The sequence below is a fragment of the Macaca mulatta genome, chromosome 15 (genome assembly GCF_049350105.2).
Source record: "Macaca mulatta isolate MMU2019108-1 chromosome 15, T2T-MMU8v2.0, whole genome shotgun sequence".
In the NCBI taxonomy this organism is placed as follows: Eukaryota; Metazoa; Chordata; class Mammalia; order Primates; family Cercopithecidae; genus Macaca; species Macaca mulatta.
Window position 1 is genome coordinate 596,523 of NC_133420.1, and position 144,179 is coordinate 740,701.

Consider the following 144,179-nt stretch of genomic DNA (forward strand, 5'->3'; position numbering starts at 1 on the left):
ACCAAAAACTGCTTTTAACAATGTCTATTGAAAAGACAAAAGAGTGCTGGCCAGACAACATCTGTGTGAGGGTGTGGCCTGTGTTCTACATTCAGAATTTCCGTTAGAATACACACATCTAAATTTTTCAAAGTTAAACCTTTGCATTAAGTAACTCGCTACCAAGTTACAGTATCAGCTTGAGCGCTGCCAGGATGGCCAGGATCCTGTATCCTGACAGGCTTCTCCCCTTGCAGGTGCAGTTGACGTCCATGGCCACATCCCAGTAAGCAGCAGGGCTGGAATCAGGAGTCAGGCTTTGCGGGACAGAGAGGAAGTGAGATCTGTAAGCACGTGGCTGAGGGCCGGCAGGGGGGAACCCATGGCAGGGGGCCGGCAGGGATGACTTTTTGATCAGTTTTCCTTATCGCTGAGGCCTTCCTAGACTTGGGGAGTTGGAGTCCCCACTCTCGGGTGCCTCAAAAACCAAAGGCTGCTCGTAATCCTCAAGTTCCAGATGCCTCAGGGGAGGTACCTGGGTTGTTGGGTGCAGTTCCGTTATTTGCTGCTCGGTGGGATTTGCCCACAGCATTTCTGGTTGTTTCTAAGAGCTGATGTTTGAGCTGCTTATAATCACATATGGATGTCGATCTACCAATAAAAGTTAAGAGCAGAATTTTAGTTCAAAGAGTTGTGAAAATGCTCAAGGTCGTGTACTAATGTATACATTACATTTGTGGAAATATCTAAAAGTCCAGGATTTATATTAAACACTTCTCTTGATTTTTGTAATATCTACCTGTCATTTTTCCATTTGATTAATAGATGTCAGAGGGCTTAAATTTTGAGTGCCTGAATTCACTGAAACTAAAACTTCTTACATCAAATGTAATTGAACTGAACATAGCCAACAGTGCATGCTTTTATAAGTACTGATTAAAATATATAGAAAAACACATATCCATGAACATGCAGATGGGGGCAACATGTTAAACCGTGGAAGTAGAATTAGTATTCTTTGTTTTCTGAGAAGACAAATTTTTAAAAAGCTAAGGGGTCTTATAACTTTCTAGTTTCCAACTTATTTACCCTAAAGTGGAAGATTGACAGCAGCAGAAGAGGAGATCCTGGGCCAGTGCAGGCTCTGGGAGCAGCGGGGTGAGTGCTGGAAGGAGCTGGCTGGAGGCAGAGCCAGGGAGGGGCTCAGACAGGCCAGGACGGCCTCAGGGCACGCGGCTCAGTGAGTGAGAAAAGGTTCACATTTCTTGGAGAGCCCTTGACTCTGCCCACGGAAAACCCAAACTCCTTCCAACGGGGATGTGCATCTCATGTAAAAGTTGTTACTCCCAGAAAGAAAGCCAGTGGATGTAGAAATTTTATGTATGCAGAAATAATTTCAAATTTGTTTCTAACCTTATCCTTTTCTTCCCCCATCTTAATGTGTGGTGACTTTCTGCAGGTGACGCACACATCTTAGGAGAGCGCTGTATTTCAGTTGCTGTTGGCTCTGATGTGACTTTGTGGTGTGCGATGTTCTTGTTCTGAGGTTCTGCCCAGAACGTGGCTCCTCCCTGCTGAGCGTTGCTTGTTGAAGGCCCGTGTGGAAACTTTCCCTGTAAGCTCGTTGCCCACAGCAGTCTTGGTTCAGAAATCTTTGGACCTCCTGAGACTCCACACAACCTTCTAAACTTTCTAGCGTGACCTTTTCATTTTACTGTTCCCCACTAACTCAGATGTTTTCCAGAATGTAAGTAATCTGCTGCATGCAGGGCGGGGAGTGCCCTCCGTTGGCTCTGGGGAGAAGCATCGCTGTTTCTCCGGGTGGAGCTTCCCGCCCACCATGGTGTGCTCCAAGACGCAGCAGGGTTCCTTGGCAGAAGTAACCGTCGAAGGCCCGTGTCTCCGTGGCATGGTGGCTGTGGGTATGCGGCCATGCCGGCCCCTCCCCATCAATGGCACCACGGAGAGGAGCAGGGGGAGGTCTGGGATCTGTCTCCAGAGTCACAGCTGTGCTTCCGAGACTGCGTCGTCCGTTTGTAACTAGACATGCAGAGAAAGTGTTGGAGATCAGCAGGAGACGGTGTCTGTCCCTAATGAGCTCAGGCATGCCCTTGAGAGGGTCAGGTTTCTGTGCGGCTGATCTGGACTCAGCCTGGCTGTGGCAGTGCAGGTGACTGCTGGGCTTTGGCAAGGCTGCACCCACTGTCCGTCTGAAATGGCCCCCTTCCCTGGCTCACGGTGCCAACTGGGTGCCCAGGCCTGTGTATGTGTCGGGGAAGGGGTGGGTGGGGGTCCTACTTTATTGCCGTATCCAATGGCACGCGGGGTCAGCACTCAGGAAACATGTGCTGTGTGGGTCAGCGATTGAGTTCAGAAACCTGGAAAATTCAGCAGTGTAGGCTTTGGGCATGACCCGTCCAGCCTTGGGGCTCTTTCTTTCTCTGAATTTCCTTCCATGGCATCCTCCTCATCCCAGGGGCCCCTGTCCCCGTATGGCTGTTGGCAGCTTCACAGGTTCCTCTGCCTCCCCTCCCAGGCCCTGGAGTGGCTGGGACAGCTAGTGGCTGTGCAGACCCCACAGCCAGTAGATCGTGGGTGCCAACGCCTTGGGCCTGGGTTACCTGAGTCAAGGACTCCAGTACATGGCTGAGCTCACCCCGAATGTCTGGATCAGAAGGCCTTGGGTTGCAGAAAGGTGGGAGTTCGATATCGAAGGACAGCCTCCAAAGCAGAAGGGGAAATGGCTGTGCTGGATGGGCAGCTAGAAGAGTCTGTGCACAGCCTGGGACCCAGTGCAGACACAGAGCTGACATGGGCACTGCAGTGACACGGCCACCGTGGAAGTGGGCAAAGTTATAGGCTTCAGATCGATATGGAGGGGCTGGTCTAAAACAATCCTCTGTTTCCTTTAATCCTAGCAACTGCTGGCTTTTGGGGTGGGGGAGTGAGATCTGTGGTGGCCGCGAGGAGAGACAGGGATTTTAATTAAACCCCTCTTTCTGGGAGAGGGGAGTAGCCGTTTCTGTAGGGCGGTGAGCATCGTCATCTCAGGCAGCTCAGGCTGCTGTAACGAAACACCATTGACTGAGCGGCTTATGAACAACAGGAATTTGTTTCTCACAGTTCTAGCGGCTGGAAGGCAGGATCAGGGTGCCGCACGGGTGGATTCTGGTGTGGGCTCCTTCCTGGTTGGCACACACCTGCTCTCTGGCCCTGACACAATGGGAGGGTGAGGGATTTGCTGGGCCCCTTTCTGAGGCACAAATCCCATTCAAGGGTCTCCAGCCTCGGGAACTCATCACCTCCCAAAGACCTCCTGACAGCATCACATTGAGGGTGAGGATTTCAACCTGTGTTTTGGGGGGCAGGCAGTTCGTAATCTTCACCCTCTTTGTGTATTTCTGACTCAACATTGAGTCTGCCTTTGGCTCTCCAGTGAACAGAGCCTGTGTGGACACTGAGCAAGGTCAGAGCTGCAAGCATGTGCACATCGGGGGCAAGGGAGCTGCCAGGGGTGTGAGAAGGGGGTTTCAGCGTCAATCGGAGCTGCTTTCCTGGCAAATGTACTCATACGCTATCCTGGCAACATTTGCTTTTCACGAAGAGTCGATGAGGCAGTGGGGGCAGCAGGCGGTGTTGCCAGAAGCTTGGAACTGATGGGCAGCAGAGAAGGGGCAGAGGCCATGACCTTGGGGTGGTCAGCAGTGCCAGGTGTCTGCCCTCCAGGTCTCAAGTCTGTGATTGTGCAGAGACTGAGCAGACCTGGAAGGTGTCCACATGGTGCCTTTTCTCCTGACATTCTGGGCACCACGAGGAATCATTCCTGTCTTCAGCACTAGCAGGAGACTTTTCCTGAACACCTGCTCCTCTTTGGCGTTGTGGGTGTGAAGGGGTCAGAGTGAGCCTGTCTTCATGGAGCTTTCAGACACCATGGGGATAGTGTGGCACAAGTGTCGGGCTCAGGGGGGACGGAGGCTTTCCCCCAGAAAACAGCTGCCGATTCCAGGATGGTCCTCGACCCCTCCCTCCCTCTGTTCCTCTGCGTCATGTGTGAATTAAGGCTGTTCTATCGTAGCGGGGGTGTCATGTTAACTGGAAGTGTGCTTTTTTACTGGGCAGAAAGGAAATTAATGGTACATTTGCCAAGGACAGCGAGGTTTGATTTGATGAATCCAGTGGGGGAAAGGAGAAGGGGCTTGGCTGTGTGGGGATGTGTGTGATGGGAGCAGAATGGAGCAGCCATGCAGGCTGTTGGGATGGAGGGGCCACGCCCGCATTTCCATGGGGTCCGTCGCTGTTTGTGCCACTAGACCTGAACCTCTGTCTCTACAGTAGTAACGCATCATTCACGTCCCAGCAGGCCAAGTCCTCAGGAAAATGGGGCCAAAAAGTAGAAAACCATGACCGTAGAAGGTAACGGCACATGACTGAGCTTTCTGGGTGGTGCGTCCTTGTGATAAAAACAGTCCTGAGCTGAACACCAGAATGAAAACGAACCGTCCTCCGTGCTGAAGGCGGAAGAGGTGTGCTTGGCTATCCGCAGTGCCTGCCTGTTTGGGCGGTGATTACTGCAGGTCACACGTGCTGTACAGGAGGAGGGCAGTGAACTCTGGAGCCAGGCTGGCCGGGTGCAAGTCCCAGCTCCATAGCCAGCTCTGTGATCTGGGACAATTCACCTATGTCCTCTGCCTCTCGGTTTCCTCCTCTGTAAAAGGGGGGTAATAGTCGCATCTATCTGAAAGGGCTATGTGAGAATTAAACGACCTTGTAAATGTAAGGGGCTGAGAACAGTATCTGCTCTTGGTGAGCAGAAGGATGACCAAGGAGGTGACCAGCAAAATACCCCTTTCGAAGCCTCAATACTGTTCCATAGTGAGCAAAGACACAGCTCCTCTATGGACGAAGCCATTAATAGTCGATCCTGGCAGGCAGAGTGCAGATTCCTTCGAATCAGAAATTTGAACTCTGGCCAGCGACTGCTGTACTGATTGAGTAAATCTTAGGATTTGTTGTTAATGGTAAAGTCTACAAAAACAGAAACAGTCTGAAGGAGTTTGAGAGGGTGTGGGCTCAGCTGCAATCTCTCCTCCCAAGGCCGTTGGTTAACATCATCTCCAGCCCTGTGGAAAGACAGCAGCAGTGAAGAAAATGTCGGGCAAACATTTGGTGTGTTTGTACCCTTCTCCCAGAAATCCTAAATGCTTTGCATGTTTCAGCTAATAATTCATTGAAATGGATTATGCTGACCATTTTATAACCTACTTCACTGCTCTCCTGTCTAAATCCATCCCTTTGTGACACATTTTTTACACTTGGCTCATTTTTTCAATTGTGTTTGCTGTCTTACTGCCATGTAAAGGATAAACGTGCATGTCTATGTTGATTGGACTGAGACAGCTAATGCTAAATATGTCTCTGTTCCTTGAGGGTTGACTTGTGATGGTGTCATTTAAGTCTCTTACTTTTTCCCCTTGAGTCAGCAAAATATTCCATGTTACTTTGAGCAAAACTTGCTCACTAGTGTTATGGAGGGTATAAAAGCAAATGGAATAAGTTTCCTGCCTTCAGGAGGATTGAAATCTCAAAGTCGGTATGACAGCATGGATGGGAGTCAGCTCAGTTTGCAGCTTTTAAAACATGTTGGAATCTTTCCTCTGCCACTTTTAATGGTGAGACCCTGAGCAAATCCTTTCCACAAGCATCAGGCTCCCCATCTATGACATGGAAGTAAAAATAGCAATCTTGACAAAATTGTGATGACTACAGACGTGTACCTAACCTCTTATTTACCGCCTCCCGATAGAAGATATTGTAACTCATCCCATTTGAGAGCAGGTGGTGATCACCCCATCCTGTGAGATTCAAGTATAATAATTATCTGGAATCCCCCATCTGCAGGCGAGGAAGACCCAGCAGCCCTCACAATGTCTTCTGGAAACTGGATTTTGTTTGAAGGGTGAACTGACTCCAAGTTTCTTCTGTTTTCACGTATTGTCCTTCCTACGTGTCTCCTGGGGTTTTTCCCTACCTCCCAATCTACATTAACCTGATAACAGCCAGCTATGTTTTCTAGAATTCCCCTAAATTGACTCATGCCAAATACTGAATACAGTAGATTGGGAGGGTTCATTAAATCACGATAGAGCATCCTAAAGAAGGAAAGTAGACACCTTTGTTCTTAAAGGGTCTTCAGCCATCCCACCCTGGAGAAGGTTGCTGATTGCCTCTTCTCCTCGGGCAGTCTTGTTACTATGCATCACTTTTTTTTTTTTTTTTTTTTCCTGAGATGAAGTCTCTGTCACTCAGGCTGGAGTGCAGTGTCATGATCTTGTCTCACTGCAACCTCCATCTCCTGGGTTCAAGTGATTCTCCTGCCTCAGCCTTCCGAGTAGCTGGACTACAGGTATGTGCCACCACACCCAGCTAATTTTTGTATTTTTGGTAGAGACAGGGTTTCACAATATTGGTCAGACTGGTCTTGAACTCTTGACTTCGTGATCCATCCACGTTGGCTTCCCAAAGTGCTAGGATTACAGGCGTGAGTCACCGCACCCGGCCTGCATCACTTTTTATGCCTCGTCTTCATCCTTACAGCTTCTCCTTCCTAGGGGCCTCAACTCCCAACCCTGGAGTAAGGGTCACAACTGTCCATCTTCATGCAACACAGCTTAGTTCCCCTTCTTCTCCTCCCCACCATGCCCTATGGGCTGCTTTTCTACAACCAGAATGGAGACCCAGGGAGATCTGCTAAACTAAGACAGTTCTCACCCCTGGGAGAAAAATCTACTTCCCAGTTCTCAGTCCTGCTAAACTATTGTTAAGATAAAGAAGGACCATGATAAATCCTATTGGCTAAGAGAAGAAGATTCTCCAGGTTGCCATAGGACAAGAGAGGAAGTGACAGAATCTGCAGCCATTTGGTCGAATATGTGATATGTGAGTCATTCTGAGGAATACGTTAAAATTCTGTAGTCAGATCTTGGAAAATGATATTGCCAGTAGAGGGAAGAATGTAACAAAAAACCCAGGCAGAAAACAAACAAGTGTGTGTGGAGAAGAACAATAATGTGATGTGAATGAAGGGTTCGGTGTCATGAGTGAGAAATGGCTGACCGAAAGTAGGGAGATGCAGAGAGGAAGATACCACGGGAAGACTGAACATCACATTAAGTGATTTAGGTGATTCTGCCTGCAGTGCAAATATTTTGGGCTCTGAAGTGAAGTCATCAAAAGGTTTACGTCTGTAATGGAGGATTGGTCTAGATAGCCTCTCAGATCCCACTCGGCTTTGAGATCCTTGATTCCGGGTCACACCTGCGGGTCTGGAGGGCAGTTCTTCAGGGTCATGAAGGAAGGATTCCAGGAGGCTGGAACATGAAGGACATTCAGGTGACCACATCAAGAGATCAAGTGGGGTAACAAGAGCCTGAACTAGAAGGAATGCAGTGCAAATATGAAGAAGAGGAAATGGGAAACTGACTAGAAACGATAAGTAGAGAAAAAGGGAAACGTGTGATTCCAAGGTTTAGAACAGTATTTGTAAGTTACAGTCCCACAACTTCTTGCAGAAACAGTATCTAAGAGAGTCATTTTAAAAAGAATAGCAAACTTCCAAGTTCCACGGAAAGACATCAGCATCTCTGTGGAGTGAATTGGGGAAAGAGAATGAAGAAGTCTGTTCAACTTTTAGATATACAAAATGTGAATTGAATTGCATGAGTGACACCAACAATGTGAAGATATTTAACAGGAGCTCTTTTTTCCCTTTTTGGCCTGTAGTAGTTAATCCTTCTATCATCATTATCGTCCTTTCTCTAATTTAATGTCTTTGAACCTTTCTTCAAAAATCCACTATGTATAGGTAACATGTTTGTGAGATTATTACTAGACCCTCTAGGAGGTTTCATTAACCCAGTTTTGATAGTTCAGGTAAGTCCTCCACCATTTTTTTTCCAAGTTGTCTTAGCTCTTTTGGGTTCTTTAAATTTCCAGACACATTTTGGAATCTGCTAGTTCATTTCTACTGAAAAAAAATAAAATAAAATCATGCTGGGATTTTGATTGGAATTGCATTAAACCTCTGCTCCACAAGGGCAGAACTGACATCTTAACAATATTGAGCCTGCTGATCCATGAACACAGTATATCACTTCATTTATTTAGTTCTTTAATTTATCTCAGCATCACTGCCTGCTTTACAGTGCATAGATCTTACACATCTTTTGTCAGATTTAGTCTTAATATTACTTTGTAAATTTCCATTTCCAATTATTTCTTTGCCAGTGTATAAAGAGATAAATACTGCTTATGGAAAGTTTGCAAGATACAAGCTAAACCCAAACTCACTTATTAGTAAGTAATTTATTATTAGTAGTTTTAGTGGCTTTTTGTGATTTCAGGAGATTTTCCACACGGGTGATCACGTCACCTGCAGATACAGATAGTTTTAAATCTTATTTTCTAATAAGGGTGCATTTTATGTGTTTTAACTTGCCTTATTGCACTGACTAGACTCCAAAAAAATGCTGAAAAGCAGTGAGAAAAAAGTCATCAGGTGGGATGGTAAATACAGCCCTTGTTCTTCCATTTTGACCTGAAGCACCCAGTGTGATCATTTTCTCATTTGATTTTTGTGAGGACTTTTTGTTTCCTTTATTTTTTTTTAAAAATACACTTTATCTTTTAGGCAGTTTCACGTTCACAGAAAAATTGAGGGAAAGGTGCAGAGAGACCTTCTATATGCCTTCCCTTCCCCCACGTGCACAGCCTCCCCAACTAACAACACTCCTGCCCAGAAGGAGCATTTGTAATAATTGAAGAACCTACGTTGACATATTGTCACCCAGAGTCCACCGTTTACATGAGGGCTCCGTCTTGGTGCTTGTTCTATGGGTTTGAACAAATATGTCATGACATGTATCCACCATGATAGCATCGTACAGAGCAGTTGCACTAAAATCCTAAAAATCTCCGTGTTTCACCTCCTCATCTCTCCCTCTTCCCAACACCTGGGAAGCACGGACATTTTCACTCCATAGTCTGGCCTTTTTCGGGATGTCCTTTAGTTGGAAGCTTACAGTATTTAGTCTTTTCCGAGGGGCCTCTTTTGTGTAGCCGTGCATGTTTAAAGTTCCTACGTGTCTTTTCATGGCTTGACAGCTCACTTCCCTTCAGTGCTAAAGAATATTCCATTGTTTGGATATATCACAGGTTATTTATCCACTCACCTAGTGAAGAACATTTTGGTTTCTTCGTTGCCTCCAAGTTTGAGCAATTATGAATAAAGCTGGAATAAAATGAGCAATTATGATTAAAGCTTCTATAAATGTCCATGTGCAGGTTTTTCTGTGAACACAAGTTTTCAACTCCTTTGGATAAATACCTAAGAGTGCAATTGCTGGAGCACATGTTAAGAGGATATCTCGTGCCCATCAATGATACACTGGATACACAAAATGTGGCACGTATATACCACGGAATACTATGCAACCATAAAAAAGAATGGGTTCCTGTCCTTTACAGGGACATGGATGAAGCTGGAAGCCATCATTCTCAGCAAACTAAAAGGAACAGAAAACCAAACACCACATGCTCTCACTCATAAGTGGCAGTTGAACAATGAGATCACATGGACACGGGGAGGGGAACGACACACACGGGGGCCTGTTGGGGGGTGGGGGCAAGAGGAGGGAGGGCATTAGGACAAATACTTCATGCATGCAGGGCTTAAAACCTAGATGATGGGTCGACAGGTGCAGCAAACCCCCATGGCACATGTATACCTATGTAACACACCTGCATATGTATCTAAGAACTTAAAGGAAAATGTAAAAATAAAAAATAGGGAGTATAGTTTGGTAAGACAATGTGATAATTTTACAAACACAAAACATGTCATACCCACTTCCCCACCTCCCTCAAGTGCTTTCAACAGCATCCTGTTGCTGTTATTAAGAGAATAAAGCATCTACCATCATCTCCCAGCCCCTGCCTGCCTGCCTTCATTCTTGTCTTGTGCCACTTTCTCCCGTGTTTACTTCCTTGCACGTGCCTGTTTCCTGCTGCAAGAGGCATTCCGCACGCACCCCCATCTCTGTTTAGACCGTGGTGTCCCTACACTCCACCCCCCTCAACAAGCAACCTCTACTTCTCTCCAGACTGCAAGGGGATCATACCTTCCAGAATGCATCGGTTTTCTACCTCTCATCCCAAGATACGCCAGATTCTTTTACAGCATAAATTTAGAGAACCCCGCTTCCCTTTCTTTGGTGCGCTTTCCTCAATTCTTCATCAGAAACCCATTAGACTGATTGTCATATTAGTGCCCATTCTCCCCATCAGGCCGCAAGTTCGTGTGAGCAGGGGCCGCAGTCATGTTGGTGAACCACGGTATTCTCAGTGACTATCCATGTGCTTAGAAAGTATTTGCTGAATGGGTAAATGGGTCTGCAGTTCCAACCAAAGCTAGAAGCTTGACTTTGGAAGAATGAAAGTAGATAACATCTCCAAAGCAGACCCCATAGCATGAAAAAAGAAAGGAAGAACGGAGGCAGAGCTGAAGGATGAATATTGGCACAGGAGTAGGTGAGACTTTGATGTAGTTTGAACTACATCAAAATCTTAAGAGTAGCCATTTCAGGATGACAAGAGAACAATATATTGTTTTTGTTCTTTCTTTTCAACATTTGCAAAGTTTTTTGCCTTGAGTATAGTCACTTTTGCAATCAGAGGTTACAGTGCTTGATGGAATGAGGCCATGAAGCACACACACCACCGAGTTTCTAACACAGAGCAATCTGTGAGGAAGGATGGAGACACAGGAAAGGTTCATTTTAAAGCAATGCAGGTGTTTTCTTTATAAAGGCAAAAGACATTTTTTAAAGTGTTTGCATCATACGCAAGTCTGCTAAATTTGGTCAAGAAACAGAGAAAACAGTAACAGAAGAACACTTTAGCCCACAAGGAGACCAGCACACCCAGCTCGAGACCACTCCAGATGAGGAGTGGAGAGTGGTTTCCTCACAGCTGACCCACAGGATCGGGTAACACAAGCAGAAGGGAAACATGGGGACCACAGAGACATCAGACTGTGGACTTCATAGCAAGAGACAGCAACACAAACTAGCGGAGTAATTAAAAACTATGGTAAAAAGAGGTCCACATTCTATTTTAACCTGAAATCAGTGGCACGGGGACCACCACACCACCCTGCAGTTGCCTCCTCCCTCCCCCACACACAGCAGCCTCCTGGGACAACATCCTACTTCCAACTTGCAGTTGCCTCCCGTCCCACCCCCCCACAGTGGCCCCCTACGACAACATCGTACTTCCACCCTGCAGCTGCCTCCCATCCCCAACACACAGCAGCCTCCTGGGACAACTTCCTACTTGCCGGCCACAGCCTGGAGCCCCCAAAGCATGGAGGGGCTTAGCGAGCCACACAGCATTCCCCCTTCACACCTGGGAAGTCAGCCCCTCACTGAAGTGGGTCCTGTGCCCACCAGCTGTGCACGATCAGAGGTGTGAGGTTATGGACCTGGTCACCCACTGTGCAGAGAGGCGTGAGGTCATGGACCTAGTCACCCGTTGTGCACGATCAGAGGTGTGCAAGGTTCCAGACCTGGTCACCCACTATGCACAATCAGAGGTGTGAGGTGATGGACCCGGTCACCCGCTGGGTATGAATAGAGGTGTGGGTGGTTAGTGACCTGGTCACCAGCTCTGCACAATCAGAGCCATGCGAAGTTGCAGACCTGGTCACCAGCTGCACCCAATCAGAAGCTTTTGAGGTTAGGGACCTGGTCACCTGCTGTGCACAGAAGTGTGAGGTTATGGACCTCGTCACCCGCTGTGCATGATCAGAGGTGGGCCAGGTTAGGGACCATGTGCGTGGTGATGGACCTGATCAGCAGCCAAGACACCTGCCGTTTCCAGTGTCATCCCGGCTTCTTTCAAAACTGGAAAAGTCTTCAGATATTTCCCAAAAGCTTGTCCATCTTTGAAAACGATATGCGTGTGCACAGGTGATACCGATGACTGAAGATTGAAGGTTAGAGCATTCCAGCCCCATGCCCATGTCCCATCCCATCTGCGAAAACTTGAGCACAAACATCTCCCTCTCTGAAGCTCCCTGAACCCTGTGGCAGGCCTGAGACTCAGGTCCAGTGTCCTGTCAGTTACACTGAACAAAATGTAATTCAACACTGGCCATGGGCCCTGTGCTTTAAAAACCACATATAAATCTCCCAAAGAACTACAATCTATGAAAGCTTTCATGGCTAGTATTTTAGGAAGACTGATCAGTCTTGACCTAAATCAAAGCCGACACTGCCCAAATGCACTCTAACCCCAGCTTCGTGCACAGGCAGCCATCGCCTGGCCGTCAGGGTGACCAGCAGCCTGGGCACAGACAGGACCAGCGCCGGTCCCTCCCTGCACCTTAAGGGGGCTTCTGAGCTGCTGTCCATGATCAGTGATGGTGACGCCCAGAGCAGCTTTCCGGGAAAGCAGTAAACCTTTCAGGTCCTCACCTCACGAGGATGGCCATGTATAAATCAACCGCCTTTGTTACTGCCCTGCCATTCTCAAAGAGGAGATGGGTTAAACTTCTTTATCCACACGCCCAACACAAGGCACACCTGCCCCAGCACGAGGCTCATCTACTTAATCCCGGGAAACTCACACAACCCACAATCAGAGGCCGCGCACAATCCGAGACTGAGCACAATCAGAGACCACACACAATCAGAGGCTGCACAGAGACCACACACAGAGACCCACACAATCAGAGGCCACAAAGAGGCCAGAGGCCACAATCAGAGACTATACACAATCACAGGATGTGCACAATCAGAGGCCATGCACAGTCTCTGCAACCTCATCAGAAACTGTTTCTGACCATTCACCTGAGGCCACCAAGTTTAAATGAGAGGCCCAGGTTTTAAAAGACAGCAGGAGTTCTCTGAAGGCAAACTCCGTGCATTCCACCATCAGCACCATTTGTGCCTGTCACGGTCAGGAAGAACCACAACCACGTCTCGGTGCCCTTGCAGTGCAGGGCGCTGCGTTTCTCCCCCTTTCCAAACCCGCGGCGGCTCCTGGCGACCCAGCGCCTCTGCTCAGCCACACGCCCCCAAGGCCTTCCTCCCTCACCCCACAGGGGAGCTCCCGCAGCCGGGCTATCTGGCTCATCACTCCGATTCAGTCACTTACACCCTCATTCCAGGCTGAAAATCTCTTCTGAAAATATCCAAATCTTACCCACGTCAGGCTCCATCTTTTCCCCAGAGCTCCTCATCCCCTCCAGAGCAGCAGCCCTGGTGCCCGTGCAGCCGGGGCCTGTGGGCAGATCCGTGGGCTCAGAATGCCCAGCCCCTCAGCCCCTCTGTGTGTCCCCTTACTCCCTGCTCCCTGGCGTTAATGCCCTCCGTCTTCGATTTCCTGATAGGCAAAAGGGGGTTAATTCTAAGAGTGCTAACCGAACTGGATCACTTAACACCATGTCGGGCCCAGAATACCCCTTGATCAATGACAGGTATTGCTGCGCTCTTACCATTGCGCTGGGTCCAGGTTTCCTGTGAGCCCTTTAGGCTCTTTGCCGTAAAGGCCACTCAATGGTCCTGTGCAAGCCTGTCTGTGGCAGATGGACAGGTGAGTGGCCGATGCACACGTGTGATGCTGAATGGGATCGTGCAAAGCTGGCCCGGCGTATTGTGGTCAACGTAAGAAAAAAGTCGCCCATGCTTGCTTGCTGCTGCCCTGCGGTGTCCAGAAGGAGCCGCTTAAAGGCAACTGCGCCGCACCTATCTTCTTGGAAGGAGATGGCAAGACCAGACTGGCTGGAGCTGGGAAGTTGTGCGCTACAGATCAGGGCTGCGTAACCCAGGGAAGGCATCACTCGAAACACGTGCTGGAGGGCAGCCAATCCGACCCGACCGTCCACCTCCAGGGTCAGCCATGGGGCTCCACTTGATGTGTCATCCTGATCACCCCTCACAGAGCAAATGAGCCTTTGACTTCAGCCTGTCCTAGGTACAACACTGACTCCCACCTCCCACGTCCTGAACCAGCCTGTTCCGGGGATTGCTGTGGAGGTAGAGGAGCAGGCCCAAGACATCTAGTGGCATTTCCTGGCAAGGACACTCACCATGCTCGACCATAAAACTCGGGTCAACTGGTTTTTCGGAGGGACTGTAATTTACTTGTGGCACGCATGGATACTGATTGACCCAGGGAGGGGCACGGAGGAGGCTGAAGGAAAACCCATGGTGACTGCGCCAGGCATTCCCGCACACACCGACATCTTCAGACTGGGGCGGCGTCCTAGTCTTACAATCAAACCGAAAGCCCAGAGAAACTAGGGACCTTGTCCAAGACCAGCAACAGGTATGTGGGCAGCTGGGATTCAACTAAGTCCTTTCCTGGATCCATCCGCGCTGCTCCCTGCCCCCACTCCCACCACCCCGCCATGGCCCCCGATAGACACAGCAGGTCTGAACATCAGGCACCCCGCACGCAGAGTACGGAGCAGAGCCGGCTTCCGCAGTGGGATCTCACACACATCCCACTCCCCTTCTTGCCGAATGCCTCGGGACTCTGTGCGGTCAAGTCTGCAGATGTGGCCTCACTCTGCGCTAGGAGATCTGGGTGGCCGGCAACGTTTTGCAGAGTGCTCCTCCAGACGGGGCTCGTCGGCTGATCCATGAGACACAGGACACCCGAGAGAAGGGCCGACAAACCCCACAAAGTCGCTCCCAACATGGAGAGGACAGGACCACAGCGGGGCTCTCGCAGTCCACGCTTTGGACAGGTCTTGCTGCAAACTGTGGTGCTCGTCAGGCGCGAGGAAGTTTCCCAGGGCAGGAGCTCTAAGTGACACAGCAAAAGCGACACAGGCGATGCAGCAGGATGTACTTCAGCTCAGGGCTCAGGAACCACGGGGTGCAGCGTGGCCTGCAGCAAACCAGACACATCAGAAGCCAATGTCCCACCTTTTACATTCAGTGACATTGAACGGAGGGAGTTATATGTAGCAATCATCTTCCTGGGGGACCCGTACAGCACGCATGACCACCGACACTGACCACGAGTCCTTCTTAGGTCCTGGGGGCTACCCCACTTTACACGCACGGTTCCATGCACAAATCTACGCGTGGCAGTTGTTAGCCCCAGCTTAGAGATGAGGAAAACGCTGCTGGAAAAGCTAAGTGAGAAAATCAGACTTCAGCACACCTGCCATCTCCAAGACCACTACTACTCTATGTGCTAGGGTCTCAAGGGTTGGGTGTGTGGCATTTTAAGTGACTAATTGTAGGTGGTTTTCTTCTCTCCTACACCTGTTTAGCCTGAACGTGCACGTACATGCTCTGCTGCAGGGGCACTGCCATATGTAGACCAGCAACACTCTTTCCTGCCTCGGGTTCTCGTCACTGCCTTCCGGAAAATCTCACCTGCTTTACAGCCAAGCCAGGTAGGCCTGGTCAGCCGCACAGTGAAACTCCTGCAGTGTCAGAGCTAAGTGCTGACTGAGACTTTAACGGCGAAGACAGTGGAGTAATGGGGATAAACTGAGCAAAACTGTATTGTAACGCAGATGAACGTCTAGAAGCAAAAGAAACGGACACCCCTGAGAGCAGGCGACTGTCTCTTACTATGATGTTAATAGCAGCTTGCTGTTTCCAGTGTCTCCGTGTGCCAGGGTTTCCAGTCAGCGTTTGTGTTTATCTGCTCTTGGGCTACCTGATCAAACCTCTACAGAGATCAGGGATATCTAAATTGACCCAGTATCTGCAGGCTGGCTGCTCAGAGGCCGTGGTGTGGAACGGCCAGGACATCGCTTAGCCATACGGGGCACAAGCATGTCACTTGCCACTCCTGTCTTTCTGTTTCATCAAACCCTCTTTTCTCCTGAATATTGACCATAGCAAAGTCATTAGCCTTTGAGATGCATTTGAAACATCAACTTGCTTTGTTCAAGAGGTTTAAGACACACGTAAGTCTTTCTTGCCATGCTCAACACACACAGCCGGCCGTTTCTGAAGTCAGTGTTTCTGGAACAAAAGCCTCGGCCTGCCCCAGTGAACATTCACAATGAGCACACTGTCGCAAGGCTGCTTGGCCAACCAGCAGGGGGCAGGAGAGAGCTGCAGGGGCCACGTGGGGTCCCTGCAAAGGCGCCTCACTCCCTCAAATCAAGAGCGGTGCCTCCTGCCAATCCAGCGGCTTCCTCCAAGGGGAAGAGGCCTCTTCAGCTGCTACTGCACTGATTTCAGACGGCTCAGCCAATGGGGCAACAGATTCAACAGAGTTCTATGTTGTTTAAGGAAAACTTCTGTTACCAGGCAACCTTAGTACCATATTCAACGTAAAATAACCAACAACATTGTTTCCAAAACAACATGCTACTAGTGCCTAATCCTTCAATGCTGCTTAAACACGGAAAAGTATGAGGAAAAAAGAGCATGGCACTTACTTCTTAAAAAATAACACCTCTTCCAGGTTATTTTTACCCCTATCATAAAGACTTAGAACTGTGGATTCCCTACAGGAACGTGGAGTGGGGGTGGATCCCCACGCTGACCCAGCCTCACCCCAGGTCAGTCTTCCCCCCCACCACGGGGTTCACACCTCTCCAGGCCCTGTCACCTCATCAAGGAAAGGTGGCGTCTCTGAGCTCTCTTCGCAGGAAGCACCCGAACGGGAGCTAGAGACACAGACACACCCACAACTGCTTTGAAATCCTGAACATATTTAAGGACTTCATTATTAGCTTTTTAAAACTGTAAGAACAAAGTGACCCTGGTTTTAACCTCTCTGCCACAATAACACCATGTCCATCTGTCTTTTACTGTTTGTTCCTTCTCCAGCAGCCGCTGCCTGGCTGGCCGACTGCAGAAGAACAGCCTCTGGTACCCCTGGGAAGCCCTCGGTAAAAGCGTGAACACCACGATCACGTCTCAGGACGCCGCACATGTTAGGGTCGCCCACAGACCGCCATTCCCAGTGCCTAGAAGGCACTGAACAGGCCTCCTGCTCTTTGTAAATGTCAACTTTCCTAAGCTAAGTTGTGTTGAAAATTTTTAACTGCAGTCCACACGTACTTCTTTGTGTCTTGTTTTTATCCTAGAGGAATATTTTTATGGAAAATTAAGCTTGCAAGGTTGAAGGATTTTCTGAAAGTCGACTCCTAATCCTGGAAGAAAAAAAAAAATGGGCCAAATGTGGTGCTCACGCCTGTAATCCCAGCAGTTTCGGAGGTTGAGGCCAGGAGATTGCTTGAGCCCAGGAGCTCGAGACCAGCCTGGAAAATATGGCAAAACCCTGTCTCTACTAAAAATACTACTACTACTACTAATAATAATAATAAATAATAAAGCTGGGCGTGGTGACGTGTGTCCAGTCACAGCTACTCAGGAAGCTGAAGTGGGAGGATCACCTGAGCCCAGGAGGTGAAGGCTGCAGTCAGCCAAGATTTGCATCACTGCACTCCAGCTTGGGCGACAGAGTGAGACACCGTCTCAAAAAAACAAAAAGCAAAAACAACTGTAAAATCATTATAGAAGGGAGCTGGCCAGGCACAGTGGCTCACACCTGTAATCCCAGCAATTTGGGAGGTCGAGGTGGGCAGATCACCTGAGGTCAGGAGTTTGAGACCAGCCTGGACACTATGGCAAAACCCCATCTCTAATAAAAATACAAAAATTAGTGGGGCATGGTGGTGGGTACCTGTAATCCCAACTACTGGGGAGGCTGAGGCAGGAGAATCACTTCAACCCCGGAGGCGGAAGTTGCAGTGGGCCGAGATTGCATCACTGCACTCCAGCCTGGGCAACAAGAGCGAGAGTCCATTTCAAAAAATAAAAATAAAAAGGAAGGGAGCTAATGTTTTTCATTTAAGGGAAGGGAGAAGAACATCCAGTATTTATACCTCTCAAGCACACATCTCCAGTGGTGTCCTAAAGTATTCAAGATACACATTCCTACAAATATAGCTCAAAACTACTCACCAAGTTACATGCTAAAAGCACATGCATTGTAAGAATGCTACATTATATTTTTTGAGCATCTGTATCCAATATTTTAGCATACTGGCAGTTTTCCCTTCAGGTGCTGTATGCCTAAATTATTACATGTTTAGTCATTCATTTTAGAATTTATCACTTGCTTTAGGCAATAAACATAAGCTACTAAATTAATGACTTGGGGGAAAAGTTACTAAGTTAACTTGGAAGTTAAACTTTGCAAACTGAATTTGTTGGACCTCATTCAAGCTAGATGATCAGTTTTTTAAATTGTTTCCTGTGTGTTTCCCTCGAGGATAGAAATAGCTTCACTCTCATCCACTGTGCACACTGCAGCCCGCGCCTCTCGTCCACTGCGCCACACTGCAGCCTGCAATTCACCCTGTGCCAGGCTTTCCACACCGTACCTGAAAGTCACTAAGTATAACCAAGAAGGAAATGAAAAGCAGATAAATGACCTCCACCCCCACATCCAGCATGCAAATGTTAAACATTCATCAAAGTAAAACCAAAAACCCATGTTAGCTCACGATTGTAACTGGTAGAGTTATGTGCATGGCAATTTTAAAAGTCTAGTTAAGTAAAAACCTAATTGAGACTCTCAAGAAAGACATCTGCAAAGATTGACAGTGAGGAGAGGACTTCACTCTGCATCCAGCCTGTTCTGGAAGCCACGGCCAAATGCCAGGTTGTATAGATCCGAAAAGCAGGAAAAAACAAGTGTTGAAAGGTGTACAGTCTCAGCAATGTACAAATTCGATGTAGGATGCTCAGAAACCTTGAATTTCCAATCAGGAAACAGCAACATGAGCAAGTTTCCCAGCAGTGCCCACTTTCTACCTACGGCACGTGTAACAGTTACGCTGGCCACCTCCGGGGGGACAGAGGCTTCCTGGTCACATTCGCTCTGGCAGCCACACAGCTGGCCCTGCCAAACACCTGTCTAATACTGAGGAACCACTCTCTCCCTGGGCTTTGCTCACTCTAGCCAGGAGAGCATATTTACAGAGTACTTTACTGAGTCCTCGTTCAATGCGTCAAGCTTGTTGAAGGCAGGGCAACCCCATTCCTGGCCCAATTAAGTGAACTGAGCAGAGGAAATGCCTCCAGTTGGACGGCACTCAGTCACAACAGCAGTGGCCACTGTTCACAGGGCGCTGGCTTCGTGCCGAGAACAGTTACAAGCGTCTTCTCTCTGTCCGAGGAATGTGCACTGCAACCCTGTGGGGCCGTTTGCAACGTCCACCAGAGTTCTGAGGCAGCCAAGTCCAGGCTGTCCGTGGGCCTTGCCACGTGGCCGTCCACGTCCCCTGCAGATCAGACCTCACTGCAGGGACCACGGGTTCCAGGGCTGCCTTGAGGCACATGCTCCCTTCACCACCTCCTCCTGGCCCCTGACATCAACCCTCACCACTGCTGCCAACACTTGATTTTCTCATGGCTCCTGAGGGGCCTGTTCTGCCCTTCCCTGCTCCCTGCGTCCGGCTTGGAGGGTACCCACATCAACGCCAACGCTCACGTAATCACCAACCTTTCCACGGGGCTTGATGCCTAGGAGTCTCAATATCAGAAAGTCAGATTCCTGTGCTTGTTGGAGAATTTCTTCCCATTGTACAAGTGAAGGAGATAAAATTCTAGGTGCCTGCAATAACCTCATTTCCACAACGAAGCAACTTCAGTAGTAGCACAAAAAAAAAAAAAAAAAAGCTTTTTTTTTTTTAAACTTCTTTTATACAAGCTAAATACAATTTAGTTTTTACATCCACGTTCTCATCAGCTCCCACCTGGTGAGCAGGCAAATAGTAATTTTCAAAGAAACAAATTGTTGCATAATTTTAACACTTAGCATTATCACTATTAAGCAAGAATTATCCCAAAAATACATGATGATCTTGTTCTCACGTTCAAAAATTGATTGTCACACAGTGAAATAACACTTAATGCAAAGGAAAGTTTCTTTTCAGGTATCTGTTCTGGAAAAGAAAAAAGATTTCTGGCAAAGAGATAAACATTAATTATGTAACAATCCAAAATGCCTCTGGGAAAAATGATGTCATCCAATTAGTTCTTTGAAGTGTTACAAATGCAGCTGAGTTTTAATAGTAATTTCTCCATAATTATCAAAAGAGTCTTTAAAAATCTTAGTGCTGAAATAACTATAAATGGATATAATACGCAAAGCAGAAGAGTTAACATTTGGGGTAGATTTTGGCCCATATTTTTAACATATGCATAGTTATTCACCTAGTTGAAGCTTATCCCTCTCCTCCTAGGCTCTTCAAGACTGATTTTCAAACATAGACTGGCTTTTGGTACATGAAGGCAGCTTTAAAAGATGTCAGGATCAGGCCGGGCACAGTGGCTCAAGCCTGTAATCCCAGTATTTTAGGAGGGCAAGGTGGGCCGATCATTTGAGGCAAGGAGTTCGAGACCAGCCTGACCAATATGGCAAAACCCAGCCTATATTAAACATTTTTGTAATTAGCCAAGCGTGGTGGCACACACCTATAATCCCAGCTACTTGGGAGGCTGAGGCAGGGAGAACTGCTTGAAGCCAGGAGGCGGAGGTTGCAGTGAGCCAAGATCGCACCACTGCACTCCAGCTTGGGCGACAAAGAGAGACGGTCTCAAACTAGAACTTAGCCCTCAGGAAAAGCATTGAGCACCCCCCACCCAAACCAACCCAAGGAATCACATGGCGATGGTTATCATCTGATTTCGACAAATAAAGTTCTGTTCTCCCCTCTGAACACAATGGTAAACACCTGCCATCAGCCCACAGAAACTCCCAGGACCCAGTAACACTGGACTAGCAAGATCAATGGGCCACGTATGCAGGGTTCAGCAGCAGAAAGTCATGGCACCGAGAATGGTGTGTGCTCAAACCAGATTCCTTGCTGTCGGGGTAAAGGGGCTTCCCGGGAAAATCTAGTCCAGTGGGATGGTTTCCACGTCCACCATGAGGAGGAAATGGGGGGTTTCCTGAGGGCACTGACAGGACCTGGGTCTCTGCCCCTTTGTCCTCTGTCCTGTTATGGGATGAGGGTGGGCTGAAGGCAGGTTTCCCCTACATCTTCCGGGAAGGAGAGATGGAGCTGACACGTGGACGACGCTTTTTCCAAAACATTCCCATGTTTATAACCTGTTATCAACCTGTTTTCCCTGGAGATCAGTGAAGCAGCATCATTGACTCTCTTCCATTAGGGACAACCCGGTGTTACGGGAGGCAGGAGACGACATGCGAGCTGGTCTGGGTCAGTCACTTGTGTCTGGTCCCCAGCGTGCTCATCTATCAAATGGGCGGCCCCACAGACCAGTGACTTTGAACCAGAGTTCCATGGAGGTTGCCCAAGGACAGGGAGGGGGAAGAGGGGGAAGAGGGGGAAGAGGAGGGAGGAGGAAAGGGAGGAAGGAAGGAAGAAGGGGAGGAAGGAAGGAAGAAGGGGAGAGGAAGGAAGGAAGAAGGGGAGAGGAAGGAAGGAAGAAGGGGAGAGGAAGGAAGGAAGAAGGGGAGAGGTAGGAAGGAAGAAGGGGAGAGGAAGGAAGGAAGAAGGGGAGAGGAAGGAAGAAAGAAGGGGAGAGGAAGGAAGGAAGAAGGGAAGGGGAAGGAAGAAGGGGAGGGGAGAGGAAGGAAGGAAGAAGGGAAGGGGAAGGAAGAAGGGGAGGGGGCGGAAGAGGAGTGTGGAGGGAGGAGTGTGGAGGGAGGAGTGTGGAGGGAGCACTGTGGAGGGAGCAGTGTGGAAGGAGGAGCAGAAGGGGGGTTCTCTGAGGAGGAGGGCCAAGTTTTTGAGGTGTCTTGGAGTCAGAGGTGGCAGTGGCTTGGGCTCTAGGCCCTCTGTTGCATAGTTTTAGGCTTTAACTATTTATATTTGTGGACTCTTTAAAAGATTTAATTTGAAGGAAACCGGAGTTGGGGATACCTTGCTTCTAAAACACAATTTCTCAAGCCTGAGACTAAGTGCTAGGCATTGCTCATTCTGTTACAATCATTTCCTCCTATTTAAAATCAGCCACACACCCCCAATCTCCCTTCAGGGCAAACACCTTTTCCGAGGATCTCAAACAGCAGAGCGAGCGGCCCGTGACCCCAGCCGTGGGCACGAGGAGCGAAGAGGAGACGTGTGGAGAGGGCTGCTGATGACATGAGAGGTAGAGGCCCGGCACCTCCCTGCAGGGGTTGTGCTCCTCCAGGCCTAAAGGACATCCTCGCCTCTGGGGTGAACAAGCAGCACAAACTATCAACACTTATTCCAAAAGAACAGGAAGAAAATTCAAACGAAGTTAATACAGTTACCCCAACACAACACTGCAGCAGCCCAGAAACAGGAGGGCCATTGAGCCTGAGGTGGGCGGTTCCAATAGCAGGACAGCGACGTTGGCATTAGGGCTTTTCGGCAAAGAAAAAAAAAAAAAAAAAAGACACAAAAGGTAACATGGGCCACCCATTATTTCCTGCCAGTGGAAAGACACCCACAGGCCCCCAGATGCCAACGGCCCCTTGGGAACGAGCTCACGCAGCACTTCAGGTCTTCGCACGAGCAGGCACGTGGTGTCCTCAGTACCCCCGCCTGTGACACACACACCACACTTGACTCCCATACCTGAGGGTCCAGGGGAATGGCGGGAAGTTCTCGGGGGACCGGGCATCCTGTGAGGGCGCTGCATGACTATGTACCTCAGAGGGGTCCCCGGGCAGCTGCTCTCTCTCTCCAAAGGATGAACTGGATCCTGACCACACCCAGATTGTGCTGGCCTCCAAGCCGAGCGCCAACATCTCACATCCAAAGGGATGCACAGATGTCTGCTGCACGTGGAGCCCAAGTCCCTCGCAGAGCTCAGGACGAACCCAGTGTCCAGGCCTGGGGCCATCACCAGCCAGGAGAGGTGTCCGGGGCAATTCCCAGCGATGGCCACAAGAAGAAACAACTCAGGACAAAGCCAGTGTCCAGGCCCAGGGCCGTCACCAGCCAGGAGAGGCGTCCGGGGCATTTCCCAGCGATGGCCATGGGAAGTAACAACTCAGGCCCATCAGGGCTTCCTCACTATGCGGGTGTTAGAAGTAGAGACAGAGGTCCAGGTCTAGTGGCACAAACAGCGACGGATCCATGGAAATGCGGGCGTGGCCCCTCCATCCCAACAGCCTGCATGGCTACTCCATTCTGCTCCCATCACACACATCCCCACACAGCCAAGCCCCTTCTCCTTTCCCCCACTGGATTCATCAAATCAAACCTCGCTGTCCTTGGAAAATGTACCATTAATTTACTTACTGCTCAGTAAAAAAGCACACTTCCAGTTAACATGACACCCCCGCTACGATAGAACAGCCTTAATTCAGACATGACGCAGAGGAACAGAGGGAGGAGGGGTCGAGGGCCGTCCTGGAAACGGCAGCTGTTTTCTGGGGAAAGTCTCCCTCCCACCTGAGCCCGACACTCGAGCCACACTATCCCCATGGTGTCTGAAAACTCCATGAAGACAGGGTCACTCTGACCCCTTCACACCCACAACGCCAAAGAGGAGCAGGTGTTCAGGAAAAGTCTCCTGCTAGTGCTGAAGACAGGAATAATCCCTCGTGGTGCCCAGAATGTCAGGAGAAAACAAGGCACCATGTGGACGCCTTCCAGGTGAATTCTGGAATGACTCTGCCGAATGCCAGTCATCCTTTTACAGAACAAAACCAATACCGGAAAACATGTGTCGCCAGCAGAGAGATGGTCCTTTTGATGGCTTACAAACACACCTACGTTACGCTGAATTTATCTCAAGCCACCCTCTCTGTGCTAATGTAAAAAGTCTCCTTTATTAACCAGTAGCCTTTTTCATCTGGTGCTTTATTAACAAGCAAGACGGTCCTGTAACACTCAGGCATTGTTGAAAACGTCAAATGGAAGCCTAGAATCCTCTTCCGTGCAGCTTCACTGCAAAGTACTTTGACGTGAGCCAAATCATGCTATTCCTACATCTCCACAGGAAACTCAAGGCTTCATCAAGGAAACGCAGCATCATTTCTGCTAGGCACAGAAATTGGTGGGGTGGGCATGGGGTTGAGGGAACATTACATAGAAAGCACAACGCGATAATCACCTGTATGAGAGCCACACTGGCCGGCAAGCCCCGGTCGGCTCGGTCTCTACACAGTCACAGACGTGAGGCCTGGAGGGCAGACACCTGGCACTGCTGACTACCCCAAGGTCGTGGCCTCTGCCCCCTTCTCTGCTGCTCATCAGCTCCAAGCTTCTGGCAACACCGCCTGCTGCCCCCACTGCCTCATCGACTCTTCGTGAAAAGCAAATGTTGCCAGGATAGCTTATGAGTACATTTGCCAGGAAAGCAGCTCCGATTGATGCTGAAACCCCCTTCTCACACCCCTGGCAGCTCCCTTGCCCCCGATGTGCACATGCTTGCAGCTCTGACCTTGCTCAGTGTCCACACAGGCTCTGTCCACTGGAGAGCCAAAGGCAGACTCAATGTTGAGTCAGAAATACACAAAGAGGGTGACGGTTACAAACTGCCTGCCTGCCCCTCAAAACACAGGTTGAAATCCTCAGCCTCAATGTGATGCTGTCAGGTGGTCTTTGGGAGGTAATGAGTTCCCGAGGCTGGAGACGACCCTTGAATGGGATTTGTGCCTCAGAAAGGGGCCCAGCAAATTCCTCACCCTCCCATTGTGTCAGGGCCAGAGAGAAGGTGTGTGCCAACCAGGAAAGAGCCCACACCAGAATTCACCCGTGCGGCACCCTGATCCTGCCTTGCAGCCGCTAGAACTGTGAGAAACAAATTCCTGTTGTTCATAAGCCGCTCAGTCAATGGTGTTTCGTTACAGCAGCCTGAGCTGCCTGAGATGACGATGCTCACCGCCCTACAGAAACGGCTACTCCCCTCTCCCAGAAAGAGGGGTTTAATTAAAATCCCTGTCTCTCCTCGCGGCCACCACAGATCTCACTCCCCCACCCTGTAAGCCAGCAATTGTTAGGATTAAAGGAAAATGAGGATCGTTTTAGACCAGCCCCTCCATATCGGTCTGAAGCCTGTAACTTTGCCCACTTCCACGGTGGCCGTGTCACTGCATTGCCCATGTCAGCTCTGTGTCTGCACTGGGTCCCAGGCTCTGCACAGACTCCTCTAGCTGCCCATCAGCACTGCCATTTCCCCTTCTGCTTTGCAGGTTGTCCTTCAATATCCAACCCCCACCCCTCTGCAACCCAAGGCCTTCCGATCCAGGCATTCGGGGTGGGCTCAGCCATGTACTGCCGTCCTTGACTCAAGTAAACCAGGCCCAAGGCGTTGGCACCAATGATCTACTGGCTGTGGGGTCTGCACAGCTACTAGCTGCCCCAGCCACACCACAGCCCGGGAGGGGAGGCAGAGGAAACTGTGAAGTTGCCAACAGCCATATGGGAACAGGGGCCCCTGGGATGAGGAGGATGCCATGGAAGGAAATTCAGAGAAAGAAAGAGCCCCAAGGCTGGACGGGTCATGCCCAAAGCCTACACTGCTGAATTTTCCAGGTTTCTGAACTCAATCGCTGACCCACACAGCACATGTTTCCTGAGTGCTGACCCCGCGTGGCATTGGATACGGCAATAAAGTAGGACCCCCACCTCCCCCTTCCCCGACACATACACAGGGCCTCCGTCCTGGCGGGAATTCAGGCCTGGGGGCCCAGTTGGCACCGCGAGCCAGGGAAGGGGGCCATTTCAGACGGATAGTGGGTGCAGCCTTGCCAAAGCCCAGCAGTCACCTGCACTGCCACAGCCAGGCTGAGTCCAGATCAGCCGCACAGAAACCTGACCCTCTCAAGGGCACGCCTGAGCTCATTAGGGACAGACACCGTCTCCTGCTTATCTCCAACACTTTCTCTGCATGTCTAGTTACATACGGACGACGCAGTCTCGGAAGCACAGCTGTGACTCTGGAGACAGATCCCAGGCCTCCCCCTGCTCCTCTCCGTGGTGCCATTGATGGGGAGGGGCCGGTATGGCCGCGAGGTCCCATACCCACAGCCACCCTGCCACGGAGACGCAGGCCTTCGACGATTATTTCTGCCAAAGAACCCTGCTGCGTCTTGGAGCACACCATGGTGGGCGGGAAGCTCCACCCGGAGAAACAGCAATGCTTCTCCCCAGAGCCAACGGAGGGCACCCCCCACCCTGCATTCAGCAGATTACTTACATTCTGGAAAACATCTGGGTTAATAGGGAACAGTAAAATGAAAAGGACACACTAGAAAGGTTAGAAGGCTGTGTGAAGTCTCAGGAGGTCCAAAGGTTTCTTAACCAAGACTGCTGCGGTCAACGAGCTTACAGGGAAAGTTTCCACACGGGCCTTCAACAAGCAACGCTCAGCAGGGAGGAGCCACGTTCTGGGCAGAACCTCAGAACAAGAACATCGGACACCACAAAGTCACATCAGAGCCAACAGCAACTGAAATACAGCGCTCTCCTAAGACGTGTGCGTCACCTGCAGAAAGTCACCACACATTAAGATGGGGGAAGAAAAGGATAAGGTTAGAAACAAATTTGAAGTAATTTCTGCATACGTAAAATTTCTACATCCACTGGTTTTCTTTCTGGGAGTAACAACTTTTACATGAGATGCACATCCCCGTTGGAAGGAGTTTGGGTTTTCCGTGGGCAGAGTCAAGGGCTCTCCAAGAAATGTGAACCTTTTCTCACTCACTGAGCCGCGTGCCCTGAGGCCGTCCTGGCCTGTCTGAGCCCCTCCCTGGCTCTGCCTCCAGCCAGCTCCTTCCAGCACTCACCCCGCTGCTCCCAGAGCCTGCACTGGCCCAGGATCTCCTCTTCTGCTGCTGTCAATCTTCCACTTTAGGGTAAATAAGTTGGAAACTAGAAAGTTATAAGACCCCTTAGCTTTTTAAAAATTTGTCTTCTCAGAAAACAATACTAATTCTACTTCCATGGTTTAATATGTTGCCCCCATCTGCATGTTCATGGATATGTGTTTTTATATATTTTTAAATCAGTACTTATAAAAGCATGCACTGTTGCTACATTCAGTTCAATTACATTTGATGTAAGAAGTTTTAATTTCAGTGAATTCAGGCACTCAAAATTTAAGCCCTCTGACATCTATTAATCAAATGGGAAAATGACAGGTAGATATTACAAAAATCAAGAGAAGTGTTTAATGTAAATCCTGCACTTTCAAATATTTCCACAAATGTAATGTATACATTAGTACATAACCTTGAGCATTTTCACAACTCTTTGCACTCAAATTCCATTCTTAACTTTTATAGATAAATCGACATCCATATGTGATTTTAAGCAGCTCAAACATCAGCTCTTAAAAACAATCAGAAATGTTGCGGGCAAATCCCACCGAGCAGCAAATAACGGAACTGTACCCAACAACCCAGGTACCTCCCCTGAGGCATCTGGAACTTGAGCATTACAAGCAGCCTTTGGTTTCTGAGGCACCCGAGAGTGGGGACTCCCAACTCCCCAAGTCTAAGAAGGCCTCAGCGTTAAGGAAAACTGGTCAAAAAGTCATCCCTGCCGGCTCCCTGCGCCACGGGCTCCTCCCTGCCCGCCCTCAGCCACGTGCTTACAAGATCTCACTTCCTCTCTGTCCCGCAAAGCCTGACTCCTGATTCCAGCCCTGCCGCTTACTGGGATGTGGCCATGGACGTCAACTGCACCTGTAAGGGGAGAAGCTGGTCAGGATACAGGATCCTGGCCATCCTGGCAGTGCTCAAGCTGATACTGTAACTTGGTAGTGAGTTACTTAATGCAAAGGTTTAACTTTGAAAAATGTAGATACGTGTATTCTAAAAGGGAAATTCTGAACGTAGAACACAGGCCACACCCTCACACTGATGTTGTCTGGCCAGCACTTTTTTGTTTGCCTTTTCAATAGATGTTTTTAAAAGCAGTTTTCGGTTCATAGCAAAATCAAGAGGAAAGTACAGAGAGTCCTCACATATCCTTTCCCAGCACAGGCACAGCCTCCATCATTCTCCTGCCCTCACCAGACCAGCATGTCTGTACGACCGACAGACCCGCATCAACACGGCACCACCACCCACAGTCCACAGCTCACACGAGGACTCGGCCTGCTGCTGCTCACTCTGTGGGTTTCACAGACGTGGAACGGCATGGATCCCCCATGAAAGCCCCACCTGGAGTTGCTGCCCCACCCTACACACCCCCTATGCTCCTCCCATTCATCTCTCCCCTCCCCAACCCCTGACAGCCGCTGATTGTTTTAGTTTCCACAGCTTTGCCTTTTCCAGACTGTCCTGTGGTTGGACTCAGACAGCAGGCAGCCTTTCCAGATTGGAGTCTCACTTAGCAACATGCGTTTATGATCCTTCTGTGTCTTTTCATGGCTTAGGGGTCCAGTTCTTTTTAGTGCTGAATAATATCCCAGTATCTGACATACCACAGTTTATCCATTCACCTACTGAAGGGCATCTTGGTTGCTTTCTGGTTTTGGCAATTATAAAGCTGCTGTCAATGTCTGTGTGCACATTTCCGCATGGAAGTAAACTTTCAGCTCCTCCGAGTAAACGTCCAGGACTGTGACTGCTTCTGTGGTCGGAGAGCTTAGTTCCACGGAAAACCGCCATGCTGCCTCCCACAGGAGCTGCCCCACTTCCCCCAGCGATGAGTGAGGGTCCTGATGCCCACACACCCACCAGCACGTGGTGGTGTCGGAGTTCAGGTTTTGGCCAGGCCGATGGGTGCACAGTGACGCCTCGCCCTATGACATAAGACGCGGGCCATCTTTCCACGTGTAGATTTGCCATCTGTGTATCTTCTTTGTTGGGGTATCTGTCCAGGTCTTTGGTCCATTTTTAATCAGGTTGTTCATTTTCTTGTTGAGTTTTGAGAGTTCCTTGCACGGTTTGGATAACAGCCTTTCTCAGATGAGTCTTTTACAGATGCGTTCTCCCCGTCTGTGGCCTCCCCTCTCATGCTCCTGAGACACTGTTTTTTATTTTAAAAAACACTTCAGACAGAAGATGGACCTCCCAGCCCACCACGGTTCTCAGTTTGGCTGTGGTCACCACCCTCCCAGCCATGGTTCCCACCTTTTCACGATCTGCTGGTCCTATGGGCATCAACCCATACCAAGTCCCTAACATATCTCCAATGATTGCAACGTCAAAGCCGGCAGTTTGCAGGTAGGAAGGAGCTGATGGAGGCCGGAGCAGAATGTGAAGGCCAGCGGATTCATCCCTCGGGGACCGGCAGGCCTCTCAGATATCTCCCTGGGTCACCTCCCAAATGAAGTACCTGCTTTGGCCGCGAGCAGGAAGCAGGACCTGGCCCAGATCTCAGCATATTTGACCTGGCACGGCATTTACAGGTGAGCCTCCATAACCGGAAACTCGACTCTCTGGGGAGAATGCATTTTCATTATCAAGGCTTTTAGGCTTTTAATTAAGAAACCAAAGAGCAGTGACTGGAGTGAGGATGCAGGGACTCTGGGTGACCCACACGCTCGTTTCCACCTGGCACGAAGGACCCTGGAGTGAGGGTGCAGTGCCTGCTCTGAGTCACCAGCACACTCATCATTTCTACATAAAGAACCCTGTGAGCCTGTCCCAGGACTTTTTAGCCTAGACCTAAAAATTCACAGCTCAGGAAACCTTCATCATTTTAGGAACCTGAGGGGTGGGCCAGGGGGATCTCACAGAGTGTGGTGCTGTCTATGGGGTCAGCAAAGTACAGCTGGGGCTTCCCGCAAGCACTTCAGGGAGGCCGTGCACTGGCCCGAGGCTGGTTCCGCCTCCTATCCTCGGTTCTCATGCCCAGCCGTGAGGGGAGCCCCCCGCTTCAGGAGCGGTCCCTGGCTCCAGGCCCTAACGTCCATGTCCAGGCCCCTGGTAGGGCAGCTTCTACCCCAGGGAGGCTGGGACTGGAGACAGCCTGGAGCTCTAGGCAATCCTGGCAACCACATGTTTCCCGAAGTGGCTGCAGATAAACTCCTGCTTCCAAAACCTGGCACGGGCTGTGTGAGGCCTGGAACGCGGGAGGCGCGTTTCCAGGGTCCCTGCTCACATACAAAAGCAAGGCTAAGAGCAGATAAATTATTTAATTACCCTCTCATGGTTATCAAGTCAAGTCATAGTCTCTTAGACTTATGTGTGACTAGAAGTATACACATTATGGAAGTGTATATAAATGTGAATACAGATATGCTTATTTTCCTTTTATATACCTTACATATATGTGTATACGTGCATATGTATAAAAGATGGAAGAAAAAACCATACTTAAGATTTCAAATCTCAGTCACAAAGATCTCAGAAGCAAATTATTATTCTTTAACAAAGATGTAACATTTTACATTCTTACAAACAAAACGTTCTCTATTAGCATTTTATTTTAAAAACTAAGAATGCATTGCACTCTCTCAGTTTCAATTTTTAACTCAGCTCACAAAGGTCCCTGTACAAAGACCTCAGTGCCACCGCAAGGATGGCGGTGGTCACACCTGTGTCCATTTATCCTCTCTACATCTAGCTCCTCTCCCTGAGGCAACAGCACCTCCGAAGTCACAGCCTGGCCTCCCACTCTCCCCCGTCCCGGGCTTTTTGGCATGTTGCTCTGCTGCACACACCTCAGCAAATACTGCTGATTAGCCAGAATCGCCCAGAAATCTCTTAACCTTGATTCTGGCTGCTTTTGTAATTTGTAATATCTGTACTTCTGGTGTGATTTGAGAAACAACAAATTTTAAAATTAGAGAAGATGTAGTTTTTATTCTCTCCTTTCTACTTTCAACCTTGAAAATTCAAGTAGCAGCAAGGGTTTGTTGAAAGTAACTTCCACCAAATAGAACCTATTACAAAGGTACTACAGAGTGTCAAATAACCACATAGATGTAAAATAGAGATGCAGACACAGATATAAAATCCAATGGTTAAACCAAATTGAGAAATGCTTGCCAGTTTGATAGGACTTCTAAAACTTGACATAAATGTTGGCTGAGGGATACAAGATGTTATGAGATGAGTGAGATGCTTGGCCTAGAACCACAGGCTCTCTCCTCTTTACAGCAGAAAATCCATAAGGAAGTCAAATCTGAAAGAACCAGGTACCATTGAATAGCATACTCAGCCATCCTTCCCCATTCCTGGGCCCAGCTGCGGTGAGTGCAGCCAGTCGTTCACCAACATCCATCATCCATCCTCCAGGCCATGGCTACACTTTACTCCCAGGCTCCCTGTCATTATGTAGATTAGGTAAATCAGGGACACTCTCACCTTAAGCCTCCCCTGCCAGCATGGCAATCGCCCAGTCCCAACCACAGCAAGGACAGCCATGTCCCTGGGAACGCAGAGCAGGGGTCGGGAAGAAACCTGGATCTCTGAATACCTCATGGAGCAGTCACCAGCCTGGAACATCCTCCCTGATGGCTTTGCAAGAGAGAAGAACTCCTTGGTTCCTCAAGCTACAATACTGCAGAGTCTCAGGTCACAGCATCCTTATCTACCCTCGTCAGGAACCGTTCATGCTCATCAAGACATGAGAACAAAACTGCAGTGGCACAGTCACACTCGACACAGACCACCTGCTGCTCACATTCATCGTATTAACACCAAAAGGCCACCTTGGTGGATATCCTGGATGTGGACACTTGGCGGCTTTTTGCTGGAGACGCGCTTTGTGCATTTATCGCACGACCATCTTGGCCTCAGGAGGGACTGTGCAGATGGCAGCTGTGCACGTCACAGGGAGTCTCACTTGCTGGACTCTCAGCCAGCTCCCACTATCAGTGCCCGCAGAGTCCTCTCCTCCGGGAGCACGTGCTTGGACGCCACAGTGGCCTGTGGATCCACACAACAGCACTGTGTGCCCCAGGAGCTTAGAAAGTACCACTGCATCAATGCCTCCACAGGTGAGGCCGGGGGCAGAAGCCAACCTCAAGCAGTTACCGTCCTCCGTGGGGCTGGCGTCCAGGCAGGAAGGCGGCTCAGCGGCTCTCCTCTCACTGTGAAACTTCCTAGGTCCCCAGATGAACAGAACCCTAAAAAACACGCAACAAACAACGGGAACGAGAACACGACCAGCAGCTTCTGAGATGAGCAAGCTGGGCTGATCATGAGACACCTGACGGGGACGGTGCCAGAGCCCCTCCCGGTAACCTGTGAGGACAGCGCTGCCAGCATCTCCCTAAAACCAGCCCAAGTCAAGTTAGACTTGAGGCTTTCCAGGAGTGGGTAGATCCCTTCAATCCCACAGTCTGAACCTTCCAGGCCGTGTCTCATGGCCCTCATCTCACATATGGGAACGCGGACGCTGCACCATAAACGCAGCCCCAAGCCCTCGTTCCTTCTTCAACACCACACACCAGTACAGTGAACACTTAGGATCTGGGCATTCACGTAAAATACTGCTTAACTAAAACTTCTGATTTAGAATATGTTTAATTCCTACTCACAGAGCTGAAAGTGTATTGTCATAGAAGGCGGTAGCTGTAACTAAGCATGAGAGAAGAAGGGTTCAGAGTGGTGCCAGGTATTAAATATTCCTCTAAATCTATTCACCAGGTTGCCATGCTATTGTCACCTGCTTTATTTTCTGTCCTTAAAAGACATAATAGTTACTTTTCAAAATAGACAACCTGTTTTACTGATGCTTAGCTATAAAGTAGCGAGCTATGTATCCAAAAGGGAGATATGGGAAAACAGAAAATGTCCACAAGCGATCGGGTGGGGAGGGGCGCAGTTGCAGCAGCACCTGGCTCTGTTGCGTTGTGAGCCAGCCACGTGGGCTGGACAGCTCACTTAGCCACTGAAATTATATCATCTAAGATTTTGTTGCAGTTACTTTGACAAATTCTCCCTCCTGCTATGAAGAGTAAGGTTTGAGGGTTTTTTTTTGTGTTTTTTTTTTTTTTTGACTTGGAGTGTCGCTATGTCATCCAGGCCGGAGTGCAGTATTACAATCATGGCTCATCGCGGCCTTGACCTTCTGGCTCAAGCAATCCTCCCGCCTCAGCCTTCCAAGCAGCTGGGACCCAAAGGCGAGTTTGATTTCTTTGCTAACGAATTCCTAATTCACCTCGCAGTGGGCCTGTCAAGGCCATATGCCCGGACATCCACCTTGCCGACCGTCCATGTGGTCTCTAAGGTGGATGCACTCCGGTTGCCTGGGCTCTGCACGCGATACTGAGTCTCCAAATCTGCCGCTGTATAAGGGACTGACAGCCCCAAGCGTCTCGACGCGCCACCTTGAGCCGGGCTTTATTCCACAGGGCGACTCTGCTTCCCGTGATGAGATGCAGCACGTGAGCACAGATCAAAGGGTATCAGCAACTAACCCATTCCCCTGGTACTAAGCAGAGGACCAAGAGTTTAGTTCCTTACTTATTTACTACGGGCTTGATTCAAAGCAGCTTTCTGGGATCCTGGGGAGAAACATCTCCAACTGGTGAGAATTCTGGCTTTAGTAACAGAAGAATCACCTAATGCCCATTTTGTAACTGCTGTTCCCATCAGAACTTGAGGCCAAAGCAAAAAATAAAAGGGGGAGGCTAAGATCGTGACACCCCAGTTTGCACAAGGCCAACCAGCCTGCTTGAGGGGGTGAAAGGAGTAGGATTTTTGAACTGCTGAGTTTTAAAAACATGGCTGTAGGCTGGGCGCACTGGCTCACGTCTATAAGCCCAGCACTTTGGGAGGCTGAGGTGGGAGGATTGCTTGAGGCCAGGAGTTCAAGACTGGCTTGAGTAACACAGCAATACCCTATATCTCTTGAAAAAGAAAAAAAAAAAGGTTATTAAAATAGTAATAAAAAGTTTAATGCAATAAATTACTATATCAACATGGCACCCCCAGCTGTCAGACGAGGTACAATCTCTGTGGCTATGATGAGATCTGGAGAGAAATGTAACTGGCATCATAGGGAAGGTCAACCCCAAAGCCCCACGGCACTACTCCTGTACAGTGTGTTAACCAGCATGAAGACTCCTCCACAATCAGAAGCCTGGTTTAGAGGAACGCTGTCCACGGGACCTGGGTGGACTCCAGAGGCTGGCTGACCAGACAACCCCCCCACCGGGACCCTGCCGGCAGCCCCAACTGGACAGAATGACCTCGTGAATGTCCTTTCCCGCCACAAGCTGCAGACCCTGAGCCAGTCCTGGCTGTGACTGAGGCTGCGCATAAACGTCTGCGCTCAACAGCTCACCTTTGTACATGACACGCCCAGTCCACCTCATTTCAAATGTTACGCTCGCCCCAAGGCGAACATGGATGTTACAGGTTAACTCACTGCATGTGTGCTAGACTTTCCCTGTAAGTGTTCAGACATTGCACGAACCGGATGAACAAACCCCACTTTCCCTGTAAACGTTCAGACATTCCTTGAGCCCGATGAACACACACAGCCAACAAACCCCGGAACGTGTAATGCCGCGGCCTCCTCTCCTCCTGAGGGGCGTGTGCTTACAGCTCCCCCAAGACCACATTTCCCAAAGCACAGAGTGTTACTCTGAAAATAAAACCTCCTTTTTCCTTCCTCTGTACATCTCGTGGTCGTGTTAACAACTATTGCTACAAATGCAGAGAAATGGGGTATCATCCGTGCTGGTCACCGAATTCCTAGCACCAAAGCTTCAGGGCCCCCCAGTCTGAAGGAAGCTTCTATCGCCCTAAAGCCAACTCTGGAGACGAAGGCCAAGCTGGGGAAAGGCTGTGTCACCGCAAATCCACACCACGGGGCCCTCTGCAGTTGTGTGTAACGAACTCTTGGCCTGTCCTGGGGTTTGGGGAAATCAGGATGCAAGCAGATACCGTACGCTCTGCCACGGGACTGTGAAGTCTGCGGAACCTCAGAGGAACACGGAGACAAACGGTGGCACGATTCTCACAGGCCGAGCCTCGATGGGCGCCCGTGTCAAGAACACAGACACGCCGGGAGGGGCAGCCGATGCAGGCAACGCCTGCAACTCCAGCAAGCAACAGCGTCTGAGTGTGGGGGTCTCTGGCCAGGCTCCACCACAACTGCCATATTCTGTGACAATATTTTAAAAATAGGTTTTAACTAGTTATAACTCTAACTTGTTTTACACATAAACAGAACACAGGGTACCAACAGGCTCCAAAATACTTTGCCTAGAACCAAGTCTAGAATGCAGATGGATGCTGCTCCGAGTGTGAGGAGTCCCCCTGTAGTGCCATAAATCCTAGATCTAGGTGACTAAGTGCTCTTCCTAAACCAGACGGCACCATGAGGCTCTGAGGGCACCCTCTGTCCCCAGGCCAGTCCATCAGGCCCTGCAGAAGCTTCTAGAGTAAGAGCCTGTGGATTTGTATTGGACGGATGTAAACCAGGCAAAGTCACAGGGGCTCGTCCTGGAAGCCTATCCATTTACCCACTCATGCCGTGGAGAGCCCTGCCCCCAACTCCACACCCGCAATCACGCTCAACCACAAGAACTGGCTTCTAAGCCCTCAAGCTACTCCCTCTCGACCCCGGACAGACGCTTCTCAAACCATGAGACCCAGAGTAGTCTTAACAGGTGGTCCCAGCAGAACTGGCCACTGCATTAATTGATATTTTGTGTGTGGGGGGGTGGTTGTTCTTCTGCCACTCAGGCACAGTGCACCATAAGTACAGTGGTGCTATCATGGTTCACTGCAGCCTCAACCTGCCAGGCTTGGGTCATCCTCCAGGCTTAGCTTCCCGAGTAGCTGGGACCACAGGTGTACATCACCTGTCCTATTTAATTTTTTGTAGAGTCAGGGTCTTGCTATGTTGCCCAGGCTGGTCTGGAATTCCTGGGCTCAAAAGTGAACTGCCCAACTCAGCCTCCCAAGGTGCTGGGATGACAGGTGTGAGCCACTATGCCCAGCCTAGAATTGGTTTTTCTTAAACCTGAGTTTGACACATGAACCCCACTTACATAGATATCAGCACACTCTCACAGCTCGAGAGTTTTCCTGAATCTCAATTCTGTCCGTTCAAGGTCAATATCTAAGAAAGGGTCAGAACTGACCCTCCCTCAGTGAAGCCTAAGAGCAAATACAGCAGCATCTCAGTGTATGAGGAGACAAAGTAAGAAGGGTGGAAAATACACACTGAAATTCTAGTGCTAGAATCATAATCACCAACACTTTAAGAGGGAATCTGCTTTCCAAAATATGTAGCTGCTGGATTAATTTCAAAGTCACCAGATTCCACAGGCAGTAGCTCACAGGGGCACAGCTTTCTAAGGCCGCACAGCCCGGGACAGCGTAACAGCCTCAGGGCAAAGCAAACTAAACAAAGGCTTGGTTCTCTCAAGGACGAAGGTGCTCAAGTGTTTCCAAATAGATTCTTCTAAGTAAGTTAGATGCCTCCTACAACACTGTTTAGAGTGCCAGTGTATTCAGAAACATGAAGTTGAAACTACATCTCAGGACCCCAAAATCACTACGCTAAAGGGACGTCAAGGTGAGGAAGAGCTTAGACCAAACCTGCCTCCCATGCTCTTCCTAACAGAGACAGCTACTGGGGGTGGGGGGAAAAGCCACGTACCTCCCTCACAACCGATCCACAAGGAAATTCCTCATGGACAGAGGACAGAACTCAAAGTCACCATCTGCACACGGAGATAAATGCGGATCTGACTGCTTCCTCTGGAAAGATGCACCAGAAATGCATTTGTCTGATCTACCTGTGACCTGGAAATCCCTCCCCGCTTCGAGCCGTCCATCCTTCCTAGACTGAACCAACGTACGTCTCACATGTATTGATGTCTCACGTCTCCCTAAAATGTGTAAGACCAAGTTGTGCCCCAAACACCTTGGACACATGTCCAGGACCTCCTGAGGCTGCCGCAGTGTGTCCTCAACCCCTCCTAAGGCTGTGTCTATAACCTTGGGAAAATGAACTCTCTATGGATCGAGGACTGTCGCAGAGATCCTTCTGGTTTACAGGAAGCATTCTCTCCTGCGAGTATATCAATGAAATCATGTGGAATTACAAAATGCCACTTTAGTAAAAGCCAAAGGAATTAGGGTTCTATGTGCTTCAAAAAAAAAAAAGTAACGTTCTATTTGTCAATGGACCATGAAGCCCACACCCCCTTTTGCAGTGAAGATGTCAAATGGGACGAGAGGCCCCTCCTGAGGATGCTACCCTCTGACCCCACTTCCCAGAGTCCAGTTTCCTGCTGCTCAGGGAACAGCAACCCCAGCTTCACGGGGCTCAGGCCTCCAAACCCAACTCCCACCCATGCTGGAGAATCACCCCAGGGACTAGCTAAGTGGCAGGTGCAACTCTCACCTCACCCCCTTAAAGGGGAAAAGGCACCTTCCCGCTCCTCTTCCTGCTGGTGGGAACAGGGGCAGGAGCTGGAGGATCAGGAGTCGGGCGGCAGAACGGAAGCAGCCTGGGTCCCTGCTAGTCAGAGTTGGCAAATGCCAACCATCCCCGACATTCACTTTGCAAATAAATCCTTCTCTTTTGTCAGGTCCCTGGTTATAAGTTTGCACCCATAACTTAAAAAGAAAAAAAAAAACTCAGATAAAAAATCGGTGTTTGGCTGACAATATTTCAATTATCTTGGGGCCTTGGGTCAAATGATGGCAAAACAGGAAACTGAACGCTGTTATTCAGGAAACTACCTTCCAGCGCCGTCTACCCTCCCAGGCTGTCACCTTATGGTTGTTTGTCTGCTAGATGATTAACAAAACTGTTCTGAAAACCTAGGTGTACAGAACAGACAAGAAGTCAGCTTGGGTTGAGGGGAAGCAGGATAAGACCCCCTTCCCCGCAGGATGGTGGAAGAGGAGGAACCTTCAGCACCTGGGTTTTCAGGATGCTGGATCTCTGAGAGCATCTCTCACAGCTCAAGTACAGCCAGACCCTCCTCTGACACAGCCTGTTCAGGCGAAGGTGGGCACCTGCCCTAGAGACCCACAGCCCTGTGCGGGGCTCAGCTGGAGCTGAACTTGCCTCCCTTGGTAAGAGTCAGGGCCAGGGGTGGGGAGAGGAGAGAAGCAGCAGGCCTGAGGGCCACTGTGGAAACTCCATGCCACGGTAACTCTCGTCTGATGTGCTCCGGCCAAAGCCACGCTTCTCGGAGGGAGTTTCCCTTCACACATCCGGAAATCATCAACATCTAGTCTCCCCACAGAACAAATCCTTCCCTAGGAGGCAGACGCTTGGCTGTAACACGGGGTAATGAGGGGCGCGCCTTCGTGCCCACTCTGTAGTGTTTCCTGTTACCTATTTTACCTTAAGCTACAAATGATTCCTGTTTACACGGGACACAGTGACACAGACAGCAAAACACATGAGATTCAGTGTGATCCCACACCCGTCACTGCTGACCTCAAGTGCTTTGTTCGTTTTGCTTCTAGAGTTTGTATTCTCTCCCGGGGTTCCAGGCCTGTGGATTCAACCAACCATAGATCAACATATTTTTTAATGTATTTGTACTAAGCATTCAGACTTTATTATTCATTAAACAACTACTCGCATGGAATGTCCATGGTATAGCTGTTACGAGCAACCCTGACATGACTATCTGCAGGAGGATGTGCATATGTCATATGCAAACACGATGCCATTTTATTGCAGGGACCTCAACGCCCAAAGACCTTGGATTCCATAGGCAGTCCTGCAGCCCACCCCCATGGGCACTGTGGAATGGCTATAATAGAAAATATGGAGGTTTTAAACAGTTATGTACTAAATCTAATCTTTTGTTAAGAAATTAATGTGTATCACTTGTATTATTTGGAAGTCCTTCCTGGCCCAGAGACTTGACATGTTCTTATCTTTTTGTCCACGGATCTAGCCATTCCAGTAAGCTTGTTGAACACAAATCAATTTTACAATTAAATTCTTACAAGAATCACACTCAATCTGTAAGCTGCTTTGGTTTTTAAAGTGAAATAACCAATAGTTTTGCCAACCTGCTATATCATAGAATAACAGGATAAAGCAGCCCCATGGCATGCAAAAACATGGGGTTTCAAAGCTAACCAGTATAAAACACGTTACAAACCCCTAAATATGAAAACGTTTTACACCAAAACAGATATTCCAGAAAAAAACAAGATGTTCAAAAAAGCCCTTTGCAGAAAAGCACTTTCCCCTTCATTTTTCACACGGTTTCCTGAAGCTTGTGTTTGGTGATGACCATGAACCAGAAGTAGCGTCCGCTGCAACTACTGTTACGGCAACACAGAATATTAAGGGGGGAAAAAAAAAAAAAAAAAAGGCCGGGCGCGGTGGCTCAAGCCTGTAATCCCAGCACTTTGGGAGGCCAAGACGGGCGGATCACGAGGTCAGGAGATCGAGACCATCCTGGCTAACACGGTGAAACCCCATCTCTACTAAAAAATACAAAAAAAACCCCAAAAAAACCTAACCGGGCGAGGTGGCGGGCGCCTGTAGTCCCAGCTACTCGGGAGGCTGAGGCAGGAGAATGGCGTAAACCCAGGAGGTGGAGCTTGCAGTGAGCTGAGATCCGGCCACTGCACCCCAGCCTGGGCGACAGAGCGAGACTCCCTCTCAAAAAAAAAAAAAAAAAAAGGACACAGCATATTTCCTATTGATGAGAACAGGTAGAGTGTTATAAAATGAGTGTGTCCTAAAGTCAACAATGTTCAAATTCTAGGTCTCCCACAGACACTAGACGGTAACCGCCAAAGCTTATGTACCTGGCAACGTTCAAGGAGACCAAGTTCAGAGCTGTCACAATGCAGCACCATCCTCACGCGATTATCTCAGGCAGGTTTGAGGGCAAGTGCCCCCGTCACAGTGGGAAAGCTGCCCAGCCCAGCACTTCCTGAGATCACAGACCTTCGCCTTCCCACGTCTTCAATAGCTCCTTTACACCGGGAACCACACAACAAAACCTAAAACACTTCCTCAAATCTCAAGACAGTCTTTAGAGCTCTTTTCCTTGCCCCTTCTCTTACTGAAAAAGCTTATTTTGTAAGCAACCTGTAGTGCTTACCAGAGCTGGGGCGGGAGGAGAGCTAGTGTTTGGTAGACCGAGTTTCAAGCGTGGGGAGACCAGAAAGTTCTGGAGATGGATGGCGGTGATCGCAGCACGACAGTGTGAACACACTTAATGCCACAAAACCATACACTTAAAAATAGAGTGCTGTGTAACTTTACCACCATCAAAAAACTGAGAAAAGTCATCTATAATTACTGTCTCCAATATCTTCCATCCTGTAAGTTACATTTGCTTTCGGCAATCCTCAGAGCAATCATGAAAAACTAATACCCTGTCGTCTCTGAAACGCAAAGTCGTTCAAGGGCTTTGGTTATAGGAAAGTAGCTGGAAAGCAAAGCGTCCGTTAGGCACAGCAGCCGTGATAGGACAAACACACGGTAGGAAGGTGGTGGTCATGCTACACACAGATGGGAAGGGTGTGGGGAGCCACAACACCTGATGCTTGGGAGGCACCTGGGCAGGAGCTGAGAATGTACCAAACACGTTCGATCATGCAACATTCACGGACCCCGAGTCCAGCCACCACCGCTGACATCCACTGTGGCTGGGGTGTCCTCCCAGCCTGTGATGGCTCGCTCCTTCGGTTAACTGCCTTGAATCTACTGGTTCCTCTCCTCATGGGCCTCTTTCCTGTCATCTTCCTGTCATTTTTCTGTCAGCAAACACATTTCCTGTCATTTTCCTGAACTGACATGACATTTCCTGTCATTTTCCTGAACTGACATGACATTTCCTGTCATTTTCCTGAACTGACATGTCATTTCCTGTCATTTTCCTGTCAGCAAGCACATGCGTCCAGCCTGACTTTGCTGATGTGCTCCAGCGGCCCTGGACTCGAGCCGCACTGTTCCATCAGTGTGGCATTCGCGAGTTACCTCCTGGGAAATGCCAGGTGATGGTAACATCAACCAGGAGGCACAGCTGAGAAGCAGAACGCATGGTGCAGTGCCCAGAACGTCACGTCCTTGAACAGACGCTCCGTATCTTCTCCTCTCCTGCCAGAGCTTCACTGTAGGAAGGCGGCCATTCCTCCAGTGCTGCTACTTCCAACACCGGGGAAAGCAAGCTTCAGAAATGAACGGTGTCAAAGAGGGAGGACCCACCAGCAGGGCTATCGGCAGCCAGACAACCGCAGCCCCAGCATTCCCCAGCCACCATGACTGACAGCCCAGGCTCCAGAAATGCACGGCTTCAACCTTAGGAGTAAAAACCCTCCCAATCCAACTATTATTTTCAACAATGGGATTGAGGAACGAGGTGTTCTAACCCTGCCTCTCTCGACAGCACAGATCATCAGATCCCAGTTCTTATAGGATTGGGGAGTGGGGTGGGGTGGGGTGGTTCCTAACCCTGCCCGCCTTCATAGAAAAGAACTTGGATATGATGACCTGTGCTAGATTAGCACTTTGCTTCTGCCACATGCAGTCATCCTCAGCACCAGGAAAAGTCAGAATCGTTGAGTGATGACACCAATACCAACACACGCCGTTCTGCGGCTCTGGTAACTGGCTGCACAGATACAACCCGATAGTGGTGAGGTCTAAAGACATCACCAGTCTTCCCAAGGATTGTGTTCCTGAATATTTTGCGTTTGGAATAACGGTCTTCTTTGCCAGGGCTGAGCCATGCTTCCCTCTCGCCTGTCCTCTGCCTTCACCAGCTTCGTGTGCGCTTCCGGACAAGTGTTTGTGCAGGTGCTATCACTTATTTCCACAGCGAGAATATACAGAGACACCACACAGAAGTGGGCAACCCCGTTAGGAGCTGTGCAGGGAGATCTAACTCATCCCATGTGCCAAATTCCTGTTGCCATGGAAATTAAAACTAACTAAACTAACGTTGCTATGATCTCATCTCTTACTGTACCACTAAAGATCATCCGGGTAAGAGGAATGTGCCTCTGCATAGCATTCAGCTCACATTTACATGTCGGTTTTTCCTGAATATGGTTATGTGAGATAGAAATCAGTAAGATGGGGTGTAACATACAGTATAGGATCGTTGTGTCTCCTAGCCTCAAACACTTCAAGATCCTCAGAAAATGAAGTTTAACTCTGGGGACGTGAGTTACATAGTAACTTGTTTTGGATACTATCATATCAACACCAAATAACTTCTTGAATTCCTTTTTAAATTGAAAAGCAATTTACAAAGCACAAAAGCCCCAATATTAAAGAATACAATTCAGTCTTTTTAGCATATTCTAAAAGCTGCACATCAACCACTAGTATGTAATTCCGGGACTTTTTCACCACAGGCCAAAGAAACCTTGAACCCATTAAGAGTCAGCACCTGGCTCCTTCCTTCTACCAGCCCCTGGCAATCACCAGCCAACTTCCTTTTCTCTGGATTTGCCCATTCTGGACACCTGTTGTGAGGAGAATCGTACAGTGCATGACCTTTGGTGTGACCTTCGGTGCTGACATCTTTCACGTCTAAGGTGAGTGGAATCTCAGTGAGTGACCGGTTGACAGACACCTGGACTGTTTCTACTACTATGAATAATGCTGCTGTGAAGATTCAGGCATGACATACTTTTTGGAAAAATGTTTTCAGTTTTCTTGAGCATATGGCTAGGAGTGAAATTGCTGGGTCGTACGGTGATTTCATGCTTTTCTGAGGAACTGTCAGACTTTTCCAAATCAACTGCACCATTTTACTTCCCCTCCCACTAGCAATATATCAAGATTTCAGTTTTCCCCAATTCACCAACATGTCACTGTCCAATACTGGGGTTTTAACCACCCATCACGGTGGTTGTGAAGTGTTATTTCACGGTGGTTTTGATTTCCATTTCTAAGATGACGAATTCTGCTAAACATCTCATGTGCTTTTTAAGGCATTTATATGTCTTTCTTTGGAGAATGTCTATTCAAATCCTTTGTCCATTTTTAAATTGGATTTTTATTAAGAGTTTTTGAATATATTCTTGATATCAGGTCCTTATCGTGATAATGTATCCTGTTCTGTGGGTTGTCTTTTTACTTTAATAGTATCCTCTGAATTGAACATTTTTAATTTTGATACCGTCTTTTTCCCTTCAGTTGCTTGTTATAGCTCTAGACGTCTCAGCCAAGGAAACATTGCCTAATCCAACCTAACAGTTTCTCCAGGATTCTCCCCTAAAGGTGTTATGAGCTGAACTGTCCCCCTCCCCCAAGATTCCATGTTAAAGTCACAACCCCAGAAACCCAAAATGTCACTGTATTTACATACAGGGCCTTTAACTTGGCAATTTAGGTCCCATAAGATCTTAAAAGTAGGCCCTGATCCAGTATGACTGGTGTTCTTTTAAGAGAATTTAGACACAGTCCTCAGTGCTGCATACACGTAAGAGAAACCTGTGAGGACACAGAGAAGAAGCTGTCTACACAGCATGGGGTGAGGCCCCAGAGAATCCAACCCTGCCCTCACCTTGATCCCAGGCTTCCAGTCTCCAGAAAAAAGGAAATAAGATGCTATTGTCTAAGTCGCACGGTCTGTGGTGTCCGTTATGGTACCCAGCAGACTGACAGAATGGGTCTCAGTCAGCTCCTTACATTGGAACCATGTTGAGCTTTGCATGTAGGGTGAGGAAGGGTCCAGTCCATCCTTTTCTATGTGGATACCCCAGTTGTCCCAGCACCATTGAGTTGTGAAAGGAAAAAAGTAAAGCAACCCTTGCTGTCCTCTCTCCATCAACAGATTAGAAGATACACTGAAGAATCATGGACAATTTTGTCGGTTTAAGCCAGTGGTTTTCAAACTTTTTGGTCTCAGGAACCCTTTGCACTTTATTAAAGAGCACAAAAAAGTTTTCTCATCAGGCCGGGAGTGGTGGCTGCTCATGCCTGTAATCCCAGCACTTTGGGAGGCAGAGACAGGTGGATCACTTGAGGTCAGGAGTTCGAGACCAGCCTGGCCAACATGGTGAAACACCGTCTCTACTAAAATACAAAAATTAGCCTGGCATGGTGCTGAACACCTGTAGTACCAGCTACTAGGGAGGCTGAGGCAGGAGAATCGCTTGAACTCAGGAGGCAGAGGTTGAAGTGAGCTGAGGTCACACCACCGCACTCCGGCCTGCGTGGCAGAGCAAGACTCCGTCTCAAAAAAAAAAAAAAAAGAACATAATTTAGTTTCTTTTACAAGGATAAAGTCATTACATCTTAACACACTCTTAAAGAAGAAACCATTTTCCAAAATAAGCAGCAGCGTGGCAACAGTTTGTGCTACTGTGAAAACACCTAACATCTCTGCACCTCAGACAGCAGGATTCTCATGCCTGCATCTGCGTTCAGTGGGCTGCAGAGCCATGGCTGAAGTTTATGAAGAAAGTCCGACCCCATACTGATATACAATTAGGAAGCAGTATTTTCATTGTGTTTTCAGATCATTTTAGGTATTCTCTGCTGCCAAATGTAACAAGTGGCACTTCCGTACAGGCTGTCTGCAACACAGAGTCTGTGCTCTGGTCGACGGGCCTTTCTGCCCCAATTCCTTCTAAGTCGACTGGTCCGTCTTGCACTTGAATGGCTTTTACCAGCACACGATTTTGTAATCACACATTGGTTAGAAAATACTGGTTCAGAGTTATGAGCGGCTTCCACATTTCATTATATGTCCAAAAAAAAAAAAAAAAAAAAAACCCCACATCAGTATCACCATTGATCACATGAGAAAGTGGTGGACACAAGGTTTTTATGTTTTAATATTCGCTGGAAAGCTCAAATGTCTATCATTGGGAAAAATGTAAGGTACTTTCCTTGAGATGAAAGTCATTTTGTTCATTTTTCAGGCCACACCTGCAAATACCTCCATCTGAAGTGGCATCTTTTGTAAGTCATTCTTTATATAAAGGCGGCCGTTAGTGGAACAAGTGGTTCTGCAGGTTCATAGTTCAGAGGCACCAGTGCTCTCCCAAGAGATAACCATAAAATCCGCAGAAGACGCACCTGTGCGCACTTCCTGTTTCTCACTCAGAACATTCCAGAAGGAACCCTGAATCCCAATGCCACAGCGGGACTGAAGTTTGCTCTCACCCACACAATAAACCCAGGGAGCTCCCCCAGCCCCCACCCCGAGGCCACAGCCTTGGTCCTCTATCTGGTCTAGGGGGGCTCCTGCAGCTCCAGCCTAACAGGGAACAGAAGGCACCCACATGTCACAAAGCCCTCCCAAGGCCCAGCGAGCACTTCTGCTTATGTGCCAGCCAAGTGCGTTTGACAATTCTACAGCCAGCTGTACGGCAGGTAGCGAGGTACCCAGCAAATACTCAGGGCTCACGTTACTAAGGAAGGTGCACAGCGAGGTACCCAGCAAGTACTCAAGGCTCACGTTATGGAGGAGGAAACCAGGCAGATAGTGAGGTACCCAGCAGGGTTCACGTTACCCAGGAGGAAAGGAGGGTAGAGACAAGGGGGCTGGAACAGTCTGTCATAAGCTTTAGCATTTACAAGGCTCGCTGAAGATTATCTGATTTGATCGTCACAACAGCTCACAAGATAGGCAGAGGCAAGACTATTTTCACTTCATAAAAAGAGATCCCGAGAACTGATGATGACCACGTGCTCTTCCCACAGGCTCCCAGAAATCCTCCTCAAATCATCTCTCAGTTGTATACATGTGATAATATCTCAGTCACGTCCCCTCTCTGCAGGGGAATTTTACTGCCGCCCTGCTGTTCCTTCGCACCCCTGCCCTCTCCTGCATTTCAGCCATGCCCACCATCCATGGGGAGTCTGCACCACCCCACCCCCGCTGCTGCTGATGGCTTGGGTCACGCTTACCTTTCATTTCCACCTACAGGGACCTGTTCTTCCTTCAAATGTAGCTCAAACTCACTCATTGTGTGAAGCCTTTCTGTCATGTGTAAAATCAGTCTGTGGAACGCTTCATTCAGGAGGTGCTTATGTTGCCTCATTGGCTGTGATCAGGACCAAATTCTGAGCAAACCAGGTGGTCCCCTCTCCCCATCTCTGCTCCAGTGCACTTAAAACAAGGATTCCTGGAAGCATCTTTTTAGTCCAATTCATGCATGAGTCTGCCCCACACACTGCAGAAAAGCCCTGGTGGTCGGTGGTCAGGGCTCAGGGCCCCCCAGGTAGGTAAGGAGAGCTTAGTGCCCTCTCTGGAGTTGTCGCTCAGAGACCCACGGCTGGAAGGGAAGAAACTTGCATCCTGTGAAACATCTAGGCCCCGAGACCCACTCAGGAGTGGAAAACGGGGAAGGAGCCTTGAACAGACCCTCGGGAGGGCAGACAGTGGGATCCACGGAGGCCACCAGGAAGGAGGGAGGCAGGCAGTGAGGCCACAGGTGATGTGGCCGGGAGGGAGGTGTTGTGACCAGAGGTGAGGTGGTGGGCGGATGACACGGCATGGTGTGGGGAGGAGATGTGGCCAGGGCAATGTGGCCAGGGAAGAAGACACAGCTGGAAGGAAGCGACAAGAGGGGTCTCCAGGCCCCAGACTGTGCCTGATTTATAGATGACATTTTACTTAAGATGTTATATCTAACTTTAAAGAAAAGTAGCAATTTCGACCCTTGTGTACATTTAAAGCACGGTACAAATTGAGCACATTTCCCAAACCAAAGAACAGGGCATTGAAGAAAAAATTCATTTAAGATCAGAAATAAAGAGATCCTACAGCTCTTCCAGTCCAATCCCCACCCTAACGTGAATGGGGGGAAAAGGAAGTAGATTCTAGTCAGTCAGCATTAAAGGCAAAACCGATCCACTTTACTTTCTAGACAGAAAACAAGAAGCTCATCAAGGAATCCCTACAAACAGTACCTTTAGTAGTTCCCGAAATGCAAAATTCACCTACAAATTAAATCAACTGCTAAGTGTGTATAGAGTAATTATTTTCATTATTGCCTTCCTCATCTGCAGGGGCTTTTTTAGACCTTGTTTCCCCTTAATTGCCTCCAACACCCAGGAAATTTAAACCCCACAAGTAAACTGTGTCTCGATTCATGCCCAGCGTCCTTTGGAGCAGACAGTCCGTTGCTCTAAGACGTTCTTGTCACCTAAGCACCGAGTACAGCCTGAGAACGCACAACACGCACTCACACAAACTCAGACAGTCAACAGGTGAGATACGGCACATGAGGAGGAAGACAAGATAAATGAGCTTCACTGACACCCCAGATCCGACAAGAAATGACACACGCAGCCTGCTCTGGTGCAGGTGACTCCTGGAAAACAGCCAAGGACAGCATTTGGAGAAGCAGCACCGCAGGCCAGGAGGGTCTGGGGGCTTAAGAAGGGAGGGGCGCCCCGACCAGGTACTGGGGGATTCAGAAGGGAGGGGCTCCCCGACCAGGTGGCTGGGGGATTCAGAAGGGAGGGGTGCCCCGACCAGGTGCTGGGGCTTCAGAGGGGATTGGTGCCCCGATCACTTCCTGGGGGCTTCAGAGGCAAGGGGTACCCTGACCACGTGCTGGGACTTCAGACGAGAAGGCACCCCGACCGGGTCCTGGGGGCAGCAGGACAAGCCCAGGGTTCCGTCGTCACTTTTCACTCCCTACTCCCGAATCTCGCCCTGAAGTTGCAGCCAGTCCAGGTATTCATTTACCCATAAAATTAAGTATCTGTGAGTAACACAAGTCACTAATCCACACAGATCTGAGTCTACAGATACCTCCCAGAGACGCCACCATCCCTTCTGGTAGAAGAGCAGCCCAGCGGCCCACGCTGCTAGGAAGGGAGACTGTCTCCAGCCTGACGCTGCAGAGTCCTCAACACAAAGTCTACCTTCTGGAACCATGCCGTCTCCTACAGAGGCAACTAGGGGCATGTAGGGTTTTTTAAAATCTTTTTTTTTTCTTAAGACAGAGTCTCCCTCTGTCACCCAGGCTGGAGTGCAGTGGCTCGATCTCGGCTTGCTGCAACCTCTGCCTCTCGAGTTCAAGTGATTCTTCTGCCTCGGCCTCCCGAGTAGCTGGAATTATAGGCGCCTGTCACCGCGCCAGACTATTTTATTTGTATTTTTAAGTACAGATGGGATTTCACCTTGTTGGCCAGGCTGGTCTTGAACACCTGACCTCACATGATCCACCCGCCTCGACCTCCCAAACTGCTGGGAATACACGCATGAGCCACGGTGCCCGGGCCATATAGCTATTTAAATTTGACTAAAATTAAATAAAATTAGAAGTTCTCATTTACACTTCAAGCATTCAGTTACCCACAGGCGGCCACTGACCAGAGGCTGGTAGAGATGTCACACTCCACACTGCAGAAGGATCTAGGGACGAAATGGCTCTAAGATCATCTCAGAATCTTTATGTTGAAGCTACTGAAGTTTTACTCTGATTATTATAGACATCAGCATTCTCCCACTTAAAAATGTCAGTGCTATTGCAATGATCAGATCTGTGACTTCCCATCAGCTCTTCTCTTCCTGGATAGATAACTGTAGAGCATCTGCACTCTGCCTCCACACTAAGGGGTAGTAGAAGGCTCCGTGTAAAATCAGGGGGAGAAAAAAAAATGAATCCCTAGTCCGCCTCCCCCCCTACGATTTTGTGAAACTCCTCTTAATATGCAGAATAACTGCCAGAGTTGCAATAAAGAAGCATCCCTTGACCAGGAAGCAGCAGGGAAGCAAGAGGAGGGAGATGCAAAGACCCTCCGTTCCCTCTGGGACCCCAGGCCCAGCCAGGACTGAGAAGGGCCGCACAGCCCGGCAGACCCGCACACCTGATGCGAACCATACACACGGCTTCCCTGGGCCTCGGTCCCCTGCTCTGCCCTCACTGGCCACTGTGGCTCTGGGTAGAGGCAGCTCCCTGAGCCCCAACACCCACAGCCAGTCCCCTCCTTGCAGGTCTCAGCTGTGCTCTCACTGCCTCCCTGACGCTTCTCATCATCCGCGTACCGTGTCCACTCTACCCCACAGCCCTTGCTACCGCCCACCCCACCACGGAGCCAAGCACACAGCAGGTGCCCAAGACGCCCCAGTGGGCGGGCATGCCAGCGTAGGGCTTGGAGTTCCAAGGGCCTCGCCCCGCATAACACCACAAACGCCACGGAGGCTGTGGAAGGGGTCCAGGTTTCAGGCCTGTACTCAGCTTCTCCTGGCCCCCGAGGCCAAGAACCTAGCAAGGGAGCGCAGCCGGAAGCAGGGTCCCAAACCCCCTTCATGCTCCTCAAGAGGAAGGGGGCTTCGGGGCACAACCCCACGAGCGTCTTCCTCCTGCCAGGCTGCCTGTCACAGCCCCGACACCTTCACAGCAGGGAAACCCACTCCTGTGAGGAGAAAACCACCACGTACAACAGGAGCCACGTCCCCCGCAGCGTCTGCTGAGCCCAATAGCGACAGCAGCAGCCGGGCCCCCACTCAGCACACACCGACTCCGAACCCGCCACGCACACCACAAGGCCGACCATCTTGAAGCTCAGCTTCCACTCGTCAGGGCCCTCTTCCAGGAGAGCTCGGCATGTCTATCTTCCCTGGGATCACAGAAAGGAGTGGGACCCAACCCCGAGTGTGCACAAAGTTAAGCTCCCACTAGCTGTGCAGACAACCTCCCTAGCCCTGGACTGAGAAGGGGCCAAGCGCAAACAGCCATATTTTGCCCGCACAGGTACGGAATTCCGTCAGCTCTCTCAATGAAGTCGTGACAGGTCAACTCCAGGCTCCTCAGTGCTCTGGGGTTCACCTCGGGCCACTGCACCTTTGAAACGTGGCTGTGGACTCCTCTAGGGTGCTCACTTTCACGGCCCATTTCATTCAGACACTGCAGGCCCCTACCGTGATGTCAATACCCAGGACACCCCTGCTGGCATCCTCTGAGATGCTGCTGTGATCTGAGAACAGCCCTGCACAGGCATCAAAGGGAGGACTTCTCAAGTCTCCTCCAGGGGCAGTGACTACAGCTTTGAAAGACGTTGCACTGAATCCTGGGTGAGCCTGGCTTGGTCCGCAATCTAATCCGGGTTGCTGGGGAGACACACTCTGTTGTAATTGACAGAGGCTGTGGGTGGCAGCTCTACCAAGACTGATAATTGCAACTAGTCTGAGATTTACTATCCATACTTTCTATTTGATGTTTCAAAGGAAAGCATCGTGAAGTTCCAGTAGCAAGGAATTTTCTACAACCTATCACATTAAGATACAGCAGAAATGTAGCTAAAATGTTCATAGGGTCTATGCAGAGGAAGAGATGGGTCTATTTCAGGAAAAGTGCTTGCTGGCTTTTTAGAAACATAGTGAAATCCCTGACAAGTAAAAGGTTGTTTATACTTTTTCTTTGGAACAGAGGGAAAGTTCTTTCTTATTATTTGAATACATTAGCTATATTTAAGTGTTCTGGTAGACTGAGTATTAAATATTCAAAAGGAAGTAATTCTGTTCGGTCTATTTCATTCTTTAAATGTAGCTTTCAAAAACTGACAAATACCTGGCCGGGTGCAGTGGCTCACGCCTGTAATCCCAGCACTTTGGGAGGCCGAGGCTGGTGGATCACGAGGTCAGGAGATTGAGACCATCCTGGCTAACACGGTGAAGCCCTGACTCTACTAAAAACGCAAAAAATTAGCCTGGTGTGTTGGCGGACACCTGTGGCCCCAGCTACTCGAGAGACTGAGGCAGGAGAATGGCGTGAACCTGGGAGGTGGAGCTTGCACTGAGCCGAGATCACACCACTGCACTCCAGCCTGGGCGACAGAGCAAGACTCCATCTCAAAAAAGAAAAAATAAATAAAAAGTGGAAAACACCCCATATCTGCCCTGGCTCCGGCTATCTCCATGGAGTGGACAGAGGTTGAGAAAAGCTCACTGTGGAGGCATAGAAGGCCAGGCCAGGCCGGGCCGGGCCGGGCCTTTGCTCAGCAGATGAGCAAGAGGGTCAGCCACCCTAGTGAAGAAGCCCATGTTTGCTATGTTACTGATGATACCCACATAAATTTCTATTTGCCTCCCACACAGACCTGGGATCTATGTTTGAGCAAGCGACTCATACCAACAGTCCCTCCATGCCATCATTTCCCTGACCTCCCCCAGAAAAGCCAGGCCAGGCAGCGTCCCCACACGGGCACTGGGGCCCAGGAAGATCCTGGTCCTGCCCCTCTTCTCTCTCGTCCCTGCAGCACCCTGGCTTGCTGTGGAAGCCCAGCAGTGCTGGCTGAACCCACGTTCACCTGGGGCATTCAGGAGAAGCCTCTGTGCAGAAATCAACTGGGAAGTAGGATTGTGTGTGCTGGCAGGTCACTCGAATGGATTTGCAGAACTCAGTTTTCAACACAGGTGCGCCACCAAGTCCCTCAAGCCCTTTGTGAGCCTAGAGCCACAGAGCCATTTGCAGCATTCTCACAATCTCTAACAACCCTGCACAAAGGCCCTGTTTTTCCAAAGGACCATATAATTTTCCGTGTAGACAAAGTTTGACATAATGAAATAAAGTGAAGTCACCACTTCTATTTTCTATTAATCCATTCATTCAAACAAGTATCTCTTGAGTATGTGCATCGAATACTGTGGAATTAGGATTTAGTCCATGCCTTCAAGAAATATACATCACAGAAGAAAAGGTATAGCTTGTAACTAACAGTGCTGAACAGGCAAGAAATAAACATCATAGAAGGAAAGGTAGAGCTTGTAACTAACGTCATAGAAGGAAAGGTGTAGCTTATAACTAACAGTGGTGAACAGGACAGAATTTCACAGGCTCATCAGGAGCCACCGAGGAGGAAGCCATGATTCACATCCACCTGCAGTAGATAAATGTTTCCCGGATAAAGTAACTTTTCTACAGTGATATCTGCTCCTTATTGTTTAATCCTGCTCGATAGGGTATTAAATTACCACTTTATGTGCTGCTTATATAAAATACATCATTGTCAGGGGAGGTTATAAAATAATACTTCACACAAGCTTGGGCTGTGAATGGTGTGAGGCAATGAGACGATGTGTTCTCGTGTTCTCGAGACGCAGAAGGGTCAAGACCCTGCTTCCCTTCTCCTCCCCACCGCCCTGTTCCCAGATGAGGGGTGGAGGCAATGCCGCCGGGCAGTCCTAGAGCTGGCTCCAGGGCCAGGACAGCACGCCCAGACTCTCTGTGCCCCATGTGATAAATACAGACTATGGGGCAATCACCAATTTACCTGGCAGTGGGGAGAGTCCTTCGTCAAAAGCCTGTGCTTCCAGGAGCCAGGACAAAGCAGGAGCCCCTAGGAAAACAGTTCCGGGTGCTCCTGAAACCTGGGCAGAGTCACAGTCTGGCAGGAAGCACCAGTGATGCAGGTGTGCCCAAGACTGGGAGGATGGCCAGATGCCTGGAGACCAGACCGGCCTGCAGGAGATGACCACCTCTCTCTGGTTCATTAGAGACAGACAGTCTGGGCTTCACTTTTGTATGTGGAGTCTCACAGTACAGAAATATCACAAAGGGATTAGACTTCGTATACCCCAATTTTTTTAATTAAAAAAACACAATTATTTCAACTAATTCTAAATCCAACAAAGAAAAATAAATAAGTATATAAACGCATACCTCCAAAATGTAAACCACAATCTCTTTACCCATAGGAGACCCAAAATTTAGTTTACCTTTTCTTCAGTATTATCACTTTTTTTTTAAGCCATTACTGAGGTGTCTCCTCACCGCCCCATGAGGAGGTTCATGGGCTCTTCAGGGCTCTTTGCTGTTTCATCGTTTTTTAGATTTAAGGGCAGGATCATTTTCCCACACTTGCTTGCTTCCCTGATCACCAATTTTTCACAAGGACATCATTGTGCCTCAGAAAACCTAGTAACTGAACTTCATTAAAAGTGAAAACAATAAGGACATGTTGGCTGCTATGACAGCATCCTCAGTCACCGAATCTCCCTGGGGGACCCGACACACCCCCAATCTCCTTGGAACTCCAGCATGCCGGTATCGCTGTGGCGGACAGGACTGACCTACCCTGGGGGGGCATGAAAGCAGAGAGAAGAGAAAGCAGGTGACTCATTTAGGAAACTTCGGTGATTCTCTCGAGTCACGTTTCTCAAGGTGTCAGGGGAGAGCCACATGCAGGGAACCTCCTTGGCCTGGCAGGTGGCAGACTCCTGGGACCCTCCTCAGACACGTTAATCAGAGAATCTAAAGGCGGGTAGACTCTGAAAAGTATCTGTAAAGGAAGGACGTAGCTCTGCTGTGACCCCACTACACATGGGGTCACGCAGGATGCTGCTTCCGGCGTCCAGTCTCCATTTCACTCTCCTGGGAGGAACACCCGTCAAGTCACAGAGCACGGTCTTCAGCGAACACCTTCCTGCGCGAGCTCCACTGTCTCCCAGCCCTGCAGGAGTAGCCGCCGAGTAGGGGAAACAAGTCTTTGCTCCTGACCCGGCCACCTTGACGCTGGGCATAAGACCAGCACTGCTACGTCTCTGGGGAAAGGAGCGGCCCTGGGCAGGAATGCACTTGGCAGCCCCGGGGAGTGGCCAGGTGTGGACGACCAGGCCTCTGCCCGCAGACACGTCAGCACGGCATCCTGGAGCAGAACTTCCAGCCCAGCTGAGCCTACAGATGGCTGCAGCCCTGGACAGCATCTTCACAGTGACCCGGGGGACTCGGCCAGAGCCGCTCAGCAGGGCTGCCCTGAATTTCCAACCTGAAAAAGCTGCACAGTCGTACGTGTATGTTGCCTTAAGCCCCTAGGTTTTGGGGTCACTTGTCACACAGCGACAGACAGTGGATGTGCACGGACTCCCAAGGCCACGATGGCCTCTGCCGGCCTCACCCGGGCTGTCTCATCTGTTCCCGTGACATCACGTTTCTCAGAGCCAAAGGCTGCCAGGGCCCCCTCTTTTCTTCACGACGTCGTTACAAGCTCACGATACAAACTGAAAATACCCAATATGTAAAATACAACGTATGACGCAATACAGGGTGAACGCGCAGGCACATACACAGGAGAAACAGGCGCATGCGCGAAACAGGTGTATGAACACAGGAACAGGTGTACACGCATGAAAGAGGTGAACGTGTGAAGGTGTACACGCGTCAAACACGTGTGCATATACACATGAAAGCACCAGACATGAAGGGCTGTCTTTGGGAGCCTGGTTTTTAGACATCTCCCTCACCCTTTTACATCTGCACGATCACAAACACAGCACACCACAGTACTGAGGGGGAAGCCCCAGCTTCTCATGGGGGCACATGAGGCTTTTTATTTATGCCACAGGTTGCATCACTACATCCTAGAACTGCAAGGCCCCCCACTGCCAGGACTGAGTCAGGTCCACCCTGTGCTCCAAGGACCAGGCCGCCTGCCAGCCCACACGGACCTGCCCCTCAGATGGTGCAGCTGCTTCTAAAACAGAGGCTCAGCCCCACCCAGAGACCTGCAGTACCTGTTATTAAATCAAGACTTGGCTGTGGGTAAACGTGAAGATTTTTATTAAACATGACTCTGGAACATTCAAAGGACCATAACTGAATGCTCCTTTCACAGCCACGGCGTGTCCAGACGCTCATGGAGAAGGCCACGGCGTGGGAACCCACGGAGCCCCGACAAAGCAGACTCGGAGCTGAGTGGCGCAGTTAGCACCGATTTTGTTTGACACTTGCCTTTTATATTCAGATTAAAATAAAAAACAAGACGCAAAAGTAGCTCACATTCTATTTCAATTCTCTATTTTTGTAGTAACTGGGCCCCTTTCCCTCTGCTTTCCCAGCCAAGCGATAAATAGGCCCAGCTGGGATTTGTCAAAGTCTAGACCTCTGTTGTAGAGTAAGTGAGGAGGGTAGGGAGGGGAGCAGGAGTGGTGAGGAGGGTTGGGGGACAGGGAGGGACAGAGGAAAGGAGAGAGAGAGAGAAACCCCCGAGGACTGGAGGCAGGAGGGATGCTCCCTGGCAGCCTCAGGTTCCCCATTCCAAGGTAACTGAGCTGGCATCACGCACGCGGTACCGTCATATGACTTGGCTGACACACGCCAGAATGACAACAAAATGCTTGAGGAGAAGACTAAGCACCAGCATCTTCAGATTAAGGTAGTGTCCCGGTTTCACGCTTGCCTTGTATGACATTGTATAAATTGTAAAGATAACGCATTTTCTTACCAGCCACGCTGTTCCCCAAATACTAACTATAACAAAGATCAGACAGCATCTGAGTACTGAGCGTGTGTTAAGCCCGGTGAGGTAGGCATCATTTACTTTGCTAGAGAAAGAAACAGGCTCTGAGAGAAACTTCCTGAGGCCAGGCAGCTGTCTCCAAACCCACCTCGTGCCTCCTGACCCTGAAGGTGGAGGACCCAAGTCATTCACGTCAATAATTTACCTACATGCATGTCAGATTGAGATTCAGCCCCCAGATCTAATCATCTCTATGCAGGAATGTGTCAGGAAGGTATACAATTCTATGAGTTCGAGCTGGGGGAACAAAGGCAGGCACCCTCGACACAGATGTAGGGCGGAGGTGGGCGCCCAGCGCAGGAGCATGTCCAGCCCTGCCCAGTCACACAGCCACCCTGCCATGCCAGTGCAGGAGCCGCCACCGCGTCTCGGGGAAAAGCAGCTTCTCCTGCACAGGAATCTACCCCTGAAAGTGTGTTCCTGAGAAGGTGTGGACCAACATCTCAGAAATTAGACACCGTGTAACACGCTTATCTATACAGGCTGCCTATGTCAGGGAATCACCAATAATTCCCATCTCGCCATCAATTATTTCTGGTAAATACTGGTTATTCTAAGTTAACTGAGGCAACACAAGAACAATATAATGGAAATGTCAGAGTCAATCAGCTCCACCTGCTGAAGAGCTGGGACTAATGATGAAACCTAAGGAATCCTGGAGAACGCAGCAGGATCCCAGACCCCGCGGACCACCCCAGCCTCCTTCCACAGGAGAGTTAGTCGTGGGGCCAAGGAACGGCTTTCCAAGGAATCTCAGAGGATCTCAAGGTCTTGAATGTTTAATGGGAATTGAATATTTGCATCTGAGTCACACGAGCACATTAAAAGTAAAATTTCCTCTTTCCACTAGAATTATGAGCTTGCGGCGGCGACACTGGCTGTATCTCATGCTCGTGAGATGTTTGGGCACAGCCGTGCATCTCTGGTGAATCATTTATAATAATATGAAAGAAGTGCTTGGGCCCTCGATCCAGGACCACAGACCCCACCAACGAGGGTCTAAACAGGACAAGCCTCGGCCTGGAGAGGCTGGTGTCCGTGGGGGCTGGGAGGAGCACCAAGGAAACTCAGGGGCAAGCCCCACCCAAGCTCGGCATGTCCTACCCCACGCAGTCGGCATCAGCCACAGGGATCTTTTGTTCTTTTTTGTTCAGGAAGGAACATATTAAAAAGCCCGGGGCCCAGGGCCTGGACTCCTCAAAGCTCTCCACAGAGCCGGGTTAATTGGCACCTTCCGTCATGTTAAAATCAACTATATATGGCTGCTGAGGGCATCTCAGAGCAGGTGCAACGCTGAGCTTTCTTGCTGTCTGGGGAAAGCAGGAATTCCAGGCCTCTGCCTTCCTACCTCCCCAGAGGCTCTAGCCCAGATGAGCTCAACTTCTCCCAGGTGAGGAGCACAGAAAAGCTTCCCACATGCCCCTCAGGTCACACACGAGCGGTGCAGACCCTTGCACCTTGGCACGAGCCCTCCCAGAGGCAGAAGCCCAGCCCTGTGGCCCCGGCCTGGCAGGAGGCAGCTGCTGGGGCCCCTGCTCAGGGTTCAGCACAGCGAGGTCCAGCCACAGCAGGTGAGACATCCACCATCCGGCCATTCATCTTTAACCTAAAACAGACACAGGAATTTGGCAAGGGGTTCCTTCCCCTGACAAACCCATCCTTCCTGTTCTCATCTCTCCCTCCTGCCCCAGTACTGCGCCCAAGGCCACCCAGCACTGCGCCCAAGGCCTGACTCCCAGTTTCACAGGGAATCCAAGACAATTAAGATTTTGAGAAACTGGGAGCTACACAGAAAATGAGGCGGTAAAGCCAGTGTCCACTGATCCTCCCCTCCCCACAGCGGAGAACAGTCCTCGGGATAAAACCCACGGGGCAGGGAAGACGCGATCAAGGTGGGCAGGACAGAGGAGCCACAAAGCAGGTGGTTCGGAGAACAAGGCCACGTGAACACAAAGCTAAAGTGCTCAGCGGCTGGAAGACAAAACACAGGAGACAGAAACACTGACCATTTACAAAGAAAAGAAAAAAAAAGCCTCACTCTTAAGAGTCTATCAAGATTTAAGTTCTCAAGTCACAATGTATCAGCACAGACTTCTCATAATGCCTGAAACTTGGCACAGTAAACACGTGAATCAGTTCTCCCAAGTCCAACGTTTTCTTTGATGAGCCTCTTGAGTCTCAGGCTGGTTTCAAAGTAAGCCCTTCTCTGTTTGTTGATGACTTAATAATTAACATACTTGAAAACACATTGACTTCCAAATTAATCTGCTAATAAAATATTAATTACTACACTGGCTGTCATCCACAGAAAAAAACACAATCACTTTCTGGTTTTAAAAACATTAGAATTCGAAGCCCCTTTGGCCATCTGAACAGCCCCTGCTTTTGACAAGGGCATTCCAAAGGTAATCTGAAAAACTAGTCCAGGCCATGATCGCTGGGGGGTCGGACTTGCCTCATCACCCCACCTCCCTTCTGGAATTAGACAGAACTTAGACGCTTAGTCTGATGGGAAACATTTACAATCTATTCTCTCCAAAGCTACCTGGAGGATTTCCTCCACATGACAAAGCCTTGGTCTCCACAACCCCTTATCTGACAACTCTCTTAACCAACTGTCAATCAGGAAATTTTCGAATCTACCTATGACCTGGACACCCCTGCTTCCAGTTGTCCCACCTTTCCAGACCAAACCCATGTACATCTTACATTTATTTGATTGATTGTCTTATGCCTCCCTAAAAGCTATAAAACCAGGCTGGGCTCTGACCACCTCGGGAATACGTTCTTAGGATCTCCTGAGGGCAGTATCAAGGGCCATGGTAACTCATTTGGCTCAGAATAAATCTCCAAATGCTTCACAGAGTTTGACTCTTTGCTGACACGGTACCTTTCATGGGTATTCATCTGGGGGACTCACAATCAACCGGAGGCATCAGTTGCCCACTGTGCAGAAGTCTCTGCAGGACTGAGCCTCTGGCACGGGGACTCCAACCCCTGAAGCAGCAGCTGTCTCACGTCCCACGGCCTGATAGACCTGCACCTCCCGGGCTTCTCATTTCAGAGTCTCAGCAACAAATCTACCAGACGTGATCAACATCACAGAATATTCCTCGGGGCTTTTGGCTGTTGTCTCTCCCCAAGTTTACTCTAGAACCAGAATGGCAACACTCGGAACAGGATGGTTCTCAGTCACCGACCCTCCTGGTAAATACACTGTCTCCAAGGCCCTTTCCCGCCAGTCACAGCTTCCTTCATGTCAGGCTCGAAGGCCACCTCCCCAAGAAGGAAATCTCTTCAATCCAGCAATCACAGCTCCTGTTCCCATCTAGAGCTTGTCTGCCAGGAAGGGAAGACTCCTCATTCCAGAGACAGCAGGTGCCACAAACTCAGGGTATTAGCCATTGCGAAGGCAAACACTCATGAAATTAATAGACTTTTTCCTCCTTGGATACTGACGTTTTCTCTTCTGGAGGTCAGCCAAGGCCATCTGCACGAGTCACGAGCGTGATGGCTCCAGCCCCTCCTTCAGTGTCAGGAGTGTGGCTCCACTCTGAGACCCTCCTGCATCAGCCAGGCCATGCACCTGTTCCCACGACTGCTGTCAGCGGACTACAGCGATTCTAAGATAGTCAGCAAGCTGACGTTCCGAGGGAAGCATTTTAAAGAAAAATGTGTAAGTTTTATTGCATGAAATCAGCTACATCTTTTGCTACTCCAGAGGCTTGTTTTGCTTTCCTCAAGGTTCTCTACAATGATCCTGACAGTCAAGGTTCCCAGTTACAGGCAGAGGGTTGGGCAGGCCGCGTCTGATGTGTAACACACACAGAGGATCCACGTCAAAGGATTTTCCCTGTTCACCAACATCATCAGGACAAACTTTAAACAGTAATAATCTGCCTGTCTGGAAAACTGAGCTCACTTGAGGACTAATGCAACAAATGTATTTGACAAAGTTGCAGGTGGACGTTTTAGTGAATGAGTCACTATTTCAAGGAGGATAAAGGCTCACTATTCAAAGGCATGTTTTTGTCAAGTTTTCTAATTTCAGCTTCATGCATTTAAATCAGGAAGTGAGACTTGTACCTGATACGTTACAGAATCTCTACAAAATAGACAAAATTCCAATTCTGTACCTTCACTCTCATTCTTTTCCATATGTGTACAGATGGTCGTAATTTAAGTTGGCATTCCAACAGGATTTCTAAATTAAACTGTTTTCTACTTTAAACACTACGTGTTAAACATTACACGTGCCATTGTTCAACATTTATAGCAGGGTCTGTATGGCCCATTTTAAAGATTTCTTCCTCACTAAAAACAAGCGTTTAAACAATAAATGGTTTACTCTAAAATATTCTAGAGACAGAGATACATTTGGAGAGTGGACACACTTAACACAGAAGTCCGCAACATCAAACAGGCACAATCAGCAGTGAGGGTGGAAAGGGCGCCATGTGAGTGCCCCTAAAAACACACACAAGCCTGGCTGCTTAAAAGGAATGAATATAGCTCAACACTCCTATGTGAACATTGATGTGTCTACTGCCTTACAGAATCCTCCTAGCTGAGCTGCAGGAATCTTCTTTGGAACCTTTTCTCACCTACACTGCCTACAGGTGCCCACTGGGCTCCCTGGGCAGTATCATGTTTTTGTTTAGAATATCACACTATTTGGAGGCCTGTTTAATCCCAAGTCAGAGCCTTATCATAACTCAGACACCATCCCTCAGGGCTTGTGGGCTAACTTCGGCTAATGCAGGCTGCTCCACAGTGCCCTGCAGATGGGCTTGGTGCATCCACACGATTTTAGGATTTGGGGCTGCCGTTTTCTGCAGTCACAGATGCGGACTTACATATTCATCATGACTGAAGGCAGCACGCATTTTTATGTTCCTTCTGTAATGGTAATAATCATGGCAACATTTCCTCGATCCTTAGAAAAGCCTCCTAACAGCAGTTGCATTCCACCCCCTTCCTTAAAATTAATAGAATTTACCAAACTAGGTGAAATCAGTGTTCATGAGAAAGTGAGAAATCAGTGTTCACACAATGGCATAGTAGCTGGGCATAGAGTGTACGTCAACATCCCAAACTAAGCACCCATCACAGTTATTCCCAACTCGCAGGAAAGCTAGAAAATTTAGAAGGCTTAAAACATAATTATAAATGGAAATAACAAGAAATCAAAGTTTTTGAGGAGCAATTGTTAGCCAAGCAAGGAAAGCCATTAACCAGTGCTGATTACATTGCATTTGATTACAGCAGCCAAAGACGTGTCCAGAGGAAGAGACTTTTAAACATTAGTCTTTCGGTAAGAATGGTTGCTTAAGAAGTTCAGACTACTGGGGTACACCAATTATCAATTAAAAAGCAAGGCAAACTAGTGTGAGTCATTTTCCTTAATCCTTAATGCGTCAAAAATTACCACATTGGCCAAGCTGGTCTCCAACTCCTGACCTCAGGGGATCTGCCCGCCCCGGCCTCCCAAAGTGCTGGGATTACAGGCGTGAGCCACCACGCCTGGCTGAGAACTGTTTGACAGAGGCTGAGGGGAGGCTCCTGTCCCTTCCTGGGACATCCACGTCCCACCCAGTTTCCCATATCGACTATGACACTTGAAGCATCACAGCAAGGGCAGCTGCATCCCCGCAGTTCTCTGCACTCATGCCACAGCTGCGTGAGCAGCCGCAGCCCTGGAGCTGCCACTCAGCCTTATCGTGCTGGCACAAGCACATCAGAAACTACCAAGCCCCCAAGAGGGAGGATTGGGGACCCAGGGGAGTGAACCAGGAGGGAGGAATGTGGCCCAGGAGAGTAGGGAGGAGTGGGGGCCCTGGGGAGTGAACTATGAGGGAGGCGTGGGGGCTCAGGGGAGTGAACAAGGAGGGAGGCGTGGGGGCCCAGGGCAGTGAACCAGGAGGGAGGAGGGTGGAGTTCGGCCCAAGGAGTGAACCAGGAGGGAGAAGTGTGGTCCAGGGGAGTGAGTCAGGAGGGAGGAGGGAGGAAAGCGGTCCAGGGAATGAAGCAGAAGGCTCTGGGGGTAGCAAGTTCACACACCACAAATACCTCCCAATCCATCCGCGTGCAGGGAGGGGATGGAAACCACACAGGACCTGCAGCACTTTCTCCTCGCAGATGAAGAGTGAGGATACCGACTCATGCACAAAATCAGAGCTAAATTTCTACCACGGTGGGGAGACGCTTCATAGACCCAAATGGGTACAAAAAGAAACCAATCATACAAGATCAGTGGATGGAATGGGATCAGAAATTTAAGCCTGTAACGAGTTTTCAGAAAAAACTTCACTTTATCTGCAAGATGACTGCAGCTCTGCTTGATCATTTCTGCAAATGTCTAACTCGCGATGAGCCATCTCAGAGCCGTTCAAGAGGAGTAACAAAATCAAAACGCCACGGCATCCTCCGTATTTTAGATAGCCTGCAACAGTATGGAAATGAGCAGCGGTGCCAGAGCTTTCAAGTTTGTTTGAAGTAAATTCCAGCATCAGGGCAGCATCTTCCTGGCTGAAGCAATGAGGTAGGCTCCTGCTCACCGCATGGGAGACCAGCTTTCAGCTAAGCTGCTGTTAAGGGTCTGCAAACCATGATCCCCGACCGAGCCTTGGACAGGGATTTTTACACGTTGAAGTTTTCACAAAAGAAATATATGCAGAGACTTCTGTGGCCCTCAAAGCATAACACGTTGCCTACTCTGCCCTTTACAGGAGCTTCTAGCTTTGCTGTCAGTTACAAAGTGTTTCTATAAAATAATGTCACTGATTCTCAAGCATGCCAGCAAAAGTCACACTTCTCAACAATCCTCAATGGAGATGCACCATCCTGTGTTTCACACAGATTTTAGATTTTTAAAAGCCAAAATAAGGGAGGTAATTCAGCTAAGTATTATAGTAACACAATTTGAGATACTTAATGATGTGTGACAACAGAATACTTGGCATTCCTGTGAGGCAATAAACTAGCTCAAACACAAAATAACAAATCAAAGCATGTTTTGGCCTCTCAATCAGTGAAATTGGAAATAACATTCAGTTAAATGACACTAAAAAAAAAAAAAAAAAAAAAAAGCACAAACAAAACAAATACTACTACACCATCACTCCTTAAATTTATTTAACTACTGCTGCCAAATAAAATGGAGAGACTTCTTACTGCAGGGTAATAATCGGCCATTGTCATCATGAAATAGACCGCTGTACAGGCTCAGGCCCTCCAGCCCACAAAGGCAGGGGGAGGGAGGAGAAACGATGGCCAGAAACAAAGGGACAGGGCAACCATGACCTAGTCAGCAATTGTACCCTCCCACCTTTCTTCTGGACTTACAATTTTGGAGCCATCTGGGTTTACCTTCCTATGTCCATAAGTCAGCCAGTTCTCGAAGCCAGAAATCTACAATGCTTCTGGCAGCCAAGTCCTCTCGGCCTTCCCCCCATGTTTTAGGGCCTCATCAGCTCACCCCTGGATAGTATCAATGGCCTCGGAGCTCCAGTCAACCTTGCACTCCACAGACTCAAGTATGCCAAGAGCCACTCCAGGCTGCCACTGCCATGACCAAAGGCTTTCAGAGACAGTCGCCAGCACTGCACAAATCCATGTGGCTTCACCAGGCGCAAAGCGGCTCCAGCATTCCATCCAGTCTGTCGCTGCTACCATAGCTGTGAGTCTAGGATGTGTCAGGAAGGGAAGGAAGACACCATGTACCTCATCTCATTTAAGCTTCAGTGTCACAAGGTGGATTTTGTCGTGCCCGTTTTATGGATCAGGAAAGTTTTAAGGAGGGCAAGCACAGGGCCCTGCTGACACAAGAGCAAGACCCGCAGAGGCCTGGGCATGACCCCCGTCCCACGCTCCCTGGGTCCTGATATCCACTCCTCCCCCGTGGGAGCCTGATCCTGGGTCTGCCTGAATTGCTACCATTCCTAAGACACGACTCACGTCTGTCCACCTCCTCCTTTATCTGTTTCCCGCAGCCCAGAGGCGTGTGTGCTCTTCCATCCAGACAGACATCACACTTCAGCACCTGCATCTGACATCACTTCAGCCAAAAGCTTCTCTCAAACCTCCCCCCACACCTGCCGGTCACACAGGTCTGCACCCATCACCTTTCTCACACGAATTCTCACATATTCCTGTGTAGCACCATCCAACTGATGATAGTCTGAGAGGAGGAAGCTTTGTAGATAAATCCACTTTCTACTTTGCTCCCAGCCCTCGGTCTTGCGTCTTGGATGAGGCAACCGATTAACAGCAATTTCATTTCAGCACAACATTTCCATTTGAAGAAACGCAGAGCATAGGGCTCTGGTCATAATTAAAAGCTTGTTTCATTTGTCATTTGAAATTCCATGTACTGCTGCAACAGCAGCACCCCCTCCTCGCCAGGCTCTGCCCTAAGGACATCTTTCCTGGCAGTGAGAGCCCCGCAGGTTTCCCAGCGCCTCGGGCTGCAGCTTCCACGCTGGGCCGGCACTGACAGGACCGGAATGGTGCCCCCAACAACTACAGGATCGGAAGCTGGTCGACTGCTCTGTAGGATGGAGACATGTTAGTAATCCCCGACATTTCCACTGACAGGCTGCTCAGGTAAACTGGGAAAAATCCACAAACTAGAAAGAATCCATGGGGAGGAGCACTTCTCTCTCCAACCTGGCAGCAAACGGTGGCTGTGCAGACGATCTCTTCAGGAAAACTATCGACTGTATCTCAGGTCAACAACAGCCCCGCTGAGGGCCAAAAAATCAGCTCCCCCTGGCCCTCACTTCCTAAGGGTCAACCCTCCCAGGCCACCTCTCCTGGAAGATCAGCTCTGACGCACCCACGACGGTCAGGAACCGGCTCTGGGACACATTTCCCAGGCTCCTGCCCACCGCCCTCTCTCTTCTTCCTCCTCCATCTCCCTCTTCACTCCCATCCGCCCTCCCCCCCTTTCGCTTCCCTTCTCTCCTTTCCTCTCCCTCCCTCATGTCCTTTCAGCCCTCACCTTCCTCACTGCACTTCCCTATGCAACTCAGCGGATGCATTCTCAGGTCAGTAGAGTTTTCTTTCACTCTGTTTTTATTGCAATGATCATTCTTAATGAACAGAAACCTGTTTCGGACCATGTGGATGCCACCTCCTGACCAACTGCTGCCCCGTGGCTCCGTGTCCACTCAGTGACCTCACGGCGCAGGTGCCCAACAGTATGGCTGTGACCAGGGGTAGCAACATGGGACATGAGAGAGGTATCCCAGCCAAGAGGCCCTGCAAAGCCTCCCCGGCAAACCGGAGCAAGGCCCAGGGCGGTAGGGAGAGCGCCGTGCTCACGATGTAGGCAGTTCAGCTTCCGCAAACTGTCCATCGACTGCAACTTACTTTGTTTCCATGGTTACAAAAGAACCATAAGCATTCTGAAATATGTTCTTGGTTTCATGTGTTGCGAAATCTAAGCAACATTATAAGAAAAATCACTGAATTCTGCCTGAGGCTCTAGGGGTGTTTTCCTCTCTGAAAGGAGCCCCTTCCAGGACTTGGGATTGAGTGACAGCCTTCAAAATCACGGTTATCCTGGTGGTAACAGGGAACTCCTCAGCCCGCCAGGAGCTGGGGCCCTCGACAGCCCCCATGGCTCCAGACGCCAGTGTTCTAAGGATCACACATGTGCAGATAGCAAAGCTTGCTGCACACACGCCAGGTGCTAACAAGCCCCAAACGTCTCACTCATACTTGCTAACCACATCGCTTCTCTCAGCCTCCACGGCGTTTCACACTCTGCCTTTATATAGAGATGAACCATGCGTCCTGAGCGCTACAAAGATTCAACTCCTTCCGGGAAGAGGGGTGCATCTTTCCATCACGGGGTCCTCACTCCAGCTGGCACAGGATTTGCAGAGTGGGCGAGTCTAATGTTGATGACACTTTCTCAATATTCCCTTCACACCCCTCCAAAAACAAGAGTGCTGCCAGCTTCTTACCGACGTTGTAATGAGCAAAATATTTTTCTCTTATTTGTCACTTTTTAACGTAATACTAGTGAAGAATGTGACTCTGCATGTACACTGTAAGCACCCACACCGTGAACATTCTGCCCTCCTGTGACTGTATTCACAGGTCACAAGGACAAAACTTCTCCATAGTAGCCTATATATATATATATATATATATATTTATATTTATATTTATATATATTTTTAACATGACTTCCACTCATCTGAAAGTCACAGATGTAGCTTTTCCTTCATAAAAAGATCCAAATGATACACAAACCAGGTTTAATAAACACATTGGTCCAGGTGGGAAAATGACCCCTCAGTCTCCCTCCCCTCAAAGACCAGGGCAGCCAGGAAACTGCGCTCTCCAGTAAATGACAGCCGGCAGGATTCCCTAAATAAGCAGCCAGAAGATTCCCATCTCGCAGAGCACACCTTTCAAGACTCAAGATGCCCCCGCTCCCTGAATATCCGACGAAGAACAGGGCTACCCAACGGAGGACTGAGGCAGTAAACAAACATGTATTTGGCCGGGGGCGGCGGCTTATGCTTGTAATCCCAGAACTTTGGGAGAAGGAGGCAGGCAGATCACAAGGTCAGGCGATCGAGACCATCCTGGCTAACACGATGAAACCCCCGTCTCTACCAAAAATACAAAAAATTAGCCAGGCGTGCTGGCGGGCACCTGTAGTCCCACGTACTCGGGAGGCTGAGGCAGGAGAATGGCGTGAAGCCAGGAGGCGGAGTTTGCAGAGAGTAAGATCACACCACTGCACTCCAGCCTCGGCGACAGAGCAAGACTCCGTCTGAAAAAAATAAAATAAATAAAATTTTAAAAGTTTTCAGCAAATAGCATCATCGACCCACAAATGAGAGGTACCGTTTTCATTCTAGGAGGGAAAGACTACAAAGCACGTATACTTTAGCCCTGTAAGTGAATTCTTCGGGCATTCCTGTGTCCGCTATCAAATGCAGCACATCACCTCAAAAGGCAAAGTTCTATAAGTCACATCCAAGGAAGGGAAAAATCATTCTAAGTTTTAGCCATCCAGTAAGAACCTGATCCAGAGAAGCCTACTTGTTCCAGACTCTAAGCGGCAATATATTGCTACAATGTAATGAAAACAAAGGGATAATTAAGAAGATTTCAATGCTAATAAAAGGCAAAAACATAATTAGATTTATTCTACTCTAGACAGAGCAGCCGGGCAGTTCACCCATACGTTATGAACGTTGCTGTTTTTCAGACAGGGTCCCAACTCTGTCAAGGCTTGACAGCAGGGGCGTGATCTCCACTCACTGCAAGGTCCGCCTCCCAGGCTCAAGCGATTCTCTTCAGCCTCTGGAGTAGCCGGGACTACAGGTGTGCAGCCATCATGCCCAGCTAATTTGTGTGTTTTCCGTAGAGATGGGATTTCACCAGGTTGCCCAGGCTGGTTCCCTGGGTCTCGAGTTCCGAGGCTCAAGCAATCCGCCCGCCTCGGCCTCCCAAAGCGCTGGGATTACAGGCGTGAGCCATCACGCCTGGCCCATTTTTTTTTCTTTCCTTTTTAAGCGATTAATGTGCTTCAGAGTCTTGTAGGCATTTAAAAAAAAAAAAGAAAAGAACAAGCAAATTCTGTAAGGGAAAGAAACCATTAACATGTTTTACACACCTCAAAACTCAAAACAGAAATACTAAGAATAAAATGTATTTTATTCACAGAGGCATTCTTAAAGTTCTGTAAAAGTGACACCATGGACACCACCACATCACAGACGAGTGTGGCAGGACTGCTCAGATTCAGAACACAGTCTAAACAGTCCTCCTGCCACTTTCCTCAGTGGGAACACTTTATTCTGTCTTTTATTCAAATTAAGTATCTTGCAAGGGAGTTGAAGAAAACTGCAGAGCAGATTTTAAAACTTCAATGCTTTTCTCTATTTTCGTCACATTCTGATGCATTTTTACCTACTACACGGCCAATAAGTTTAAAGCTTTTTGCATCGATAAAGACAATGCTCCTTGTAGCAATAGGCTTTTTCTTTTCTATACAAAGATCTATAACTTAAGCTAGTAAACTGGGCATTTCACAAAGATTTTGCACAATTCCTAGCACAGATTTTAGCAATATAAAACCATTATCTTTCTGCAATTAAATAACCAAACATAGGAAACTGCACAGTTAAAATAACCATTCCATTATTTTATATAAACACAAATGATAAAGGAGAGTATGCTTTGGAAAACAGTGTTTCCATAAGCTAATGATGAAGCAGAAGACAGTTCCTCAGCCTCATATGACATTTGACAACCGAAGTACTCTGGCCCAAGCCCAGCCCGGTTAAATGGAGGGGAAGTAAACATGTGACCGACCGTGGTGGGGCACTGTGATAGCCACAGTCCAGGAAAGAACAGCTGACATGTTTCTTCTTCATGGGAAAACTGAAACATACTCGAGACACCTTAATTCTTTAAAACACAGTCTGCCCCAGTACTAACCTTAAGCTCCCATTGATAAAGATTGCGATAACCAGAGGTGTTTATCCAGGCCCTCGAAAATCACGGACATGGTACATACACAACATTTTCAAACACTCAATGCTGCCAGTATGTTAAATGCGCTGTGATACCGGAGGTCTTGTGCAGGACCAGAAGCATCGCAGCCTGGTTACCTTCCTGGTGTTCAATGCTTTGTATGTGCAAAGTCTGCTGTTACAATTTACTGGGCTTAATGTCATTCAGTTTGTCACAGAAGAGAGCTATGACATTTACTTAATTCCACACACAGATTCTCAAGTTCATCTTCCACCAATGACTGCCCTGTCCACAAGACAGCGGAGGGAAGACCCAGGAAAGGCCTGGGAGATGCCAGGTGCTCACAAACTGCTATCAGTCTGCTGGTTCTGGCTTAAAGGAAAACAGACATAGAAGAAACTAAAAGGACTCACTATATCTAATATCACAATGTTCTCAACTTTACCTTAGCCAAAAATAAAAGCGGAATAGCAAAACTACTCCAGGGCATGATTCCAGGGCTAATCTGAAACATGAAATATTTAGAAGACAAAGCTTATTGTGAGTGCAATTAATATACACATAAAACACTGGTTTCGCAAAACCCAGTCTTTGCGATTGCTTTTATAAAAAGTAAAATTCTCATGAGGATCACATACACTAACTGATTTTCAAATGAAGGGACTGGTAAACTTCAGGGCATATGATTTCTGCCACACACGAGGGGAGCAGTGAGAGAGAAGAGCTAGGATCAAGTGTGCTGAAGCTGTCCTAGGACTGAAATTCAGTTTCTGCCAAAACAAAAACACAGGAGGCTGTCAACTTCGATAGCAAGCTCTGCTTGAGAGCGTCAAGATGCTAAAATTGCAAAGGGGCTTCTCCCTGCTATAGGCACGCGTGATCCTTGCAAAAACATAGCTCAGCATCATCAAAAATCAGGAAAGAACACAAGCTTTCCAGACACGAAATCCAAGAGCAGAAGGGAGCAGAGTCCAAGCTTGCTCGGCAGAACTGTTCCCGGACAACAGCACAGAGGACGTCACAGGGAGGGCAGGGCAAGCAACAGCAGCTTCCGTGATGCCGCAAGCAGGGCCTGAGCCAGGAGAGCAGTCTCCTCCAACCTGAAAGGAGGCGCGAGGAGCCACAGAGAAGTCAATTCAGGGTCTTTTTCAGAAAGGGGCAACAATGAGAAAATCTGGTCTTACCCAACCAGCCCCATCCACGGTAACAGCTAAACTCGCACGTGCGTCTGTCACCTTCCCCACCCCCTCTTGCAGATGCTCTTCCTGCACCCGGGTGCCTGTCTCCGTGCTGCTCCTGAGGCCACACCTGTTGCCATCCAGTAGTGACCACGAATTCACCTTTGTCCGGGCGAAGCAAACGCAGAGTTCACACACTCTTGTACAGGTTTGCTGGCCGAGAATCTAACCGAGCTGTCCAATTCCAGATGTGCTGGTACCAAGGAGAACGCTCGATGTCCGGCATTTATAAACGGTACAGTGGGTTCTCCTGGGAATCCCAGGCAGCCGAACGAGGGAGGGAGCTGTTGCCCTGTTGCCCCGAGCCAAAGCAGCGCTGCGAGGCAAACACCACAGGCCACATCACACTCGAGCACCGACTCTTGACAGTTGCTCGTTTGTGTGTTCAGAGTTCAGGGTACAGGCGACAGACAGGCCTGATCTCAGCCATGGGACAGCAGTGATTGCCCACAAGTCCCGTATCTAAGCCCCGACTTGCCCATCGGCCTTCCTTCAGGAACAATGCCCACCTCACAGTGCTGCCATGAACGCTAAGTCAGCACGTATATACACAACCAGATTCATTGCAATTGTGCTTTCTACCCCAAGTTAATACAACCAGGTGCTATCATCGAGACTGAATAACCAATATTAGAACAGAAGGTCAGGCCAGCGATGGTGGCTCAGACCTGTAATCCCAGCACTTTGGGAAGCTGAGGTGGGTGGATCACTTGAGGTCAGGAGTTGCAGACCAGCTTGGCCAACATGGCAAAACCCCATCTCTACTAAAAATAATTTATCCAGACATGGTGGCACACACCCTGTAACCCCAGCTACTAGGGAGGCTGAGGCATAAGAATCGCTTGAACCTGTGACGTAGAGGTTGCAGTGAATGGAGATTGTACTCCTGGGCTCCACCCTTCCAGCCTGGGTGACAGAGCAAGATTCTAATAAAACAATAAAAGGTCAAGATGAGAACTGATTGCCAAGGTCCACAGTCCATATACTTAAAACATAAAATTCATTAGCTAGTACTTGATCAAGTTGCTGCTTTCTTCATTACAATCTTGTATATCCTTCTAACACGGCTCAAAATGTTTACATTTGAACACACCTCGAGTATAACAAAAAATAAAGTGCCTGTATTTCACAAACGAGCAATTTCCAGTAAGGCTGCATCCTGCTCTAGTTAATCCTTTGACAATGTAAAACTGAGCCATCCTGACATAGCACTGACACATGGTGCAAGAAGAATGACCTCCAATTAAATCGCTAGATTTAGAGAACACGTAAATATAGTTTATCACTAATTCACTAGCCATTAGCAAGATTTTAAAGGAAGAAAAATTATCAGGACTGTAACTAGGAATAAAGGCAAAAATAAACATGAAGAAATTAGTCACGTTTAAATCAATACCCTTTCTGTGAGGCCGTAACAAAGTATACACAGCAGGGGCACAAACTGTCATGCTAAACTGTCACCAAGCTCTCTATGAAGGTAGTAAGAGCGTCCCAAGTCGCAGAGCCTCGTCTTCCTATTTAAACCCTAAACAGCCAACACCACTCAGCATGCAGTGAGAGCTCTGAAAGCTCAGAGGAATGCATGATGGGATGAAGGGCCCTAGCCCTGCCATCACCCTGCTGCTTATTAAAAATATAAAACAAACCCCTGCCTTCAAGGTGCCCAGATCTAACTAGTACAAGGTTTTGCTTTTAACAAGTTAACTACGAATGATGAAGACTCTCAACAGCTGTGCGAAATGTAAGGCAACCTCATAAGAGGAACTTGGCTGAGACTAAACCCAGAGATAGTTTTTTTAACCACAGAAGAGGAAAGAACTGAAGAACCTTACAGAAAGTTGACAGCAATTTCTATTTCTCTATGGTACAACCTGGAATTTACCTTTGAGACAGACTGCCCTTCTGTTCTGAAAAATCAGATTATTCTTGCAATCCTCCATCAGGACTGAAATTCCCAAAGGCATGGAAAACCAAGTACTAATTTTAACCCCCCCCCAAAAAAAAAAAAAACTACCTATGATCTTAGATGTGAGATTTAGTATTCTCAAATTCCAAATTTGGAAATATTTTGCACAAAGTCCTTATTTTCCCTGTTTACTTGAAAGCTCTCTATTCTTTTGTCCTAAACATCTTCCTTCTCATCCTTCCAAACAATATCTGAAGATGAACTTACATATCGTTTTCAATGTTACAAAGAAGATACTACATTTGTCATGAACTGTTTATATTCACAGCTCTAGGAGGGATTTTGCTACATCGTGAGGAATAACACGAGGCAGTTAATACGCCACGAATAAAGAACAGTAGAAAGTGGACACATTTCCTGATGAGTGCCGATTTCTCATTGAGCTGCTGACAAAGTTATAATACAGAAAGCTAGACAGCTGCTCTGTTAGTTCTACCTCACTTAAGTGACCGAGTCATTGTTGTTTCGGTTCCCTCTCTCGTCTGGGGATGAGGCACACCTCACAGAGCTGTTTATGATTTCAGGAACACACACATCAATGAAGTGACTGTTCCTAAATCGTTGCAAAGGGTAGAGTAACCTGCCAAATTTCAACTAGGTTGTAACAAACAACTGTTTTCATCCTACACGCTCCGGTGCCAGCGAGATGGTGCGTTCTTGGATCCCTGCGGGAGCCCTATTCCTGGTGCCATAGAGCGCACACACACATTTACATCCACATAATGTACGTATATGGCACACTGTAACACGTGTACCTGCATAGAGCGTACACACATCCGAATACGTGGAGTGTACATGAGTGCACTACGTGCGTACAGAGTGCACACACATCCAGATCCATGTAGGGTACATGCATAGAGTGTACACACATCCAAATATATATAGTGTACAAACAAGTTCACTACGAGTGTACAAGCATAGAGCATACACACATCCATATAGCAAATGTACATAGGTATGCTAACATGTATGTACATGCAGAGCATGCACACACGTCTATATGCATACAGTGTACACAGGTATACTATAACCTGTATGTACATGTATATGGCATACACATGCACATCCGTATGTACACAGGTATGCTATTTGCTATATGTATACACATGCATATAACATACATTCTTATCCAATGTACGTAGGTGCACTACAACATGCATACACATGTGCAGGGTACACATATGCACATGTATACAATGTACATCAGTACACTAACGTATAAAACGTATACACATATGCAATAGTGTACGTACATATGCAGCATGTATACGTATTATTGTGTACATATCCAGAAGTTTATTCAGTGTGCATAGTGTACATGCATGCTTGTGTGCACATATGTATATATACATCTGCAGAAATAATGTGCACATACCCACATGGTGCACGTACACAGGTATGTATGTGGCATTAAATACATGCATGTATGTACACATGTAGAACAGATAGGTGTCCAACTAGTGTGCATATAATCATCCCCGTAGATACACACATATACACATGTACATGCATGCCTACAGCATGCACGTGTGTAGGACACAAATGTAGTGTACATACCTATACACTGTAAATACATGCAGTGGAAATACACGTAGTATGCGTACACCACATACACACATGTACATTTATACAGTACGCATACACCGAGACCCAGAACGGGTCATGAGTATTAACACGGCGCAAACGCTTCCAGTTCTACCTCAGTGAATTTTTTTCAAACTATAATAGAACTCATATAAAAAGGGTTTTAAGGAAATCAATACAGCTAGTGACAAAAACAGTGGGAAGGGCACAACCACTTTCCCTCAGAGTTCTGGGCCTGACCGTGGAAGTTCAGAGGTTTCCTAATGCAGTACACATCAGAACTGACTCACAATGAAGCACTCCTTAAAAATTAAAAATGTGTCCTCATGTTTTGGCCTTTGAGACAAAGCCTCTTAGTTAATCGAGTTCTGACTGAATTTGACTCACAGTACTCTGGCAGATTCTTCATTTTCTGGTGAGACAGACGAATGTCCCAGGGTGAGGGCAATGCCAGCCGTTTCAGGGTCAGCTTTTCGAGGAGCGATGTCTGGCAGAACACAATCCAACACCATAGTAGGATCCCCCACCCAGCCACTTAGACGCTTTCTGGTACTTACTCTGTCTGCTTGTTTCCCTTTCTTGAATTCAGCTGGGGGGAGAAAAAAAACCAAAAAAATCAAAACCAAAAACAAACAGCCCATGTGTTTGTGTGTCTGAAAAGTGAATACATCCACATCCAACTTTCTAAATGATACACGGCAGGTGTTGATGGTCACCACAGTGGCCAACCAGTTGACAAAATACAAAGTCATCTGCAAACATGAACGAGTTTCTAGGAATACAAAAGTCAAGGGAATTTACTTCACATATTAAAGCTCTCAAGGGTGCTCATCAAAAATATATTTAGAGGTTTTCCTTTCAAGTTATTTTTGAAGATTTTTAAGTTGCAATACTTAAAAGCCTCTGGGAAAAGAAAGGATACAGGTATCTGGAAGATTTATACTAAATGATTTTCATGTCTTTTTGATAAAGTTAAATAAGGTCAGCCTTGAAGTAATGGGTTCCACTACTCTGAGGCTGTGGATGGAATCCACACCACCACCAGACAATTGAATAAACAGCAAGGCTGCACACACAGGACACAGGCAGTGAGCCAGCCTGACTAGTTGTCAGCTTCTGGGTCAGTTCTACCCAGTTCTGGCCAGGCCCCACTGGAGATGAAAACCTGCCCTTTAGAAGCCTTCAAACCCCACCTTTCAAAATCTAATCCTCTTCAACTGAGGCCCAAGTCCAAAAATCTACTGACATCTTAGCCCGCGTTAGGCCAGCTGTCCCCCAGCCTTTTTGGCACCAGGGATGGGTTTCATGGAAGACAATTTTTCTGGGGGGTGGTTTTGAATTGCAACTGTTCCACCTCAGGTCAGGCAGCGGATCCTCATAAGGAGCACCTCCGAGATCTCTCACAAGCAGTTTACGATAGGGTCCCAGCGCCTAGCAGAACACACAGCTAATGATAGGGTCACAACACCTAGGAGAACATGCGGCTTATGATAGGGCTCCAGCACCTAGGAGAACAGGCGGCTTAGGAGAGGGTCCCAGCACCTAGGAGAACAGGTATTAAATGAGTTGGCAAAGCCAAAATCCACCGGATCTACCACTCCAAAGCAAACATACACCACTGCCCAATATTGATGTGAGCCAAAAACAGGGAAGTCCTGAGGGCCCACACTGACCACAGCCAGACACCACTTCTGCAAGAAGCAAGCACGCACCTAGAGATCACCAGTGATGACCCAGGAGAGCAGCTTTGAGCAGAGACAAAGGTGAAGGAGAGGCACATGGGCCAGGGTGCTGGGTGTGCCCGTCTTTGTGACCTCACTGAGATTGCTTACCTCTGGCCCTTGGTGTCCCTTCCTGTGGAGGTAGCAGCCCCCAAATCCCTGCCTCCCTTCAGCACTGACTGAGGCGGCCCTGAAGTCTCCCCAGGACTGAGACTGTTTCTAAATCCTGTTAACTGCACACCCACATGAAAAACAAAAAACAAAATATCAAGTATGCAGACAGGAAAATAAAAATACGTGAATCCTCCCTTATTCAACAGGCATTTAAAAAGTAACAGGAAAATTGTGATAGTCTTTAAACAACCACCAGCTATCACGTCCTCTTGAAATGTTTTAGCTAATCAGGAACATCTTTACCAAGCACTTGTGTGTTCAGGAAATCAGTTGACAGGTCCCAAATAACCTCGGAGCCTGCGACCTGACCCCCAACTCACGCACATCACCTCTCCAGAGGAACGTGTCCTGGACACCTTTCAAATGGTGAGGAACAGGAACAAGGGTAGCTTTCCCTCAACACCACAAAACAAGCTCGACCCCGAGGAGCCCGGAGAACAGCGACGTTTGTTTAGATGCTTTCCCACTGTCCTTGTCAGAGCAAACATTCCCATCCCACACCGCCCGGTGTTTAACTCTCCCTGGGATACCAGCAGCCGTCAACCCTCAACAAGCTGGAAACAGAGGCCAAGCTGATAGGAGGCCTCTCTCCATTCCTTACTGAATTCGCTCAGGACACGGATGTTCCCAAACACATATGGCCCCGAGTATTCCACACCTGGGGAACATTCAAACAGCAGACTCTGCAAAGACGTTCCCCTCAAGAGAAACTCAGTTTCTAACTTCCCTTAGGGAAAAACAGGAGACCCAGAACTTTCCAGAAAATCAAGTGTGAGAGGAAGCCACTCACCTCTGGCACTTCCTAAACCTGCCTTCCCGCGGGTGCTCAGGGATGTCCCCGCGACAGCCCCGTCCACCCAGGACGGCAGCAGGTCTCAGGCAGCCAGCACCTGGGCAGCTGGCGAAGCAACCCCAGGGTGAAAACGCCATCCCAGGCACCACTTCCCGGAGCCCCTCAGCAAGAAAAACAGAGGTGGGACAGAACCGAGGGCTGACTCGAGGCTGGGGAGCCACAGACCCGCACAGCTCAATCATCGGACATGCTCTTCTGTGGACAGAGCCCAGGGAGAGGCCAGCACAGAGACCCTCGTGCCGGCTCCACGGGCCAGCGTCCTCCAGGGCTGCAAGTTTGTGATCACAGCTTCAGAATTTGGTTCCAGAATCTTCCGGAATCAAACACGCACCAAACTGTAAAGCTGCCAGGACAGCAGGGCCCAGGAGCAGGCTCAGGGGAGGACCACTTAGAAACCCCACACACAGCATACACGTGTGCATGCTTACTCCACACATGCCACCGCTTCACCCAATAGTATACACGCAAACGCATGTATGTACTCCATACACACCCTCAAATACACTCACCAAATATGATGCGCGTACACACTCCACACACACCCTCAAATACATACGACACACATGAACATGCTCACTCCACCCACACCTGCTAAATACACTCAACCACACACGCACAAACGTGACACACGTGCACACTCATTCCGGACGTCACACCCCTCACCAAGTACACAGGTGCACACACCTCCAAGTTCAGAACCTGTAGACTCCACAAGCTTTGGTTTCCCCCACTGTTTCTCTCATCACATGAGATCCACACACAGGTGTCATTTACTGACATCTAACACGCGGGGAGGCCCTTAGACAGAACTGCACTCACAAGTCGGCTTCATTCAGGCATTCATCACCAGCCTCCTGAAGCCACCTCCTGTCCCCAGGGGGAGCGGGGGCCGAGACCGGAGACGTCACTGGGCTTACAGATCCCCAGGCTGGCAACCCAGCGAAATGAGGAGGGCTGGGCCACGGCCCTGGAGGGAGACGGGTACTGGCTCAAGTATGCGGAACATGAGTCCTCATTTCCAGACAGTGTCACCTACGACAGCGTCAGGTGAAAGCCAGTGGTTTGGCATTCCTGGGATAGACAGTTCTGGAAATACAAGGGAAGCTTTTTACTCCTCCCCTCTGAACACATGAGGTCCATGGTCCCCTCACATCTAACACTGGGAATCCGAATCGGTGACTCCTTGTCCACCTGAGGACCACCCAAGAGGATCCACACACCTGCTACAACAGCAGCACCGCACCTGGTCTGCAGGGGAGCAAAGCAAATCCCACCTTTATGACTAAAACTGGATTACCCTGACACTGGCAGCCTGCAGTGTGTGTATCGTCAAGCCCCCACGTCTGTGCCACCTGCAAGAGGAACACAAGCCCTTAGTCCCAGGTTCTCAGGACGGCCTGTGAGGTAGATGCTGGCACCTTCCCATCTCCCAGGGGAGAGGAGAGAAGGCCACGGTCAGGGCTTGCATATCAGGAGGGTCGGGATTCAAACCCCATCTGCCTCACAAAGCAGCCCTTACCATTCAAGTGACTTCTATCATCAGCCTTAAAATGTACCACAGTTACCAGCAATTCTGAGTGCTGTTCCTTGGGACATCATAAGCAAACATTTTGTTAGAAAGGTTTTGCCAAATCTGCTTTCAAAATCCTATGCTATGAAATGACTAATGAAAATTTGAGCTATGAAATAAAGCACATAGTTAAATGAATCCCAAAATGACTATCGCGAAGGAAGTTTTAACTTGAAGTGAAAAATATCCTCCAAATGACACCAGCCAGAATTATCTTCAATCATTACTGATCCCATATGCTTCAGGAATTATACAGCATCATCTCAGATATGAACTTAAAACCATTAGCTGAATGCACATTTCAGCACAACCAAAGTTCTGCTATAATAAGCAGCACAGGCGTCTCTGGAGAGGATTTTAATTGGGACTACAAACGATGTGCACGATCGTGGTAAGAGGTTTCATGCTGGCTGTTCTCCAAGGTGCGACACAGAGAGACACCACTAACCTCAAAGACACCTGCTGCTTTGTAATGAGATGAGAGACGATGTGGACGGACTACTGTAAATATTCGAAAAGGAGAAACAATGCAAGGAAAGAATCGTATCAGTTACCCTTTACATTCTTAGAAAAAAACGATTTTTCTTTTGGGATGATTTTAAAAGAAAATGACATTTCTGGATTTTTTTTAACTTTTCTTTCTGAGACAGGGTCTTGGCTCTGTCGCCAAGATTGGAGTACAGTGGAGCAATAGCAGCTCACTGTAGCCTTAAGTGATCTTCCCACCTCAGCCTCCAGAGTACCAGGGACCACAGGCACGCACCACCACACTCAGCTAACTTCTGTTATACAGATGGGGTCTTGCTATGATGTCCAGGCTGGTCTTCAACCCCTTGGCCTCAAGTGATCCTCCTGTCTTGACCTCACAAAGATTTAGCCTAAGCGACCATGTCTTATCGGAAAACAGACATTAGAGCAAATGCATTTCTGTAAGATTTTCTACCTCTTTTCACTGGAGAAAAAGGTAACTTGCCTCCAAGGGTCGGAGACAAAGACGTTACTGCAGACAAGAGCGCTGTGCATCCCGGGAACCGCTACACCACGAGGCACGGCCGTGCACACTGGACGCAGGAGTAACAAACGAGGCTAGCACAGGCCGATGCTGGCCCTCTCCAGAAGCAGGCCTATCCTTCCTCCTCTCCTCAGCCCCCTCTCCCTTCAGGCCTCAGTGGCTGCTGACAGCGGAGAGGCCACAACTAGAGGAGGCTCTCAACTCCACCAGGGACAGGAGTCCCGGACGCTGGGGACTCAACTGCTGTCCTCCGCGCATCCACCTCCTTCTGGTCCAGCCTTCTCAGGAGCCAGGCGTGGCCACTTTGACCCTCTTTTCCCTTCTGTGGCTCCTACAAAAAACCAGTTCAGAGAGCCCAGGCTGCCTTGCACTCCAGGGATACCTGGCACAGGCCCCCTCCATGTCCTTATCCAAGCTCCTGGGGCCAGAAGGGTCTTGCAATATTTCACTTTCCAGTTGACCATCCCCAGCCTGAAATCCAAAGTGCTCTAAAGAGCATTTCCTTCGAGTGTCATGAGGAAGCTCAGAATGTTTCAGGTTTTGGAGCATTTTGGAGTAGGGACTCTCAGCCTTAATTTGAACCTCTTCAAGGAAGCCACACACTGAAGCCCCCGATGTCCACCCTACACAATCCCAGCACACCATCTGAAGTCCTCAACAACAGATTTTCTTTCTTCAAAAATAACCACAAGTCACAAACTCACACGCAATCACAGAAGGGGGTTGTGGACACCCACACAGATGATGAAATTTAACTGTCACATTTTTACCTACGTAATTTAAAGTCATTCCTCAAAACACACCTGTTTTACTGAGTTGCATTTTAAGGTGAACACACACAAATCATTTCAGGGAAACAAACGTCACTTTGGGCTGCGTGTGGTTTCTTGACTCCCGTGAATAACTCAGCGTTCACCCTCACTTCTGGATAAGGGAGACGATGCAAAGAAAACTGTTAAAACAAAGACATGAAAACAAGTTTAAGAAGGGTTTGAAAGGTTCCTCCTGTCCTCCTGGAGGGGAGACGAGGATGCCTGGAAAGCTCACGGGGGACAGGAGCACAGCCTCCTCGGTGTGTCATGGACGCTGCCTCACCAAGGGGAGAGGATGATGCCTGGAAGGCTCACAGGGGTGGGAGCACAGCCTCCTCAGTGCTTTCTACAGTCAGCAGCTTCAGAAATTCCTGCAGAAGCAGAACACATCATGAGAACTGAGACTGGAACACCCCAAAGAAAGGGATGAGGGGTCAAAAAAAGCATTCGATCATTACCAAGGAGCGCGGGCATGAAGCCGCTTCAAAGACCGTGTGAGAAGTCACTCATAGGCGTTTCAGAAAATAAGGGTAGTGCGAGATTGCTCGATCAGCTCAAACAGGCTGCCGTCCCTCAGGCCATGAAGTCCCTGAGATGAGCCTGTCACTGAGCAGAAGTCACTCGCATCTCTGCCAGAGAAAGTACTACAAGCTGACACATAACCTCATGAAACCTGGGCTTCAGCCGGTCGACAACAGTGAGTCTGACATGGTACATCCCTCCAGATAGTTAAAGACCCCAGGGGTTCATCGGACAACCTCGAAGGGCTGTGTCTGTCCAGCTCCTTTTCCAAGTTCTGGATGATTTTTCCTAATGCACTATAAGCAGCATGTTCCAATAGAGATGTAATTAACTGGATGGGTGTCCTCTTAATTTTGAAATTAGAAACACACTTGGCCAGGCACGGTGGCTCATGCCTGTGATCTCAGTACTTTGGGTGGCTGAGACAGCTGGACTGCTTAAGTCCAGGAGTTCAAGTCCAGCCTGGGCAACATTGCAAAACTCCATCTCTACAAAAAATACAAAACTAAGTCAGGCATGGGGACACATGGAACATGTGCCTGTGGGTCCTGGCTACTCAGGAGACTGAGGCAGGAAGATCACTTGAGCCTGGGAGGTTGAGGCTGTAGTAAGCTGTGCTCACACCACTGCCTGGGCAACAAAAAGGTTTTTTTGCCTGTCTCAAAAAAACCAAAGAGAAAAAGAATTATATACCTGACTAGGCCAAAATAAAAGAGGCCTTCGCTGCCTACATAAAGGGCTTTCAGAATTCACTTCCATCCTTAGGAAAGGCGGCCAACACCAGGCTGTCTCCCTTAAGATGCCCTGTCTCATATGGGAAAAAAAATCAAGAGAAATCAAATAAAGGCCATAAAATACATCAGTTTCAACACTAAAATTTGATAGTATGCTTTAAATTGAAGATGAGTTAAGTCACATTTCCAAACCTCTGAAAGCACGGTTACTGGGAGGGAATGGTTTGCAACACACAAACGCAGCTCTGTAAAAGTGCCCAGGCTGGATGAAGGCTCAAACGTCAGTGCAAGGAGAAAGTCTGAACAAACTCTCTCCTGCCCTGCTGCTGTCCTCTTCCAAAACACACTGTTTATCTGTCAGTTTAGAACAAGGCCTAGGGAGGTGGGAGGCAGGCCTGGGAGGGTCACCTAGCATCCAAGCTCCTCACCCACACAACTGCACGAGGCTGAGCTGAGCAGCACACACAAACACAACTAATTCTCCCCAAAAAGAAGACGGAAGGCAGCACACTGCCACGCCAGGCACCCTGCAGATGAGAAGATTGAGGGGAGCCAGAGGTACCTTTAATCTTGCTTGCATGGTGGAGGGAGAGGAATAATGCCACTCACTTGAGTGTTGCACAATTCTTTCTAGCACTGAGTGGCAGAAAACAAAAATTATAGATGCTTCCTCAGATAAATGTTTCTGAAGAACTGAACATAAATTACGTTCAGGAAATAGCATTATGAATGCCTTAAGTGCTTCTGTTTTCAATAATCCCAGAGTAATTCTATAAACCCGGGAATCAGTCTCACCCAACTCCAGGATCACGGCCCAGGTGACGTGGGCACACATATCCTGAAGCTCCAATACTCAACTAAAGTGGGGCGAGTGAAAATGATCCTGGGTATAATTTACACGGACACAGGAAGGTGGCTGAGCCCCAAACCCCTAAACCAGGAAGACCAGTGTCCTTCAGGGGCCTCACCTCTGTCCTTTCGCAGCCTCTGGGAACCACCACTCTGCTCTCTACTGACACAAACGCCCCTCCCAAGGTACAACACCAGGAAGATCATCATTCAAAACTGAGGAACGTGGCAGAACAAAGCTGTCAGGAGATTTTAATCACCAACACCACTTGTTACATGACCCAAAGATGATTAAAATCTCAGGCCCTTCAAGACTGAATGCTATCTATACTTAAATGCATTTCATCACCATATTGGGGGGTTATTCCTTTGTTTTGCTGCAAATATATCCAACTGCTGTAAAAGGAAAAGGCAATTTGTTAACGAAGCTTCTTGGAGTGTCTCAACAGGCCTCGAGGTAGGATAAAAGGCAGGACTTCCTGGCAGAAACGCTCAGCTCTGAGGTCAGGTGGAGTTCTTGAGCACCAACCAAGGCAAAATAAGGTCGAAGACCACACCACACTTTTCTCAATCACATCTTCATTCCACCTTTCCTTCTATTTCTCACGACTTCACTGGGAGAAATTGTGCTAAAAGAAAATGGAAACACAGACATACATAGGAGACCCTACAGATGCTGAGAATGGGTGCAGCCATCACAGTCCGAATGTCCTTTCAGGGCCATCTGCCCTGGCTGGGATCCAAGTATCCGAGGGCAGGATTGTATGTCAGACCCGTGAAGCCAAGATTACAGCCACTGAACGGCAGTTTTCCATCCCACGGAAACCGGCCTTGCTAGGGGCTTCCTCGGGGACCACCGACCTCAAGCCACCACCCGTCAACTACTTCAACTAACCTACATCATGGCAGAGGCCTCCCTAGGCAGACCAGCCCTGCCCAAGTCCTGCTTCATGGCAAACCCTCCAGACAAACGTCCTTGGTCTCTTCCGGGAGGCTGTGCTCGGAAGGTGCCCTCATTTACTTCTGTGGCTCTGAGACATTTAACTAGAGCCCAACACATTTCTTCCTGTTCACATAGTATTGAGTTAATAGATTTTTATGAGTAAACTTTCACTGGGAAAAATACCATTTCCGGAGCCCCAGTGACCACAATGAAAATGTTTTTACCTTCCCTTACGTGACATCGGCAACGCCAGGTCCAGGAAACGTTCTGGATCTCAGATAATGGCAAATCCACTCATAGTAAGTCTTGGTCTTGTTTCACAAGCTATCAAATGCTGCCCAGAAGCAGGAAAAACCCCACAACGTGGCAGGGAGGGGCGACCAGCGTGAGTTCTAAGGCCAGACCACCCGGATCTGCTGACAGCGTGGTGAGGGGCAAACAGTGCAGGGTCTAAGGCCAGACCGCCCGAGTCCCGCTGACAGTGCGGCTTCAGGAGTTTCCTAAACCCTCTGCTCTCCAAGTTTCATGTCAGAAAAATGCAGTGATAACCGTGTCCACCTCGTTTAAATATGTATATATATACACACACATATATATATACTCCAAACCTACAGCCCTATAAAGGTCATTAATCCTAGTTATCCTCAAGGCATTGAGCGATCAATAATGAGCCATCCCCCTGGCTGCTGACCTGCCACAGCCCCACCCTCCGGAAACCCCGCATCCACACCAGCCACACAGGATGAGGCCAGGGAAGGAGCAGGACTGTGTCTTGGGAACTTAAACTCTGGAAGCTGAGTTAAATCAGTGCCGCTCAAATCTTGTCACCAACTATCTTGTTAAATTGGGAGATTCCATCTCTGGGGATCTTGAAGGAACCTGAGGTTCTACATTGAGTGAGATGAGCACTCGTGCTGCAATGAGACGGCAGGGAAAGCAACCGAATCTGGGGTCGCAGCTGCCTGAGGCTTGGGTCCCACCGGGAAAGTGGCACCAGGGCCCTCAGGACAGTGGCGGAGGTCCCAGGAGGCAAGTCCTGGTGCAGAGACTCATGGACCCAAAGATTGCTCCAGGGCCAGGAGGGGCTGCTGCGCTGACAGCCACGAGGCAGGCAGCCTTCGAGCTCCTCCAGCTGCCATCCTGCAGGCAGGGAGGACAGTGCCCAGACCACCCTGGGGCTCCCCCCAGCCTGCCAGGCTGGTACTCTTACTCCAGCCACTGACAAGAGTCCCCATGTTGCAAGCTAGGTTGAAACAGTGCCTCAGGCCTCGGGGCACATGCACCCCCCTGCAGGGCTGGGATGGCTATTCCCACACATCCCCAACTCACAGCAAAACTTAAAAATGAAAGTTGGAAGATACAGCCAGGAAACCAATGCTCAAGAAGCAACTCCAGGGTGACTCTTCCAAGAGCTATTGCTATTGAACATCTTTAAAAACATTTCCAGGGTGACTTCCTAGAGCAATTGCTGTTGAAAATCTTTAAAATTCTTCATTTCAAAATTAGCTTTTATTACACTGTCTTCCCTATTCTACCAAGACTCTAGAAAACAAAACCATTACAATTTCCAATTCTATCTTATGGCAAGTTAGAAATACACGTTTCCTCAAAGGATTCTACATGTTTCCTTGGCAATATCCTTTCCACGCCCCGTACTACTGCCCACAACAGAGAAGGCTTTTCCAACTCAACCCAACCCAACCCAACCCAACCCAACCCAACCCAACCCAACCCAAGGGCCCTGAGATAGGCCCCTAACGAATCGTCTACAAACTCTTGAGACAGGCTTGCCCTGACAAATCATCTGCAAACTCCATCTTCCATTAAAAACAGTACCGAAAATGAGCATATTACCACTTTTTAAAAATTACTGTAAAGTGGACAGTGTTCAGTTCTGTGAATTTCGGCACAAATATTCCCATAATCATCATCACACAAGCAGAACAGTCCAACAGCCCCAAACCCACTCACGGGGCCTCATAAGCATACCCTCCCATTCTCAGCAACCACCCTCTCCGTGTCCTCCCATGACTCGGGTCTATCTTTTGCGAGCGTTGTGGCAAAACACTCGCAAAATCACAATTTCCTGGGCATCGTGCTTGGAGGTGCACCCAGGGTGTCCTGTGATCAACAGCCAGGCCTCGGGGCTGCTGGGTATTTATTATTCCACATATGGCTGTGGCACATTGTAACCTGTTTTGGACAACTATAGACAGCGCTATTAACATCTGGGCACAGTTTTTCTTAAACATCAGATTCTGTTTCTCTAGGGTAAATACCCAGGATTGGGGTCACTGGGACCCACGTTTGTGTGAGTTCAGTTTTGTAAGAAACCGCCAAGCTGTCTGCACCGTGCTGAACCCCAGCATCGCACAGGAGTCCCGACTGCCGGTCCTCACCAGCACCTGGGGCTGTCGGAAGACCTTAGTCAGGCGCTCCAGCAGGGGTGTGAACAAATTCACTGCGGCTTCGGTGCACATCTGGGTGCAACCAGTCACGCTGAAGGTCATTTCAGATGCTTTCGGGCCATCCTCCCGTCCTTCTCAGCGAAGCATCTGTTCAGGTCTCTTCCGCTTTTAAGTCAGGTGGTTTGTTCTCTGTCATGAGCCGTGGGAGTCCTGTGCATTCTGGATACGAGTCCTTTGCCGGCTGCATGGTTCGTAGACATCTTCTCCCCATCTATCGAAAATGTGTCTCTTCAATTCCCTAGGGGTGTCTTTTATATTAGAAGTTTAATTTTGATGAGTCTTACCTACTTGTTTTCTTCCTTGATTATGGATCATGGTATGGCTAAGAGCTCTCACCCTAGGTCTCCACAATTTCCCTTTGTTCTGCAGGTTTTGTAGTTTGGTATTTTACATTCAGGGCTATGATCCACCTTAATTTTCATACAGAAATTTCTCCCTGTTTTCACTCTTTTGCATATGGCTGTCCCATAATTCCAGCACCATTTGTTGAAAAGACTCAAATTCCACTGAACTGCTTTTGCATCTTTGGATCTGTTCTAGACTCCACTCTGTCAGCTGACCCGTGTGTGTGCATCCTCAGCATAATTTATGACTTTAGTGGCTGTCTCTGTGAAAAAAAGTAACTCTGTCTGGAAGCAAAAACTACATTAGAAGTGCTCTAAATAAGATTCTTCCTGTTGTCAGGAGAGCAAAGCCACTGCCCTAAGCAGAGGTGAGGCCTCAACAGCTCCCAGGCACAACCTTAACACACAATGGGGAAGGGAATTCATTTCAAGGGCCACAACATGAGACCAGCATAGCCATGAAAACTGCAATAATTTCACAACAGAATGAAATTCATAAAGAATTGCTCAGAAGCGTGTGATAAGTTACATAAATCACTGTTCCTTAAATTCTGACGGTTGACTAGAACAGAAATAGCTTCACGGTACAGTTCAAACAGGAGAAAGGTAGGTAGGGGTGGTTTCCACACCACACAGGGCCTGCAGGAAAGGGACACTCTTCCTCTAAACGGGAGATCCCGGGAGTGATGTGATAAGCCATGGTGAGAGTCACAGAACTGTGCAAGCCGGAGTCGCGGCATTTGCCCCACCACGGAACCTGTGTCCATGAACGACGAGGCTCAAATGTCAGGCCGGGGCAACCGAGGCAGTTATCAGGGGACAAGAAAACGAGCGCACGGTGGAGGCAAAGGTCTGAAATCGCGCGGCAACTTCGAGTCAAGTGGGACAAACTGACTCAAAATACAGGTTCCAAAAACCACCACAGAGAGCTGCTCCTCGGCTCTGGAAAGGCTAAGTGACTAATGCCCACACTGAGCATCTGCTCCCAGAGACGACCCTGGTGACCTAAGGCCCAGCTGCTCCGAACCCGCGCAGAACCTCAGTGAGGAACTTTGTTGGTATCTTACAGCACATTGACATGTTCCCTTAAAATCTGGTATTTCATCCACAATGCAGGCGCCAGCTTTGACTCATACACATTCCGATTAAACAAGATAATTTACACCCTGACCGTGCCAGGTAAGAGGTTTACTACAATCTTTAAACAGAGCCAGAGGCTACAGTCTGCTCCTCCACAACACCATGTCTCTACAAGTTCGATGGGTTTTTACTTTCCATGTCTTCACTTGCCTAGTGCTAGAAAGCAGATAAAAACAGAAGGAACCCAGAAACACTATTGAATGAGACTCAAATATCTTGCAGTCATCATCGAGATGAGATGTTTATTAAACAGAAATGTTCTCCCCTGTAGAAAGCAGCACACATCAACACGCACCGATAACTGTCGCCAGCATTCCAGATCATCTTCCCTTCCATGGCCACAGTGCAGGGCAATGGACCACGCACACCTGCAGGCCCACGGAAAGCGGGGTGACACGGCCGATTCTTGTAGCGAGCAGGCCAGGGTGCACTCAAAGAGCATCTCTTTCCAGAGGTCTGCCATGGAAAGTTACACATTTATTCCATGAGTTAATGGCACTGCACCGAACATTTCTGTAAGAGTCTCTAAGCAAGTATTTCCTTCTGCCTACAATGGCCCGACACAAACTGAAAAGGCTCTTGGAGCTGCCAAAGACTTCAATATCCCCTTAACTATTGTCATGCACATCCATGTGAAGAGACCACCAAACAGGGTTTGTGAGCGCAACATGGCTGTTTATTTAACCTGGGTGCAGGCGGGCTGAGTCCAAAGAGTCAGCGAAGGGAGCTAAGTGTGGGGCCGTTTTATAGGATTTGGTTAGGTAAAGGAATATTACAGTCAAATGGGGGTTGTTCTCTGGCGGGCAGGAGTGGGGGTCACAAGGTGCTCAGTGGGGGAGCTTTTTGAGCCAGGATGAGCCTGGAAAAAGAATTTCACACACACACACAAAAATCATCGCTTAAGGCAAGGACTGGCCATTTTCACTTATTTCTGGTAGAATGTTATCAGTTAAGTCCAGGCAGGGCATTTGCACTTTTGTGATTCTTCAGTTACTTCAGGCCATCTGGGCGTATATACGTGCAAGTCACAGGGGACGCGATGGCTTGGCTTGGGCTCAGACGCCTGACAACTACAGTCTTTACTTTTAAGGTGTGGGGTGAGATCATATAATCCCCAACTAAGCTCCTGATGCTGTGTGTGGCATCCAGCAACAGCACGTTCCATTCCTGGATTACATTTGACTCAAGAGTCCACAGTGAGAACGATTTCTGGTGAATGAAACACCAGGCAGGAGGGTGATTCCGCTGGGCAGCTCTTCACACACAGCCCAGGAGCTGAGGGGAGAGGAAGAGGCCCACGGGCGTCCACCGTGCTCACGCCCCCTTGGAATGCGCCCCACTCCTAGAGACCCGGACCCAAGGGAAATCTGACCTGAAAATGGGCAAACCCTCACTTTGCAGAGGGACAGGGACTCGGGGCCACAACTTGACCTCAGAGCAACACAAGTGCAGACAGCACCCCAGGACACCCTCTCCACCCAAATTCAAGGAGGAAAACCAACGCCCCGCCCCCTTGCGGAAACCCCCGGTTGCTGGAGAAGACTCCTGCCGGCGTGTGCAGCCTCTCCCGTCCCACGTTCCGGGCTCAGCACCTGTGCTTCAGCCCTGGCACTGCTCGCCACACCCACAGGTGTGCCAGGAGGGGCAGGTCCTAAGGTCTCCACTGCACCAAAGCCTGCAAGGCAAAGGGGCAGCTCCCTCCAGCAGGAGTCCAGAAGCACACACTGCACCAGCGTCAAGGCATGAGAATTCTCCCCTCGGTCTCCGAGTCTCCAGTCTGTTGCCCGCCACGGTCTTCTGCCAACGGCGAGGCCCAAGCTGGGCGGCACATTTGGTTCTCACCATTTCCCTTGTCAAATCAATACTGCAAACATATCCAATTCATCCTGTCACTAAAAATGAAATAATCCGCCATCTCCATCACAGATGATGCAATCAGGTTTTCATTACCGGGTTTTTGTTTTGTTTAGTTTTTTGGTTTTTTTCTATTTTGAGATGGTGTTTCTGCTCTGTCGCCCAGGGTGGAGTGCAGTGGTGCGATCTTGGCTCCCTGCAACCTCTGCCTCCCGGGTACAAGTGATTCTCCTGCCTCAGCCTCCCAAGTAGCTGGGATTACAGGTGCCTGCCACCATGCCCGGCTAATTTTCATCTTTTCAGTACAGACGGGGTTTCACCATGTTCACCAGTCTGGTCTCGAACTCCTAACCTCAGGGGATCCACCTGCCTCCTTCTCTCAAAGTGCTGGAATTACAGGCATAAGCCACCACTCGCGACCATTACTGGTGTAATTTCTAAGCCGCTCTCTCACACCCACTCCCTTTTTTTTTTTTTTTTTTTTTTTTTTAAGAACCAGCTTTATGCCTATATTTTTTCCAAGAGAACCAGTTACCCCATTTCAAGTACAAATAAGACACGGTGTTTAAAAACCAAAAATGCCCATTTGCACAGAAGTCTCCAAATACCCAGTCGATTTAAGCCTTGAGAATAAGATCAAGCTGTTGGCTGAATACAACTTCCCTTTCCATCTGTCTGCCTGTGAGTTAGACACAAGGATGAAGCCACGAGCTAGGGACATAAAGGCAGGAACCAAGGTAGCGGAGACTCCAAATAAAAGCTGGAAGACCAACACAAATGCACCACACCCTGCACACCCTCCTCTCCTTCCTTTTCAGAATTTCCAGAGGATGAAACAGGGACCTTCTCAGACGTCCCACGATGCAGGCGGCCAGAGGGGAAGGCGGCGACAGCCTGAATGAGGCGACCGGGAAATCACATTCCACAAACAGAAATTCTCCATGTGCTTTACATCCTCTGTCTCTGAAGAACTATGCCAGGCTAACAGTCGCTAGAAAACCGCATTCAAGTGTCATTTCCCATTTCAAGCAAAGAAAACAGTGGTGGGGCATGAGGGAAAAACATAGCCATGTGTTCTGGGCTATTAAATAAGGTTTTTTCTGTTATAAACGTATAATTTTACATTCTCAGATTTCTGTATAATTGATATGCTTCCTAATTAGCAGACATAGTAATAAAAAGTGAATTCCAAGTGTAAGATCGGAGGAACCGTTCACATGGCTTCAGGTTCTGCTACTGTGTTTCAACTTAAGAAAATGGTTCTGTGTGTTGGTAACAAGGCCTGAGAGTCTGTGTGAGAGTCTGTGTGGCTGTAATCAGGGTTCGTGTTGGCTCTCTAGCAGAGGATGTTACACTGTTACATTATCTTCTACAAAAAATCCTGAAAAAATGAAGGCTGAATAGACATACACACCCTCCCAAAATAATCCAAATGTCCACCGATATGAAAAACAGATGAATTACGGCTTCCATCGTGGAATATTCTTCAGCAGTGAAAACAAACTATAGCCACAGGTGCCAACTAGGATAAAGACAACCTTTTAAACACGCTTAAAGTGAACTGACTAGGCAGAATTCCTTGATTACAGGCATCTGCTCCAAAAGGGTACTGTTATTAATCCTGTGATGTAGAATGATAGTTAGCAACCCTGTTTCGGGGCACATCTAGAAAAAAGCAAAATAATGACTACACAATTTTAAATTCTTTGTCAATTATAACTATTACTATGAAAATTCTAAAAATGTGAAAATCTTCCCAACTGTTATTGGAAACGCTTCAAAATAAATACCCTGGCATTGCTTGCCACACCCACAGTTGTGCCAAAATAAATGAAAATATAGCCCAAGGTAGTAGAACTGAAACCTGAAGATGTACGAGCCGTCCCTGTCTCGCTATCTATACATCGGGTAGAAATTTAAGAGCAGGTAGTGACACTGCAATGCAAGGCTCAAACCAACTGGGTATTTGGAAACTTCTATGCAAAGTGGCATTTTCGGTTTTTAAACACGGTGTTATTTGTACTTCAAACAGGTAACTGTTTGGTTCCCTTGGAAAAAATATAGCCATAAACCTGGTTTTTTAAAAAAAATACGGGAGTGGGTATGAGAGAGAGTAGCTTAGAAATTTTAAAAGTATCAGCAGGGAGCAGTGGCTCATGCCTGTCATCCCAGCACTTTGAGAGGTAGGCCCAAGGGGCCTTTGAGGACACCGGTCTCCTCTGCTGCCTGCCTGCTGGACTGACCCCCCATGACATTCACTGGGTTTCCACCCCTGTCTCATTCAACATCCCAAGGGTGGTCTTCATCCTCGTCTGGGGCTCAGCTCTGCCCCAATTTCCTAAATCTCTGCCTTCAGAGCCTGAAAACACCCACGCCCAGGGTCACCCTAAGTCCACGTTTACCCCCAGAGAGTCCCCATTTTATGTTTTCCAGGCATCGCCTTAGTGATAATTTATCCTGTAAATTCCAACTGCCTTCACACCTCACCCCTGCTGTCTCCCAGCAGAACCCACTCAGATGCACATGCCCCAGACCCACACCCAGGTCTGTACATGCTGCCCTGCTCTACCCATGTGGGGACCACCTCTCTTTCTTGAGGAATCAGCTGGCGATCATCTCCTTGTGGAGGGCTGCCCTGACTTCCAACTCTCTCCAGCAAAGGCAGAAGCCATCCTCGGTACTTCCCCAAAACTCAGGCCAAGTATGAAGATGGCGCAGATGCTAGCTGTGCCTGGGATGCCATGGGCAGGGTCCCCAGATGCTCTGCACATGGCCCGGGGCACCGCCTGAACACAGCAAGTGCTGAAGAAACAAAACTGACGTGCACTGACCTCTGATAGGGCCTCCTTCACCATCCACATCTGTCTCCCCTCTGGACAGTAAAATCCACAAGACACAGAGGGCTTGTCTCACTCATCTTCAAACTCCCAGGGTCACCCTGGTAGGTAAAGGGGACTCAAATGTCTTCTGAAGGAAGCGACTGGTTAGCTGCCAAGTTAAAGGGCCTCTGAAATTCAGAGCTCTGCATAGCAGTCCAGCACACTTTATTATGAATGACTCCAACCACAGCAGAAGTGGCCGTGGAACCAGTGCTAACCAATTCAGGGTTTGTTCACTGTTTCTCAGTTCATTATCACAACGCATTCTCACAGAGCAGCTGCGCACAGATCCTCAGACATCTACACAGAGTGGGACGATGGCGCCAAGTCACGTCAACGTCCTGTTGCAGACTGGGAGACAGCAGTCAGACACGGACCCAGGTAGAGCACAGACCTCGCGTTAAATCGGCTCCGTGTAAACAGCACTCCCTGCCAGGCCCTTTCCTATCTGCACAGCTTCTGCAAATTCAACTCTCGCACCTGACACCTAAGAATACTGCACACCCCCATGTGAATCCCCTACTCACCTCCCAAAATGACCCGGCATGGCCGAGTACAAAAAATTTCAACATAAGGGAACTGGAGGGCATGTGGGGCTTTCTCGAGTGCCTGCTGCCTCCTGATGGGAGGGCCCAATGTTTCACACCCCTCGTGAAGGGCGGGTCTCTTCGGCCCCCAGGCTTTGACCTGGAGCTTAAATCAGCATTAACTAATTTCACTTTCCAGGACCAACTTCAAAGGCCTGCAAAGCCAGAGAAGGGAGAGGAGATGGAACACGCCCTCACCTCAGATCTGCTGCAAGCACACACTTCTCAGATGCGTCCCAAGGTGCACAGCGTGTCCGATGCCTGTTTCACATCCACCGACCTGCAGGTCTTCTATGTGGCATCAGCCTCCTGGGCACTGGGAACAAGAGGTATAATGGCAAGTCCCTTCTGCAGCAAAGCTGAGGCAAAGGGACCCAACACATTGGAACTGACCGTTTTCTGACAGTATCAAAACAGAAGGAAAATACTGTACAGTCAACTCCCCCTCACGCAGGTTTATTTACCTGTGACTCAGAGGCCATGACAGAGAACTTCAGGTTCTTACCGATTCCTATTTTCCCCATCCAGGAAGCCTTTGTTTTTAATATCGTACGAACTTGCCATTTTGTAGGCCAAAAACAGCAAATATTGGCAGTTTCCTACAGTTCAACTGAATAAAATATGATCATGGCCTTTTGTGAAACCATGAAGAAAAGGTGGATATCTCAATATGTGTTTCCAGACTGGCTTTGTTCCTGAAGCGGTAACTCTGTTCACTCAGGATATTAGACACTGAAGAATAAACATCAATATCCCACCAAGAAAACCAAAGGAATGAAATAATTTTGCATCCACCTTGGAACCTTTTTAGGACAAGGCAGGACACAAACTTCTAAAAAGCTGCAGTTGTCCCTCTGTATACACAGGGACATGGATTCCAGAACACGCCCCGAGTTTACCCAAATCTACGTATCCACAGGACCCCACGGCCACCCTATGGAAGCACATGTAGGAAACGTCGGCCCTCCACAAAGCCAGGTTTTTTCAGTAAGGGTTTGGTTGGAAAAAAAATTAACATAAGTGATCCTTCGAAGCTCAAAACCCATGTTGTTCAGGGTCAGCTGCATTTATTACTTGTGTCATATCTGAGGCCTGAAAGCCATCATTCTCGATACCTTAATGTGACGGTTAACAAACTAACTGTTCCGATTAGAAAGAGGAAAAAGCTTATTTTTAAGCTGACAATGAGAGTGGATGCGGCTACGGTGAACGGAGAACAGACCTAAGCAAGCACCAAGGCTGGGGTGACTGCCTGTGCTCAGACCCACCAGGGCCTGTTCTTCCATCTCCCTCTGCTGAAAGGGATAACCTCCTTCTCCCCCACGACTAAAGGGCCTTTTTAAAATATTCACACGAGAAGTGCTATGAAAAGCTGAAAGGTCACAGATAACATTTTTAAAAATAAACATTAACGTAAGCATTTAATTTTCGTATAAGGAGTAAGGAAAGGATCCAGTTTCAGCTTTCTACTTATGGCTACCCAATTTTCCCAGCACCATTTATTAAATAGGGAATCCTTTCCCCATTTCTTGTTTCTCTCAGGTTTGTCAAAGATCAGATGGCTGTAGATGTGTGGTATTATTTCTGAGGACTCTGTTCTGTTCCATTGGTCTATATCTCTGTTTTGGTACCAGTACCATGCTGTTTTGGTTACTGTAGCCTTGTAGTATAGTTTGAAGTCAGGTAGCGTGATGCCTCCAGCTTTGTTCTTTTGACTTAGGATTGTCTTGGAGATGCGGGCTCTTTTTTGGTTCCATATGAACTTTAAAGCAGTTTTTTCATACGAAAATTAATTCAAGATGGATTAGAGACTTAAATGTTAGACCTAGTACCATAAAAATCCTAGAGGAAAACCTAGGTAGTACCATTCAGGACATAGGCATGGGCAAAGATTTCATGTCTAAAACACCAAAAGCAACGGCAGCAAAAGCCAAAATTGACAAACGGGATCTCATTAAACTAAAGAGCTTCTGCACAGCAAAAGAAACTACCATCAGAGTGAACAGGCAACCTACAGAATGGGAGAAAATTTTTGCAATCTACTCATCTGACAAAGGGCTAATATCCAGAACCTACAAAGAACTCAAACAAATTTACAAGAAAAAAACAAACAACCCCATCAAAAAGTGGGCAAAGGATATGAACAGACATTTCTCAAAAGAAGACATTCATACAGCCAACAGACACATGAAAAAATGCTCATCATCACTGGCCATCAGAGAAATGCAAATCAAAACCACAATGAGATACCATCTCACACCAGTTAGAATGGCGATCATTAAAAAGTCAGGAAACAACAGGTGCTGGAGAGGATGTGGAGAAATAGGAACACTTTTATACTGTTGGTGGGATTGTAAACCAGTTCAACCATTATGGAAAACAGTATGGCGATTCCTCAAGGATCTAGAACTAGATGTACCATATGACCCAGCCATCCCATTACTGGGTATATACCCAAAGGATTATAAATTATGCTGCTATAAAGACACATGCACACGTATGTTTATTGCGGCACTATTCACAATAGCAAAGACTTGGAATCAACCCAAATGTCCATCAGTGACAGACTGGATTAAGAAAATGTGGCACATATACACCATGGAATACTATGCAGCCATCAAAAAGGATGAGTTTGTGTCCTTTGTAGGGACATGGATGCAGCTGGAAACCATCCTTCTTAGCAAACTATCACAAGAAGAGAAAACCAAACACCACATGTTCTCACTCATAGGTGGGAACTGAACAATGAGATCACTTGGACTCGGGAAGGGGAACATCGCACACCGGGGCCTATCATGGGGAGGGGGGAGGGGGGAGGGATTGCATTGGGAGTTATACCCGATGTAAATGGCGAGTTGATGGGTGCTGACGAGTTGATGGGTGCAGCACACCAACAAGGCACAAGTATACATATGTAACAAACCTGCACGTTATGCACATGTACCCTAGAACTTAAAGTATAATAATAATAAATTAAAAAAAAAAAAGTAAGCATTTAACAAGCCCATTACGATTTAAAGGAAAAAAAAAAAACGGTATTAAGTTCCTGGGTGCAGAGGCTCATGGCCGTAATCCCAGCACTTTGGGTGGCCGAGGTGGGCGCATCACCTGAGGTCAAGAGTTTAAGACCAGCCTGGCCAACATGGTGAAACCCCTTCTCTAACGAAAATACGAAAATTAGCCAGGCATGGTGGCGGAAGCCTGTAGCCCCAGTTACTTGGGAGGCTGAGGGAGGAGAATCACTTGAACCCGGGAGGGAGAGTTTGCAATGAGCCAAGATCGTGCCATTGCACGTCAGCCTGGGCGTTGAGTGTGAAACTCCATCCCAAAAAGAAAAAAATATATAAAGTTTTCCTTCCAATGAACCTATCATTCAGCCACCGAGGTATCCTATAGCTACTTATTCAGCCATGAGATACACCACAGGCGATATAGGCGAACAGGACACAGTTCTTCCCTGAAAGAAGGCTGCACCCTCAACAGAAGGGAGGCACATACTCCGAATGGAATCGGCATAGGGAACAGATGCTGCTGCAGGTGAAACTGGCTGCACAGAGCACCCACTCAAGTGTCTGAGAAACAAGGAGCCGTTGGTGCCATCACCTTCCATACTTGAGCTGGGGCAGTGGGGAGCCTGTCATCACCAAGGACGAAAAGCCCCAGAACCACACAACGAGCTTACAAACTCACCGAGGCGATGACTGAGCAATGTGTGTGGAGTGATGCGAACACACAGATGTCAGGGCCACGCGCGGCGTTGGTTTTGTGCATCAACCTGAGCGTGCCCGGGGTGCCCAGATGGCTGGTTCTGCATTATTTCTGTGTGAGATGCATGTTTGCCTCTGGACTGAGTGGAGACCCATCCTCGCCGGCGTGGGGGGCACCACCCTATCCACCCAGGGCCCGAGTAAAACAGCAAGGCGGGGAAAACTGGGTTCACTCCACCTGTCTGGCTGATGGGCCAGTGACATCTGTCTTCTGCAGCCCGTGCTTCTGGGTCTCAGCTCCTCAGACCACGGTGGGATCCGCACCCTCCGCTTCTCAAGTCTTCAAGCCACACCCTCCCAGGACTCTAGCTTGCAGCCTGTGGGTCCTGGGGCTTCTTGGACTCTGTAGCCCCTGCAGCAAGCCTCGCCCTGGAGACACACGCACACCCGGCTGGCTGTCTCTCTGGAAGCCCTGACTAAAAGCCGCCCCTAAAAGTGGTCTTCAGAATTTCTTTCTAGCCCTAAGATCCCAGCGCCCCTCCTACAATTCTAGGCGGAAAGGTGAACGGAGACCAATGGACAGAGGTGTGTGCGAGGACACGCCAGGCAGCAGCACTGGGCAGGAGGGCACTAACGCTCACTAAGCAAAGAATCAATGTTGCTTGCCACAAAAATGAGAGCAGTAAAGATTTCTTCAAACAGAAATGAGTTTGTATCATGATTTGCTCTTAATACATAAGAAAGCATAAAAGTAGGCCTATTAACAATTACATAAGTCTTTAGAGGCCCTTGAACTACTTCTGCCCCGAGTCCTTCCCTTGCTATTGATGGAAATATGGGAGAAACCAGGAGGTCTGAGCGTGGACCTGGCCGTGCTCCCAGGGGCCGAGGAAAGCACCCATCTGTCCAGTCTTCCCTCCACCCCGCGGGGTTCCCTCTTACCCAGACTCTTGGGCTGATGCGGCTCATGCACTCAACAGCGCCATCATTAAACGTTTAGCTTCGCATCACGAGGGCCTCCTCTGGCCTCTTCTGACCACTCCTGAACCTCCAGTCAGCATTAGTCTGCAGGACACGCGTGGACAAAGTTGATGGATCACGGCCTCCAACGAGGAAGGTGCCAGGCAAGGAGTCGGAGAGCCGGGGATGGAGCAGCCCTCACCCAGGGAGGCGAAGGCCAACAGCGGCCACCACCGAGGACCTCCCTTCCCACCCTGAGGGCAGCTCACCCAGGGAAGCGAAGGCTGACGCCGGCCACCACTGAGGGCCTCGAGGGCTCTCCCCACCCCGAAGGCGGCTGCGATCACATTTTCCCATCGCACCAAGAGACCCCTGTATTGAGCACAAACCTTTCCAACCTTCGAATCAATAAGGAATCACAACACAGACATTCCCTCAATCCAAATGGCCAGCCCACAAAACAGACATGCAATCATACACATTGTCTGTGGGAAAATCAGTCAGTCTCTGGGGCCTCGCGCCAGGCGTGTGGGAGCATCATGGGGAGACGCCCCAGCCCCAGCCTGGCTCCTCCCTCTATAGCTCCTTTTCCCTCCTCTTCCCCCCGCCCCTTCCCACCCCCTCCTAGCCTCAGAGGCTCCTTCCTCAAATTCTTTCCCCTTGATGAAGTCATTCATGCCCAAAATACAAGGCAAAGTCATGGGGGCTCAAGAGAAAATCCATACCGTGGCTCGCGTTTTAGATTCTCATAAGTTTGAGAATAACCAAGCAAGAATCTTTGGCATCTGAATGGTCTGAAGGATTCTGAGCTCAATGTCCTGCACTGGCCCGGAGTGGATCATGGGTGTCTCGGACATCTTCACAACTACACCAGTTATTTTGAAACACACCAGCAGAATAGAACCATGTGAATAGCTGCTTCTCAGTTAAAAGTAGGAAAAGACTCCAAAAGCTGCCCTCAAGGAACATCCTTCCCATGAGGAGTTTTCTGCATCGGGCCCTTCAGGCACAGGCAAGGCCCCTGGGCCCAACTCCCTCATCCCTGCGTCATCAAGCAGCAAAGACAGTGGGGAATAAAGCAAGTGAAGGAGTCAGTCCCGCACAAAACGGGCTCCAGAAGCCACAGCTACTCTCCCAGTGTGGGAGCCAAGTTCAGAGACCTGGAAACACCAGCATTCCCAGGGAGGAGGGCAGAACAATGCCATTTCCCCCTAGTTTAGGGAAACACCACCCCACGTCCTCTGGCCTTAAAAGAGGAGAGACTTCACATAAATGATTTCAATGACTCCACCACACACAGAAAGTGGGCTGAGGGCTAACACAACCATATAAATGCCTGGCAAAAACACACTAAATGAACACACAGATAAGCAAGGTTCTCCTGTTATCCACCAAATATTCAGAAACAAATCCAGTAAGCAATCTCTTTGCAATCAAAAGACCAATTCAGAGGTGCAGATTAAAAATAAACATACAACTGAACCCTTAATACACCAAGAACCAAATTCCACGGAAGTGTTATCACATCACCACCTCCCAGCTGAAGGAAGCAGCACTGGCCACTGACCAGCTGTTCACTCGTGGATCAGTGAACGAAAGGCAGTGCTGTCCAGGACAATGATGAGATGTTAACCTGAAAAGGGCAAAATTGCAGAGGCTGGAGGGACCTTCCAGGTAACCCGTCCCCCTCAGTGGACAGAGGACCCCCGTGGGACCACAGAGCCCAGAGCTCCAGTGTGTTCGGGGCAAGGACTCAACTGCAACCCTGATGATGTCCGAACGCCTTCTGCCCTTCTGTGTCTCTGCCCCACTAACAGGGAATCCGTGAATGCTAAGGAAATGTAACGCATTTTACAATACATGTAGATTTTTAGCAAATTAAAGATAAACAGTGACAAACTTTGAGAATTAACTAAAATATAGTTCAGTGAATGCCCAAACTCAAAGCTGGTCTCCAAGAGGTGATAAGCTGTGTGTGGTGGTTAACGCCTGTAAATCCCAGCAGTTGGGGAGGCTGACGCAGGAGAATCACTTGAGCCTAGAACGTTGGGGTTGCAGTGAGCTGTCATTGCACTACTGCACCCAGCCTGAGAAACAGAGTGAGACTGTCAAAAACAAACAAACAAAAACAAATTAAAGGAGTTCAAATGAACTCGCCCATACCCTTTAAATTTTCATTTGGGTACATGGGGTGATCTAGTTCCTTTTTCCCTTGCAATACATGAATAATCTAATAATTAAATATAATCTAACAATTACATGGGAAAATTTAATTATTTTCCCATTTCATTATTCCCTATCTCAGGGAAAAAGTTAAAAGTATTCCCTATTTCAGGGAAAAAGCTAAAAATCATTTTAAACCTTCCTTCCACAAAACAGTATACTCAGTCATCTCTATCTGCTTGATCATGTGGAATTCAGCTTCACATGTCTACAATACGGTTTTTGTTAAACAGCGTTTATGTAGACAGGCGAGAGAAAGAAACACTTGGTCTATGTAGAAGCAGCAGAAGACACGTTTTAACAGAAAAGGGAGAAGATACCACCGTGTGAATCTGGAAATTCTGTCGTCATCTTGTCCACACACACAGAAAACACCCAAGCACGTGCCTAGTGTCCAACAGGAGCACAGAAAGGACAGGGTTCCTCCAGTTGTTTAATGACCAGCCCCACTTGTCACCGCCACATAACAAAATCCGCACGGCAACTTCAGCACGTTTCATTCACGATTCCACGGAAATCAGGCTGAAGAACATACAGATGTTTTGCCCACATTTAAAAATCCAAGTGTGGGACTCATAGAAATAAAACACATCATGGGTTCACTTAACTTTTCCAAATTTTTACTTGGAGAAACCTATAAAGTTCTTGTCAGTTACATCCTTAAGTTTTTCAGTAATTTTTAAATGCGAAGGTCAGGCAAGACTTGTAAAGAGGTACACACATACGGCCCGGCGTGGTGGCTCACACCTATAATCCCAGCACTTTGGGAGGCCGAGGTTGGCAGATCACGAGGTCAGGAAACCGAGACCATCCTGGCTAACACGGTGAAACCCCGTCTCTACTAAAAATACAAACAATTAGCCAGGCGTGGTGGCGGGTGCCTGTAGTCCCAGCTACTTGGGAGGCTGAGGGTGGAGAATTGCATGAACCCGGGAGCCAGAGCTTGCAGTGAGCTGAGATCTCACCACCGCACTCCAGCCTGGGTGACAGAGGGAAACTGTCTCAAAAAAAAAAAAACAAAGGAGGTACACACATACATGCCATGTTCTTCTCTCAAAGAGACGGGCCCGTTTTTAAGATTCCAGAAGTAAATGGGGTTGTCATCCTGCTTTTGAGAGGATGGGCTGTGTTTTAAGCATGAACAGACTTTCCTCCATGCACCAAGGATGCACCATGGGGGCAGTGCTGCCGCCGCCTCCCCAGTCTCTGCTCAGGGTGGGGCAAGGGGAGCTCCGTTGTCTCCCGTATACACCGTCAACAGGCCAGGTGCTCAGGAGGCGGCTTCCAGGACTCGCTGTAGGCATTCGTCAGCAGGGCAGGCAGTGCCTCGTGCTGGTGGGCATCCAGCAGTAAGGGGGTCTTGCACTTCACTCCCTGGGCCCAGCCGCAGACAGAGGGGAAAGAGACACCTGTATCGTAACTCATGTGTATTTATAGATACACAGAGACTCTGCAGTGCAAGGTGCAGAACTAGAAGGAATCATGGAAATAAGAGGGAAGACATTTGGTTACGACTGGCAGAGTCACCTCAAGCCTCAGCACTTCCTGCCGGAGCCCTCACTGACCAGACTCCTCCAGGGTCACTGCCACTGCCTTGCCCAGCTCATGACAGGGCAGACAGTGACAGAGCCTCAGAACAACCTCCCACTCCTTCCTCACCAGCCCAGGGGATGAGCTGTTCATGAGTGTCCCAAAGCCTGAATGCGGGAACACAGAGGTGACTGAGCAGAAAGGGGGACAGCCACAATGGCCGCGGGTGTGCAGATATTGCGGGGCACCCCAGCAGCCCTTTCCGTCTTAAAGAGGATGGCCACGGGTGTGCTGATGCTCCCGCGTGACCCAGCCGTCCTCTCCACCTTATAGGGGAATGGCCACGGGTGTGCGGATATTCCCGGGTGCCCCAGAGCCCTTTTCACCTTAAGGAGATTTTCACAGTCTCATATCAGTCTCCAAACTCTTCAGTGAGGTTGGAGGAGTATCACTGTGGACCAACACTGATTGGCACCAAGTAAGGGCGATTTTATAACCATGTCTCAACCATGAAACAATCAGGTCTTTGGCCATCTGGTCTAAGCTTTTTCTGTAACAAAGTTGGATAATTTAGTTGAACTTTGGTTTTCCAAAGCTTGTTACAGAAACCACATCTTCCTAGGTGTGGCTCTGTGGTGTCACGTGCACACTTCAGTAGCCAGGCTTGCCAAGACTCACGGCACGTTACACGTTCACCTGAGAAGGCTGCTGAATCATTGAGGGCTCTGGCGTGCTCTGAAATGAATTTGCCACTTCAGCCTACACTCTACTCCCTTGTTTGGTTAAAGAAACCCAAAAAGCAGAATTTGTTTTGGCCAATCGCCTGCTGACCCAACTGCAGAGGTTTTAATTAGAGTACTTTCATTGCATCATAGAAAGCAAAGTCATATAGATCAACTCATTATTACCACTCCAAAGGTTTAGTAAATCTCCAGATAATCAGGCAAACATTTTAAGAAGCTACATTAAGGTTTACAATACTCAAAATTTAAAACTACATCCATGCTCCAAAAAACCACCATTCCCATTTTAGATGGCCAAATGCATATGAGAAAGAAAGAAACGTGCTGAGCGCGTTTTTTGGGTAATCTTATGGAGAAACTGCCACTTTAAAAATGGCTCTAGTTCCTGGCTCCAGATGGGTGTGGTGGGTTGCCTCACTCAATTTCAACTCCACCTGAAGCTGGGACACTAGAAATCCATTCGCAGACTCCACGGCACCAGAATTCCCACTTCTGGAAACAGCCAGGAATGCAGACCTGTAGCAGAGAATTCTTTCCTGCCCACCCTAACTGTCCTCTGTGGAAGGCGACAGTCAAAGACAAGTCCACCCCCCTAGTCGCAACTGCACCACGAAGAACCATTTCAAGGTGGGAAGTGATTGATCAGTGGGAACAGGCAGTTTAGCTAATCACTTATAAGGCAGAGAAGGGGGGTTTGAAGGCCTGTATCTGGTCTTGTCCTCGGTAAACGGTCATCCGCCAGTCAGCCTAAGCCACATGGGAAGGGGCTTCTTGCAGTAAAAGTGGGGGCGCAGTTGTGGGGAGGGGGAATGTCTTAACAATCACTGTTTTACAGGATCACAGGGCTCAGGCAATGTTCAGTATTGTCACACACCAAGGTTTTTACAGTCTGAAGAAAACTACAGTCCTAAAGTGTCAGTTCTCAAAGCCCTTAAGTTCCTCCTGCTAAGATTCCCAGAGTCTCCACTTCTTGCACCGAACCCCAACTTGCACAGGCACCTGCGTCTTCCTCCTGCAGCAAATGCAGATAAGAAGCTGTGGCTCTGCTGCAGTAATGATGCCATGCAGCCCTAACACCACAGCAGAGCAATGGCTCTGGCCTGAATGTCCCCAAAACCTCATGCTGAAACCATCTCCGAAGGGATACATTAAGAGGTGGGGCCTTTGGGAAGTCCTGCTCTCAGGACTGGGGTTGGTGTCCTTGTTGGGAGGCCTAGAGGAGCCCTCCTGCTCCTCCACCACGTGAGTTCTGACGAGACGACCGCTGCCACGCAACACCTGTTGAGATGCTGCCGTCTGTGAGCCACAGGCCCTGGGGCACCAGATGTGCAGGTGCCTTGACCTTGGACTGCCTTGACCTTGGACTTTCCAGCTTCCAGAGCTGTGAGCAATAAATGTCTCTTTACAAATCACCCAATCGACAGCAGCCGGACAGAGACAGTAATGTCACAACATGAGTCACTTTCTCAGTGGGCCAGAGGACTCCCCATGAGCCACCACTGTAAAGCAAGAACTCCCTGGAGGATGGAAAGGGGTTCACAAGGAATTCTACCCAGCACCAGGGTGTCTGTCCTTTCTTGCAGGAAGACAGCTGAGCCATGGCAGGAAACTACAGGGTGGGTGGGGCTGGACAGTAATGTGTCACCTGCTCATCTAAGCCTCAGTCTCCTGCCTCTCATCACGACAGTGGGGGTAACACCCCCCTCACCTGAGCTGTTGGGGGAGGTAAGAGTGCTGGGTGATTAACAATTGTTAGTTCCACAGAAATAAGGCAAAGAATCTGCCCCATGTCTTATAAAACCAAATCAGCCCAGGAATTCCACATCACTACTAATTTGCATGGGAAAATACCAGATTCTCCTAAGTTCTGGCATGTCATTTGTATTAATAAAGTTTGCAGAGTTTTCACATACTAAGTATATAAAACAGGAAAATAAATCATGCAATTTGGAGGCTGAAGCAGGAGACTCACTTGAGCACAGGCGGCGGAGGTTGCAGTGAGCCGAGGCCTCGCCACTGCACTCCAGTCTGGGTGACAGAACGAGACTCCATCTCAAAAAATAAAAAAAAAAAAGATTTTGCTGCTTCATACTAGTAAAGTGGGCAGACTCTACATGCCAACTCTTATTCAAAGGTCGCCTAACACTGACTCAGGAACTCTGGCCCTGATGTGCTTGGAGTTTTAATCCTAACAGTGTTAAAGACCACTCCCCCAGGAGCTCTGAACAAGTACTCCAGGTATACGCTGAACAAGACCACACACTCTGACCGAAATCTAACTTCCCAGACCCAAACTACAGAACCACAGAAGACACTGCTTCTGTCCAACTTTGTGTTCTGCCATCGTTTGTGTCCATTATTTCCTACAAACCATCTCATTAGAATTTAGGGCACACAAAAGGCCGATACAACAGGGTCACTTTTCAAAGGTTTGGAGGTGAAGAACAGATACAATGCATTAGCTTCCTATTGCTGCTGCAACAAATTACCACAAATGCAAACCTCCTCTCAGCCCTGGAAGTCAGGAGTCCCAGGGCTGAAGTCAAGGGGTCAGTAGCTTGTATTCCTGCCTGGAGTCTCCCAATTCATAGAAGCCACCATGCAGCTTGACTCACAGCCCCACACCCCTCCTACCACTGCCCCGGCCTCAGCCCTGCACCCCTCCGGACCCTGCCCCTGCCCCACACTCGCCCTCACCCCCACAGCCCTCTGGCCTCTATCTCGTCCTCAGGTCTCCTCCTCTGAGGCAGACCCTCGTACTGCCTTCTCAAAAGGCACATGTGAAGACACTGGACCCACCTGGACAACCCAGGGTCCTCTCCCATCTCACTGTCCGTTACACTCACATCTGCAAAGCCTCTTTTGCCATGGAAACTTCATTATACTAACAATCATTTAACAAGTCCATTCTAATGATGTGAAAATTGGCATTGTTTTCCTCCTAATGAACAGATCAGTCACCCATGTAACCTATAAATATTTGACTATTAAATATACAATACTGTAGGAGACAGAGATGAGGAAGACGGTTCCTCCCTGAAAGACGACTGGACCCTAGACGGAGGGATAAACATTCTGAACAGAATCAACATAACTCAACATTTGAGTCGGAGAGGTCAAGCAATAAGACGTTCAAAGAAGCAACCAGAAAGTATGTACTGTGCCCGTAGTTCACATCTGCGCCTGGCGTCATGAGCACGAGCATGCGGACACGCACACAGGGCCCAAGTGTAAGATCAAATATAAGGAGCTTTCCACTGTAGTATTTAACTAGATCTTATTACAAAGTAGCCTCCTGATTTTTATCCAAAAAGTTCTCTGTAATTAAGGAAATTAATTTTCCCCTAAAAGGCATTTTTCTAGCTATCATTCCATATAAACTAAATGGGCATATGAAAGAAAAAAGACAAGGCCGGGCGCGGTGGCTCAAGCCTGTAATCCCAGCACTTTGGGAGGCCGAGACGGGCGGATCACGAGGTCAGGAGATCGAGACCATCCTGGCTAACACGGTGAAACCCCGTCTCTATTAAGAAATACAAAAAACTAGCCGGGCGAGGCGGCGGGCGCCTGTAGTCCCAGCTACTCGGGAGGCTGAGGCCGGAGAATGGCGTAAACCCGGGAGGCGGAGCTTGCAGTGAGCTGAGATCCGGCCACTGCACTCCAGCCTGGGTGACAGAGAGAGACTCCGTCTCAAAAAAAAAAAAAAAAAAAAGAAAAAAGAAAAAAGACAAATGTTTGACTTCGGGGGTTTGCCTACGACTTGAATAAGCATGATTTTCTTCTGGCCAAGCAGGGAGCAGCTGGACCAGACTGGAGGGAAGGAAGAACAAATTTCCACTCTGACCTCAGTTGGGCACCAGAGTCTTCCCTGTCAGAATGTGGGTGTGGTGCTTCCCACACACCAGCCTCTGACGAAACTCAGCCCAAGGGTGTGGGAAAAGGCTGTCTACTTCTGAAAAATCTACAAAGTGCAGACACATCAAAAGCTTCAGAAGACTGTAAACGGCCAAGGAGACCACTACACCCTTGGAGTTTACAGAAAATGGTCAGCATCACACGTGCCTGAAGTCCAGGGTCAGCTCCCGGCTGCCGCGACGCCGTGAACGCAGCCCTGGCTTCCCCTCTGATGCAGAGAGCTGGTCACTCTGCCGGCAGCACTCAGAGCTCAGAACATTCTAGAGGAAAGCAACGTGTTCCTTTTAAAATGGGGAACCGGGGCAGCACAACTGAAGCTCTACGACTGTCTCAACTACTGGGTTTCGGGGTAGCATTAGGAAATCGTGAGAATCCAAATCTCAATTTCATACAGATTCCAGATTCACTGCAGGTTCCAGAATTTCCTGAGACATTCTTCCAATTTATCACTCAGGATTCCCTTGCCAAAGCTAATAAAGTCTACATTCCTTACGGAAAACCCACCATAAGCACCACCACAAATAAGATCAACTGACTGACGCCCGCCCTTCGCACCAAACATAGAAACTGTTACTCACACAAGACTGTGCTGGAGGCAGCTCTCAGCTGAAGCCGAATCCGTGAGACTTCATTATCCCCCATTTTGGATCGAGTGTGAAGACTGTCAGCAAACCAGGGCCCCAGTGTAAAGCAGAGAACAGATCCTCTGATGCCTGCCTGAACATTTCCTTCCCACCTCTGTCTTGGATATTGAACACCCTCAGAGCTACTGAGTCACCCACATTTGCAGGTCATTTATCCAGCCACCAGGATAACACAATTATGCGATAAAAATGCCTTCTCAGGGCTGTCATACTCAACAAAGAAGCTCAGAGGGCTAGGTAAGCGCAAGAAAGGGGGAAGCGTCCTCCAAACAGACAAAAACCAAGGAAAATCGTGCAGAGACTCGAGAGAGAGCAGAAACACAGCCCGCTGTAGCCTTTCAGGTCCTGCTGGCCGCAGCCCTGCGTTAGGTGGCACCATTTCCACAGATGCATCCTGCTGGGCCCACTTGAAAGGTCCCGCTTGCGAGACACTCACCCCCACTTCCAGCTCCTGCAAGACCCGCTGCAGCCCCACTCCATCCTGGGGGCCGACTGTGCAAGTCTTCCCGGCGAGACCCCTCAGAGCCTACTCAGTGTCTGAGACTGGGAAGCACCAAGGATCCAGAAAGGCACAATCCCGTTCTCCTCGTGCTGCTTTCTGGGTTCCAAGTTGTCTAACGAGTCCTGCATAAACCCCGGGCTGGGGAGCCAGCCAGGGCCCAGCAGCACCCAGCTCATGCGCTCCACTCACCCCACAGAGGACCACGGAGGCCCCAGCACGCTCTGTCCGCGGGGCAAGACACCAGAAACAGCCACAGTTCAGGGTTCTGCCACCCGCCCCGCTGCCGTCATTACCTCCTGGGATCTGAATTCTCATTGGTTGCAAAGGTGATCCCACAGCTCCGCTGCCTTAATTACCTGCTGGGATCTGAAATTGTATTGGTTGGAAAGGGGATCTCATTGCTCAAGCACTCCCTGCTGCCTCCTTGCAAACATAAAAAATCCAAAACCCCTTGTAAAGAACGTTTACTATAACCTCAAAACAAGACACATCCCGAGACCAAGGAAGATACATACGCACATCTGACACCCGGTGGACGTCAGTGACCGACGCCACGGCTTCCGTGTGGCGTGTGAAGCAGGAGGCCTGTCACGGTGACTCAGGCTGGGGTCTGAATGGGGGTCTTCCAAGCAACTAGGCAACCAGGACGCACACCCCAAAACCCAAGTCCCCGCACTCATGTACCTGGCAGAAATGCTGCGTGGCCATCGACGCCAGTTGTGAACCAAGACCGATCTGTGTCCTGTGGCCCTCACAACGTCCGTACATGCCTGGGCCCAGCAGAGGCCCGCACGGCACCCTGCTCGCCTCCAGTGTGGCTCTCTCCTGCCAAAGGGGATGGCCCTGAAGTCCGTTGAGATTTCCAAAGCTCTACAAAGTCGTGCTTCCTCCTGCTTGTTCAGAAGGCCTAAAGCCCTGAAGACACCAGTGAGAATTGACCTAGCCTCTTAAGGCAGCTCAAATACCTAAACACAGGAACGCTGGACCTCTCTGCCCTCGAGAGCAGCCGATAACACACTGGGCTAAGCAGAAGGTACAGATGTCACATCCAGAAGCCAGTGGCGCTCAAGATTGCATTCCAGGAGCCGCCCATGTGAGTCCCTCCAAGGCTTCCAAGTCCCACTTGATTGTTTTCATCGTATCTCTATAACATCAGAGACATTATATCTCACGGTATCTATGAGATCGTCTCCACTTTTATGAGCACATATGCTCCCTGACTTACCATGGGATGAAACTGTTCCAATAAACCCAGCGTAAGCTGAAAATATCCTAAATAGAAAGTGCATTTGACATCATAGTTTCAACTTACAACGGGTTCATCCAGAGGCAGCCCATCTTGGGCCAAACAATGCACTGAGTGTGACTAGTTCACACCATCACAAGGTTGAAAAAAAAAATCAGATATGTAACAATTGGGAGCCAGGGACCCTCTGTATTGGGGCTCCTGTCTTCAGAGACAACAGAAACCTCTTCTTAGACAAGAATCACAATTTATAATCCTCAAAATGTTAAACTTAGTTTAACAATCTAGACGTTCAAACAAAGCCAAAGTAGGCCCACAAGGCCGTTTGTGCCCTTCACTAAGACGCACGACTCTATAATAACCCTCACCACAGCCCCTCAGGGTGGGTCCCAGAGGCAGTTGAGGCTTGTGGCTACGGACACTAACGAAAGCAAAATCAGAGTACGCAGGTGCAGTCAAGTCATATGACTTCTCCACTAGCATGTGCACAAATGTTCATCAGCAAATCTCATCTTCGCTTTACCTCCCTCCCATGACCTAAAAAGGAGTCCACTACACACACCCATACACACACACACCACTTCAAAAACATAATTAGTACTTGCATTCAATTCTGGGCATTCGGAATAGACCTAATGGGTGATTAAATCTTTCCTCCAACCCATTGCTTAGTCTTCTTAGAGGATGAAGGATTTTGCATAACACAAGTCAACATATAAAAGATCTGCTATAGAAACAGACTTTCAAGTGGTCCTCATTAGAGTGATTCAACTAATATACAAAGGACCCAACACACAGCACAGTGTATATTAGAAGAATGATTAATTTGTTCCCCTAAAAATCCTAATATCTACACAGAAAAAATACCCAATACACATTTTATCATTCTTTACCAGTATAGTCATACAAAGGAGTATCACAAAAGCAAAAGAACAGATTTGGTTTGACTCACAGTTCTAAGTTTAATATAAAATTGCTAAAACCACCAAGACAAACATGACTATGAAATATTTAACGATCTTCACCTAAATTCAAGTCACCATTCAACCACCAATACCTCTGCTCTCCTTACGGGAACTTTCCAAAAGTAAATTCTGGAATTAACAGGACAAAATTTTCTGGTGATAGAAATTAGGAAGAAATTGGTTGAAGGCCGTTCCTTGGCTGTCAAACTTTTTCTCAATAATATTTTGTAAAATAAAAGCATCAAACAGATCTTTACATTAACTTACAATCTATCAAGCAATACTGGAGCAAGCTTTAAATATTAGCCACATTCTGTCAGGGCTGACTAACATTAAATCAGTATCAGTCTCATGTCTTGTAGGATCCACAGCTCATCTTCTTAAAACCACTTAAGATTTCATAATTAACTCAATTAAACAATGTAAGTCATCTCCTTGATCTTTGACATGAAGGGGTAATTTTCCCCCAAAATAGTACCTCTTTCCTTGACATGATTTAATCTGTGGTTAGAGTATTTAACAGGATTTCTTTCCTTCTTAGAAAATAAAATATACACCTTTCCAATATGAAAAACTCTAACTGATAATGCCATAGCTTACCCAGGTCAAAAGCATTTTTTTTTTAAGTTAAAAAAAGAACCTAACTGCATCTTTGGACCTTATGTGAGGTAGTGTCCAGGGCCACTGGGACCCCTACTTGGCCAGTGTAGCTGGGTACCAATTAAAGACAGAAACCCAAGCATTCACTCAAAGCCCCTTCCCAGCTGTTCATCCTAGTGGAAGAAGCCATGAGTACAAACGAATGCGGCATTCTACGGAGGGCTTTGGGGATAGGCTGCTTGAGAACATCAAAGTGGCTCACGTCCCCCGAGTATAAAGCCAGTGACTGCTCTCAGCTTCCATCCACAGTAGCCAAGGTCTGGAATCACCTGAGTGCCCGTCAACAGGGGATGAAGGGAACGTGGCCCGAACACACACAGGAGCAATACTCCACCACACAGCGGAGAGCCCTGTCATCCGCGGCAGCATGGATGGAGTTGGAGGACATTACGTTAAGCAAACGAGTCAAGCAAGGAAACAGCGCATGTTCTCACTCATAAGCAGGAGCTGAGAGCAGATCTCATGGAGGCCAAAAGTAGGTGGTCAACAGGGCCCAGCAGAGCCCACTCATAAGCAGGATGGGCAGAGGCTGGTAATGTGCACAAACACACAGCCTAATGGGAACACGAGACCTACTATTGATAAATCAGCAGGGGGATGGCAGTGGGTCATCTACTGTGTATTTCAAAACAGCTAGGAGAGAATAACTTAGAATATATAATAAGAATATATAATATATAGAATATATAATATATAGAATATATAATAAGAGAATAACTTAGAGAATAACCAGCACAAGGAAAAGAAACTATTTAAAGTGAAAGACATCCCAAGTACACAGATTTCATCAATATAGGGGTGAATCAAGGTATCACATGCACTCTGAAAATATGTACGTATATCATGTATCAACAGAAACAAAAACCAATGACAGAACCATTTGCGAAGCACGTGCAGGAGAAGAATGGGAAGCCTGACATGGTGTGGCTGTGTGTCCCCACCCAAATCTCATGCTGAACTCTAACCCTATGTTGGAGGTGAGCCCTGGTGGGAGGTGATTGACTTATGGGGGTGGTTTCTAATGGTTTAGCACAATCCCCCAAGTGCTGTCCTCATGATCGTTCTCCTGAGATCTGGTTGTTTGGAAGTGCATGGCACCTTCCCCTTCACTCTCTCTCCCCTTCCAGCCATGTGAAGACATGCCGGCCTCCCCTTCACCTTCCACTCTGATTGTAAGTTTCCCCAGATGTAGAAGCCTGTACAACCCACAGAACTGTATGCCGATTAAACATTTTTTTTCCTTATTACCCAGCCTCAGATAGTTCTTTATAGCAGTGGAACAACAGTACAGTCCTCAGGACCAGCAATGTTTTCCTTCTACCCAGCGGCCAACAAGGTCCTACACCGTAGCTGGTTTTCCAAAGCTTTGCCAGAATGCTGAAGCTGTTTTGGGGATACTAACTTTCCCCACCTCTGGCAAACCAGATGGGGCATCCTATTTGCCTCTTACCACCTTTCTCAGAGAAACCCCACCTCTGAAACAGCCTCCACCAGGGGCCTCCTTCAGCAGCAACAAAGCTGAGTGTTCCTTGCACTTCCCTTCTTCTGAACAAGTAAACATCTTAAGCTTGTTTTTCCATCTTCCCAGCTCATTGAAAAAAATATCTTATGCTTTCTATTTTCCTGACACACACACATGGAAGAGAAGTGCCGTGAGGGCAGGGGCTCTTGTTTTCCCGGATCTGAGCCTGGCCCTCAAACACTAGCCGAATACTAACACGATATCCAGAGGCAGAAATGCAAATATCCATATGACTTCAAATACCCTAAGGACCTAACAGGCCGAGTGGCCCATGTAACTATGGTGTGCTGGGCCATTCAACTGGTGTCCAAATCCCTGTCCAAGTGAGCTCTTTAATTTCGAGACTTTTCAGACAGCTGTTTTGTTGTTGTTGTTCTGTTTTGTTTTTATTAAAGGGATATGTTACAATTATAATCAAGAATATCCCAGGCCGAGTGTGGTGGCTCGTGCCTGTAATCCCAGCACTTTGGGAGGCCAAGGTGAGCGAATCACCTGAGGTCAGGAGTTCAAGACCAGCCTGGCCAACATGTTGAAACCCCGTCTCTACTAATACAAAAATGAACCAGCCATGGTGGCAGGCACTTATAATCCCAGCTACTCAGGAGGCTAAGGCAGGAGAATGGCGTGAACCAAGAGGTGAGGCTGCAGTGAGCCAAGATCGTGCCACTGCATTCCAGCCTGGGCAACACAGCAAGACTGTCTCAAAAAAATAAAAATAAACCAATACTCCCAGTTAGTTCTTCACCAATGTCAGATACCTCAGTTTAAAGAAAAATATGAAAGCATGTTTTTATATTTCAGTGTTGAATTTAACCATATCTTTTAAGAAGATATGAAGATAGAACTTCCTCAAGGATTGGGGGAAGAGAAAAGCAGTTAAGAAAATCTTAAAACCTCAGGAGAAAAACAAGTATGGGCAAAACTTTTTCTTTGCACTTTGATTTCAAAAGAACAGAGATGCCCAAATTATGAACTCTCCCATCTGCATTTTATATTCGTCTGTGTCCTTTGAAAGGCTGGAGATGGGATCCCAGGTTCCAAAGTGCCTGGCCGTGGCTCACATCAGGCGGCATCTTTCACAGCCGTTTACTCCCCTGACTCTGCCTAGAGAGCTCTGTGGCCCAATTTACAAAAAAAAAAAAAAAAAGTCCTAATTAGTCACGTTCATCACTTTCAGCAGAGTCTCAAGAAATGAGACAAATATTGAGACTCCACAGAAGCAAGTACTCTCTTCCAAAAAGTCAAGTGTCAGGTTCCCATGAGCCAGGCAGCTTGCTTACAGAAAGCACTGGCTGACTTGCTGGTTGAATGTTAAATGCATTTAAAATGTTAAGTGAGCAAACGCCCCTCCTAGTGGGTGTGCGCGTTGAGCTGGCTGCAGTAGTGATGCAGACCACGTTCTTTCCTTTGGTTTTGCTTCAAGCAGAGCACCCCACACCCAGGAAGAGGCCGAAGGACGGCATCGAGGTCTAGGACAGATTTAAGGAGAGCTGCAGGCTGACTGCCTCATCTGCAAATAGTCTCTCATTTCAGAGAAAATCACTGAACAGAGTTCATAACACGTGAATTTTTAAAATTCATATTTCTAATTTCATCCCATTAGAACTTTTGAACCTCCACCTCCCACCTAGAGAACGTCAGCTCAAGCCGATCACAGCGCAGTGCCATTTTCTATAAATAATGTGCACGCCTGCATCTGAGCTGAGATGTGAATGTCTGGAATGTGCCTGCCAGGCCCAGGAGGAACTGCAGCAAGTGTGGGGACACAAGCTGCTAAGGAATCTGATTTGGAGGGAACTGGAGGCAACTAAAACTAGGTCCACTGGTTTTTCTTGGTAAGGTTTGACCAGGCAAACTGTTATCACTGTTGCTAATTTATGGTAATTGGCATGGGGACTTAACAGTAAGTAATTAGAGCAATTACAGAATTTGCTACTCAATTACAATGGCACAGATTCCTGAGAATGGAAGAACTGTTGCCCAGGAATAGAGTTCAAGAGGTCCTCCCCATGCTCCGAGGAACATGGCATTTCCACGCACCCCTGCTTTGGTCCCTGGCCACCACCATCCTGATCTCGGCCATCTGATGGCATCAGTCCCCAAAGCTGGAAACACCTGACACCTCTTGTCACCCTCCCATCTGCCCTGCCTTCCTCCAGTCCGGGATATTCAGGGATGCCCACATACAGGACCAGGAAACCAGGGTTATCCCAAACCAGTGCCTGCATTCAAAGTCCTCCACGGCAACACAATCACCAATGGCCAATACTCCCAGAACGTTCCACCTCAAAACGGGAGCACATCTGGATTCAAGCTGACAATGCTGCATTCTCTTTGCCATGTACACATGGAGGCATGTCAGGTTCCACCTAAAGGTATCAGGTTCCACGCTGCTCAGGAGCCCAAAGCTAGTCACTCTGCATGATCTCAATTCACCATCCACAGAGAAGCCTGCAGTTTTCCTCTGGTGCACGGTGTGGATGGTGGATGGTGGATGCATTTCCCCTGAAGACTCGGAAACAGAAGCCTGGCCAAGGAGGCCAGTCACCCCAGCCCCTGCAAGGCCCGGACGTGACCCTCTGCTGTCTGCACACAGTACCCAAGTCTAGCAGTGCTGGCTCTGTGGTGGGATCCATCTGGGCCTGCAGAGGACCCGGGGCACAGGAACCGTGCAGCCTGGCTGCAGCCGGAGGCCTAAGGGATCCCCACGAGGCTCTCCAGCCTAGGTGCCCTCACCACAGGCAGAGCCATGCAAGAGAGTTGCCTGCTGAACTGGAAACGCCCCAATCTGCTCAGCCAACACAGAAAGACAACAGCCACCTACAGCTGCTGAGCCCCAAAACGTGGCCACTGGGCCTGAAGGGTTGAATCTGGAATTTAATCTGTGAAGTTCTTTTCAAATGTGTTTAGCTATGTAATCAAATCTTTATTCTAATTAAATTTAAAGGAGCCTCTGGCTATGGGCTCCCTTGTCGGGCTTCACAGCTCCAGGGAGTAAGAATGGGAGAGAGAGAGGCCCAGAGCCTCTCTGCATTCTCCACGTTAATTCAACAAGTCATCATAAGGAAAGGCACTCCAGCAGGAGAGGTGTACACGGGAAGAACTGGGTTGGCCCTGACAAGCATGACCCCCATGGCATCACAGCTGCCTCAGGCAACAGGCAAAAGACAATGATGCCCACCTGGACAGGCCACCGGATGTGATGATGCACCCCCAAGCCCTAGTCCCACAGTAGCCAGAGACCACCTGCTGCTCATCCCGGGTGAAACAGGCAGAGCTACCGGAGCCCTCAAAAGCAGGAAGAATTAAGGAAGCGAGTCCCACGACACACGTGACACTCCTTGGAGACAGACACAGGCTTCGTTGTGAAAGTGCAGAGGACTGTGGAGTCCCTAGGCAGGCTGCTTCTTCCAACGATCAGGAAGAAACCAGATCCATTTCCTTGTAGGAGAATCATTTGTACCGTGATTAGACAGAAGACAGAAGGTGGCTGATGTTATCAAATCATCAAGCACCTCACGGCTGCTTCTCCAAGGAAGGCCTGGAAACTTGCAGCCACCCGCGTAGGGGCCGCAGTGTTTACAATGGAGATACGGGTGACCGAGGTCTGGCTTCCTCAGGGAAGCTACATTTGAACTTTCACCACTGAGGAATCGGTCATTTACAGTCACTCACCCTCAATGCAGAAGAGGGCTCAAGACACTGCACCAGACTTCAACACTCAGGGTTGGGGTTAGGGTCAGGGTCAAATTCACAAGTTTTACAAGATGTATTTCCTTGGGATGCCAGAAGAGATGCAGCTTCACACCCCCGACCTCCATGGTTTGCTTAGCCCCTTCACCAGTGGATCTCACCAACAGATGACACATCCACGCCTCATCCATGGCAGCACAGAAAACCACTTGGAAGACAGCCACTCCCACCAAGCTTCCTGACTTTGGTGTTTAAAATCTGCATCATTTAAAATCTGCATCTCATACGTGAGATTACACTCCTCCGAACAACGACATTGCCACTGTCATTTCACCCAAAAGGGCTTTAGGAAGTGACACGCGGTCCAGACGCCAGAGGTCGCCGGCCGCCTTACTCTAGCCTAATTCCTTTGTGCCTGTATGGAGGCTTCACAGATACAGCCCATTAATGACTGTATGAGAAGCTCAGGGCATAGACGAACTCAGTGCTGAATTTTCTCCATTTATCACCCTTTGTTTTGTCCAGAAGACAGCTGAGAAAGGCGGGGGCAGATCATCTCCTCGAGTGTAATGACTCTAGCCACTTCTCTTCACCCCAGGTCACCACTCAGTCAACACCCTTTTGAGAAACCAAAGCAATTCCGATCCCTTCACTCTGGGTTCCAAGCACTAAATTCCTCCGTTTTATCAATTAGATTATCAAGCAGCCGTTTGTAATCTGGACTGCAATCTGATACGAAATTTAAAGCTAATTTAAGTTGCGGTAATAGCTCCTATTCACATTATAGATAAGGCATGAATGAAAACTTTAATCTGTTCATAGGACCAACTTTGTAAACAAACCAATTATTCAAGCAATGATTGTCTTCAGTTAGATGCAAATTACTTTGCTCATAAAAGATTTTCCAGTAGGAATTTTTAAATCCATGGTCTGTCTTTTCTGAGCCTGTCTCTGCACCTTCCCCTGAGTGCACAGCAGGACTTCTCAGGGCATCTCATCAGCAGACCCACTGAAGAGAATAAGCCCGCAGCCCCCAGCCCCCAGCCCCCAGCCCGGGAATCAAGTCCGAGCCCCAGCAGCCCCTCGTCCAGCCGGGGCTTCCTCACCAGCACAGCACCCAGAGGTCTTCCAGGTTTAATGCCAGGTGTGCGTGGAAAGTAGAGTGCTGGAAGGAACACAATAGACATTCAACAATGCAAATTCCCCCCTGGAACAGCCCAGCAATCCTCTGTACCTTCCCCCAAAGTACCCATGCTAGGCAGGCGTAGAGTCCAATGGGGGTGCCTAGGAATCGGCATTTAACACTATTCTGATGAATAAAAGTTTGAGAGGTCGGTCAGCGAGAGGCTGTCGTGGCCTCCACTCATTTGCAGGCTCTGAAGAGACACAGATTCAGGTAACAGGCCAGACAGGACAGGACAAGGATGAGGAGGTGGAGGGCAAATTCCATGGACCACCATCCGCCCCGCCATCCCCACTGAGACTCCGTGATTTAAAGAGAGGCAAAGCCAGGGAGAAAAGATGCCCGCACCACACGAGCGACTGAGATTTCACCTAAAGCACGCAGCATGTGGCTGAGGGCCAAGGTTGGGCAAGCCAGGAGCACAGAACGGGGTTCACTGGCCCAGAGGTGTCTCCCACACCCACACCCCGTGCAGACCTCCCAAGCACTGCCTGTGTCTCCTGCCTGGTTTAGTTCCTCCCCGCCTTCTACTGTGTTGGTTTCTCAGCCGCCACCCACCACCACACAACCCTCTCTACAAGCTTGGTGGACTGAAAAGAGCGGGGGCGGGTAAGATCTGGGCTCTGGGGCCAACGTCCTGCCTGAGACATTAGTTCCAACCCACCTAGCTGTGATGTGAGCCCCCGAGATTTCTCAAATGTGAGATGGGAAGGTAACTGAACCCACTCACCAGGACGGCTGTGCAGACTGAGATTACATATAGCCACACCTCGGCATCCACCACACGTGGGACCCCAGTCGTGTTGCCCCTGATGGGAATCCCTCTATCTATGCCCCTTCTGCTACCAGAGCCAACTCCCAGCAGTAGCTATGGAGGGTGCATCCTCTATTCCCACTCCACTCCACTCCCCTCCCATCGCTCCACGCCGTGACCTGCCACGCAGCGGCCACCAGCCAATCCGGCCCCACTGGATAACCGACCACCAGCCCCCCCTCACTTTGGGGCGTCTTCCACTTGCAGTTCCGAAGCAGGCCGAGAAACCGCCCTCAAGGGCAGTCACCTGTTCCTTATTGCATGTAATGACCTGCCACGCAGGACCACCAGCAAACCCAGCTCCACCATCCAGGCTCCTGTGGATTAACCGAACCCCCACCCCCCACCTTGGAGCGTCTTCCACTTGCGGTTCTGAAGGGGGCCGAGAAACCGCTCTCAAGGGCACTCACCTGTTTCTTATTGCATGTAATGACCTGCCAAGCAGGGCCACCAGCAAACCCAGCTTCACCGTCCAGGTTCTGGTGGGTAACTGCCCCCGTCCCCCGCTTCCTCCTGGGGTGTCTGGGAGGCTCAGAAACTGCCCTCCACGGGCACTCACCTGTTCCTTATTGCACTAATACCTCATTTACAGAAATCCACTTTGACTTTCCAGCACCGCAGTTGTGACAATTTAGCAATCCTGCTTGCAAGCTACAAGAGCTTGAGGTCACGTCCACCTCACCAGTATCCCAGAGACCCAGCACTATCCCACTGTGTTTAAAATTCCAAAATACTCCTTCAAAATGCTACTGGCATTTGCTTTGCACATAAAATGCTAACAACCTTCAAGTGAAACAAATATCTTCAACAGTTTGGTACAACGACATGTGAGTTACACATCTGCCAAGTTGTAAAGCCTCATGCATTTATAACATTTTATGTACGGTCAAATGGTTCATTAATATAAATTATGAGAATCTCTAAGAAACAGGTTTTTTCTGGCATTAGATGACCTAAGGAAAACTGGGTTCTGGCTGGCTTGCGGGCCTGTAGAGGCAGACATATCTGCTGACACAACCAAGCTCCTTCCCACTGATGTGGCCTCATCCCAGGCCCCTCACCCGGATGCCTGCAGGCCCCTGGAGGAGCAAGCTGACCTGTCCACATTTCTCAAATGCACAGCTGTTGCTCACACTGCAGATAGAGTTCAAGGCACGAGCAGGCCACCATGCTAAAAATACCACGCAGCGTCCACGCCAGGTGACGGTGGTTTTCACTCCATCCCAAAGCCCCAGGTATGAGTTTACAGCCATGATTACCACATGGATTTTTAGACCCCCAAGACATACTTTGTTTCCTTTTATGCAACAAAGTTAAAAGACTATCACTCAGATATAGGCTCTGAAACTGTGGAATAATTATTTGGGAACAGAGCCTCTGCCAGATCAGGATTAGCACTTGGGACAACACCCCGTGACCTCGGTCCACACAAACCCATCCAGACCAGAAGCCTCCCGCACTGTAATTTCTGTGGATTTCTGTAAACGAGGTATTACTGCAATAAGGAATAGATGAGTGCCCTTGGAGGGCAGTTTCTGAGCCTCCCAACCACACGGCCACGTTCAGGCTGAAGCCGCACCACCTCCAGAAACACTGTCCCTCGCCGAGGTGTGCCTGGCTTCTCCCTTTTTCCAAAACTTAACAAAACCTGAAAAGGACAGGTCTGTGTAGAAAAAGACAAACTACTTGCGATTCCTCTTCCCAGTTCAGGCTGTAGGAAGCTCGTCTCGGCCCTCACCGTGTTCTGACTGTGGCTTGGTTCCCATAAGAAATAAAGTCAGAATTCTAGTCCCTGTCTCCTGGGCAGTGTGGCAGGCATACATACCTTCAGTTATATGAGGAAAGGCGTGGCGAGCCCCCTTCCTTCAGTAAAACTGCACAGTTCCCAGAACCATGATGCCATCTCCCTCACACCACTGTGAACACCTGGACAGAGCACATTTCAATGCGTGCACATTTGTGGGCTAGTTTTCTATTTCTCCACTAAATCACCCCAAATTTAGCGCCCTAAACTCTGACTTATTTTCTCACATTTCTGGAAGCTGGAGTCCAAAACAGGTCCCACCATCTAACGTCGAAGTGGCGGCAGGGCTGGCTCTGGGGAAGCCACCGTCTCCTTGCCTCCCGCAGCCTCTAGAGGCTTCTGCATCCCCTGGTCCATATGGCACCCACTGTCTTCAGGACCCACAGCGGCTCTGACGGCCCCTCAACTGGAAGACGCAGAAATGTCAGGAGCCCGGGAATCTAGTGCTAAGGCCAAGCCTCCCCACCCTCCCAGCTCCTCACACACTCCCGTGTGAGCTAATATAGATTCCACTTTAACTAGTGTCACCTGTGTAAGGGGTAAGTGCCCAGCTGTGAACTGCTTAACCTCGCCCACACAAACCCCGAGAATAAACTCACAGGCCATGGACCACTCCACAAGCAATAAGTGACCACCTGCTCAGGGACCTCCATGCCCCAGCAGAGCCCTCCGGTACCTCCTTGTGAGCTCAGACTGGCAGCAGGGTTCTGCAGCGCCACAGGGCCCTGGATAAAAAAGACAGCTCCCATATCGGGAGGCACCGCCCGCGGTTGGGTTCCCAGTACTTTAATAGCCCAGGTGGACAAGCCGGGGCGCATGCAACCCCATCACCAGAATAACGGCTGCACGTGGCGAGTGCACGGGTGGCCACCACTCAGCCCAGCTGGCCGCGCTAAGCACATCACCACCGTGACGCCCAATCAGATTGAACTGCTGGAACAGTCCCAGCATCGGCCCCCAAGAACATTCTGGATCACAATTCAGAGTAGTGATTGCGATCAGGGCCACATGTGGCTGAATGTTTTTACAGGAGGACACCACAGCTGGACTGACGCCACAGCTGGATCTGGCTGGACTGAGAGCATTTCCCACTGTACATTCTTACAACACCATTTTATTTGCGCTTTATTAAACTTCTATGGCTTTCTTCTGCTTATCTACTTTATGGGAGTGTTTCTTGTTCTTATGACTGCGGTGATACTTCAAGCTACAACTATCAATGTGTAAATTAGTTTGGAAGTCGCCTTATCATTAAACATTTCACAAGCTAGCAGTCAGAGGCACCTAACCCGGAGGCCTCTTTTCTTTTCTGAGCCAAAGCTACCTTGGACTCAAAGAAAATGGCACATGGAGGGGGGCTGGATCTCCAGCGCCCATTCCTAGGGAGCCCCCTGGGGAGCAGATATGGAGGGAGAAGCCCTGGGTTATGGCACTGTCGTACTAAAGAAAAGTCTATTTGGGTAATGTAAGCACCAGACTTAAGAGATTAAGCAAACCATGAAAAGAAACTACTAACCACAGCTTCTCCAAAACAGAACTAAACTCCCTTCCTTTAGTTTGAATTGGAAAAGCAGAAGTGATGATCAGGATACAAAAAAAAAAAAAAGAAAGAAAGAAATGACACAGTATCTGAACACAGGAGAATAATCAAGGGCCACTGTCTCTTCCTGTGTCAGTGGGAGCCTCGCATCTAAGCTGGATTTAGAAGGTTGCTACTTTGGACTGAAAGGTATCCCCAACTCTAGTTTGTAAGCAAGTGGAGCAGAATGCTTCAATTATTTCAAGGTTTAGCGGTAAAGCTTTGCAACTCTCACAACCATTTTAATTGGTGTGAATTTTAAAGTGACTCAATCTGTTGGCTGGAGTATCTAACGGCTTAACCACGGGGTCACGTTGGAAAATTTTTCCAATTGCTTTTGTTTTTCCTACTGAAGATGCATTTGAACGTTCTTGTAGTTTGCAGTTGGCTGGTTCTGATGTTTGGTCCTGAGGAAGCCCAAGTATCTGTAGAGGAAGAATCTGAAACCTCAAGCCACTCGAGTGCTGTCTGGGCAGATGGAGACCCCAACCCGAGGGCCACTGACGGGCTCAGCATGGGCGCAGGGCCGCCCGATGCAACAGGCCACGTATTTGCCGGTTACAAAACATCATAAGCACACACCCCCAGGTGTGCACACACGCTCTGTACACATCTGTCCCTATCAACACCAGCACACACCCCCAGGTGTGCACACACGCTCTGTACACGCTCACGTCTGTCCATGCCAATGACAGCATACACCCCGAGGTGTGCACACACGCTCTGTACACATCTGTCCCTGCCAATGCCAGCACACATCCCCAAGGTGTGCACACACATTCCATACGCGCTGACATCTGTCCCTGCCAACGCCGGCATATACCGCCAAGGTGTGCACACACGCTCTGTACACACTCACATCCCTCCCTGCCAATATGAGCACACATTCCCAGGGGTGCACACAGGCTCTGCACATACTCATGTCTGTCCCTGCAGCCTGAGTCAAACAGTCACAGAGAGGCAGAGGAGGAGGAAGAAGGATGCGATGGGCACTAAGGTCCTGGGCCAGTTCCCCTCCCTACCTCGGGAGAGACCCCTCATGTGATCCTGCCATCACTCACCCTTCCGCCTCCATCCTCCATCCTCCCACAGGGATCAGGAGGATGCCCACTGCACAGAGCTGTGATGAGCATGAACAGAAGATGGCAGGAGCTCACGCCAAGGTGCTGAGCACGGGGCCTACGGAGTGCTTCTTTCTGCTGTGGCTGACATCATCAAACAGAGACTGACACAGCTTCTGCAGAGAATGCCACTTGCTAAGAAACTGAAACGTGTGACCTAGGAGCCTGTGAAGGTCTAAGAACAAACCAACAAACCAAATGGTTTTGTTTGTTTTTCAAACACCATAGCCTGTTTTTTCTTTTTTTTCATGCTCTACCTTGGGTATCATTTACTTTAATTTCAAAGTAAGTCCAATAATTACACAAAATCACAGGACTGAGCATGGAGCATTGTTTCACTTCATGTCCTCCAGCCTTTAGGACACATTAAGGAAAGACATGATTCCAGGATTCCCATTAGAAAGGCTGCCCTGAGGCACCTGCTGGGGCAGCCAAATTGCAGCTGTTGATGCTGCCCCCAAGCTGCTTGGATGAAGCAGAAGATTCCGGAGATCTCCTCTCTTCTGCCCCTTGTCCAGGAGAGAAGGTGGGGGGAGAAAGGTGAGAGAAGATAGGAAGAAGGAGAGGGGAAGGAGGGAGAGAGGAGGGGAGAGGGAGGGAGAGAGGAGGGGGGAGGGAGGGATAGGGAGAGGGAGGGAGGAGGGGCATGTTCCATCCACCAAGGCAGCTACACTGCAGAGAGAATGGAGGGTGTGTTGCCTCTCAGGACAGCAAGTTCAAGCTGTTTGTAATTGTTAGCATAAACAGTGACCAGCTGAGGACAGGGCTGTCATTGGAGTTGACGTTTTATTTTCATAGTTGATATTGGGGACCTGGACCTAAAGCAGCGTGCCTTGCCCTTTTGCCAGATGGGCCTATGCTTCTTTATACTTGAGTCTATTTGACTAAATACCCGATATTGACTAGGAATTATGACGTGTAGGATACCCCTTACCACAGTAACATCAAACTCATATTCTAAATGCAATTTATTCAGGGACTGGCTTCTAACTCTGGGTGGGAATGTTAAGCTCAGTCCAGTTCAATTCAGTAAGCATTTATCAAGAAACTCCTAGACCAAGAGCTCTGTTAGACACTGGGTATGGGGGGTGATGGGGATACGAAGATGTGGAATTAGAACTCGAGAAGCTCAAATGCTTCCATTTAATTCCCTAATGCAATTACTAAGCTTCAACCTGATGGCTGTAATGTCTAAATTCACTTTTTCTTTATTCCAGTTCTACATAACAAAGCACAAATAATCACAGAGGAATGATTCTGTGTTGGACTATTCAGTGGACAGAGAAGAGCATTCTGACCGGCGTGAGACACTGTCTTCCTTCCCAGGGAGCCCGTGAGGTGGCTGCACAGAGCACACGCGTGAAGATTCAGGAACACGAGCATCAGGTGATGGGAGGGGCACGGAGGCAGCACCAGAAAGATGCCTGCCGAGGGGCCGCTGCAGCCAGGCCGGCCGGGAAGGTCACGGGAGTGGGCGCAGGCATCTCCCTCCAGCCGCACTTGGTTTTCATGAGGACGCGTGCACGGAAGGGGATGACACCGAAATGCTGTGGCGCTGAGGGGAGGAAGGGAGGGACACAGGGCCGACGGCTGGCCCCCACCCCTTCCGTCCCTGCCCCTATGAACGCTGCCAAAATCAGCCCCAACGGGGAGAAATGAGGTGGGTGAAAGAGGTGGACAGACTTGGCTTCCATGGAATTCACAGATTCCAGTCATTAAAAATCCCTTCTGAGTTTTCACCTGGAAAACTTTGCCAATGTACTTAGGGACAAGAGGCGGAAGATGAAGCCAACACAATTGGGCTCAAACTGCCACCCTTCTCCTTCTCTCTTCATCCACCAGCCTCCCTGGGCCCCTGAGTGTGAGAACCAGGAGCTGCACAGCCCAAGGGTGCAGCCCCTGACCAGAGGAGGGAGCCGCACGGCGGGGCCCCCAGCACGTGGATGGCAGGATCTGTGCTATGTCAGTCCCAGGGCCCCAAGCAGAGAAGGCCTGGGGCTCCCAGCTGAAGTTTTGCTGTCTACTCTCTCACCAAAGTCGAGAAGGACTGAGTGGGACCAACGCTGCACCTGGCGGCTCCTCAGTGGCTGCCGATGTGGTCCTCACGCTGCAGGTGAGACCCTCTAGGGAAGCCCAGACAGTGGCGAGAATGACAGCCACGAGTGCTCCAGTTGCCCCAAAACTCCAGCATAGCCTGAGGAAGGCAGCGCCCGCTCAGATCCCCGTGCAGGCTTGTGTGGCACACTGGTGAGGCACACAGCACCAGAACATGGCACTTTAAGTGGCTTTGTGGGGTGTAGGAACACAAAGTGTGGTCTGGAGTGGCTCAGAAGTCACTCCCACCAGCCTGTGGGACCCGGACGGCCCCTTTGGACGTGGCTGGAGTCTCTCCAGGGCGGGCTCCAAAGTCCCAAGGATGAGGTGAGCGTCGGTCTTGCTCTGAGGAAGGCCCCTGACAAGTATCCTGAACATGCAGGTACACAGCTGGCTGACTCATCTGAAGGGACCTGCTGAGCTACGAGCTAGGGACAGCTAGAGAAAACTGCGTGAACCTTTGTGACTACTCACAGGTAGGTAGTACTGCCTGAGACACAAAGGTAAAGAATTAACCTGAAACTGCATATTATAAAACTTATTTTTAAATGATGGCGCTTAATTGAAAAGACTCCCAAAGACTACTGCATTAGAAAGTGACAGAGTGAAACCGTGAGGCTGACCACAGGAGTCCCTGGAAATTTCACCAAATGTTGTGTCAAAACTGGGAAACAGAAGAACTGCACCTGATGAAACATTCCATTAATCACTCGAGTCCTCCCCACATACGAAGCTATGTAAAAAGTGTTCCCAGAAGGTAAAGTGAGCAGGAGGGCTGTGAACACACAAAGAGAGAGCCACTTCGTCCACGGACCACAACAAAAGAAACGCTAATGAGTGCCGACGACACGCTGGAGTCCAGGGCTCTGGGCGCAGCTGGGACGGGGACACTCAGGGTCCCACTGTCCAGATGGGAAAACAGGGTGGAAACACCAGGGAGCCTGTCCCAGGGTGCAGAGCTAGTGAACAGTGGTTCATACTGCGACAATCCCAGCTGCCAGGCTCTGGGGCTCCTCGGGACAGAATCCTGTTGACTTCACTCTGGGGTGCGAGAGGCGGCAGCATCCCCCAAAGGCACCTGGAGAAGTGGTGTTACCCTCCATCCCCTGTCCCCGGCGTTACCCTCCATGCCCCTGTCCCCGGCCTTACCCTCCGTCCCCCTGTACCTGGTGTTACCCTACTTCCTCTGTCCCCAGTGTTGCTCACCATCCTACTCACCTCCAGGCCCCTCTCCCTGTCCTCCCTCGTTTTCCTGTTCAGCCAGAGCACATCACATGTCTCTTCCCTTTTCAAGAGGCTCAGCTGCACCCAGAGGCATTCCAGCCTATTCGGGATGGGGCACACACCCTGGGATGGGGCACAGCACAGGGCCGGAAGGGCCTGAGACCCTCTCACTGTCGCCCAGGAAGGATGGAACAGCCCACGGTCATGCTCATTGTCAGGCAGGATGAAAACTTCTGTGTCCGAAATGTTCTTTTCACTGGAACTGTTCGGACCATTCGTGAACGAATCAGTTAAATACCAGCAAGTGCCACTCCCACTTATTCTCTGGCTAGTTTTCCACCCACCAGCAACCACACTCCTAGGAATTATCCCTAACGCAGAATCAGCGCCTTGTGCCTTTAGGAAAACCTCTTTCTCTCCAGCTTTGTCCTCCTTCCACAAAAGGTGCCTCTGACTGCCTCACTGGCTGTACCAGGATTTCACTCGGCTATGGAGGAAAATCTGTGTGGGGCTCAGAGGTGGGTGGTCCCTGCATGGGCAGCAGGTCTGTGACATCCTCCGAGGAGCCTGGCCCAGGCCTGCCTCACACGCCAGGACTCTGCCTTCTGGCCCTCGGGCCCCCGAAGCTGCTTTCCCTCCAGGTGTCATGCCCCGGGCAAGAAGGCCGGACAAGGGCCCAGGGCTGCTGTGGGTCAGGAAAGCCTCCTGACACCTCCCACTCCAGGACCCCCCATCAGCATCCCAGCATCTGGACCTGTGTCACCAGCCGCTCCGCCGTACAAGAGAATTGGATTTTCAGCTGGGTGTGCTGCTTCCCTAAACAAAGTAGGGTGTTGTTACTCAGGAAAAAGGAAAAAATTGGCATCTTCTTGGCAACCCCGCGACATCCAGCCACCGGTTCTCACCATCCCAGAGATGTCCATCCAGGGCAGATAGTGTCTTCAACCAAGCGCCACTGACCCAGAAGTGCAGTAATTAGTACACTTTCACCAGAATCACCCACTCCTTCACCTTTACACCCAAGAAAAACATGTTTGCCAGGCAAATTAGATGTCCAGGAGGTGTAAGGAAACCCCAAGCCTGCTTTAAGCCTCAGACTTTTGAGATCGTTGAGGGCTGTGCGCACAAGAGCAAGGCTGCACCCGAAAGCTCTGCTCCTGCCAGACGTCATGGACAGACCACACGGCTCAGCCACATGGACCCTTCCAGGACTTCACGAGAGGGACTTCCGTGGTACATGCAATGATGTGCACTTCGTTCAGCCTCGAACAGACCACGCCCTCGTTACAGGGTCGGTGGTCCACCTCCTGCCATCAGCCCCCCACCTCACCGAGGGTCTGTGTCTGCATCTGAAAGAACTTTGCTGTTTTACCTGGGTACGAAAATGCAGCATCGCGATGTTTAAAGGTCTTTATTTATTTATTTTTTTTTTTTTGAGACGGAGTCTCACGCTGTTGCCCAGGCTGGAGTGCAGTGGCGCGATCTCGGCTCACTGCAAGCTCCGCCTCCCGGGTTCCCGCCATTCTCCTGCCTCAGCCTCCTGAGTAGCTGGGACTACAGGCGCCCGCCACCGCGCCCGGCTAATTTTTTTGTATTTTTAGTAGAGACGGGGTTTCACTGTGGTCTCGATCTCCTGACCTTGTGATCCGCCCGCCTCGGCCTCCCAAAGTGCTGGGATTACAGGCTTGAGCCACCGCGCCCGGCCTTAAAGGTCTTTAAATATCAACACTCCGGGTGCAGTCCTTGTCACTTTAATGCGGTCACTCGATGCAGGCCTCACTCACAACTCTGAGGTAGCTCATACCTTCCCTACCTAACCAAGGAAGAAACGAAGGCATGGAAGGTGCAGCTCCTAAGGAGCAGATTAGGATTCAAACCAGTGAACTTCGTCACATGCTGACCTACCTCTCAGGCTGAGATAACGTTGAAAATTAACCAGGTAGAACAGCGTTCCATAAATCAGCTGAAAATGGTCCTTGTAGATGGGCCTGTGGTTACTCCCTGAAGAACAAGACCATTAGCCCAAAAATCCACCTGTGTCACACTCAAATGTTTACATATACAACTATTTTTAAAATAACCCAATCAAGCATGTTCACAGCCATTTAGAGCCATATAGATTGTCTGCTTCGCTGACAATCAACCCAAGACCTCTGTCGGCAAAGGCCACGGTGCCGGGTCCAGAGAAGGCGGGACAGAGACACAAGCAGACACAAGCAGGAACCTTTCCATCCCTGGGAGCCTCGCTCTGATCGGTCCGTGAGGACACGGTACAGACCGTGGGGCACAGGCAGACGGCAGGCCAGGAGAAGGGGCTGCATTGCCGGGAGGCAGTGCTTTGAGCTCTAATGGATGGAACACTGCTAACCAGTGAAGGTGGAGAGAGGGCACACGTCTGAGAGCATGTAGAGGCAGCAAAGCACAGCCAGCCTCGGGGAACCAGAAGCCACAGGGACATCAGGTTGGGTGCTGCTGTCTGCCGGCCACTGGCTGGGGGACTGTACTGGGCCTGGAGGGACATCCCTGACACTCCCCACCAGATGCCAGGGGCACCCCCAGCCCCAGGTGAGAACCACGGATCCCATGGTGAATGAGGCCAGCCTGTGGGAAGTGGGGCTGGGACAGCTCTGTACAGCTTAATAGGAAAGTTGGGTTCTATTTTGTGGGGTTTTGGTCACGCCGATGGCTAGTCATGGCTGTCCGTCAGGAAGTGATTTGAGGATAGACTAGAGAAGGGGCTGCCAAGACCAGCGGAGCATTCGCTGTCTGGGTCTAAGGAAAAGGAAATAAAGGCTGGCGATGTGACAGTGGGGGGGAGCACAGAGCAAAGGAACTGGTGGAGACACAGGGCTGGCCCCGCACAGGGCTTTGAGCAGCTACCCGGGGGTCGTCCTATTAATTCTCCTCATGGCCCCAAGAGGCGGCTGTGAGGATCCATCTCCTGAGGACAGAACTGCTCCAGAGCCACACAGCGAGGATCCACAGAACCAAGATCCGGGCCAGCTCCAAAGTGGGTGAACTTGACCCCTCAGCCATGGTCCTAAGACAGGGATCGGAGCCCCCTGGACACACAGACACAGGAACTGCAGGAAGGGGAAACGGATGCCCCGGACCAGTGGCGGGACCCAGGGTTTCAGCCCTCCAGGGCCACTGGGACCAGCCACTGCACAGGTGGACACATGATGCTTTAACTCGCGCTGGGGGAAGGAGCCCTCACTCTCAGGGTGGAGACCGCAGCTCGATCGGGCCGGCCTCCCTGCTGGGCACAGCCTGAGCCACACAGGATGCTGAGGTGCCCCAACGTTGGGGTGCTCAGAGCCACTCAGCTGAGATCGTGGTGCTTTCTGTAACCACCCTCGTTTCTTCACGGTATAGATCTGGACTCCATCCTTTGCAATGTGTGAGGTTCTAGGAAGAGGCTGGCCAGCTGGGGAAGTGTCCTGGGCTCTGTCCCAGCGATGACGAACTTGGCTCCCCACAAGGGCGGCCTGTTCACCACAGTGACCCCCGGGGACCACGCCTGCACCCACCTTGCTGAAGATAATTCACTTCTCATCCGTGAAAGAATAAAGCTAGACTAACTCAATTTCACACTCACTTCCAACTTTAACAACTTGTGTTAGGAAATCAAAGACAAGGACTCTGACCACGTCACAAACCCAGGAAGCAAAATCCGAGACTAACGGAATGATGCCACCTTCACAGTTCCGAGCTTTACTAGATGTTTTTCTTTTCTGGTCTGTTTTTCTCTTTTGGTTTAAATAATTAAAGACCCTCGTTGACAAGAAAAAAAATTCTCTATGAAACTAAAAAAAGTGGTTCTAATTAAACATTTAAACATTCTTCCATATGCTTTATAAACAGTTGAAAGTACAGCTCTACTTAGTGTTAAGTACTTTAACCAAATGAAAGGTTAATTATACAGACTGGCAATTATAAAAAATAAGGCTACATATTCGTGGCATCATGAATAATTAATAAGAACCGTTTGATTTCATTCAGACCAGGGATTCTGTGCTAATAGGCTCTTAGCTGTCTTGAAATAATGGTGAAATTTTAAAATTACTTTTGTACTTAAACACGTCCCCGAAGTGAAGCACAGCGGTTAACATCCATCATGGTGCCCAGCAGAGCGACCCGCCCTACTATGGCCGACACCCTGATTCCCGAGGGCTGCATCCCGGGGCTGTACTCGTGCAGAGAACGTTCAGGAAACAGACCAGGTGGCAGGAGGGGGTCTTGTCCTCAAGGAACCTCATGAGTCTTGCTAGGGGGACAAACAGCGAGAGAATGAAACCGGCAGCCACGGAATCTGGACAGCGATGCCCAGGCCCCGCCATGCATAACCCCTGGCTGGCACCTCCCTGAGACCCGTCTGGCACAGGCAGCGGCAGGGTCCGGCCCTTGGAGCGCAGGGATGGCAGAGCAGGGCCATCAAAGCGGGTGGCATGCCGACAGCGGCTTCTCCGCAAGAGCTCCTGGCTCTCAGGGAGCTGAGGGCTCCTCAATGGGAAATTCTGGCTGAGCTCCAGGGGAAAGCGGGTGGGAGGCCTGTCTCCTCTGCCCCCATCTCCTCTGCCCCAACCCTGGAAGAGGGTCAGATATCAATGCTAACTCTTGTGCTGACTCAATTAAATCAAACAATTCAGAAAACAAACTTGCTTTAAGTATTAATTTCCTAAAAAGAACTAACATGAATTCAAATAATTCACATAATTAAAATGATTTTAATTGTTAATTTAATTAAAACATCTCCGTTTTCACAGCATCATGTACCCTGGTACTTTCTCCTTATTGCATTTCCCATCTTCCAGGGCAGGTTTCCTTCCACCCAGGGCAGCAGCGACTCTGGTGTCTCGGGTATTCCCAGGCTTCCGTCAGCCCCTGGGGGGCTTACAGTTCTGCAGCGGTCTCCATCCTCATTAATCTGCATAAGAACATCCGTCCGCAGGGATGTCCTGTGGCCCCGTGGCCACATCTGACGTGCAGCTAAACGCTGGGCGTGTCGCCTGGTGACAGCAGATGACACAACTGTGGGCAAGGTAGCACCTCTGGGCGCCGACACTCTCGATGAGTTTTTTACAAGACCATTCTTTAATGGGTGAACCCTGACAGGAAACACTAAAGATTGTTTTTAACTATTTTTATATCGAGACAAATCTTTGTCAAACGTTCACTCAATGCTAAATGTCACTTCTCCAGCCAACCCCTTTAAGAATACCTAAAACTTAAGACTGGAATGACGCTTTCAAACACATACTCTACTCATGCATTCCCGGGAGCAGAGAGCAGCTTAATGTTTTCACGCTACACAGGCATGAAGTTTGGCGAAGGCATTTTCATATTTTTACCTGAATATTTTAATAAAATCAAAAGATCATTTTCACTCTAATACTCTACTTAGAATCTAATTTTCCATTAAATAAACAGTCAATGTTCAGTAACCCACATGCTGATAAACTTTTGAAAACTTTAGAAAGTATTAAGTATAATCAAAGATTACTTTTAATTTTCGAGCTGGTAAGAGCCTGTGTCAGGGAACAGAGTTGAGATTGAAGAGATAAAAGCACGATGATTTTCTTAAAGAAAAGCGAAATTCGTAAAAGAGACCAGGTGATTATATAAAAAAACACAGAATCCGTTTTCAGAAATGGCAAACATTGACCACAGAACACCAGTGTTGCCCGTGATGAGAGAAACAGTTAAAAGGAAGAATTCACGGTGGCCCAGCATAGATCAGGTGTGGGAGGACAGAGACGTGATGAAATGATCCTCCTTCTAACTTCCCAGAAAGGCACAAATGGCCAGCACTGTAACTGAAGACCACGCAGGCACCAGTGTGAACTCAGACTCCATGGCCAGCACCGTAACTGGAGACCACATGGGCAATGGTGTGAACTCAGACCCCACGGCCCGCACCGTAACTGGAGACCACACGGGCACCAGTGTGAACTTAGACCCGACGGCACGTGCCTGGGCTGCTCCAGCCACCACCAGAACCTGTTCTGCAGCTGAACTGGAAGCTGATTCTGGAAGGAACTGAGGAGCATGAGGACGAGATCCTTCTACCTCAACAGGGATCAATTTTTTAATGATTTCTTTCTTTTAGAAAACTGTTAATAAAATACTTTGTTCTAAAATGACCAGGATTTCAGCAGCCTCTACATTCCTTCATGTCAATCAAAGCTTAGGCACGTGGGTTACTTCACTGTTCATGACACCCTTTTGAAATAAAACCCGGGGCCGCCTGTGTACCCAAGAGCCTGGGCACCGAACATTCAGACAAAACGTCCAGGGCGAGAATGTTCACGTCCCAGCGGTGCGGTAGAGTGGATGGGGGGAGTTCGAGCCACAGGTGGCCACGCCTCCCCTGCCTCCGGCCAGTGCCCACTGCTCACGCACTCCTTCCTCGGCCCATCCTGAGCCACGGGGCCCTCGCGTAACCAAGGCCACTGCGGTACCTCCAGGAACACACTGGTTACAGGTGGACTGCTCTCTACGCAACGTACAAAGATTGTTTTTAAAACTGCTCGTCTCTGGAACTTATCCCAGTAACAGGCTAGATTAAGAAAACTGACTAAAAACAGTAGGAAGAAAAACTCACTCTACCCGTTGAGGCAAGAGAAATGCACACAGCCTCTGAAATAACTGCAGAGGAGTTTTCCTGGGTTAGGTACGCGGTGGGGTGACCCTACCCCATAGGGGGGCGATGGCACATGGTGGGAACCAAGGAACATCTCCGAGTAAATGTAGAAAAATGCACTCAACTCCCAAACAGAGAGAGAAACTGCTTTTTCCCTTAAAAGCTTCTCTCTTTTATTCTCAGAAAGACTCTCTTTGGTGTCTTGACTGCTGAAGGGACAAGCCTGTCATCCCCAGAAAGCAGCCCTGGACAGTCTCCAGATCCTATGGCCCTCAGGCCCACCTTGCCTACTGATGATCCCACATTACGAAACCTAATAATCAGAAAAAGCCTCCCAGTCCGCAGCTCACAAGTGACATTTTATTCAGGGAAATGCTAATAAAAACCTGGGGCTCTGTGTAAACGCTGTCCCCTAGGTACTGAGGCTCCACACAGATGGCACACAGGGAGACAGGCCTCACCCTTTCCTGGTGCCCCATGTCTCTCCTCACATTTTATTAGCTGAGTTTTGTGGCGGTTTGTTACTTTTAACCTGACTGTCCAAGGCAGCTGCACTAAACTAATTGTCCAGGGCAGATCCACTCATAATGACCATCAGCTCAGAGTTGGAAGTAGCACTGGAGAATGAGGTGGTATCAGGGCACTATGCTTCCCTGCCCTCTTTTCCAGGGATGCCAAGTAAGTTTCTGCCATGGCTGATGATGTCAGCACTACACTAACATTAGTTCAACGGCAGGCCACCAATTAATACTTAATGAACAATGCCTTTAAGAGCAAAACCCCATCTCTGCCAAAAATACAAAAAATTAGCTGGACGTGGTGGTGAGCGCCTATAATCTCAGCTACTGGGGGACTGAGGCAGGAGAATTGTTTGAACCCAGGAGGCAGAGTTTGCAGTGAGCCGAGATTGCACCATTGCACTCCAGCCTGGGCAACAAGAGTGAGACTCCATCTCAAAAAAAAAAAAAAAAAAAGAAAGAAAAGAAAGAAAGAAAGAAAGAAACGATTCTCATGACCCTGTCAACATCTTCAGTTTTTCCCAAGGATAGTGTAAAATTATCACACACAACGTAAACCCAATTAGATCAACGTTCTCTCCTCACCAATCCATACCTAAATCCATATTTCAAAATGGTCCCCAATTTTTCACAATTTAAGAAGACTGAGAGGAATAACCATGAACAAGCAAGGTTTACACCGACGTCAGTCTTCCCAACTCTCGCTCAGGAGCTCACCCCAAACTCCTCCTGTGGAATCAGCCCGGATAACAGTTCCTGGTGGCCGCACAAGAACAGAGGGTCCCACGAACCCACGACAGACCCCACCATTCAGCCCCAGGCAGAGGAGGGAGGTGGACGGTCACGAAAGACAGAAAAGCAGGGAACTGTGATTCTTCTGAGTTAATGCAGGTGATTGGGCCAAAAAACAAGGCACATCCACCTGTGAATGGGGTGAGCTCCCAGCTGGCTGTGCAGAGGCTGTAGATATGAAGGAACTCACTTCCCTGCACACTGAAGTGCATGAGCATCTCCACATCGACCGCACCTGGGCTCTGCTCGCCCCTCACAAACTAAGATGACAGTGGCTGCTTCTGGACAGAATGTCAAGGACAGATGGACAGACATCCTGGACAGACACTGTACAGAGACCAGGGGCTGGGAAGAGGGAAGCGGCACAGCCTTGGGGCCAGCAGGGGCGAGGCCAGGAAGCCTCGGTGAAGGCCTGCATCTCCTCATCCAACAGAAGCAGGAGGGGCCACCCAGTGAGGGCTGCAGCTGCGGTGAAGTGGCCAGTGGGACATAGCAGGAGGCCGTGGCCAGCCTTACCCCCAGCCCAGGAGGAGGGGCCCAGCTGCGGGCACTGCCCCGGGAGCCAGAATCCTGAGCCCCCAGTGAAGGTGGGAAATTGCCCCTGGGCACTGGGTGCTCAGGCTGGAGGTGGTGAGACCTCGAGGCCCTGCAGTCGGGGAGGTGAGGGCAGAGATGGCCAAACTGCAGCTCAGTGAAGGGCTTTGTCAGGAAAGGCCCTCAGAGGCTGCCTCACCAGCCAGGGGGAGGCTACTTCCAGCCCAGAGGCTCAACAGGGCCCTCGGTGGTGATGCCTAACCTTGTCCTCTGACAGAGGACCATCGAGACAGAGTCACTCAAACCTCTGCCAAGCTCTGCACCCAAATGAAGCTGTTACCACAGACGCTGAGGCAGGTGGTGCTCATCTCAACTCTGTACAAGTGGTTTATTTAGCCAGTTCTCCAAATTCTTAATGACAAACCACACTAAACGTGTGTTTTCAGTATCACCTATGCTCATAGCTATGTGTAAAATAACTATCACAAGGAAAACTAGGTGGTGAACCCAGGAGGAGGAAATCCCCACGACGAGTCGAGAGAACACCAACGGACCGTTGGCTCTTCCCGGCTGAACCCAAGAGCTCTCGGCTGGGCTCACTTCCGTTCTAATTTCCAGATTTATTTTTACTTTCCCACATTTTCATTATGAAAATGTTCAAACATATTTAAAAAGTGGAAGAACAGTACAACGAGTGGTCAAGTTTTCTCCACGTGGAGCTCCAACAACTGCTAACATTTCATTAGATTTGCTTTCTCACTCTCTCTGTAGATCAGACAGAGAGACAGATTTGTTTCTTCTCTGGAGCCACTTGAAGGTGAGAGGCTCCTGCTGCCTCACCGAGTCCTCAGGCACACGTTCCCTAGGAATAAAGGCCCCTCTGCAGCCGCAGTACCATCATCGGCAGACAAGAATGATTTCAGAGCATCGTTGTCCAGGTTATGTTCAGGTAGCACAATCGTTCCGAAAACGTCTTTTCTATCCGGGCCACACACTGTGCTGAGTGACTCTCCTTCCCCGTCTTAGTCAGGGACAGCCTCGCACCCCTTTTATCTGTGATCTTCACTTTTCGAGAAGATCATTGCATTGTCCTGCAGAATATCCCCTACCCCAGAGGCATCTGTTTCTAGGGCCATCATGAAATTCCCTACTATGCACCTCCATTCCCTGTAAACAGGAAGTTTCAGTCTCGAGGCGCCATCACCTTCTGTCAAATGCTTCTCGGCAGCTTCCGGGTGAGGCTGCTGCTTCACGAGGGGCGCGAGCTCCTACTCCTGGTCACTGACGACACGGCCGCGACCAGCACCACACCCCGAATCAGAAACGTCTGGAGGGGCCGCGGGCAGCCGAGACACCAGGAGGTGTGAACGGCACAGGCGTGGGGCAAGAACAAGGTCAAATCATAACGGAACGTCTGATTCCAGACACTTCCACCTGGGTAAGATGGTGACATCTCCCTAGCAAGTATCTGAAGCCAGAAAGCATGACAGAAAATTCACGACCTGCCTTCGTTCACCCAGGCTGCTCTAACAACACACCACAGGCTGGGCAGGGGCTGGCAAATGACACAAGTTCATTTCTCACAGCTCTCAGTCTCAGTCTCAGGCTGGGAAGTCCATAGTCAAGGCCTGACAGGTTTGCCTGGTGAGGGCTTCCTGGTTCATAGACGGCGCTTCTCACTGGGTCTGCACACCATGGAAGGAGCGAGGGAGCTCTCTGTAGTCCCTTTTTTGAGGGCACAAATCCCATTTATGAGACCCTCAAGACCTCCTCACCGCCCAAAGCTCCCCCTCCTAGCACTATCTCCTCGCGGGTGAGGATTCCAACTTGTGAATCTTGGGGAGACACAAACATTACAAAAGCCCATCATTTAATTTTTTTTTAAGGCATTTTTGCTTCTGCAAAGTCTCAAGATAAAATCAAAAGAAAGAGGTCTGAGTCAATCCACACAGTTCTCCCAAAAAGGGAAGTGATCAATTGCCACCACTTTTTATCCGAGACCTGCTGGGTGCCCCGGTCTGCATGACTGATTCTAAAACGCCATCCTCTCCTCTGCCATTCAGAGGTCAGAGTCAGTCCAGAGCTTAACACCAAGGCAGAGCTGACTGAATGACACCAGCTAATCCAGTAAGACAAGCCAAGACTCCTGCCCAAGGCCTAATCCTTCCCCCAGGGAAACATGGAAGGGCCAGACACCTGGCAGCCCTTCCTTCCTGCTCTAAAGCCCCAGAGACACAGCGCCGGCCAGGTGTGTGCCTGGGGCAATGCACAGTAACGTCAGCTGGGCACCGAGTCTGAGAACATGTTATCAAGTAAAAATGAAAACAAGACTGCTGAGAAAAGTTCATGCTTAATCACCTCTGGGCTAAATTCTAAATACAATGTTATTTCAGAGCTAGGTGGAAGTAATTCCTTAAAAATATATATGAACAGTGACTAGCAACCAGGGTGATAAGTACTCAATATGTGTTTGATGAATAGATGAATTTTTAAAATTTATGAAAAGAGCACGCTCTATTTAGGAGAATTCTATTTAATTGGATGTCCTAACTAGACAGTGGTTCCTTCGTGCTGACAGCAGAGTTTGTTTCAGTTAACTCAAAAAATGGTAAGTCACTCTAACAGAAAACCAAAAGGCTTTACAGAGAGTCAAATTATGGTGCCAATTCAACCGTGCATGGCAATTTCACCTTAATATTTAAATTCTCGAAGCACCATACTCAGAAAACGAGACATAACATACATAAATGCATCGACTAAAGCACCATCATCTAGAATTTGACAAAGTTTGACTGTGAGTTTCAAGAAAAGGGCTGATGAGGCCAAGAAGTTCCTTCCCCTCTCCCCTTACCTCCCATTTTGGTGACCAACTTAATGCAGAGAAATTCCTGTTTCAGGTTTGCACACATTGGAACAATCCTGGTATCTATTCCCCCAAGACACCAACAGGCTGAAGTCTGCAGGGTGTACATATTGAAAAATCACAGGAGCACTAGAGTGGCGGAAAGAGGTGCCCGTGAAGACGTCATCCTTTCTAAGACAGGGTCTGATTCCGCCTCCGGGCCCTTTTGCAAAAAGCCATTGGTACAAATTCATAGCCACCAGGAGGAAACACGCAAAAGACCCCACTGCCCTCCTGGCTTCCCAGAAGGCCTCAGAAGGATGAGACATGGAGCCTGCGTGCAATCCTGGACCCTCCTCCCTGCATTCAGTTTGACATGTGTCACTTGTTTGACTGACGGAGGTCCCACAATGGGCACAAGGAGACCCGTCAGGTCAAGAGGGTGCTGCCCGGCTCATGGTCCACACATGCGGACCTGTCAGGTCAGGATGCCCGGCTCATGGCCCACACGTGGGGATGCGTCAGGTCGGGAGGGTGCTGCCCGGCTCACGGTCCACACATGGGCATGCGTCAGGTCAGGAGGGTGCTGCGCAGCTCTCAGTATCAGCCACATATGCACATTCTCCACTGAAGCCACTGCATGAAACCACTGCATGAAGCCACGCTGGAAGCACTTTCTGGCAGGTTTAGGAGGCTCGTGTCCAAGGTCATTAAACACATGGCAAGCTCGCCTTGGAGGCATTTTACTTTGCTTATGACAATGAAGCATTCTCATTGCACTGAATAGAGCACGCTTTCTTGTTCAGTGCCTCGTTGAAATAGGCATTTTGTACCTGTCTTACAGATTACATCAAGGCCCTAATACATTTAGACCCTTGTCTCAGGTACACACAAAGCAGCGGCATCTCTAGAACATGTTTTGGACCACGGGAGGAAACCAAATCGCAGCATTATCCATTGATGTTGCTTAAAGTGTATTTCCAAATGTGTCTCCCGAGCCCGGCCTGTGTTCACGGCTTCCGCTGACCACACGCCATCTGCTGGGCACTCTGTGCACTTTCTCTCACACCCGCCACGCCTGTGGTCCTGTGCCTATCCCGCCACACGTCCCCACGTGGCTAAATCTCCCACACTCACCACGCCTGTGTGCCTGTGCCTATCCCTCCAGGCGTCCGCACCTACCACGTGGCTAACGCACACTTCCTACAGGCGGCAAGTGCCTGAACATCCCCACGGCTGGAGGGGCTTTGGGTAGGTTCTACAGAACCCACAGACAGGCATGGCCACCCCGCCCACGGCCACCAGAGGCTTTGCTTTGTCTCTAGAGGTGCCCTTCGATGAGGCGACATGGCAGATGACCCAGTGTTAGGTAATTAAGACTCAGGAAATCACGGCCGTCTTACCTTTAGAACTCACCTCTCTCCCCAGCACTATATCGCGAAGGGTGGGTCGCCAGAGTTGGGGAAGAGATGCCCAAGGCTCCCTCCTGCCCTGACAAGCTGGGACACTGCTCCCCTCTGTTGGTTTCTCACCGCACCTCAATAAACTGAGCTCACAGCAAGAGGCAGGCATGGGCTGAGTAGAAACACACAGCAGACCCCGGGTGGACAGGACGGAGGACGAGGGTGCTCGCGGAGACGAGGGTGTGCCCCAGGAAGAAGGTGCACGTGGGGTAGAGGGTGCGCGCGGGGAAGAGGGTGCACAGGCCCCGAGAACCTGGTGGCAGCAAGGCTGGTCAAGGCTGAACTCCAACAGAGGCAGCAGCAAAGGTGTTGGGAAGTCACAGAGAAAGCACCACCCAGAGGGGCTGCATGAACCAGCAGCGACCCCAACCCAACGTGCTCATCGGACTGGGCACACGCACATGCTGTGGACACGTGTGAATATGTTCCACTTAACGTGATGTTACATAATAATCAACAATGTTAACCCCACGACTTCATTACATGGCATCTGGCACATTGAGACTTTTTATTCTGTCTCTCTTCCTATACAAAGAAGTGGAAAATAGGTCCAAGATCATTCACAACAAATTATTGCTAATTGAAAAAAAAAAAAAAATTCCTACCCTCACCTTGGAGGATCTCAAGGCAACACCTCGTTCTTTGAGGTCATGGTTGGGACCCTCTCCGGACCCCTAGATGGGTCTGAAACTGCAAGGAATCCCCAAATGGGCAGTTTTGGGGCCAGCACAGATGCCAGCCACACATCCAGGCAGGTCTTGGCAGGTTGCTCCGTGACTTCGGCTGGGTCACTAACCTTTTCTTGCACTCAGAACCTGCCAGGAACCAGGGCACTGGCCCGCACGTCTCTGCTCCCAAGGCTACATCCCCTATGTTCCGCTGCACTCTGGGTTCCATGCCTTAGATCCCAGGCACCTTAAAGTTGACGTTTCCCCACCAGCTCTCATGAAGTTGATACTCAGATAACGTCCTTCCTCTCCCACCTGGTCAGTACCCGGGGAGAAAGGAACCCGGGTCTCAGTTTGATTTTCTGCCAGTCCATCGAAAAAACAGCTGGCCAGCAGCACTGGTGCACAGCACTGCCAGGTTACCCGTGACGAAAACAAAGCAAAACGAGATATACTCAAGTCAGCTGCGGCAAGTGCTTCTACATCCCTGCTCCAACAAGGAAAGACAGGAGGCCAGGAGTGTGGCTCACGCCTCTTGTCCTTCCTTGTTGGGTCAGGGGTACAGAAGCATTTTGGGAGACTGAGGCAGGACAAATGCTTGAATTTGAGACCACCCTGGGCAACATAGCAAGACTCGTCTCTACAAAAAAAAAAAAAAAATAGCCAGGTATGGTATCGTGCCTGTAGTCCCAGATACTCAGGGGGCTGAGGTGAGACGATCACCTGAGTCCAGGAGGCAGAGGTTGCAGGGAGCCAAGATTGCACCACTGCACTCCAGCCTGGGCATCAGGGTGAGACCCTGTATCAAAATAAAGAAAAAACAAAAAACAAAAAAAAGATAAGAAATACAGGAGACCACTAATAATTCCAAATAGTGCCTGCTAATTTGAAATCTTTTCCAGATATGGTGAAGGAAATCATTTTTCTTCCTACGCCCATTCTAAGGAAACGTTTCTATTTTTCTGCTATACAATTTGGTAACCTGCCATTTCAGATCCTGGCCTCTTTAAGCAGGACTTGCTGGAGTGCCAACAAAGCAGCGCTCTGAAACCTCAGCATCCTCAGCATCACCCTGGAGGGCAGGTGAAGGATGCTGGGCCTCCACCTCCAAAAGTCACACTGGGGTGGGGCAGATCTGGGGTGAGGCAGGGTTTGCATTTCTAGTCTAGGGCCACACCACCCTAAACACGCCCATCTCATCTAACGCATACCAGAGGGAGAAGCCACGTAGGGCAAGTCACAGAGCAAGCGTCCAGGCACCAGGTCACCAGTTTTCTATTTAAATGCAAACCCGTCAAACAGCTTAAGTCAAACAGGTTCACCCTCCTAACACACTGGCCAACACAGCTAGTGATAAATATCACTGCTGTTAGACCTTCTGCTCACTGATGACCAGAGCAATGGCCTGAAACATCAAAGCTGAAGGGTGTGTGCCACGGTCAGGGCTCTGAACACCCCCATCCCAGGCCATCTCACACGGGTGCCTTCACTGGCACCGGGGTCTCACAGACCAGCTCCACGCTCACACTTACTGGGACGCAACCACCCTTTCAGCCCTTCATGCATCTGTACCCTATAGCAGTGTTCAAGGGAGGCTAATTTAAGTAAGAAATGTAATACGGACATCTGTGAACTCTTCCTCCATATCCACTGAGTGGCCGTCCAGAAACAGAAATATTAAAAAGAAAAAGAAGATTTAAGAGTCAAACACAGGGCCGGGTGCAGTGGCCCATGCCTGTAATCTCAGCACTTTGGGAGGCCAAGGCGGGTGGATCACATGGGGCCAACAGTTTAAGACCAGCCGACCAACATGGCAAAATCCTGTCTCTACTAAAAATACAAAAATCAGCCAGGCATGGTGGCACATGCCTGTAATCCCAGCTACTAGGGGGGCTGAGGCAAGAGAATTGTTCGAACTGAAAGGCAGAGGTTGCAGTGAGTGGAGGTTGCAGTGAGCCTAGATCATGACACTGCACTTCAATCTGGATGACAGAGCAAGACTCCATCTCAAAAAAACAAAAACAGGCCAGGCACGGTGGCTCACGCCTGCAATCCCAGCACTTCAGGAGGCCAAGGCGGGTGGATCACAATGTCAGGAGATCGAGACCCTCCTGGTTAACACTGTGAAACCTCGTCTCTACTAAAAATACAAAAAATTTAGCAGGGTGTGGTGTGGGCACCTGTAGTCCCAGCTACTCGGGAGGCTGAGGCAGGAGAATGGTGTGAACACGGGAGGTGGAGCTTTCAGTGAGCCTGGATCGCGCCACTGCACTCCAGCCTGAGTGACAGAGAGAGACTCCATCTCAAAAAAAATAACAACAACAACAACAACAACAACAACAACAACACAGAAACTCGTGGAACAAGCCCTTGCCCCACTCCATGTCAGCTGTGCTGTGCCACCCAGGAGCATGCCAAGCTCAAAGAGTCATCCACCTGCCTTGCGTAAACGATGTCACTACTCGAATCACAGAGACTCAGATTCCCTAGCCCTCGCCATGTGCATGTCACTCACAAGCAGGCATGAGGACCCCCGCAATTCACAGGGAATCCCTCTGGCCATCTGATGACCATCCATTCATAAATAAAAAGCATTAATTCCAGCGGGGTTGCAGAGGTGTACACATCAATACTTGTTACTGTTCACAAATGTTCCACTTGAGGATGGAGTGACTTTACAGAATTGGGAAGAACTTCACAGACATACGAGGGGTGCATTTAAGGAAAAAGTGTAAGGAAAAGGTGAGAAAATGGAATACGCTAACCTCTGTCTTTTCATCACCTTCTAAATCTTATGATTCCAGTTCTGTTCATTCTGCAGTGAAAAATAACAAGTGATTCACATTCAGACACAAGGTGGCTTAGGAAACTGTGGCTGTTTTACAAAGATGAAACAATTTAGAAGATCAGGGTTCCTGAACGTACTTACTTAAAGAGAGAAGAGACTGGGAGTTACACATCAACTTACCAAGGCTGTCCCGAAGTCCAGGAGCCCCTTAGGAGAACAGAGAATGTGCAGCCTCCACAGACCAATGCAGGTGGCTGGGCCCAAGAGTGGGGACGGGGAGGCTGCAGGAGGCTTGCAGAGGGAGCTGTACCGCCAGCCACTCGCAGAAATTCCTAATTAAACCCTGACGGCAACTCTGTTTAGTGAATTGTCTCCTGGTCACTAAGAAGAGTGAAGCTGTTGAAAGCCTGCAGCCAACCCTCTGGATAACAGTTGAGATGTATTTTAGAGAAGGAAATGATCCTGTCACAATCCCAGTCCTGCCCACAGCTGCAAGCACGTCCTGGGAGTGCGGCTTCTTGCTCTGTCAGCACTAGAGCCCACCGTGGAGCCACACGGGTTCTGCCCGACGTTCCCACTTGAGGGAGTCTGGGCAGGTGCAGCTGAAACACCCAGGGGGCAACCCCCACCCTCACTTCTCAAAAGTACATGCAGAGGCAGACAGAATGAAACACGGCCCCCAAACCTCAGATGTACAGTTCAGCAACACGGCCCACCATAGAGCCACATGGGCTTTGCCCGACGCCCCCAATTCACAGAGTCTGGGCAGGTCCAGCTGAAACAGCACCTGGGGGGCAACCTCCAACCCCACTTCTCAAAAGTACATGCAGAGGCAGACAGAATAAAACACGACCCTCGAGCCCCAGACATAAAGTTTGGCACGGGCATCTGTGAAACAAGAACAAAAGTCGCATGGGAAAGTGAGCACAAAAATGAAAAAAATAACAGAATTACATACAGTGAAGATGGATGAGATGGGGAGGATTGCGAGGAAGTTGAGAAAGGGACCGAGGACCTGAAGGGGCACATAAGGGCTGGACATTCCCGACAAGGTAACAAACACACCTCTGGATGAGGTGGGACATCATCTTCATTATGGAAATAAAGGGGAAAAGCCTGAAAACATCAGTTTCCTACCAAGAAGCAAAAATCAAACTGGCTTCAGACTTCTCCTCTACAACACTGGGTTCCAAAAGATGAGGATGTGGCATCCGTGGGGTCTTGAGGGAGAGCTGGCACAAACGTCCCAGAGCTGCCGTCTCCAGAAGCAGCTGAAACAGCCTCAGATCCAGCAAACTCTTGTCTTGAAAAATCTATCAGAGTACACCCCCTTATCAAAGGGATGCGTGGCTGCAGGGGTTGTGGTGTAAGGCAATTTAGAAATCTTACTCCGTGCAGACCCTAAACTTGGGAGGCTGCTGGTCACACCCTGGGAGGACCTCAGCCAGCGGGAAGCCCTGTGCCTCCTCTCTGCTCCATCTCTAATGCCAAGAAACATTTTATGCATAAAATTACGTTATTTCCAATTTGTTAAATTGTATCTATTAAGTCCATAAAGAGACCAAGAAAATGTATAAAAACATTGATGACTTCACGGTGGTATTATAATTAAGTTTTAAACAAAACATGTTGTCTAAATTTTCCAGACTGAAAAAATACTCCTTTTAGCAAGAAAGGTGCTTTTAAAGTCACCATAAACAATTATATATCCATCCTACGAACGTGGCCTTAAAATAAAAAGTGAAGAGCAAAAACAGCAGAAGGAAGTGCATGAATATGTTGATAACGTTTATCTCTGAATGGGGGGGGGGCTGTTTTGACTTCCATTTCCTTATGTTTGAAGTGTCACCTCTGTAATGTAATAATAGAGCAAACACCATAGTTGAGGAAACACTGCTGCCCACTAGGACATAAACCAAGTCTCCTCCAAAATGCTGCGACCCCAACCTCTGATTTTATCTTTTAAATCAGCTAGGTTTTCTCCCCTAAAAAGAAGCATATTGTATCATTACTCTTTAAAGTTAGGTGACTTAACAGGCATACAGACTTAAACACCTTCTGGAAAGGTGATGTGTCAAGTTTAACTAAGATTTGTTTTGTTCTGAAAAGAGCAGGGGCACGTTCCCAGGTGAGGGGACTCCAGGAAACACTGGCTGTGTCCGATGGGCCCTCACCTGGAGAAACAAGCGCTCGACGCCTCCACTCTCCACCCGGACTCAGCAGGAAAGGGGTGCAGAGCTGAAGACAGACTCGTCTATAGAAACCCCAAGGGCTGTTTCCGGGAGCTACTCACTGTCCCGTGCCGCTGCACCCTGCTCCCCTGTGCAGGTACCGGAGCTGCTGTCCAGGCTTCCCCAGGCTCTCCACGCCTCCTTCCACCCCACATCAACCTGCACCACCCAACTCCCCACCGTCTCTTACTGACCACCGGCCTCAACTCCCGCATAGCCTGGAAACTGCAAAGCTGCCTGGCAGCAAGAGGGGACGGGCAGCGAACGCACCAGCCAGGTGGCACCTGCTCCCACCAGACTGCAGGGTCACAGCGCCTGCCTCATGGAGCCGTTGTTATGCACAACTACACTGGGAAATCAATGCAGCTTTAGCTTTCCTTTGGTGCTAAATTAACTTTATAACACTTGGTTATAACATACATTAATTTTTACAGCAATTACTAAAATAACAACTCATAATGCATTCATTTACCATATTCAGAAAAGCAACTGAAAAACCAAACACACAGTAGAATTTTATAGGACTGTAGTAGTTTTTGTTAGGTTGTCAAATTATTTTAAGCTCAAAATTAAAGTAATTAAATCTGTGACTCTCAACTGGGGGAGGTGGGCACACACAGAGAGGGGAACTTAAAATACTTTTTTTCTTCCAAACCTCACACAGACCCACTCGGCTGGTCATTTCCATTGCTGGAATTATGTCCTGTTCCTTAGGTTAAAAACAACTGCCTTTATGCCTATTAAAAATAATGTTTCTTCCTTTCCTGAGTGATTGTGAAATGAGCCATGGTGGCAAGGTAGGCACGAACAGAGGGAAACTGAGTCCATGTCCACATTTGATGGTGGGCAAGAACAGAAGGAAATTGGGCCCACACCCACATTTGATGGTGGGTGAGAACAGAAGGTAACTAGGTCCACATCTATATTTGATGGTGGGCAAGAACAGAGGGAAACTGAATCCGTGCCCACATTTGATGGTGGGCAAGAACAGAGGGAAAGTGTGTCCAAGTCCACATTTGATGGTTAGCAAGAACAGGGGGAAGCTGGGTCCACGTCCACATTTGATGGTGGGAGAGAACGGGGGAAACAGGGTCCACATCCACGTTTGATGATGGGCGAGAACACGGGGAAACTGGGTCAACGTCCACATTTGATGATGGGCGAGACCAGGGGGAAACTGAGTCCACGTCCACATTTGATGGTGGGAGAGAACAGGGGAAAACTCGGTCCACGTCCACATTTGATGGTGGCTTTTAATGCACTGCAGCCTGTGTCCCCTTGACCTTCACGAATTTTCAGGTAATAAGAAAGCAATTTTTCTTACTGGAAAGGAGAAAACTAAGTGGCTGCAAAGTAATATAATTTCCTTAAAGCAAAACAACAGAGAACCAACTTTGACTTTTTCCACATTACCCAGTAATTCTAAGACTAAGGGTTTTGTCATGTTACAGCAAATGCCGTTCATTAGGGGGAAAATGGAAGTCAGAACAGTGTGTGCTATTCAAATTCTCAATGAATAATTAACTCAAATGCGTTCAGAGTGCTACAAAATGAAATTAATTTGTTTTTAGTTTAACCCCAAATCCCCAATCCCTTGCCAAATGATCCGCTATGTATCCTACATAAAGACAGGGTCTTTCTGGCAGAAAACCATTAAAAGTTTTTATTTGCAGTAAGAGAAGCATGCCTTCTTATCAAACAGGTGCATGGCCCCCTTGCGGGGGGGTCACCCATCACCTGCATCCCCGTGTGTCACGGTGTTGCCGCACACCATTAACGCATCAAAATGGAAAAGGAAATGTAAGCAGTGTTTGCTGTCCAAAGTTCACGTCAACAACTCCTTATTATGAAGGCACTTCTGAGCCTTTCCTCCTGCATCTGGGAGCTGCCAGCAACCCAGTTCCAGGAGAGAAAATAGCTCGACACCTCCTGCAGCCCATGGAGTCCTCTTGTTGGGACAAGGTCCCCCCAGGAGAGAGGAGCCCCCAGCAGGGTCAACACTGGAGGTCCTGGGGGTGGGTGGTGCTGGGGAGGCCATGCGGGGAGGGCTGTTCCCTGTTCCCTTCCCCTCAGGAGACAGCTGGCCCAAGGTGACACAGGACCGGATGGGATTTCAGGGTCAGGGACCACGGAGCCCGGGGCTGTGGACCACACCAGCCCACGGCCACTGTATGCCCCAGACCAACACGAGAAGAGTGCAGACCAACAACATCTTCGTCTACGGTAGGTGTCACGGTTATCGTTCCTAAGAGAGTCCACGGCCACTTCTACCAGGTGCCCTCCATTCTTCCCCTGCCCCAGCTGGTCCCCCTGTGACAGCCGTGTCTCTGAGAACGGGGTGTGGAGCCAGGGGGAAAACACAAAATAAACCACCTGCTACTAGAAACAGCCTCGCTGTCCTCAGGGAGCCGGTCCCGGGGCCAGCCTCGCTGTCCTCAAGGAGTCGATCCCGGGGCCAGCCTCGCTGGACTCAGGGAGTCGGTTCCAGGACCCCATGGACACCAAATCCAGGCACATTCAAGCCCCACAGGTGGACCTGCCGAACCTGCGTGTACAAAGAGTCGGCCCTCCGACACGCGTTTCACATGGCAGGAACGCTGTATTTTCTGCGTGTACAAAGAATCAGCCCGCCAACATGCGTTTCACGTGGCAGAACACTGTATTTTCTCCCTGAGTTTGGTTGAAAAAATCCACCTATAAGTTGACCCGCAAAGCTCAAGCTTGTGTTGGACAAGAGTCAACTGTATGCAATTGACACTGATT

The 144,179-nt window shown here is 49.0% G+C and overlaps 2 long non-coding RNA genes across 3 annotated transcripts; both read right to left on the reverse strand.

Annotated features, from left to right (window-relative positions):
• Positions 1 to 889: 889 nt before the first annotated feature.
• LOC144334893 (uncharacterized) lies at positions 890 to 117,408 on the reverse strand. Of its 2 annotated transcripts, XR_013405146.1 has the most exons (5): positions 117,147 to 117,408; positions 116,941 to 117,041; positions 91,007 to 91,124; positions 85,784 to 85,944; positions 8,848 to 9,265 (listed from the first exon to the last, which is right to left on the reverse strand). It is a non-coding gene; the product is annotated as an uncharacterized LOC144334893 (long non-coding RNA). The 2 variants fall into 2 exon arrangements; XR_013405145.1 differs by lacking the exons at positions 85,784 to 85,944; positions 91,007 to 91,124 and adding an exon at positions 890 to 5,099 and having other exon boundaries at positions 9,207 to 9,265; positions 117,147 to 117,397.
• LOC144334898 (uncharacterized) lies at positions 66,198 to 72,935 on the reverse strand. Its single transcript, XR_013405152.1, has 3 exons — positions 72,734 to 72,935; positions 68,899 to 69,112; positions 66,198 to 68,658 (listed from the first exon to the last, which is right to left on the reverse strand). It is a non-coding gene; the product is annotated as an uncharacterized LOC144334898 (long non-coding RNA).
• Positions 117,409 to 144,179: the final 26,771 nt, after the last annotated feature.